The sequence below is a fragment of the Saccopteryx bilineata genome, chromosome 1 (assembly GCF_036850765.1).
Source record: "Saccopteryx bilineata isolate mSacBil1 chromosome 1, mSacBil1_pri_phased_curated, whole genome shotgun sequence".
In the NCBI taxonomy this organism is placed as follows: domain Eukaryota; kingdom Metazoa; phylum Chordata; class Mammalia; order Chiroptera; family Emballonuridae; genus Saccopteryx; species Saccopteryx bilineata.
The window spans coordinates 268454299-268598477 of NC_089490.1; the positions used below are offsets into that span (position 1 = coordinate 268454299).

The following is a 144179-nucleotide window of genomic DNA, read 5'->3' on the forward strand; positions in this document are numbered from 1 at the left end:
TGCATTTTGGTCAGCATTACTATGTCATTTTTTTGCATTTCTCTCCTGCCTTTGTTCAAGGGACTCATTTTGTCAAGACAGGCTTTTTTGTCTTGCATCTGAGGCAAGCCTTGTTTCTCTATGCTCATCAATCTCATTTTGCTGAGAAAGACGCATTTGCTCTGCGACTGAAGCAAGCCTTGTCTTTCTCTGCTCAGTGGTTTCTTTTTGTTGAGAAAGCCGTTTTGTGCAGCTTTAGCTCCTTTTCTCTCCTCTTCAGTGCTGTATTTTCTAGGAGGCATTCTTAAAAGAAATTACGTTAAGACATAGTTTTTATGTAAAACAGATGATTGCCAATGCAAACAAATGTTCACCTTCCCCCTGACACGCTCAATTTGCGTTCAGCCTTAAATTGTTTCAAAAGCAGATGATTGCCAATGCAAACAAATGTTCACCTTCCCCCTGACCCACTCAATTTGCGTTCAGCCATGGCAACTTCACCCCATTGGCCAGTACAATTACGCAAGCAACCAATAAGCTATCAGCGACAAACAGACACTTAAGCCGTATATAATAAAGATATACACACTATTCACAAAATAGTATTTATACTAATATATATATATAAATATATATATACTATTCACAAAAATTAGGGAATATTTTATCGCTTCATATTCATTTTGAAATATCCCCTAATTCTGTGAGCAGTATATAGTTGATGAGCATACGGATTGTATATAGATACAAGGAAGCATTCAAGTTATTCTCTGTACTCTCTTTCTTCCACATATCATTGCTAAAATTCTCCATCTCTCACACTTTACTTGCTCTACTTTATTTCAAATCATTTCCAGGACAGGGAGAGACCAGGTTTTTAGTGAGACCACATCTTATGGTGGCAAAAGGGCAGATCCTTGGAACTCGGGGAAGGGTGAAGGTAAGCCCCGCACTCAGACACTAGCCCCCTTTCACCTCTTACCCATCCTTTTTTCCTCCCCGCAATAGAACCAAATAAATTTCCACCTCCTCGACTTCCTCTTTCCCTTCCTCCAGAAGACTCCAGCCTACTTTTGAAGGTTTTTGAAACGTTTACCAGCTTTGTGTAGCTTTGTGCTCCAAAACTCCTGTTCTGAACCCCAATCTCATTTTATATTTCCCTACTAGGTATGAAAGAAAAAGGGGAAATGGAGAGCACCGGGCTGCTGGGGAGAGTTTAGGGAGGAGACCATGACTTAGATTCCCCACTGTTTAGAGAAATATTTAGAGAACCACAAAATGGGTGTGTGCTTGCTTCAGTGCCAGGAAGTGGCAGCGACGTTTCACAGCCACCGCCCTACAACAGCCTTTGTGCACTACTGTGAAGAGCCTTCCACCTGGATTGCTAACGTACACCCTGGCTCCAGCCAACCTTTTTTGCATTAGCCAAAATTCATTTAAAAATAAAGACCCAATTATGCCTCTTTTTTACTTAAGCCTTTTAATGGCTTCCCATTATATGGACGATAAAAACTAAAATCCTTAACTTGCTCTCAAGGACCTCAAAATGGAGTCAATATCTGGCCAGCCTTCCAGCCACCCCAGTAGCCCCTCTCTTTAGCTTTTGGTTGAATAAAGGCCTCAACATTCTTTTGGCTTCTCAACTATTCCAAGTTCCTCTTTACTTATGTCTGGAACCTGTTCAACTGCCTACCTTCCTAGCCCTCTGCTGCCACCACCCCGCCCCCAACATATACACAGACTCCTTACCCTTGAACTGAATATAACTCCTGTCTATTTTTTGGATCTTAGCTTTAAATTCATATTTTCAGGGATGCCTTCACTACTACCCAGAGTATGTCAGATTCCCTGTTGTATGCCTAGAACACAGAATGCCTGTTTTTACAGTATTTTCAGTGAAATATTTGTATGATCATCTAGCTCATATTTGTCCTTGCTGCTGGACTGTAAGCTCCATGAAGGCCACGACTGTGCTTGTCTTCCTTCAGGTTGTATCCTGGGTGCTTAGCATAACCTTGGGCAGAATAAGCACTCAAAAAATATTTGTTGGATCAATATAGAAATTGATCAGTACATAAAAGATAAGGTGTGAGTGTGTTCTGTGTCACCCTGGGTCAGGTGTTGAGGTGTGGGAGGATTAAGTCACAACATCTTATTTTTCTCTGCCTGAGTTTGGAAAGAACTTGAAGATAGATGCAGGAGTCAGGCTGGTAAACATAAAAACTTCACTACTAGTACTGAAGAAAAATTTATAAGAAATACTATTTCCAGTTGAAAAGAATAGAGGCTCTCCTTGGAGAAATGGATAATTTCAGGTCTGGAGGAGGAACTGTACAAGATGAGCTTGAAACCTCTTGTAAGTAGAAATAAAGGCACGGCTGAAAGACTACTGGGACATAGTGAAAGGACACAAGAGCTGGTTTCTAAAAGACATTAATAGTAATGGGTCATAATTCACTAAATAAAGCATTCATGAGTCCATAATAATACTTGAAAAAGCAGGAAGTGGAGTAAAGTTGAGGAAGGTTCTTTACATAGCATGTCACTTTAAAAATGTAGAAAGAATGATAGAATTAGAACATTGCTATTTTCAATCACAGTTGTAATAACAGATTATCAGTCAATGCTAAAACCACTGGGTATGAGTTTGTTGTGAAACAGGATATTCATGTTTTCATAGTATCACCCTACAGATTATTTATTAAGTAGATAAAAAAGATACCTTCAAAATAAAGAAATCTGGTGGGTACCACCTTAACCAAGTGATTAAACTCAGCATCAGAGATAATGGGAGAAACGGACATGTTCTTTCTGGTGTAATATTAATGGAAGCACACAACATCATCAACACAGAATTCTTGCTAAATATTTAATATGAAACTAATCGTCAAGGAAGCTTCATTATGGCATACTGTAGGACACAGTCACTCCCTTTCAAATTCATCAGTGTCTCATAAAAAGGAGGGAGATTCTAGATCATGGGGAGTAAAGAGAAAAGACAACTATGTAGTAGGCATTCTTTTAAATAGGTAAAAAGGAAATTTTTTGACACATTGAAGAAATTTACATATGGATCATATATATGGTAATTTATATTTGTAAAACTTCCTGGGGGTAAAAATGGTATCGTGGCTAAATAGAAATATGTCCTTGTTCTTAGGAGATGTTTATTGAACTATATAGGTTTAGCCCCTCCCCAACCTTCCTAAAAAGATAGAGCAAGACAGAGAGATGGCAAATGGAGCACAATATTAACAACTGATGGATGTATTTGGAGGGCATGATTAGAGCATATAGGTGTCATTGTACTGTTTCAACTTTTCTGTAGGTTTGAAATTTTTCCAAATAAAACTGGGGAGAGAAGTGGTTAGAGGAGATGGCTTTAGGCCTGTTGACTAAGTGGGCTTGGTGGTACTTCCTTATACCTAAATTAGATAGCCATACCTTGCCGAAGTCACTTCTGGACAACCACAGGCTTCTCCCATCTCCTGTTCCCTCTTCCCCTAGCCAAGGGCCTGTTATTATAAAATTTATGGCTCAGACTAAGTAGAAAAACAAACTTGCCAATTTTTTGTAGGCAGGCAGATCCCACCAAAAACCCCATAGGGCCTGAGCCATTCTTGCCCAGTTTTACTTCCTAAACTCACTGTTCAGAGAAGTTACCAGACAAGAAATATTATTCTAAGGCAGTGGGTTTCAAACTAGACTGCACTAGGGATCCTCTACCCAGATCATAACCCAGAACAATTTAGCCATAATCGGTAGGGGTGGAACCCAGGCATCAGTAGTTTTTGAGCTCCCCAAACTTGTGCAGACAAGTTTGGGAATGGCTGCTTTAAGGTAAGTCTCTCCATGTGGAAATATCACTAATTGAGGAATAAGTATTCACTCCCAACATCAGTCAGGGAAGAAAAGCAATCTACCTGAGCCTTTTAGGTTGTGGTAGATTGCAGGCTCAGAAGGAAAAAATCTCCTTGGAGCTGTTAGTGAAGAGAGAGAGAGAGAGCCCTTGCCCTACAGCCACCCAGCCCCTACAATCATCCAGTCCCCACCCTGCTTCAGCTCCTCTGTGGCCACAGCATTGTAAAACTTTTACATTACTTCTAGTAGTTATTTTGTAGACCTCATAGGATTTTCTATAGAAATGATAGCTGTCTGCAAATAAAGACAGTTTAAGTCAGGGGTCCCCAAACTTTTTACACAGGGGGCCAGTTCACTGTCCCTCAGACTGTTGGAGGGCCGGACTATAAAAAAAACTATGAACAAATCCCTATGCACACTGCACATATCTTATTTTAAAGTAAAAAAACAAAATGGGAACCAATACAATATTTAAAATAAAAAACAAGTAAATTTAAATCAAGAAACTGACCAGTATTTCAATGGGAACTATGGGCCTGCTTTTGGCTAATGAGATGGTCAATGTGCTCCTTTCATTGACCACCAATGAAAGAGGTGCCCCTTCCGGAAGTGCAGAGGGGGCCGGATAAATGGCCTCAGGGGGCCGCATGTGGTCCGCGGGCCATAGTTTGGGGACCCCTGGTTTAAGTTATTCTTTACAATCTGGATGCTTTTTCTTTTTCTTGCCTCACGGCAGTAGCTAGAACCTCCAGTACAGTGTTAACTAGAAATGGTGGGAGCAGACACCCTTGTCTTGTTGCTGATCTTCAGGAGAAAGTTCAGTCTTTGTCATAACATCTGATGTTAGCTGTAGGATTTTCATAGATTCTTATTAGTATTAGGTTGAAGAATCTCTTCTCTTCCCCAGTTTGTTGAGTTTTCTTTTTTAAATCAAAAGTGGATCTTGGATATTGTCAAATTATTTTTCTACTATTTTCTGTTTTCTTATCCTAAAATAACTTTCTAAAATAGAAACTTCAAACATAACAAAAATAGACAGAATAGTAATATGAACCTGCATATGTACACATCATGCAGGTTGGTAGAGATGGAAATTCTTAGGTCCCAATAAAGTCCTGCAGAATTAGACACTGGGCAGGGCCAGCAATCAGGGTTTTAAGGAATCCTCCAGGTGACTCTGATGCCTGCTAAAGTTCTAAAACTGCTGCTCTAAAACACTAAGGAGTCTTCAAAAAAGATAACTATAATACAATTATCACACCTAAAATTTTAAACTCTATTTTTTTTATTATCTTAAACAATCTATTTATATTCTAAAATCTAATTGCTTTTAAATTTTTTAGTTTTTATTTTTATAGTTGATTGAGTTATGATCCAAATAATGTGCACACATTGTGATTAGCTGGTTTGTCTCTTAAATCTCTTATGGGTTCTCCCTCCATCCTCTGCGCCCCCCCTTCCTTGCATTTGTACATACCTGGTCATTTATAGGACCTCCCACATTCCAGATTTTGTTGGTTGCAACTCCTCATCTTTTGGGGGGTTTTTGGTTTTTGTTTTTTTTTACAGAGACAGAGAGAGAGTCAGAAAGAGGGATAGACAGGAACAGACAGACAGGAACAGAGAGATGAGAAGAATCAATCATTAGTTTTTTGTTGCGCATTGCAACACCTTTGTTGTTCATTGATTGCTTTCTCACATGTGTCTTGACTGCGGGCCTTCAGCAGACCAAGTAACCCCTTGCTTGAGCCAGCGACCTTGGGTCCAAGCTGGTGAGCTTTTGCTCAAACCAGATGAGACCGCGCTCAAACTGGCGATCTCGGGGTCTTGAACCTGGGTCCTCGGCATCCCAGTCTGATACTCTATCTACTGCGCCACGACCTGGTCAGGCGCAACTCCTCATGTTTTGCTATCCTCTACATTTCCCATAAATTGATAGGTAAAACATAGCACTGCGGTCAGGTTCAGTTTGCATTGGGGTTGGGGGCAAGAATTCTTAGCAGATGGTGTTGTGGTTCCTGTTTCTTTAAAAGCTTCTGGCCAAAACTTGGTTCTAGCTATTCGCACTGCAGCTCTGTACTTCAAACTTTGCCTCAGCCTCCTACCTCATTCTACCTCCTTTCTTCCCATGTTTTTGGGGTTTATATTTCTCTTGGCCCTGTTTGGAGACCCTTACCTCAAGGCCTTTAACATTCTCTTAAAACGCTACCACTGGTAACTTCAGCTTCAAGCACAGAAGAACAGGAAGAGGCACTATCTTCTGGGATGCTGCCTTGGTCCTCAGGATGCTTCCTGGTGGGCCTGCAGAACCCCACCTCCAGCCCACAGCTTGTGGGGATCCTACAGTAATGGCATTTTGTGGTCACTCCTCTGGTGTCCCCTCCCCCCAAAGGGGCTACTGTCAGGAGACCTGGAATCAGCCTTACTATCTTATTAACAGTCTCCAGGGTTCTGGTATGGAGACAGGCTGGGGACCAACCACTCCAGGGAACTCTGCAGAGACACTCTCCCTCAGAACCCTTCATTGGAGCTGGAATCAAAGCACTGCTCTATCCTTAATTCCAGGAGCAACAGAGAAAGCTAAATAAGAAAATGCAGTCAAACAGGTTTGAATGTCTAGAAAGTCTCTAATTTTAAACGAAAGAGAAAAATCCACAAATGGATTATCCAGTCAAGCTTGGAACCATGCTGTGTTTTTTGTCCTCTAAAGAAAATCCTTTCATCCCTTCGTTTTTCAGAGTTGGTTTCTGGGTTACATTGTAGGTGGATGACTAAATTCTTGGTAATTTGTGAGTTGGCTCCCGCTCCCTCTGTGGTCTGGGGCAAACACCTTCTTGTTTCTTTTCCTTTCTTACACGTAGAGGGTCTGCTTCAGGTAACCTTGGGAGGGGTTGGTGGAGACTGGAGATGACATGAGGAGGTCTGCTCGGTGCTGGCCATGTTTTGTTTCTTGATCTGGGTGCTGGTTCCAAGAATATGTTCAGTTTGTGAAAATTCCCCATTCACGGTACTGCTCATCTATGTGCTTTCCTCTATATATGTTATAATTCAATAAAAAGTTGTAAGAAAGATTATCTGTGTCAGAAATAAAAGTAGAAGATAAAAAGTAATCATCATTAGTAAGGACAAATTCTTGAAATGATTTTGTGGTTTTTATATCCATGCCCTTTTCAGTTACTGGGCTCTGACAGCCAGTAAGGGTAGCAGTGTTGTTGCAGGCGAACACAATAAGCATTGTTGCCTTTGTGAGTCCTGTGAGATAGCCCAGCACATACAGACACCCTGCCCCAACCCCGGCTCACAGACCCTCCTTGTTCCCCAGCTGCTTTTGCCTCACAATCTCATTTTCATCCTGCTCTGGCTTAGTGCTGCTGGCCACGGCCCCCTTGGGGCTCTCTGGGTTCCTGTGTTTGTTTGTGGTCCATGGGTCTTGGCTGCCAGGATTCTCTGCTGCTGTGTCCAAGAGTAGCAGATTCCCTGTGAAATATCTTGCCCCACAGGGAGCAGCCCCTGCCTTGGGCGCCATACTACTTATAAGTGTCTGGCTGTGAGACCCGGCCGTAGTGTTTCTCAAAAGTTCTGCACATTCACATCCACCTTCACTTTTGTTTCTGTAAATTGCATTCTTTCTGGCAATATTAAATACATTTGTTATTTCAGGGGCCCTTTGTGTTGAACGTTTGAAAAGTGCCGAGAATTTTATCCTACTTTTAAAATTTTTTTAAAAACTGAGCTTCAGTGCTATGTGTCAGACAACTGATCTGCTAATCCTGGAGTTTATCATTTGACAATATGTCAGCTACCTGAAAGTTCAATAACATATGACCTGTAATCTGCTAAGGCAAAATCTTGAATCTTATGACATTGAGAGTAAAATAGAAGAGAAGGTCTTTGAATGGATGTCCAGAGTTGAAACCTCTGGGAAGGGAACCAAGAGTGGGACAAGTCCCAGGTGCGGGCCACAGCCAGGTTGAGGAGCAGCAGGGGGCGCCGTGCCAAGAGTGGGCAGAGAGGCCTGGGCTGAGCTGTGAAGCAGAGAAACAGGCCAGGCAGGACAAGTCCCCTGTTCTCTCTATATTCTTCCTTTCTCAAAGTCCTCATTTATCTGCAGGGATCAACTTCTGCAACTCTATTCTGCCCTCTTGATCTAATATTTTCAACCATGAGTCATCTCTATTTGGATGTTTCACTGTTAATAAAATGCTGCATGTCCAATTTCCGACTTCTTTTGGCCATTGGCATTTATGAGGACCAGATGTAATGACTTGGGTGAATTCTCAAACACTAGTATAATAGAGTTTCCCCATAACATACATTGGCATGTAGAGTGGAGAACATCAAAGTTAGAAGGAACAGGGGATCCTAGGCAGTTGGTGAGGCTCACTTTCAAGCAGATGACATTCTCTTGCATACCAGCTGCCAAGGTGGGAGGTTCAAGGTTTCATACCACGCAAACAAGAAATATACATGTTGTGGAAATTTGTAGTTCATGGTAAAGAGTCAAATCATAAGTCTATAAAATCTAGGTATCTCTAGGTACCTCTGTTGGTAGAATCTATAAATTGAATTTTAAACAAGCTGCCTCGGTGATTCTTATGAATAGTGATGTCCCTTCTCGGGGCTCCTTCTTGCTTACCCAGACAACTTCTGTTTCATTGTGGTTAATGGTGCAATCTTTCTGCCAGTCTCCCAGATGACATTAAGGGCCATCTATGGCTTTTTCTTCTCCCTCATATCTATAGCCAACCATTCACTAAATATTGATATTTCTTCTATCCCTTCTAACTGCCATGTAGTAGCTAGAACAAACATTGAGAGTTTGCTTACAGAAGGTGTATCAGTTTTCTTTTGTTACATAAGAAATTACTACAAATTTAGTGATAAAGAACAATACCTATTTGTTAGTTCACCCTTTAGTAGGTCAGAAGTCTGGTATGGTGTGACATGCTCTCTGCTCAGTCTATCAGGTGTCAGAGGCTGAAATCGAGACACCAGCCAGACTGAGTTCCTCTCTGGAAGCTCCAGGGGAAACACCTGCTTCCAAGCTCATTCAGGGCGGCAGAATTTGGTTCCACTTTAAATCTCTTGACTTTTGCAACCAACTGAAGAAAACTCTTTCATCCTAAAGGGTTCATGTGATTAAGTCAGGCCCACCTAGATAATTTCCCTATTGCAAGGTCAACTGATTTGGGACTTTAAGTCCAAAAAAAAGTACCTACTCGTGCAAAATCCCTTTACAGTAGTAGGTAGATTAGCATTTGATTGAATAGGTGGGAGAATGTGTGTACATGGGACTGGGAATCTTTGAAACCATCTTAGAATTTTGCCTACCATAAAAGTGAAGTAGAACGCTAAGGAATTTCAGTATATTTTCTCAGTTAAGTCTTTCAATAACCCTATGAAGCAGATACTACTATTATTTCCATTTTGTTGGATAGGAAACTGAGACACAAGGGAAAAGTCTAAGCAGCAAGTTTCATGACACTCCATTGCTCTTGGAATTTCATGTCCATATTCATTCAACTCCCTTCTAAATAGTTTTTCTGCCTTCATGATCTTCCTCCTCTAATTCATACTACTATATATTCTTTGCCCAGGCCAATGTTAGTTAAATAAAGTTTTTTCCCATCAGGTCACTTTGCTAGATATAGAGAATTATACCTAGCTATAGCAACAAAGATGCATAGGTACAATATGCCAGAAACGGAACTTATGCACAAATATAAGAATCTATTCAGCTATATTCTTGATAAAGATTTTATTATGCTAACTTAGAATTGTAATGGTGTGAGTATTAAGGTGGCAGAAGGGAGGTATGTGTGTGAGTTATAACATAAGATATGGAGTGTAGACCATATCTTTCCAGACTCAAAAAGGAGAAGCAAGTATGAGTAATCCTTAACAAGAAAGATTGCTAATAATAAAACCCTTAATAACAACAGAATGTAGCTTCAGAAGCAAATTTTACAGGTTAAATTAAAAATATAAAAGTTAACTCAGATTGTAGAGTACATATATACAAGAAATGCACTTATAGACAAAATGAATCTCATTTATCTTTGAGAGAATAACTTTTGAAGCTTAATTTCACTTGCTTATTCATTCAACAAATATTTGTGGATTGCCACTATGGGCCAACCACTGTACCAACCCAATTAACTATTATTTTTTTTTCTATGGGAGTATTGTAACAGCTTTCCAATTGTTTTTCTTGCTTCCTCTCTTGCCCTCCACTCCTATGCCCTTCACAGTCTATTAGCCACACAGCAGCCAAAGTGATGCTTTAAAAGATCTTACTTAAGATCTTGACACTTTGCTCTTAATACCTTCCAATACATTTTATTTTATTATGATGATTTTTTTTTGTATTTTTCTGAAGTGAGAAGTAGGGAGGCAGAGACAGCCTCCTGCATGCGTCTGACTGGGATTCACCATGCATGCCCACCAGAGGGCGATGCTCTGCCCATCGAAGGTGTTGCTCTGCTGCAACCAGAGCCATTCTAGCACCTGAGGCAGAGGCCATGGAGCCATCCTCAGCGCCTAGGCCAACCTTGCTCCAGTGGAGCCTCAGCTGCGGGAGGGGAAGAGAGATATAGAGAGAAAGGAGAGGGGGAGGGGTGGAGAAGCAGATGGGAGCTTCTCCTGTGCGCCCTGGCCAGAAATTGAACTCAGGACTTCCACACGCCAGGTTGACACTCTACCACTGAGCCAACTGACCAGGGACCCAATACATGTTAAACTAATTTGGAGTACACTGAGAATTCCATGGCCCATTATGTAGCCTAATAAGCCCTTCTTTTCTCTGCATCCAGCCCCCTCTCCTCTACTCTCCTTTTCACTCACTACACTTTAGGAACACTGGCCTCTTTCCCATGTTCCCTGTACATGGAAGGCAGGGGTATACCTCAGGCTATTATTCACACATCAGCTAAGAACATTTTTCTCTAGACAGCTACTCCTTTATTTCACAGGTTGTTTACTGAAATGCCACTTCACCAGAGGGACCCTCCCTGGCCACCTGAGAGAAAACAGCATGCCTTCACCACCACTCTCTCCTTTTTCTTCTACTTTTTTTCCCAGCCTCAATTACCCTCTGGTGTATAGGGGGTCCTCGGGCTACAACACAGTTCCATTCCTATGACAGTGATGTAACCCGAATTTTGGTGTAAGTCAAAACACATCCTAGCCTAAGTCACTTACCTATCCTAACACAGTTGTTAAATCATAATCTAGAACATAAAAACACAACTAATCCACAGAAAAAGGAAAAGGACATAAATATGCTCTACTGTACATTGTACTGTAGTAACAGAAAAAATATGACAAAGCAACACAAATAGAACATTTGCGCTTTTAACAGTCCAAAATGGCGTAGGTAAGCATACTGGGGGAGGCCAACTCCCTCTCTCATACGCTGTTACTGCGTATTCTTCCATCGCGGGCAACCAAACTAGTTTACCCACTTAGTCCATAAGTACCATGCTAAAGGCGTAAGCCGAAACATTCAAGTCTCATCTCAATTTTTTATTTATTTATTTATTTTTGTGCATTTTTCTGAAGCTGGAAACAGGGAGAGACAGTCAGACAGACTCCCGCATGCGCCCGACCGGGATCCACCCGGCACGCCCACCATGGGGCGAAGCTCTGCCCACCAGGGGGCGATGCTCTGCCCATCCTGGGCGTCGCCATGTTGCGACCAGAGCCACTCTAGCGCCTGAGGCAGAGGCCACAGAGCCATCCCCAGCACCCGGGCCATCTTTGCTCCAATGGAGCCTTGGCTGCGGGAGGGGAAGAGAGAGACAGAGAGGAAAGTGCGGCGGAGGGGTGGAGAAGCAAATGGGCGCTTCTCCTGTGTGCCCTGGCCGGGAATCGAACCCGGGTCCTTCGCACGCTAGGCCCACGCTCTACCGCTGAGCCAACCGGCCAGGGCCTCATCTCAATTTTTTTAAGTTTTTATGGGAGTGAGTGTTATAAACTTGAAACATATGTAGAGACTGTCGTAACCTGAGGGCCCCCTGTATATACTTAAAAAAAAATATTTCAGAGTTGGCTTGTTGTCCTCTACCTACTGGAATGTCAAGTTTCTGGAGCTAAGGGCTTTGTTTTATCTACTATATTCCAGTGACTGGAACAGTGCCTGATACGTAGTAAGTATTCATACGTGAATAAATGAAATGAATGTAAATCCTCTTATTTGTGACATTTATTTTTTTAAATACTGAAATAAAAATATTATTCAACTGCTTAAATGAAATAGTATGGTTTTATATTTTCTATGTTTTTATGATTTCTTCTTTATCTGTACCCCAAAGAACACAATGTTCCTGTTAGTGAATAGCACTGATACAAGTTCAGGTGGTGGGTGAGGGGGTACGTTTCCCAACAGAGTGATGAGAGTACAGACCAATAACAGTGGAAATCAAGTCACGGTTATTTAGGAACCTCTGCAAATAGACTGTCATGATGGCTTAAATGCCGACAAACACAACTGAATGTAGTTGCAGAACAATCAGGTTTCAGCAGAGGAGTTGTTTTAAAATGACACATCCAACCAGCCAGCAGTCCTTTCTGAGCAGGAAGACCGAGTGGCAGCCAGGGATTCTCCTGACAGTGAAGGCATGGCTCCCAGCCACTCCCTACTCAGTGTGATTGAGAAATACAATTTCCAACTCCACATTATACATGACATCTGTGTTGCTTTTTCTTTCACAGCTTGAAATTTCCTAATGTTAATGATAAGTCAGTGGATGATGGTGATACTGCCACTTCTCAATGTACTAATATTCACCTTATAAAGATGTTCTGAGGATGAATCAAAACTGTTCCACGGATCTTGATGACCTCACACTTAATATGCCAAAGAAGAGCATGCATAGTAATTTATTAAAACTGCTGTACTCAGAATGTGGAAAAGAATTTTAATAATTAATTGAGATATAACTAAGAATTTAACTGTCTTGGGGGTGGTAATCTGATTGATTATAATTACAATTATTATACTTCATATGCAGTCATTCCTAGTCAATACAAAAATATTAACAAGCCAAATAATTAGAAGGTTGAAAAAGAAGTCAAATGTGTGATGTTTATGAAACTCATTCCTGGGAAAGGTCATATGGATGGACTTACGAAAGGTTTCTATCATCTTCTTCCCCCTCTCCTGAAGTGTGTTTTTGTATAAATATAAATGACAAATTTGACTTTATATTTGAAAATTATCCTTTTTGATTTCTGAAGGTATTAGTAAAAACCAACTAATCAAGCAACCAAACCAAACCAAACTCCCCAGGTTTTCATGGCAGAAAATCTAGGTTCAAGTTCAAGTTGTGTTAATTGGACACGTAACCTCTCTGGTTAAGCAAGTCACTTATCCTCTCTGAAGCTTAGCTTCCTGAACAGTAAAAAGAAGTTATTCATAATTTACATATACAAGTAAGTCTGAGAATCAAATGAGATAATGTGAAAAAGCTTCGAAAGCTGCTCTACAAAAGTAAAGATGGTAGGCCCTGGCTGGTTGGCTCAGTGGTAGAGCGTCGGCCTGGCGTGCTGAAGTCCCGGGTTCGATTCCCGGCCAGGGCACACAGGAGAAGCGCCCATCTGCTTCTCCACCCCTCCCCCTCTCCTTTCTCTCTGTCTCTCTCTTCCCCTCCCGCAGCCAAGGCTCCATTGCAGCAATGGGCCTGGGCGCTGAGGATGGCTCTGTGGCCTCTGCCTCAGGCACTAGAATGGCTCTGGTTGCAACAGAGCAATGCCCCGAATGGACAGAACATCGCCCCCTGGTGGGCGTGCCGGGTGGATCCCGGTTGGGCGCATGTGTTTGTCTGACTGCCTCCCCGTTTCCAACTTCAGAAAAATACAAAAGGAAAAAAAAAAAGTAAAGATGGTAACTTATTTCTTGCAAGAAATAAAAGAAAGAGTTCTGTCCAAAAAGGGACTGAGGTAGGTTATGGTATTATGTATATACTACCAGAGAAGAAGTAGAAAATATAGGTAGAAAAATAAAACAACTCAGCGTTACATTCTTTATAGTTATTGTTATTAAGAATTGGTCACGAAGTTGGCTCTAAGCTTCTTGTCGATAAATCAGATAAAAATGTTCAGTTACAATAGTCACGAGTCTGTCAGAAAAAAAACATAAACTGGAAATTTTTTATGCTTATTAAACTGGGGTGCCAATGGAGAGGGAGTGGGTATTGTGGTACGCGCTCAGGTGTGAAAACGCAGCATAAATTATCTTGTGCTTCAATTTTGAGTAAGTTAAAACATTTTTTACCTTAACGACATTTTATTTATTTATTTATTTATTTTTTGTATTTTTCTGAAGCTGGAAACCGGGAGGCAGTCAGACAGACTCCCGCATGTGCCGGACCGGGATCCACCCGGCATGCCCACCAGGGGGCAATGCTCTGCCCTTCTGGGGCGTCGCTCTGTTGCAACCAGAGCCACTCTAGCGCCTGAGGCAGAGGCCATAGAGCCATCCCCAGCGCCCGGGCCCATTGCTCCAATGGAGCCTTGGCTGCGGGAGGGGAAGAGAGAGACAGAGAGAAAGGGGAGGGGTGGGGAAGCAGATGGGCGCTTCTCCTGTGTGCCCTGGCCGGGAATCGAACCCGGGACTTCAGCACGCCAGGCCGACGCTCTACCACTGAGCCAACCAGCCAGGGCCTATATCATTTATTTACAATTTTTGTTTCAGTAGCTACTGTGTAGCAGATATTGTTCTAGGAACTGGGATACAATGGAAAACAAAAAGTCCCTGATCTCATGGAGTTTGGATTCTAGACCAGAGTAATGTTTGCAACTGGATGAGAACGGATATACTTTTTACTCTGCTAAAATGAAATTCACAGATAATCAACCTACACATAATTAAAAATTTACATGACATTCATTTATTTGAAGATAAAATTAAAAGGAATTTATAAAAAGGCAATATTCATTTGGAAATGTAAATAAATACTTAAGCATGGCTACACCTAAAGATTTAATGAAATAGGCAAGTACTTACATCTACTTATAAAAAATAAATTTGGATGAAAGAGAAGTAAAGACAATAGTCAACTTAATATTGTTATCACTTTTTTCTTTATATTTGACATTTTGAAATAAGGACTAAATAAGTATATTGCATCAACATACACTATACTCATGAATTACACCTCTATAGATACAGACTGACACCACAAACTGTGCTGTCATTACTGACATTGTAAGCAACTTTTTCTAAACAAAATAATATTCCTGGAAACTAAAGTGTGTATTTAAAACTGGCTGGCAATATTTTTCTATTTATGTAAAATAGAGCTAGGTGCCCAGCTCACATAATTACAAACAGGTTTTTCACTTGCCTCAATACTCAGTGGGACACTAAAAAGTCATGCAGAACATTGGGCAGTCTGTTGGTTGTGCAACTTGATTTGCCCATCACAGGGTACTTAGTAACCTTGGCTCCTGACTACAAAATACCTGTTGTAGCACTCCTAGCTTTTTGAAAACCAGAAAATAAACCTGCAAATGCTCAAAATGCTGTCATGGGGTGCAATCCCTCCTCCCTCCTTTTTTTTGGTAGGAGACAAAAAATAAACTTGTAATTTAGAGACTAAGTGGTATGAAGAAAATAAAACAGTGCAAGAGTCGAGTGACAGCATTCGAACCAACCCCAAATTGTGAGACAGACAGTCTTGCACCAAGCTGGGGTAAGAACATTTCTGGCACGGGAACAGTCCAAAGCAGGCGTCCCCAAACTACGCCGCGCCCCCCGCATGCGGCCCCCTGAGGCCATTTATCCCGCCCCCTGCCGCACTTTTGGAAGGGGCACCTCTTTCATTGGTGGTCAGTGAGAGGAGCACTGTATGTGGCGGCTGGTCTGAGGGACAGTGAAGTGTCCCCTGTGTAAAAAGTTTGGGGACCCCTGGTTCAAAGGCTGCGAGGTGTGAAAAAACTTAGGGAACAGAAAGAAGAACATTGTAGTTTGAGCTAGGCCAGAAAGGTAGAAAGCACTGAACTTTTAGATCACAGAGAGGGAGAGAATTTCCCCATTATTCTTTGTGATGTTGAAAGACCAATATCAGTAATCCAACTGAAACTACATTTACAAAGACTGTCTTTGTGGCCCCTGCTTATTTTGAAGATGTGCCTTTCCATAAAAGGAATTATCTTGGCTATAGCTTCTAATGGACTCTTGGGAAAATGCTCAGAAAATACACATGGTGTTTTGCATCAGATCCCATTTCCACCAACGTGGCAGGTTGGGGATGGACAAGGGGCTGAGATTCCTTTTCTCCTTCTCTTTGTGCCCCACTGCTATTCCTTGCCAAGAACAAGCAATTCTCTTCCTTGGAATTCAGAAGTGCCCCCCACACCCCCTGCAAAAAACAAGGTTTGCTAAGGATTCACTCTTTGGAAGTAAAATGATCTTTATTACTCTTTTCTGATTACAAAATACAAATATATTATTCAGGAATTTTTCTGGCTTTCTAAAATTCAGCTAAATACATACCTAAACCAGCAAATGAACAAAGGGGGTTATGAAGATGGGCTAAAGTTGAAGTCTAAATCTTCACTCAGCTCTTATGTCTTATCCTGACTACTCACTGAGGGGATCAGATTTGAACTCTGAACTGCAGTCATAGGTATGGAGTTGGTACTTCATTTCTCCTTTTGAAAAATTGCACACCAGACTACCAATTCCCATGTGGGGAAAATCCTGAGCGGTAAAAAAGATCTCACAGCCCAACGGCGAAGGGCTGAAAATTTCACTTTGATACAAAATATAGAACTCAACTTCAAGGGTAAGCCTACTCTACCAAAAGAACAAAGAGAAAAGCTGAGTCGGGGCTCTTTTACAGCTCTTTACTGTTTGTACACGCCATCGACACTCCTTGTGGCCAAGGGCTCTAACTTAGTTTTTAAATGTCCCTTCACGTGTAGCCGCTGTCTGCTCGCCTCATTTCGCTGCCCACGCCTCCCAACCGTGGCAGCACCTCCAGGTTCACGGTGCCCCTGGAAGGGCACTCTGTCCACTCCAGCCGGGTTCGGTCAGGGAGTTCCAGACTTTCACTGACGTTCTAGCGGAGACAGCAAGTGTATGCCGGGTGGGCGGGCTGTGGGGAAATCTGAGGGGTACTCCAGCCACTTCGTCCCCCGGGGGCGCAAAGACACTCCTTCCCGCCAGTCCACACTGGCCCCTGGAATGTGCGCGCAAGGTGGGCCGATGGTCAGGAGCCAACTTAGCCCGTGAGTGAGTCCACAGATCGCTGGCAGCAGGACTCCAAGTAAACACCGGCCCGCCCTCTCTCGCTTGGGTCCCGACGGCCCCGCCCAGCAGTTCCTGTCACGTGCCGCAGCGCCGGCCAATCAGCGCCCGCTGCGCGTTGGCTCGCGATTCAAATTGCGGTTCCGTGAACTCGCAGGGAAGATCGCCGTCGCGGCCGCCGCTGCCGCCGTGTGCGGCCATGGAGCACCGCATCGTGGGGCCCGGCCCGTACCGAGCCACCAAGCTGGTGAGTGAGCCTGCGGGGGTTGGCAACACCTCCAGTCCCGCGGTGCCCCGGCCTACCCGCCGACTGCGTACTGTTCAGTCTCCGCCGCTCCGGGCGGGCGGGCCCGAGTTTGGAGGGGGACGTGTTCGGGCCCGGGCGGCCGTTTTCTGGACGTTGCTCAAAGACAGGATAACGGGGCCCGGAGCCCAGACCGTCGGGGGCGCAGCCGCGTTCTCGAGATCTTGGCCTTGTTCTCGGCAGCCAGTGGCACCTCCCAATTTGAAGAGCCCGTAAAACCAGGTGACCCCCCGCCCCTTCCCCGAACCTCTTTGTCCTGCGTAATCCTGCGCCTGCTGCCGGGAGGGAAAACCCAGTTTGTAATCTTGGGGATCCGCGCAGGGCGTGTCTCCGTCTTGAGTGTCACTGGTGGTGACACTTGAGGTTCTTTCTAACGGTGCTCACAACAGAGTGGATCATCCTGGCCACATTTCCGGTCCCTGGCGTTTCTGTCTTTGTCATCACCGACACAAATGAGGGGTTGGCCTGGTTGACAGGTCTGAAAGAGCCTTTGCAGACCCTGATAGTCCAGGGTGCTGCCTTTTCTCCAGAGAGAAGAGCTTTGGTATTCAGAGTTCTACGACATACGTAATTGATTTCTTTATGACCTGGAGCAAGTTATTGTAGTGATTTCAAAGGATTACCATACTGGAATAAGTGGTGACAATTTGGCATGTCCATAGCAGGCTTTTTAGACAGCTTTATATGAGAGCATAATAGTAATTTGGGGGGAAGGGCCCTCCTTTCTTGGACTGTCACCACTTCTGGTCACATCATGGAAATTAGTCTCATTGTTCTTTGCATCTTAACGGATATCCAGAAAAATATGTGAATTAAGTTCTAAACTCTCATCATTCAACTAGACTTGTATATGTGGAAGAGATGAGGACAGTGGGACAATGGGAACTATATAATTGGGTTTCCTTTTCTTCCTAGAGCCAATCACACTATGGCCAGTGGGGTCAATCCAGGGCTAAGAAAGCCGGCTTCTAGTGGGAATGATAGTTGGGACAGGTGGTTCTTTAATTTATTTGGCTCATAGGCCACTTTGAGAATCTTATAAAGATGATCTGCTCTTAACAGAAAAGTGTACATGCCACATACTTATGAAATTTTACATATGATTTCAGGGAACTTGGAGAGTCTGTGGCATTGTTTCATTTAGTTTAACCATTTACTTGCCCACAATTTTGTGAGTCAGCTCTCTGCCCTGGGCTTTTGTCAGTGGTACTTCTGTTAGGGCCACTCATATATGACAGTCATCTGGTGACTTGACTGGGACTGGATGGTCTAAGACGACCACTTGACTTAGTTCTGGGCCAAGTGTCTTCACATGGGGTATAGTGTGGTTCCCACACAACCAAAAGGTTTCTGCTTGAAACTTTTTTGTTTAGATCTCATTGGTCAGAGCAAGTCAAACAACTAAATCCAGCTTGTAGAAATTCAGCTCCACTTTTCTTTCTTTTTTTTTTTTCAATTACAGTTGACATTCTATTTTTATTAGTTTCAGGTATATAGCATAGTGGTTATTAGACATTTATATAACTTGTGGTGTTATCCTCCCCATCCCCGGTAGGTCTAATACCTGCCTGACACCATACATAATTATTACAGTGTTATTGATTATATTCCCTATTCAGCTCCACTTTTTGTATTTTTCTGAAGTGAGAAGTGGAGTGGCAAAGAGACAGATTCTCATGTCCACCCGGCATCACCTAGGGCAGTAGTCCCCAACCCCCGGGCCGTGGACCGGTACCAGTCCATGGGCCATTTGGTATTGGTCCACAGAAAAAGAATAACTTACATTATTTCCATTTTATTTATATTTAAGTCTGAACGATGTTTTATTTTTAATGACCAGATTCCCTCTGTTATATCCGTCTAAGACTCATTCTTGACGCTTGTCTTGGTCACGTGATACATTTATCCGGCCCACCCTAAAGGCCAGTCCGTGAAAATATTTTCTGACATTAAACCGGTCTGTGGCCCAAAAAAGGTTGGGGACCACTGACCTAGGGGGCGATGCTCTGCCCCTCTGGGGCGTTGCTCCGTTGCAACCAGAGCTATTCTAGGGCCTGAGGTGGAGGCCATGGAGCCATCCTCAGTGCCTGGGCAAAATTTGCTCCAGTGGAACCTTGCCTGTGGGAGGGGAAGAGAGAGACAGAGAGAAAGAAGAGAGGGAAGGATGGAGAAGCAGATGGGCTCTTCTCCTGTGTGCCCTGGCTGGGAATCGAACCCGGGACTTCCACATGTCGGGCCAACGCTCTGCCGCTGGGCCAACCAGCCAGGGCCTCAACTCCACTTCTTTATGGACAGACAGAATTGCAGTCACATCACAAAGGTGCCTGTGAACAGAATGAAAGAAATGATTGCATTTATCTTTGCAAGCAATCTACAGACACCCAGAATGATTCATTTAAAAACAATCAAAAAATACAAATTTAGTTTTTCCTTTGGGGTAGCTTCTAAGAAGTATGGATGGTAGTGGTAGGGAACAAATAGGGTGTTTTAAAAATGTTTTTTTATGTCTCCTACTTCACAATTGCCTCTACCTTTTGAAACCATCTGTACTTAAGGCTATTGGTAAGTCCAGTGTTAGGGATGAACTAGAGATTGTACTTTATCAGAGTCTTTCAAAACTGTATTCTCCTTTGTGGAAGGAAAACAACGCATCCTCCCCTCTCCGTCAATTCACTCACATTTCTTATACAGGGGAAACAGAGGGAGGCTCTGGATATTGGTTCACCTAGTTCTCATTCTTCCTGCTTTAGACTAAAAACAAATCACACCATAATTGCAATTGTTTTTTAATCTCATTTTCACAGAAATGTATGAAGTACCACTTTTTATAGATACAGAATGCCTGTGTATTGATTAGATAGTGCTTGAGTCTGAGTTGCATTAAAATATTATCAAAGGAATTGATAAAGTATCCTCTACTCTCCAGAAGTCTTCAGTCCCCAAGAAGTGATGTTCAAGCCAAGTTTAGCTAAAACTGATAATATTAAGCAGAAAATTAAATTATGTTAAAAATTAATGAAAATACCTCAGTTTAACCAGAATTTTCCAGGTAATCAGTCTAGTTCTAACCTTTATTCTATTTGATAAACCTGATCTTAAACTAAGATTTTGTAAACACAGAAATAATAGCCAACTTTTTTTCCTAAATTGAGAATTCCTGATTTGTCAGTGATCTCACTCTTATTACAGATGCTTTCCCTCCTGTGAAATCTATAAATGTTTCCCTGAGAAAAATTCAGCTGTGCCTTAAAGCTTTTACTTGACTAGGTAAATCGTAAAGCTTGTGATAGATCTCTCTTTCCCTTTCTCCTCCCACTCCCAGTTTACTATTCCCCCCTTTTTTTCAATATCACTCTCAACCTAATCTCCAGGAAAAGCTTTGGAAAAATCTATTGGCATACAAAGAGCAGGCCTTTTACTTGTTCCTTTTAGGGCTCACCGTACTTTCTCAGCCATATACAGCTCCATTTTCTTCTTTGAAGGTTCTAGTAGGGGAGCACAGCTACTTGTATACCCTTGACTGGAGAACGGTCCTCTCTATGGGGGAAGGTCATCCTCTTCGACTGAATGTGCAGCTTCGGGAGGGACGGACATGGAGTGGTGAGAGAGGAAGCCAGCCAGCCAGATCAGCCGAATCAACCCTGATGATCAATGGGGTGACAGATGTCACAGCCAGATCACCCGCACATCCACAGCTCCATTTTCTAAAGCATCAAAGACATTCCTGAAAATAACATTTATGAACTAGTTAAATTTTTATGCCAGAAATCAAATGACAGACTTATAAGTCAATTCATGATGAATATGAAAGCTAATTAGCACTTAATCATCACTGAAATAGATTTCATTTTTGTAACCCACATAGAAACAATTATTTTAAAAGAAATAATAAGAAAAATGCTTTTACTGAAAATTGCTTAAATTTACTGATCCTTTCTATGAACCTAATTCTGAGTTATCTATATCATCTGATGCAACTGGTAAACTTTAAAAGACAGCCATTATCGAATATGAGAGCTAGAATTTACTACAAATATTGTCAAGTCCAATTTCCTCATTTGATTGAGTCCTAAAGGATGATCTGACTTGGTCAAGTTCACATTGCTAGTATGTGGCAAGTACAACTAGATCTAGAATTTTCTGGTCTCCAAATTCCCTGCCAGGTGCTATATTATTATAACACCACTGTCATAATATTTTTGGTCCTAAGAAGGAAGGAAATGAAATATTCTGGAGGAAAGAACAGGAAGCACATTTCAACCCTCAGTGTTGTATTTTGGAGTTGAACTCATGATGTTAAGCAAAAATAGTTCTTCTGTATGATTCTTTATGTCAAACTAGAGGTCTGAAATAAAAAAATGATACCAAAATACTTTTTTAATCATAAAACAAATTAGCCCCATTTGCTATAAAGATTATCTCTTCAACTGTAATGATATCATGGAAGAAAATCAGATTCTCAAGCTCTATTTTATTTGTTGACATAGGATATTTTCTTCTGAAATATAAGTGAGAATGGTGAATTAGTTTAAAGATAGCTGAATTATTTTTCTTTATTGGCAGAGTAGCTAAATAGCCACTTAATTATTTTTGGAAATAAGTAGGTACAGAGACCCTGGTCTTCACTAGGCTTTGAAAATCTAGTGGAAACACTGGGTTGAGTAAATATAAACTGTAATGATAAATGCCATTAAAAATAAATTCAGGCCCTGGCCGGTTGGCTCAGTGGTAGAGCGTTGGCCTGGCGTGCAGGAGTCCCGGGTTCGATTCCCGGCCAGGGCACACAGGAGACGCGCCCATCTGCTTCTCCACCCCTCCCCCTCTCTTTCATCTCTGTCTCTTCCCCTCCTGCAGCAAGGCTCCATTGGAGCAAAGATGGCCTGGGCGCTGGGGATGGCTCCTTGGCCTCTGCCCCAGGCGCTAGAGTGGCTCTGGTCCTGGCAGAGCGACGCCCGGGAGGGGCAGAGCATCGCTTCCTGGTGGGCAGAGCGTCAGCCCCCTGGTGGGCGTGCCGTGTGGATCCCGGTCAGGCGCATGCGGGAGTCTGTCTGTCTCTCCCCGTTTCCAGCTTCAGAAAAATACAAAATAAAATAAATAAATAAATAAATAAATAAAACAAATTTGAAATCATTTTTATAAATACCCTATTCAAAAAGAGATATGAACCTTTGATAAGGTTGTCTTATAAAATATTTTGTGTGAAATGAAAACCAGCTGTCAAGAGAACACCTAAAAGTCCATTTGGAATTCTAATAGATTTTTTTTTCTGTGTGTGGACTGCATTGAGTTGAAGGTTCACACGCCTAAAAGTGTGAGTACTCAAACAAATTTTAAAGGCTATAGGCGCCCCAACTTATCAGATTTTAACTTAGTATTAATTGACTGGAATCACAAGAGTATATAGTATTGTGCTGGAATAAACAAGTAACTCAGTGGGAGAGAAAAGAGAGTTCAGAATTTAAAAAGGTAACATGTAAGGTAGCTTAATATTTTAATTCTGTGAGAAAAGGATGGCATCATTGGCTCTCCATTTGGAAGAAAAGTTAGATCTCTCCTACCTTACACTGTAAAAAATTTTAAAGTTTCAAATATTAAAATAAAATATCTCTATAATATTAAAAGAAAATTTTGATAAATATTTTTAATACTTCAGGATGGGGAAACTTTCTTAGTTAAGAGAGTAAACCCTGAAGCCATGAAGAGAGAAATTATATTTGTTTCCTTAAAAACAACATCATTAACAACAAAACCTTCCCAAAGCTAGAGACCACATAAACAAATTGATAAGCCAGGAGAAAACACTTCTAAAATATTTAAAGAAGGATTAATAGCCCATATTTTTTCATTCAGTATATACAGTGTGTCTGTAAAGTCATGGTGCACTTTTGACCGGTCACAGGAAAGCAACAAAAGACGATAGAAATGTGAAATCTGCACCAAATAAAAGGAAAACCCTCCCAGTTTCTGTAGAATGATGTGGCAGCATGTGCACATGTGCAGATGTTGACGTAACACCGTGTATACACCTGAGCAGCCCACGGCCATGCCAGGCGAGATGTGGACAGTACAAAGGAAAGTTCAGTGTGTTCTGTGGCTCGCTAAATTCAAATCCGTGACCAAAGTGCAACATGAATATTGGCGCGTTTATAACGAAGCGCCACCACATAGGCATAACATTACTCGGTGGGATAAGCAGTTGAAGGAAACGGCAGTTTGGTGGAGAAACCCCATTCTGGTAGGCCATTAGTCAGTGACGAGTCTGTAGAGGGTATACGGGATAGCTACCTAAGAAGCCCTAAAAAATCTGTGTGTGAGCCCACATTGAACTGCACTGAATAGGTATGAAACTGGGAGAGTTTTCCTTTTATTAGGTGCAGATTTCACATTTCTATCGTCTTTTGTTGCTTTCCTGTGACCGGTCAAAAGTGCACCATGACTTTATGAACACACTGTACTTACTGAACAGATGTACTATATGTCAGACACTACACTTGGTGTGGGGATACTAAACTAAGCATAATAGGCTAACTTTCCTGATTTATGTGCACTTAGCTTTAAATTCTAGATTAAAACAGGTTCTTAAGGTTGATTTAAAAGAGAAATGGTCCAATAGAAAAATGGGAAGTCTCAGATGAAGAAATAAAAATGACTAAAGGTGAAGATAAGAAAATGCAGGCAAAACATAGCAATAGTATTTCTTGTACATAGGTTGACAGAAGTGAGAATGGTAACATCTACATATGGCCAAAGAGAAGGCAGTAGGCTCATACATGTTGGTAGGAATGTGAATTAATACAATTCATTTAAATATACTGATACTCTTTAGAAATCTGTTCTATCAAAAGTAAATAAAAGCATGGTAGTCAGGTTGTATAAACAAGAAATTTTTTTTTTCATTTTAGAGAGGAAGAAGCATTGCTTTGTTGATCCACTCATCTATGCATTCATTGGTTGATTCTTGTATGCGTACTGACTGGGGATCGAACCCACAACTTTGGCATATTGGGATGACACTCTAACTGTATAGTGCCAGAATGTACTTTTTTTTAGAGAGAGAGAGACAGACAGACAGGCAGACAGGGACAGACAGGAAGGGAGAAAGATGAGAAACATTAACTCAGTTGCGCCACCTTATTTGTTCATTGATTGCTTTCTAATATGTGCCTTGACAGGGTTGGAGATGGCTGGGTGGTAGAAAGTATGAAGAGAAACCTGGAAGAAAAGGCCTAATCAGAAGGGAATAAAGGAACCATTGTTGGGCAAAATAAAAAGAATATACTGAGATCAGAACTTTCTGAGATTAAAACTATAGTTGAAAGAAAAAAGTAAAATCAGAAAATCTGATACTGTTTTTTAAATTGAATATATTGGTGGTGACACTGATTAACATAATAATACAAGTTTCAGGTACCCAATTCTACAACACATCTCTGTACACCATATTGCGTGTTTACCCCCAAATCTAATCTTTAATCATCGCCATTTATCCCCCCTATACCCTCCTCCGTCCCACCCCCCGCAATCCTCACACTATTGTGCATGTCCAGTTTTTTCTTTTTGTCTTTTTTTGCTCAATCCCTCCACCCTCATAAACCAGTCTCCTCTCTAAGAGCTATTAACCCGCTCTAAAAAAAAAAAATCTGATTTTAGTAAGAAGGGAAATGAAAAATAAAATTTATAGTTTTGTGAAGTAATATACTTGAAAGAGAAGAGTATGTGGAGAGAGAATGGTATGAGAGTCAGACTGAGCTTTCAGGACTTTTAGGAGGATGGGTGGGAAACTGAGGGTTTAAAAGATGTTGGAGTAATTATGTAGGAAGAACACCATATGTGAACATTTTATTTACTCTAGGGATGGCTGATGAAGGTGTGGATGTCTAGATTTATTTTTAAAATAGGAAAGTACTTTAGTCTGCAAATTTTAAAACATATTTTGACAATAGGCACTATATCTCTTTTCCTCTCCCCATACAATGTCATGCAATAAACAGTAAATAATTGCTGAATGAGGTAAAGTCATATGGAACATAGGGTTCCAAGAAGTGAATTAAGCATATTGGGCTAAGTTTACAATTATTTTTGAGCATATGGTTCTCATTAATCTAAAAATCCATTAAGTTTTCATAATAAGACAACTTGATGACAATATTTCCAGTAAATATTTATGGAGTGAATACACTAATTTTTAAAAATTACATTTTTTTTAGAGCAAAGCTTGTAAATACCGTATTTCCCCATGTATATGATGCTCCTATATATACGACACACCTTAATTTGGGGGCCATGAAATTTGAAAAAATATGTATTACATAAAGTTATAGAACTCAAATTTTATTCATCATAAATTCATACAACTTCTCATCACTGTCAAAACTCCCATCCATTAGCTTGTCCTCATCTGTTGATTAATCATTGTCTTCAACGAGTGCAGAAAGAAGCACGAAAAAGCAGGAAATGCAAGTAAAAAATCTACAGCTACTGTGTAAGACACACCCAGTTTTTATACCCTCCCTTTTTTTGATAAAAGGTGCGTCTTATACATGGGGAAATATGGTACATAAATTTCAAGGCTCTATTATTAATGAAATCTTTTAAATGAAATACTGCATTTGTTGTCTTAAATATTTTGGATGCAATAACCTTTAAAACATCAATTGATTACCAAATGCCTTTCTCTCTTTTTTTTACTAGTGGAATGAAACCGTTGAGCTTTTTCGCACTAGGATGCCTTTACGGAAACATCGCTGTCGTTTCAAAAGTTACGAACGCTGCTTCACGGCGGCTGAAGCTGTGGACTGGCTACATGAGCTGCTGAGGTGCAGCCAAAACTTTGGTCCTGAAGTGACCCGCAAACAAACGGTGCAGCTGCTAAAAAAATTCCTGAAGAATCATGTTATTGAAGACATCAAGGGAAAGTGGGGTCAGGAAGATTTTGAAGATAATGGGCATTTATACAGGTAACAGCAACCAGTAAACCCTGAAGGGGAGGAAACGTGGATCTGGTCAGTGTTGAAACTTCCTCTGGGAAAGAATCTACCTTGTCCCTTGGAGGGATGCTTCCCCTGTGCTGTGTTGATCTGAATGTGTTGTTACTGTATAACCATTTGCAGCTTTGTATTTTTCCTAGAGAATCTGAAAAAGGTTAGCAGTAGCTCTGGGTTGGCCTGTGTATACAATGAGAGGCGTGTATTCAAGGGCACCAGTGGCAAAGTGGGTCTGATATTTAAGCAGAACTCAGGGCTCATGTGAAGATTGTACTAGAAGTCCCTGATGTCTCACATTAACCCTCACTGTATGTCTGCTTTTTCTCATTTTGCTCATGTTACAGTATTTTTTTTATTATTGGACACTTAGCACCAGGTAATCTGAAGGAAATGGATGTCTCTCTGCTTATGCGTCCATGCCCACTGCTGGCTAGGCTGTTACTGCCCGAGGTGGAAGGGACCTACCTACCTAAGATTCTGGGAATGGGAGGAGACTAACAAGGAATGAAGCCCCACAAGTCCAGAAAAGAGGAACTGTTGAGTAAGCTACAGAGAGGCCTATCAAAATGCTAAGAAACGAGAGGGATTTAAAAAAATGGAGAATATGGGCTTCTAATATTTGCTTTCTTTTACTCCAGAATAATAAGGAATTGAGTCTTCATCTGTTTTCAAATCTAATCTGCCTCTCGCTCCTAATCTACCTTGTCTGCTCTTTGTAACTTGGCTGTGAGCAGCAGCACTGCAAAAAGAGCAGCCTGCCCCCAGAAAAGTAAGGAATCCTCTTACAACACATTTCGTGGGGGCATCTGGGGACCATGCAGACACCTGGCTTTGAGTAGAGAAAACCTGACTCTCCAACCTGAAACATTTCTTTGGCTTCTTTGAGATGAGCTGCTGAGGAAGGTTGCAGAGCAAGGAGAGGGTGCCAAGGCCAAGACCACACATTGCTGTACGTTTGGAATCTAATTTCCTCACAGTTTCATAGCCGTCTTCAGCTTCTACATATCAAGATTATCATCTAGGCAATTAGTTGTTTCTCCATTCGGCAGTTATTTCTGGCTTGCTGATCCAACTTTTAATTAGGGTTGTGCGTGATGTTAGACTATTCTGAGATCACAGTGCTTATTAGCATCAGGCAGTAGAAACTCTAGCACTGGTTCCACATGCCGCATTTCATTGGGGATTCTTCAGTGATTATTTCTCTTGGGAAACTCGAATTGCTTGTTTCCCATCAAGATTTAGGCAACACACTGCTAAAATATTGTTTGATGAGTCACTTCCAACCTGTTCCATTGTGACCTTAAATGGGGTGCCTCTCATTGAGTCCTGAGGCTTTAAGCGTCATCAGAACTGGAAAATAGGACCAGACTCTAGGAGCTAACTGCCCAGCGCTGACTGAGAGCGTGTGCCCTTCAATATGAAGACTTCCTCACGTCTCCCCTTTAAAAAACAAGAGTGCACGCACAGATTAAATTTGTCCATGAAATAATGATTCTCCCTACCCCCCAGTAGTTTCTCCTATGGAATACTGTGAGTCATAATGGAAGCAGTATTTTCTTTTATTGTTTACCATCTGGAAACTCAGTCTTCCCTTCTCCTGAGTGGAAGTTTTATAAATTAACCCCTGATGTGTGATGTTCTCAGATTAATCTGGGATGTAATCTATGCAGACATGTAAATCACTTGTTCAGGAGGCATTTGTGTGGAGGCAGCTGTTGCTCACAGACAGCTTCTGGGACTGGTGCTGAGCACCATCTTGATCACATGCCAGTGCTCCCTGGAAGAGTGGGGGTCCCTGCCCCACCAGCTCCATTTCCAGTGCTGCTTGCAGTTAAATAAGTCCTAGAGCGAATTACAGTGAATGCACACAAGGGAGATTAGGAGGTAGAGGCAGATTAGGTTTGAGACGTGATGGAGAACCAATACGGTAAAGAAATTCCAGAACATGTTTCTAAATATCAGGCTTTATGGAAGAGGAGACTTTATTAGTAGGATCAAGACAAGAATGCACACCTGAGAGTTCTTAATGGGAAGAAAAGAATGAGAATTCTAGAGCAACTATGAGTGCCAGACTTGTATAATCTTCATTTAACTCAATACCTATAGATGTAGGTAGCATCCTAATTTTAAAGTTTAAGGAAGGAATAGGCCAAAGTCATTAACTTTTCTAGTCACTCAGCTAGTACTGATAGTACTGAGAGAGTCAGGATTTGAATTGAGGTCTCTTTTTCTGAAACCTATGTTCTTGTGTTATACCACTCTGCTCCCATTTTCATGACATGAGGGTGACTTGCTTTCTAAATAAATTAGTGAATGAGTAAACACACAGAATAGTAAACAAACATTTGGTGTAGTCATCACATGCTTAGATTCACAGAGTTCTAGTAATGTATTATTATGCAATATGTATTAAATGATCAGTTGTCTTTCAAGAGGTTCTCAAATAAAGGGGGTAAGGTAACCATAATTAACCTAAATATTTATATAAATATTGTAGGGGATCAGTGGTTTCCTGGGTCTGTGAAATACAGAAAGGCATAGTTAGAGGGAGCTACATGAAATATAAAGGCTCATATAGTATGTTTTAAAGATAGATTATATACACACATATTTTATAATAACGGTGAGTTAAACTTTTATTTTGAAACATGTCACATTTTATTTTTTAAAAAATGTCATGTTCTGTGACTGCATTTATATTTGTTAACTGTGATTTTTTTTCTCAAGAATCAAAGAGAAGTATAGTAGAAGGAAATTATGAATTTTAGTATGTAAGAAAGGAAGGCAAGATCCTAATATCTGATGTTCATAATAATCAGAAGAGAAGCTGCAGGGAAGGGCCCAGTTATTTACTGAGCCACTTCTTTCCTGTTCTAATATAGGTGACTAGAAAGAGTTCTGGATTTGCTTCTCGTGAAGACAATTTTAGATTTCACTGAAGGGAACTCCGAGTTGAGTCAGATGCTATCATTTGTGTCTAACAAGGCTTCTGATGAGAGCCAGTTATACTATCTTGTATTTTTCTAAGAAATTTCAATTTATGAAGCAGTTTCCTCATGATTTATTTGATTTTCATGACAACCCTGTGAGATGGGCAAGGTGGGTACTTCATCCTCGGAGAACGCAGACATTTTTCTCTTTGAAACATCTAAATAAAATACCAGGAATGTTCTAGTTAAAGAAATTTTGTGGTGATCATTGAACCTCTCCATTTATGTATGTGAACAGACAATTATGTAGGATTATTTAAACCTGATGTATTGGGTTATATAAAAGTAGAAGTGTGTAATGTGGAAAATACTTGCTTTGGACTGTTTAACGAGGAAAGTGGCCTCGTGTATGTCTTTAGCAGGTTGGGGTCTTGGGTCTGGAGCCTACACCTGACCCTCCCTTGACTTGCTGTCACTACTGATGCTGGCCTCGCTGGGTACTTGCAACCGAGCCAGTGGTCACAGAGGGGCCTTCACTGGCTCAGCTGTAGTGGTTTAGAGCTAATGTGAAGGGAACCATTTTCTTTTTATTCTCCTACCTCTCTCTGTTCCTCTTGTTCTGTTTCTACCTCTCTGTGTATCACTCTCATGTTCTCTTCTTTTCCCTTTCCTTTTTCTCCTACTTCATTTTTCTCTCTTCTTTCTGTTTCTTTTCCCTCATAATTAGCTTTTATTCCTGGTCTATTTCCAAAATACTGATTTTGATTTGAAAATAAATGTTTTTATGTAGATATTGTCAACTTTATTGGCTACTGTCACTTTAACTGTTCTTAATTTAGAAAACAGAGGAATCATGCTACCTAGCTTTAAGAATTACTATGTATAAAGCCACAGTAATGAAGACTGGTGTTGGTGAAGGGATAGACATAGGTCAATGGAACAGAAGAGTCCAGAAACACACACAGATATGACCAATTGATTTTTGACAAAGTTGTAAAAGTAATTTAAAGGAAAAAGAGTAGTCTTTTCAGTAGTGGTGTTGGGACAATCGGATATTTATCCTCTCTATACAAAAACAAAGAACCTCAACCTACGCCATGCACTTGATACAAAAAATACAAAGTGAATCATAGATTTAAATGTAAAACTACAAAATTTTAATAAAAAAGGAGAAAATCTTTATGTCCTGGGGTTAGGAAAAAATGTTCTTAAACATTGATACCAAAAGCGTGATTTATAAAAGAAATAAAAACATGATAAATTTGACTTCAAAATTATTAACTTTTGCTCTGTGAAGGACACTTAAGAGGATGAAAAGACAAACTGCAGATGGGGAGAAACTATCTGCAAACCACAGAAATGACAATGAATTGGTATCAAGAATATATAAAGAGCTCACAAAACTCAACAGTGAAAATACCAATTAAATGAACAGAATGCTTGAACATGCACTTAGCCAAAGACAACCAGATAGCAAATAAACACTTCAAAAACTGTTTAGCATATTAGCATTAGGGAAATGCAAATTAAAACCATGACAAGATATCATTGCATATCTATTAGAATGGCTAAAACAAAAATACAATATCAAGAGCTGTTGAGGATGAAATCTCATTTATTGCTGGTGGGAAGCATAGGTTGGAAGTCACTCTAGAAATCAGTTTGGCAGGGTTTTTTTTGTTTGTTTGTTTAAGTTCAATATATTCTTACACTATGACTCAGTATTCCTGCTCCTGGGCATTTACTCTAGAAAAATGAAAACTTGTCATTACACAAATCTTATACATTAATATTTACAGCAGCTCTGTTAATAATCCTCAGTAGCTAAATACAAACCAAATGTTCTTCAGTGAATGAATGGGTAAACATTGTATATCTGTACAACTGAATGCTACTATGTGTTGAGAGTGGTGGTGCAGTGGGAGGGTGTGACTATAAAATGAAAGCGGGAGGGAATTTTTTTGTTGGGGAATAATGAAACTGTTCTGTTTCCTGACTATGGTGGTTATACAAATGTGCAAAAATTGATAGAACTGTACACACACGCACACACGTGCATGTGCCCACACACAGACTAGTTTTACTATATGCTAATATAATTTTTAATGCTAGAGATTTGAAAATCTCTATTTGTGCCTCTAGTGAAAGAAATCTGAATTTACATTGTTTTAGGTATGTGGCCTCTTAGTCATTTTCAGTGGCCTGGAAAAAATTCTTCATTACTACCCTTCGGATCTTTTGAAGGAACTGTTTTAGGAGCACCTTCAAGTTATTGGACTATTGGCTCCCTCTAGTGGACATCCTTGTTTTAATAGTAAAAGCTCAGAATGTGTGCCTGTGATTTTTTTCTTGTGTTTTTGTTCATTTCATCAGGTGCTAGGTTCCTGTTCTATAATAGTTGGATAAATTCCTTAGCCTTCTTAGGCATTAGTGGAGTTTTCTTTTCATCTATAAAATGACAAAGATGAACTATATATACCTTTAAGGATTTTGTAAATTCCAAACTTTATGATTCCAGATATTGAGTACATAATCATGTTTCTCATTCTAAGGCTATGAGGGAGATAAAAAGGAAATATAACATGGTTCTCTTTCTCTTTAACTTTTCAGCTTGTTTTGATAGTTTATACACATGGAAAAAAAGACAATAACAGAACCAAGACAGTATTTAATCAATTAACTCAAACAAACCTGTAACAAACAGTGAATTAGAGGTGCTATAGTGGTGGTCCTTGGGATGACACATCTATTTTGTTTGACTGGTATAGTGTTTGGTCATTAAAATTTTATCTAATTTTTATTTTGAATATTTTGTGAAAGTAATACTTTAATGTGGTTCAAAATTTACAAAGTAAAAAGAATATATATAATAAAAAAATCTCCCTTCCACCTCTCTTCCCCAGCCACCTAGGTTTCTCCCCCCAAAGCACCTAATGCTAATAGCTTCTAACACAGTGATTTAAAAAATTATGAACCTGAGCCTGAGCCTGACCAGGCGGTGGCGCAGTGGATGAGCGTCGAACTGGGACACAGAAGACTCAGGTTCAAAACCCTGAGGTCGCCAGCTTGAGCATGGGCTCATCTGGTTTGAGCAAGGCTCACCAGTTTTGGCCCAGGGTCACTGGCTTGAGCAAGGGGTCACTTGGTCTGCTGTAGCCTTCCGGTCAAGGCACATATGAGAAAGCAATCAATGAACAACTAAGGTGCTGCAGCGAAGCATTAATGCTTCTCATCTCTCTCCCTTCCTGTCTGTCTGTCCCTATCTGTTCCTCTCTCTGTCTCTGTCACCCCCTCCCCCCAAAAAAATTATGAACCTGAAAGTCTTTAGATGGGGCAAACGCATTCCAGTTGCCATACTTTCCACCATTTCTCTACATTACACCTGACTGTCTCATGACTATGTTGTCTGTCTGGCCAGTGCAGGAATTGTGTCTGTGATCTACTCAGTGGGATGGGATAGTGAGTCCTTATGGAGGAGGTAGTGGAGGTCTTCAGCCTGAGTCCTGAGAATGGGGTAGGATCTGAGTGAGAAGGGATGGGAAGGAAGATGATATTTCAGGTGATAAGAGTGGCAAGACCGAGGCTCTCAGAAATGCACGCCAGCTCTGTTGGGAGAACAAGGAGACTGACCTGGCTGAGGAAGTTGTTTTAGGTCAGGATGTCATAGGGATGCATTTGATGGAGTTTTTTAAATACCTGTCTGTGGAGTAGACTTTTATTTTAAAAAAGACAAGGCAGTCAAGGTTAGTGTTTTGAATAGGAATAGGAATAAAGTCTGCGTTCTCGAATAGAGTTAATTGAATAGTAGTAGGATAGACATTTGACATTTTTTTTAAAATTTTTTTATTACCAAGCATTTAAAACTTTCTTATTTTGTGGAATTTTTGTTTATATGAACCATGATGGGAGGCAGGGCCCTGTTCCTACCAGTGGAAGCCTCAGTAGATGAGATACTCCCTCTTAGGGTGCAGAATTGTGTTGGTATGTTCCTACCTAGAACTTTGAACCTTGAGTGAGGGATGCAGAGAGGAAGGAACAGCCTGGAGTTCCTTGTGATGGTGGTGGCGGTCAGCAGGAGCAAGGGCAGAGGTCACGGAGGTGGAGGCGGCCAGGCGCCAGGTGCCAGCAGTGCCTTTCACACTAGACTGTCACTGGGTTCCTGTGCTGCATGCTGCTGTGGCCTCCTTTTCCCCTCGTCCTGACATTTTTCTCTCTTTTTTCTTAATTTCTTTTTCTTTTTTTATTGATTTGAGATAGAGAAAGAGGAAGGGAGGGAGAGAGAAAATCATGAATTTGTTGTTTCACTTATTTATGCATTGATTGATTCTTATATGTGCCTTGACCAGAGATTGAACCCACAACCTTGGCCTGCAGGGACAATGGTCCAACCAACTGAGCCTACCAGTCAGGGCCTTTTTTCTCTTTTATTTATTTTTTCTTTTCCTAATCCTGATTCTCCAGCTCTCCTGTTGATTTTGTGACTTCTTTGGACATTTTCAAGTTTCTTTCTGGTTAAATTAGCCAGAATTGGTTTCTGTCACCCAGAACGCAGCCTTGATATAACAAGCAATGCCTGCAGAGGGAGAAAAACGGGAGCAACTTTTGGGTCCTAGGAAATAGTGCCAGGATTTTTGTGTGTATATGGACTGACCAAAAGCTAAGCAACAGATCCGAAAGAACTGAGGCAGTCAGAGATACTGAATCAGACGTATTCCAGCTGAGGATCCTGGTAGTCCCTGAGGACAGGAGCATAGTTCATGAAGGGTAAGTAGTAGGCTGGTTACACTTGGGCCCTGGGCTGTAAGTTCTCATTTGGGCTGTTAAGTCCCATTGATTCTGAGGTTACATTACCGCTGCCATCATTGCGTGTAAAAAATGCCAGTACATGTAGGTATGTAAAATAATGCATTGAAATAGACTGTCCTGACTCAGAAAAAGCAGTTCCTGATAAACTTTTTGTTTTGTAACATTTTTTAAGGCTTTTTGAGGATTAGTTTGTAAGGATTTCATGATTTATTTTTCTATCCTGGCCCTTCATTTGTGGTCTTCTTCATTCCTGCATTTCATGTTCTCTGTCAGGTTTCTGTATCCCTTTCCCTAATAGTTGTTTGATGTACTCAGTCTTTGCCAGCTTGCCCTTGAAAATCCTTTCTTTAAACCTGACCTAGGTTTCTTTCCTGGGAGTTCATGGTGCCTGGTGATTATCGTTAATAGGGAATGGAGCAATGGCTCACTGAGCGCTCCCCTTGTAGATGAAGAGAATGTGGATTGGATTTCTCAAATACTGTTCATCTTGAAACAAAACAATAAAGATCATGTAGGTACCAATCAGTTTTTCTCAGTTAATCCTAAACCATAACATTCTGAGAGTAGTGGAAATGTGCCTTGAGATATAAGACCACGTTTATAAAAGTCCTCGAAAAGTGAGGGTGTTGCACTCTGGATTTGAGGAGTTTATAAACTTGCAAAGTAGAAGTGGGAGAGGCCAAACAAATGTTTTATGTGAGTATCAGAAAGTATAGTCTATTTAAACCTCTTTATGCCAATGATGTCCAGTGAGCATTTTACCAGTTGCTTGGTTAATACTTATGCTCTGGCTTTTCTTAGAGCAGTTCCATGTTCTTTGGGGTCAATGTTAATTAGATCTTACATATGCTGTGTCTCTCCATTGTCCTCCATTCCTGCTTCCTTTTCCTTTCTCAAGCATTGTGGAGTGCCTGCTTATGCCACACTAGAAACACTTTGGATGCATGACCCTATCTTCAGTTAAAAGTTTAGATAGGAAGACAGGTAAGTCAGAATTCATTGTCACAAATGCCACTTGAAGGATGTGAATTTGGTGTTGTTGAAGGACTAGGGAATCAACTTTGCTTGAGTCAGTCAGCAACTCTTTTGGGATAAGTGCTTGCCAGGCAAGGAGAGGAGAGGTTGATCAAGGTAAGGGGATTTGCTAATAAAAGGCATCATCATGTCACAAATGAGCTGGAGTATATAAGAACATGTCTGTCATTATGCAGGGAGTGCTGGTAGGAAAGGTAGTGAAAGAATTTGCTCTTACCTCTGCCCCACACCCAGCACAATGCCTCGTATTTATTTATTTATTTATTTATTTATTTATTTATTTATATTTTTGTATTTTTCTGAAGCTGGAAACGGGGAGAGACAGTCAGACAGACTCCCGCATGCACCCGACCGGGATCCACCCGGCACTTCCACCAGCGGCGACGCTCTGCCCACCAGGGGGCGATGCTCTGCCGCGACCAGAGCCACTCTAGCGCCTGGGGCAGAGGCCAAGAAGCCATCCCCAGCGCCCGGGCCATCTTTGCTCCAATGGAGCCTTGGCTGCGGGAGGGGAAGAGAGAGACAGAGAGGAAGGGGGGGGGTGGAGAAGCAAATGGGCGCTTCTCCTATGTGCCCTGGCCGGGAATCGAACCCCGGTCCCCCACACGCCAGGCCGACGCTCTACCGCTGAGCCAACCGGCCAGGGTATTTGCCTCGTATTTATTGAGAAAAGTTCAAAGGTTAGTAAGTGAAGTTTCCTCCCCCCCCCCCCCCCGGAAAGAAGTTAAACAGTAATCACCCCACCTCTATTCCTGAGTTAGTGGCTCAGTCATTTCCCACATCAAATAAGCATAGCTGAGTAATGGAGAAGCTGTAAACAAGCACAGGGTTTATATATAGTGAGGCATACCTGGGTTTGATTCCCTGCTCTGAGTTTCTGCTGTCCATGTGATCTTAGGCAAATTGCTTATACTCTGAACCTCCATTTCCTCATCTACAAAGTAAGGAAGCTAACATTTCTGTCTTGAGGGTATCACTGGTCTCATCAGACCAGTGCTCAGCAAACTTGTTCTGTAAAGGGCAGATAGTAAATGTTTGTGGGTCAGCCCTCCTCAGACGCACTGCCTGACTGCTGTTGCAGGGTGAAAGCAACCACGGAGCACATGTAAGGGACTGGGCATGACTGTGTTCCAGTAAAACTTCAGTAATTAAAGCAAGTGGGAGGGTTTGGCCTGCAGGCTGTGATTGCTTACTCCTGCCCTAGACTAAGTTTCTAGGGCAAGAACTGGTATTAATTCTTGTATCTCTGTTACCTTGATAGAAGGCGCCTAAATTGTTTGAAGTGATGTGAAGTCATCACACATAGATGAGTGCAAAGTACTAGAAGATTCTTTTAGTTTAGACCCTCCGAGAAGAGAAGGAGATGCCAAGATGAACCTCTATATTGCAGGTGACTTAATGCCAGTGTCCTGGGTCACCTGAAGGGAGAAAGGGAAAAGGACAGGAATTGGGGATAGCCTTCAGATCATGATGCAGATCTGCCCTCTGTGAAATAGAGAGGGGAAGAATTGGATAGCAGACCACAGGGTGCAGTTCTGAGAAAGTGTAGGCCAGCCTGACGAGGAGTCCTGGGCAGAGGTTGTCTGCTTAGAGGAGTCCCGTGTCTTCTGTTAGGGTTGGCCAGCTCCAGGAGCTTCACTGTGCCTACTCATGTGTGGGTGCTTCCTGGGAGAAGCATGGAAGGAACAGCAGCTACATATTGGAGTTTGTTGGGTTCCTGAAGGGAGATCGAGGCTGTGCACCTCCGTGGCCAGCACAGTCCGTTTCTCATGCGGCCCAGATCTGCTTCACAGGGCTTTCTTCCCACGCTGGTCTAGGGAGATGGAAATTACTAGGAAGAATAGTGTTGCTGCAGCCGGTCTAATGGCTACACTAGTGCTCATCCTCTCTCTCTTCACACTCCATGCAAATTTCCTCACCCTCACCTCACCTTGGCAGGCTTTGGCTGGCTTACCTGGTAGTGTGACCCAAAAGTTCATTTCTGAGAGTCGGAACCCTGGATAACTGTGCACCTCTTAGGCAGTGTTTCTGCACATGCCTGTTACAGTGCACAGGAAGTACCAAGAGCTGCCACAAGTTTCCTTCCTCTACAGCAGTGCTGGTCAACCTGGTCCCTCCTGTCCACTAGTGGGCGTTCCAGCTTTCATGGTGGGCGGTAGCGAAGCAACCAAAGTATAAATAAAAAGATAGATTTAACTATAGTAAGTTGTTTTATAAAGATTTATTCTGCCAAACTTAGCAAAAATCCGACATAAAGTACTTAGTAAGTAATTATTATTATGTGCTTAACTTGCTGTAACTCTGCTTTATAAATTTTATAAAGTAAAGTTACTTCCCTACTTTATAAATCACCATTACTGTGGAACTGGTGGGTGGTTAGAAAATTTTACTACTAACAGAGATACAAAACTGGGCGGTAGGTAGAAAAAGGTTGACTACCCTGCTCTACAGGGTCAGAGCAGCCTGCCCGCTTTCTGCTGGTCAGGATCAGTCCCTGCTGCTCCCTGCCACCCGGCGTCCACAGTGCCCCTCTGTGTTTCCTGGCAAGAGCACTCACTCTGTAGGGGGCAGGACCTCTAGTTGTGGGATTGGGTCATTGGGAGGCCTGGAACCGGGTGCTTCTACCCCATGGTTGTTGGCCATGTATTCATATGTGTGTGGGAAACAGTACCGTGGAGTCCCATATGTCCAGCTTGTCTCCATGACAACACTATCTAGATTACATTAGGTTTATAATAAATCTTGAAATCTGGTAGCGTGTACCCTGACTTTGCTCTATTTCAAAATTGTTTTGGCTATTCTAGTTCTTTTGTATTTTCACATGAATTTAGAATCAGTTTGCTTATCCTACAAAACTTTCTGTTGAGGTTTTGAGTGAAACTGTGGAATCTGCAGATCAGTTTACGGAGATTTGACAAATTAACAAAATTGAGTCTTTCAAGTAATGAACATGGTTTATCTCTCAGTTTCTTTAGATTTTCAATCTCTCAGCTTTGTTTAGTAGCTTTAAGTACAGACTCTGCACAAGTTTTGTTAGATTTAGACCTAAGTAAGTTTATGATTTTTGGTGTTAATGAAATGATGGTTGTTTGCCCTGTAAATCTTGTATATTTTTTTAGAAGTCGTCAGTAATTTATATATTTTCTTCTATCGCAAAAGGAATTTGTTTTCTAAATATTTATTGCTTATCTGAAGTAGGATTAGCTTGCAGATTGGATCATATCTCTTTCCTTCTTAAAAATACTTATTTGATCCTTTACTCATAATGTAATCTTTATCCACATAGAATAAGAGATGATTTCTGAGCTGGGAGTTTAGAGGCTTCCTTAGTTTGACAATTAATTATTTTTCTTTGTCTCTCATTCTTTTTCCCTTGAATACTTTATGATCCTAATATACTTTCAAGTAGTATTGTGAAATGCAATCAATAGCAGTTTTTCAGCATTTAAATGATATAATGTTATTAGCATTACTGGGCTGAAAAAATATGTTGAATGGGTACAGAGTACATTGAAACCCAGCAAATTGCTCTGAGTTTGCCTAACCGATGGGTTTCTGGGAAATGGCGGTCTCAGGCCACTCCTACAGTAATCACTGCCTGGTTGGCTTTTCTATACAAAGGCAAAGTGGCAGACTCAGGCTGGCAAGAGCTCTGTAGATGCTGCAGATTTCTGCTGATGCTACAGGAATAATTTCAGTATATAATATTTGGACAGGAGTTTAAGTCATTGTGTCCTCTGTCATTTATGACTCAGAAAATTTATTGAAATTATAAACTATGTTTTACTTGTGGTTTAGATGCCGTAGAGTATTTTTGTTGATTGATTAGATAATGAATTCTAATGTGTTTCAAGTAAATTTATCAAAAGATAGTAGTTCTATTATAGATTGTTTTCTAATTTTTTTGCAACCAATATTTGGCAGTAGAGGTGGCAGTAGGAGACGTGGGTTGTTTCGTTGGATGATTAGCTATAGCAGCACCTTTTCTAGCCTCAGTGTACAAGTGTGGAGTTTGTACTAGATCATTTCTAAGGGACTTTAAATTCTGGAGTCCATGATCATGTTAGGATTAAATTTATAATTTATAAAGCAAAAGCCCACTAGAGGGAGCTCTGTTCTTTTTAAAAATGTTTTCAAACAGTTTTATTGAAAAATAGATCTTCCATAGAAGAATGTATAAATTGTAGTTGATCACTTTATATAGGAATGAGAAAATGAACACCTGTTTACCCACACTTTGCATCTTTTCCTCAGAGGTCATCAATATCCTGATTTCTGTTTTAGTTTTACTGTTGCTTCTCTTTATTGTTTTAACACCTATGCATGTATCCTTAAACAATATATTGATTTGTTTCTGAAATATTTTTCTGTTTTGACCTTTATATAAAAGATATCAAAGAGTAAATGTTCTTCTCTGACTTGTTCTTTTATTTCTCATAATTTTTGAAATTCCTTCATGATGATATGTTTATTACAATTCATGGAATTTCCTCATCTATTCAATATATTCTATTTTGTTATATCAGTTCTCTTGTTAGTGGTGATTTGGGTTGCTTTCAGTTTTTTGCTGTTATAAACAATGCCCCCATGAACATTTGTGGACATCTTTCATTTTGCACATGTGGAAGTTTCTTTAGGAGAGCCAGAATTCCTTGAAGTGGAATTAGTTTAGGGGATTTGCCCATGTTCAACTTTACTAGGTAATGCCAAACTATTTTCTGTGGTGGATTTGCTAATTTTTATTCCAATAGTAGAAAATATTTGATACTGACTGCCTTAAGTTTTACCCATCTGGTACATGTAAAATGCTGTCTCCTTGTGATGTTATTTTGATGGCTTATATATTTTATTTTACTCATGGTTTTATTGTCAAAAAGTTAGAAAAAGTTCATCTGACAGTTTGCCCATTACCCATATGCAAGATAATTTACTTCCAAGATGTTCTTTCTCTGCTTACAAACATGTGACTTTGTGCTTCTTGGCCCCTCTGTTTCTGCATGAGGTTTCATCCTCTGGGGCATCTCTGCATGGGTTGTGCTTGTGGCAAGATGGTCTTAGGGTACTGCTGTTCTCTGTTGCAGGAATTATAATATATATGCAGTATTGGATGAGAATGCAAGGCTGTGTAGGAGTGTGTTTGTGTGTGTGTGCACACACGCTATACTTTGGCTGGAAATAGTACTTTGTTGTGATTGTTGGTGCCTAAGAAGCAGGATTAGAATTCTGTAAACCAGGCTCTACTTAAGAACTAGGGTAACTTTCACTGGCTTTAGGGTTTCATTTAAGTTGTAGTTTGGAATCATTGGAAATAACTGTCTTGGTAACTTAATACTAAAAATTTAAGGTATCTTTTAGTTTATTTATCTTTAACTTGATTTAATTATTGCAGACCTCATTTTTTCCCTACTGACTCAAAACTAACCTTTCAAGTCAGTTACTGGATTTTGGATATACTTTACAGAGAAAACAAAACTCAGCTTTTCTCTATCAGTTATCTTTTTTCAAGTCTATTGTGACTGCTTTTGAAATGTTTCTCCATAGTACTCTTTATTTGTGATTCTCCTAATTCACCTCAATAAAACTTTCCTTGTAAACTAGATATTTAAAAATTCCTTAGTTCTGCATTTGCTTTAGGAATAAGATCTTTATAATTTATTTGATTATATTTCCTATGAATATCATGGACAAAATTTTAAGCCTTTATTTTGGCTTAAATAAATAAAACGTCAAAATAGTAAGTTAATTGCCTACTGACATCTATGTCATCATTAAGAACTGAAGTCAAACAAAAAGAAAAGGAAGAAAAAAGAACTGGAGTTTTACATTGCTTTATAAGGCAATGCAATGCAGTGTACTGTTTTCTAACAGGCTAACAGAAAAAGATCCTCTAAGGAAAATATGTATTTATAACCATTCTGTTCTTCTTGATCAGGTATGGTCTAGGCAAGTTTAAAGAGAGTTACTGTGTTTCCCCGAAAATAAGACAGTGTCCCATAATAATTTTTGCTCCTAAAGACGCACTAGGTCTTATTTTCAGGGGATGTCTTATTTTTCCATGAACAAGAATTCACATTTATTTTTGAACAAAAAGTCAACATTTATTAATATACTGTAGTCATGTCATCACAAACATCAGCAATAACCAGCCAAACTCTGAATTCCATCAAGAATTTCTTGTGACTCTATTTCCATGTACAACAATCTACCCTGTTTCTCCGAAAATAAGACAGTGTTTTATATTAATTTTTGCTGCTAAAGACATGCTAGGTCTTATTTTCAGGGGAGGCCTTATATTTCTAAGCTTGAAAAAAATTGTACTAGGTCTTATTTTCAGGGGATGTCTTATTTTCGGAGAAACAGGGTATGTTGTATTTAGGCTTCTGTGTTCAGTAGTAGTAATGCTGTTGATTCCTTAGAGGGATAGAAACAGAGGAATACTGAAAGGCAAAATAAGGTCATTGGACAGCTTTCTTCCGCCATTGATTTCTAGACTGAAGCTTCAATCTCACTATGAAGTGATGGATATTCCAGGGGAAGAGAATTAATCTTTATTAGAAGTAGTTCTACTTTAGAATATTAGGTCAACTGATTTTTGTTCTAATATATGCTTTCTTAGCAAGTATTACAAAGGACCTATCAATAATTTTTATTTGCATAATCTACAAATTTCAGCTGGAGTTAGGAGGCAGTAAGGGTATTGGGCTAGGTGAAAAAAATGGCTTACCTAAGCATACCATTAAGAACATATTTAATCATGAAAGTCAAATGTTAAGGCAACAAGATTTACCTATTTAAAAATATATAACCTGTTTGATTCCTGTTTTTCTTTATAAATGTTATTTGATGGGAATGAGGAATGTATATTTTTTAAAAATCGTCTATTGTTTGGTATAATTAGCCATGTATAATGATTTGATTAAGTATGAACTCATTATATGAAGTTTGCTGTTATATAATTTCTCAAGGATATAAGTAAGAAGTGACTATTGTTAAAATATCTGTGCCTTCCACTAACTATGATAATAGAGGTTTCCTTCTTGGTTTTTAGATTTCCTCCTTCCTCACCCCTGAAACCATATCCAAAGAGACCCCTATACCAAAAGGATGTTGTTAAATTTCCAGAATGGAATGACCCCCCACCAGGCGCTTCACAAGAGAACATCCCAGTGAGGCCAGTTGTGATGGTAAGTGCCATTACTAAGAGACTGAGGGCTAGCAGCAGGGAGAAATAAGTGGTGGTCTGTGAACCACCAGGCTTAGTCCGGTTCTCTCTGTCGATTCCTTATGAACTATGGTCTGAAAGTACTTTAAAACAGTATCTGCGAGACCAGTAACAAAGAAAGACTAGGTTTTGGATTTTTTTCATCTTGCCTTTTGGCACTTGGACTAAATAAATGGTAGCTGTTTTCATATGTTCAGACCAACCGATTCTCTGTTAAACTTTTTAATTATATCCTTTTCCTTTCTGTTCAGTAATTTGCTCTTTTCTCTCTTTTCTTGAGAGCGAGAAGGCTGGGGCATGGAGTATTGTGGAATGAGCCCTATACAATATGAACAAAGGAAGAATCTGCTAGTCTTGGAAAACCTAAGCTCATTGTCCTTTTTGAGGACATACATTTATTTTCTTTAAAATATCCCCGGAAAAGACTACCAACATTTAAATAATGCTTAAAAAATAAAATACAGAGAGAAATTTTGGATGGCAGTTTTTAAAAATTGTAATAACGCCAGTGTTTAAGTGAATAACTTGATGTCCAATTTATACTTTTGCTTGTAAAGTATGATTTTGTTTGCTGTAAACATTTTTTGGCAATGTACGTAAAAGAAAAAAAATTATCTGAAGAAGTTGTGTTATGAGAAAGTGACACTGGTGACAGAAATTGGGACTTTATAAGGGCTTGCAGATATGTCAGGACAGTGATGAATTTGGTTTTAAGTATATTTGATTGTAAAGTTGGGTTGTATTAAATGGAAGTGTCTGGCCTGACCAGGCAGTGCCGCAGTGGATAGAGCATTGGCCTGGGATGCTGAGGACCCAGGTTTGAAACCCAGCGGTTGTTGGCTTGAGCACAGACTCATCCAGCTTGAGTGTGGATCATAGACATGACCCAATGGTCACTGGCTTGATGCCCAAGGTCGCTGACTTGAGCAAGGGGTCACTTTCTCTGCTGGAGCTCCCTGGTCAAGGCACATAGGAGAAAGCAGTCACTGAACAACTAAGGTGCCACACTAAGAGTTGATGCTTCTCGTCTCTCTCCCTTCCTATCTCTCTGTCCCTGACTGTTCCTCTCTCATTCTCCTTAAAATAAATAAATAAATAAAATAAAATAAATAAATTGAAGTGTCCAATAGGAAGATGAAGATAATGGCACTGGAGCTTAGAGGAGAGGTCATATTTGGAAGTCAATAATTTATTCTTGCAACAAAGATTTATTGAGTCTCTACTGTGTGCCATGCATTGTGTGAGCCTATGCAGATGCAGTAACATGTGATACAGTTTTGCTCTGAAAAGAGCTCATACTCTAATGAAGCATGCAGTACAAAAATTGGTTATTAGAAAACAGGATCTGTTTCCCTTGGTATAGGTTTTAGAAGGATGAGGTTAATGGTCAATAGAGAAACTGTATCTTTCATAAAGAACTTGAGTAGCCCTGGTCAGTGGTTCAGTGGATAGTGCCAGCCGGGCGTATGAACATCCTGGGTTCGATTTGTGATGAGGGCACTTTGCTTCTCTTTGTCCCCCCTCTCTCCCTTCTCTCTCTTCTTCTCTTGCAGCCAGTGGCTCAATTGGTTCAAGTGTTGGTACCAGTTGCTGAGGATGGCTTGGTTGGTCTGAGTGCTTCAAACTCAGGCACTAGCTCAGTTGATTCAAGCATCAGTTCCAGATAGGGGTTCCTGGGTAGATCCCAGTCGGGGTGCATGTGGGAGTCTGTCTCACTATCTCTCCTCCTCTCACTCAAAAATACCAAAACAGCCTGACCAGGCGGTGGCGCAGTAGATAGAGCGTCGGACTGGGATGTGGAGAACCCAGGTTTGAGACCCCAAGGTCGCCAGCTTGAGCATAAGCTCATCTGGTTTGAGCAAAGCTCACCAGCTTGGACCCAAGGTCGCTGGCTCGAACAAGGGGTTACTCAGTCTGCTGTAGCCCCATGGTCAAGGCACATATGAGAAAGCAATCAATGAACAACTAAGGTGTTGCAACGAAAAACTAATAATTGATGCTTCTCATCTCTCTCTGTTCCTGTCTGTCTGTCCCTATCTATCCTTCTCTCTGTCTCTGTAAAAAAAACAAAAACATAAAAAAAAAACTTGAGCGCATTATTCATTTCTTCTTTCTTTCTGTCTCTGCTTCTAGTTTGCTTGTTGGTTTTTGTTGTTTTGTCTTATCTTCTCTCTTGCCTAGACATTATATCAAGTAAAATGAAATACATAAAATTATTTTTTGTGTGTTTGCTGAGGGGGCAGTCTACAGTGCAAAGTAACAGTGTGGGCTGTGGAGCCAGACTGCTGGGTTTGAATTTATTAGTTATTTGAGCTTGTTTCTATTTCATTCACTGTGTGTTTTCTTTTTGGTGGAACTGGGATAGTAATACCTCACTAGGGTAGGGTTGTTTTGAGAATCTAGTGAATTCACAGGTACTCAGTAACTTAACTGTTATTTCTATTATTAATGTATTTAAAGTATTGTTCATAGGCAGAGACAAAAGAAAAAATTACCCATATCATCCAGATGGAATTAATATTAATGTTTTTGCTGAGTATTAGTTTTTCTCCTTGCCATCTCTCGCTGTTGTGGAGCTCTTGAGTACCTGCCTTTGGCTGGAGCCTATGATCTGGCGGCTGCTATTCAACATTGCACTTATTTGATCTTTGCTTACAAAAAATAGAGAATTCTTGAATATAATAGAATATTATTTTAAACAATCATTCAACTTATACAATGTGTGAAAGTTTTATTTCATTGTCACTTCACTGATTATTTGGAACTCCCACAGGAAATGTCATGCTTATTGTCATAGCTCTTTTGTGGTTCTTGAATATTCATTTATAATATGATCTGATCTTTAAAGGTCATACTTTATTTCTCTGTAGTCCATGTAAAGAAAGTTAGTTCATATTTCTTGTTAATATTTTAAATCAAATTAAAAATAACCAAATTAAAGAAATTTCTCATAAAGCCATGCCATTGTCTATTGAAATATTTATTCTCTTTCTTTCTGCCCCCCTCCCACCATTAGAACTCGGAGATATGGTACAAGCGTCACAGCATTGCTATTGGAGAGGTGCCGGCTTGCCGTCTTGTCTACCGCAGACAGCTGACAGAGGCCAATGTGGAGGAGATATGGAAGTCTATGACGTTGTCATAGTATGTGCACTTGATATTAATGAGACTTTTTTTTTTGTATTTTTCTGAAGCTGGAAACGGGGAGAGACAGTCAGACAGACTCCCGCATGCGCCCGACCGGGATCCACCCGGCACGCCCACCAGGGGGTGACGCTCTGCCCACCAGGGGGCGATGCTCTGCCCCTCCGGGGCGTCGCTCTGTTGCGACCAGAGCCACTCCAGTGCCTGGGGCAGAGGCCAAGGAGCCATCCCCAGCGCCCGGGCCAGTTTTTGCTCTGATGGAGCCTTGCTGCGGGAGGGGAAGAGAGAGACAGAGAGGAAGGAGAGGGGGAAGGGTGGAGAAGCAGATGGGTGCTTCTCCTGTGTGCCCTGACCGGGAATTGAACCTAGGACTTCTGCACGCCAGGCCGATGCTCTACCACTGAGCCAACCAGCCAGGGCCTAATGAGACTTTTTAATGTATTTGTTTCTAATTTGCTCCACCAGTATTCTCTGGATATTTTATATTTTGAAATTATGTATCAAAATCTCAACTTGATTGAATTATATGCAGCTATGCTGGTTATCAAACATAATTCAACTGAATTTTGAACATTTCTATGTCATTTATATAAAATACTGCTGAAAAAAAATTAGAGAATATTTTAAAATGAGTATAAAGCAGTAAAATATCCCCTAAATTTTGTGAGCAGTATAGTTAAGAAGAGACATTTGAAATTTTTTAAACTTTAGTAACACTGACCTCTTAACTTACTGAAACACAGTGGGAACATTGGTCTTTCAGGTGTTTGATGTAATATTGGTAATTAAAATTAATGATGTTATAGCAAGTTTTTTTTTTTCTCATAAAGATTTCATAAAGAAGCAGTTTCTCATCACTGGATAAGCTAATTTTTAATTTTTTAATTTTTTTTATTTTTCTGAAGTTGGAAACGGGGAGGAAGTCAGACTCCTGCATGCGCCCAACCGGGATCCACCCGGCATGCCCACCAGGGGACGATGCTCTGCCCATCTGGGGCGTTGCTCTGCTGCAACCAGAGCCATTCTAGCGCCTGAGGCAGAGGCCGTGGAGCCATCCTCAGTGCCAAGGGCCAACTTTGCTCCAATGGAGCCTTGGCTGCAGGAGGGGAAGAGAGAGACAGAGAGGAAGGAGGGGAGGAGGGGTGGAGAAGTAGATGGGCGCTTCTCCTTGTGTGCCCTGGCCAGGAATTGAACCTGGGACTCCTGCATGCCAGGCTGATGCTCTACCACTGAACCAACCGGCCAGGGCTAATTTTTGTTTTTATAATATGTTATGAAATCATTTTTTTGGCATTCAAGATGTTACATTAATAAATTAGTGAAACAATTTGTTAATGGTAAAGGGTATTTTAAAAATGTGTCTGTCTTACTCAATTTCTAGCCTTTTTGCCCCACAAGATTGGATGAAATATATGAAAACAACACATTTTAAAGATTGATCTTTTACAATGCCAGGTTTTTGGGTAAATAATGATTTTTTTAAAAGTAACTAATTAATGCAATTATTTATCTTTTTAGTTTACAGAAAATCCTTGGCTTAGATTCCTTAGAAGAAGTTTTAGACATTAAACTTGTGAAGCCCAAGTTCATCATACATAATGTATATAGTGTGAGCAAACAGGGAGTTGTTATCCTTGATGACAAGTCAAGTAAGTGCATAAAAACCATTTTGTTCTTATTTGGTCCAATGTTGGCTGTACAGGTCTGTCACCTTCTATTTGACATTTTCCTAAACCCTAAGTAAATTTACCCCCTCATTATACATAGCCTCCTCTCATATCCTAGTATCTTTTAACTAATTGTTGGATTAAAGAAACATCATAGAATGATGAATACTCAGGAGTGAAAACCTTGGCAAAATCCATCCAGAGGCTAGTGCAGTGTTAGCCACCTAAGCATTAGTGGTTCTGTATTATTCTTAGGAAATCCCTGAAAACTGAGTCGGTTTAATATCTACCTGAGAACTTAAGTCTTTTATTTTATTTTTTCTCTCTTTTTTTATTATTATTAATTTTAATGGGGTGACATTGATAAATCAGGGTACATATGTTCAGTGACAACATCTCCAGGTTATTTTGACATTTGATTATGTTGCATACCCATCACCCAAAGTCAAATTGTCTTCCGTCACCTTCTATCTGGTTTTCTTTGTGTCCCTCCCCCCATCACCCCTCCCTCCAGTAACCACCACCATCTTTTTTTTTTTTTTTTTCTTTTTGTATTTTTTCTGAAGCTGGAAACTGGGAGGCAGTCAGACAGACACCCGCATGTGCCTGACCGGGATCCGCCCGGCATGCCCATCAGGAGGTGATGCTCTGCCCATCCAGGGCATCGCTCTGTTGCGACCAGAGCCACTCTAGCGCCTGAGGCAGAGGCCATGGAGCCATCCCCAGCGCCCAGGCCATCTTTGCTCCAATGGAGCCTCGGCTGCGGGAAGGGAAGAGAGAGACAGAGAGGAAAGAGAAGGGGAGGGGTGGAGAAGCAGATGGGCGCTTCTCCTGTGTGCCCTAGTTGGGAATCGAACCTGGGACTTCCGCACGCCAGGCCAATGCTCTACCACTGAGCCAACCAGCCAAGGCAACTACCACCATCTTGACCATGTTTCTGAGTCTCATTTTTATGTCCCACCTATGTATGGAATCATATAGTTCTTAGTTTTTTCTGATTTACTTATTTCATTCAATTTATTGTTATCAAGGTCTATCCATGTTGTTGTAAATGATCCTATGTCATCATGTTTTATGGCTGAGTAGTATTCCATTGTATATATGAACCAAAGCTTTTATTTATTTATTATTATTTTTATTAATTTTAATGGGATGACATCGATAACTCAGGGTACATATGTTCAGAGAAAACATCTCTAGGTTATTTTGACATTTGGTTATGCTGCATTCCCATCACCCAAAGTCCAATTGTCTTCTGTCACCTTCTAACTGGTTTTCTTTGTGCCCCACCCCTTCCCCAACCCCTCCCTTTCCTCCCCCCCACCCTGTAACCCCCACACTCTTGTCCATGTCTCTGAGTCTCATTTTTATGTCCCACCCATGTATGGAATCATATAGTTCTTACTGTTTTCTGATTTACTTATTTCGCTCAGTATTATGTCAGTTTTCAGGTGGACCCTGGGCTCTGACTTTAGGTTCTCATTGCCCTTTCTTTATGGTATCTATGTGTCAGTTTTTCTGGAAAGTCTTGGTTTATGTCATTTCTTTTTATAAAGATAGTTTTTTAAATGTTGAAGGTCTTCTATTTTTTTATACCTTTTTTCTGAGCCAATTTACAAATCAAGAAAGAAAAAAGACATTTAGCAGCTATCTATCCTGGTTTTTGATTTGGAATAATACAATCATGGTGCATGTAGTGGGCCAGAATCTCCAAACTGACTTTACGGCTTCTTCCTCTGGATAAGGGATGGACTAGAATTGAATGGGCACTTTGATTGGTTCTTCCTTTATTTCAAATTATTGATCCTGGGAGTTAACTGAAACTAGAATGCCCTTTGGATGTAGGAAGGTGGTCTAGCACTTTTGAGTTTTATAATTTATTACTGGAGTTAAAGTGGGAGGCTCCTGGCAGCAGACAGAGCTGTATCACAAGGAGCCGAACAGTGGAGAGAGGGGAAGAGGTTGCTCGAGGCCAAGTCTCCTGACAGGAACAGAGGGGTCTTTGAAACCAGAAATGCTTTGATAGCCCCTGTATCAGGAATGGAAGACATCAGCGAACAGAAATAGATTTGTGAATTCATGAGTTGTTTGGTTAATACCAGCATGTACAATTAAGTTATACAGAATTAGGAGGATGTTGCCTTTGAAATACATCTGAAATCCTTTCACATTCTCTGAGTACAGAAGCAATAATACTTTTAGCTACCAGTCAGATGATCAGTCATTTTTTGACTTGTTAACCCTTTGAGTAGTACGAACGTTTATGTACATCCTCATGCCTCCTGACCATCCAGAGAATGATTGATTTATCTTAAAAATGTATACGGCAACATTTAAAAAAGGCAAATGTATGTTCTTCTTGTTTCCCTAAATTGGTTATCAAACAAACATGATTTTAAGTTAATAAAACTGTAACTGGAACTAATTTAAATTTTTGAAAAAAAAACCTTACTCCCGGGGTTCAGCAAGCCTGAAAAAAACTCACTACTCAAAGGGTTATTAAGTAAGTTCTTTAGAAAGGAAAGAGCATTTCAGAAGACTGAGGTTCATGAGGCCCAGCGGTTTAGCCAGCGTCTTTGCAGTTTTCCAGCAGTGGAGAAGACAAGCTCATGGAAGCATGAGTGCCGGCCTGTCTCCTCAGGTGCCTGTGGCAGGGCCAGGAAGGAAGAAGAGGCCGCCTCCCAATGGCTCCTTGAGGGCTTTTGTAGCAGTGCTAACATTGTAAGGCTGTTCTAATATGAATAGCCAAGATAATATGTCAGCAGGCCTCTGTTTCTTTAAAACATTTTGAAAATTGAAACGTGTAAAATGATGCCAATCATGTTTCTGGACCTTGGGAATACAGAATTTGACTTTTTTTTTTTTTTTTTTTGCTGTTTGGTGAACTGTTTCACAAATGCATTTGAAGACTATATTTTCGCTTTTCCTGTATTTTTCTTTGCCGGATATAATTCTTAGGATAATTAATTGATTTGTTTGTTATTTCATTTCCCTGGAGCAAACTGTCAAATTTACTCTTGTCACTAAAGCTTTAAAAAGTTCATTTTGTCCTTAGAGAATTTTGCAGGCACAATTTATACAAGTACATCTAACACTGTTGCTCAGGAAAAATTTCCATCTTGTAAATGTTCTGATACATATAGGTGATTTGTGATTAGTGGATATGTTTCATAGTACTTGGATAAGTATTACATTCTTATGATACCAACTATGTATGTAACTTCTAGAGTTATATGCAATTGAATAAAATATCTTTTTAATTTTGTTTTTCTGTAGAAGAACTTCCTCATTGGGTTCTGTCAGCAATGAAGTGTTTGGCAAATTGTAAGTACTAATTGGTCAGCTTTACGAAATTAACAGATGTAAGTGCCTTGAATTAGAATATATTTGTGCTCAATGGCCTGAACACTGATTTGCCACCTGTGAGACTGGCAGTTAATTGTTTTGGGATTACTATACTTTTAGTGATAAACTTGTGATTTGGTGAAAGGGCTGAGTTATAGAATGCTTTCACAGGAATTGTGTGTTTCCATTTGTAGTGGGTGATTTTTATTCCTAAAACATGTGTTTCTTAGTGTCCCCTATATTTACATCATCAGTTTGCTTATTGGTTCCTATCTACTATTGGCTTTACACAGGGCAATGGTTTAAGTGCGAGAGGAATGTTTTAGAAGACTAATATAACTGATATGCAGGATGGTTTGGAATAAGACTCTGCATGCAGAGAAACAAGAAAGACTGTTTCAGCAGTTTGGATGTATAATGCAGGTGCCTGAATCAGGGTGGTCCCACTGAGGTTTTTTATAGGCATGTGGCAAGTCATTTCATAGGTATATGATATCTGCTTTGTTGGATATCATAGTCACTGTGAAGCAATGAATAAGTATAGTTTTTAACACTTCTGTTTTTGGAGAGATTTTCAGAAGACTTGAGCCAGAGAAGGGATTCTAATGGTTAATGGTTTAACTCAAACAGATTATTTTAATGAGAAGAATTCTTGTTATTTTGACTGACTAATAGTGATGATACTTAATCTCTAGGGCCATTTGAAGCCTCATAGATCACCACAGAGAGATAGTTTCTTTCTTCCCTTTGGGTGAGACTAGTATGTACAGAGATGGCTGTAGAAATTTTTGAATTAGAAGACTATGAATTATTTATTTAAATGAAGTTAGTTTTATTTGATTATAGAATGAAACAAGTAACTCTTCAGCTTACTGTGGGTGGTCTCAGTGATAATATACAGAAAACAATTATATACTGTCATTCTGAATGTGAATAGCCATTATTAGTTTGTATGTTCTCTGTGTTTAACTTAAAATTACCATCTTTTTTTGGTTAATATTTTGGAACTTCTGAAATGCAGAGTTCTGTGGTTTTACCTTGGGAGAATGATTTTTATTCTTCTTGCTCGATCATTTGAGATCAATTAAAGTTAAATTACATCTTTGGCCACAGTTGGTAGTGACAAGATAGAAGGTATAAATTTAGGATTTGGAGGTTGATTGGCTGGGAATGAACAGAGGAAACTGGAATAACAAATCCAGGCTATAATACGTTATAAAGTATGTACTGCAGTGTGATTATGATTTTGAATTTTTAGTCATGGTCAAAGCTTAGGGAAGAGTACAGTTTTTCCCCAAGGAATATATATACATAAAGCCACCAAACTTCTACGAAAAGGTTATTAGAACAACTGGAATTTCTCCTTAATGGAGAAGAAAGATGTGAGGAGCGACTTAGTAATGTTCTCTGTGTGTGTTCGATAGATGTTGTTTTATTAGGAGGAAGCTCTTGGAGATGGGAACATCTATAAGGTATCAAGTGCAATGGATGGTTGGCTTGTCCATAAAGTTGCTTGTTTATGTGTCAAAGAAGAAAAGGTGCTCAAAGGGCAAGGTCAATCTTTGGAACAGTTTTATAAAATTATTAACTTTTCCAAATTCTCGTTTGTCCCCCAAATTTATTTTGAGTCTATTAAAGTTATGACCTATTTTTTACCCTTTTTATTTTTAATCAGTTTAGATTCCCATTATTGTCAATTAAAAGGGAACAGACAGGATAGACCGATTATATGATATTTGAAAGCCTAGGACCTTCTTGTCTGTAAATCTGCTGCTCCTCTCCTTCCTTTAAGCCCATGTGCATTCACTGTAGACCATGTGTGCATCGGCCTGGGTACTTTCATTGCTGGCCAAACTCATGGTTGACCACAGAATGAAGGACTGATGCTTAGTAAATATAAAATTGAGTTCCTGTGTTGTTTTCTTCTTTGTGCTTGTGGATTGCAACAATTCTATCAGAAATGGATACAAACAACTCTCTTCCGAAATCTGTGAGGAATAGCATTTATAAAAACCAAATTTAAAAATATTCTGAATTTTAAGATGATTAAGAAATAAAAAAAATCAGAAATATGGTAACATAGACTCTTCTCATAGAGCTCTCTATGCACTAGCTTTTTATTTTTTTCCATATGTTTAACAAGAATGATGAAATGTTCACAAAAGGGTACAATTGCCTAGAATGAACTGCATACTTACCCCGGGAGGGACCAAGTCAAGGCAATGTGTATTGTTTGCTGAGACATATCAAACTAATGACAGTATTTCAGTTGACAGCCTGCAATATTTTAGAGGAGGAAGCAAGCAAAAATGGTGGCTATGTCTGCTGCTAGGTTAATGTGGTACCACACATACACATCTTTCAAAGTTTTTATTATTTCAGTCAGTCAAATTATTTTTTGTAAGAAGTGTACAGAATATTAAAAGGTAAGAAGAGTTTTTACAGAGACCAACAGAAAGCCATATTCAGGATGGCCCAGTGGTCTTGAAATGTGAATGTCCAGAATGCTTGTCTGTCTTAGTTTGATCTTTGCTCTTTAGTTACGATTCTATAGTTAGAACTTCCTTTCAGTTTTTACTGGCTTCATTTTTCATTCTCCTGAGGGTAGAGATCTATTTGGGTACAGTTGTTTAGTCTTGTGTTCTACTGGCCCAGACTGGCCAGTACAGTTGAACTCCTTCCTTCCATGCTGTGATGGGAATAGGGGAGGCTGGCCACACTGTTCCTCATGGACTACTTGCCATTGCCCTCCAGGCACGGGCAGCTCCAGCTCGTCTCTCCCCTTGGCAGTGTAATTTCACTATCTCTGTCTGGATTGCTGGGGCCATTTGCTGCCAGCTCTGTCTCTGTAGAGAGCTAAGCATGTCTTGCTCCTCTTTGGTCCCAGATACAAGTGGATCTTTGCCTGGCTGCTGGCATAGGATAGGGCTGGGACCAGGTTGTCCAGGGTTTTTATGATTACTCCATCTTTGCAGTATGACTCTGCTTGACAAACTGTCTTTTGATGGTTTATTGGGATGAAATAGAAGGTTTTATAATCAGAATGAATTATAAGACACAATGTAAAATCTCTTTTGGAATATCTTTAAGAAAAAAGGCATAAATTCTTATCAGTAAGAAATAATTTACAGGCAGAAATTGATTATTTCATTGGACTCTGACCCTGGAATTTTATAATATAGCAATGATAAAATAATGAAAAGGTTTAAAATTGCTTAGTAACTTATCTGTTACAAATGTGAGTTAATTGTTATCATGAGCTGATTGTTATGGTCAACTATATCAAGACTAGAAAAATACTGAATATTTTTAAAAAAATTATTATTTACACTTAATAAAAATACCTTTCAGAAGGGCATAAAAAAGTGGATTTCTTTTAAAATGAAAGTAAGCTGGTGATTTTTCTTATTGTTTTGTAATAGACTTCAATTTAGACATAAATCATATTTGTGTAAGCAAAATGTATAATATCAATTTACTTAATGTCAATTTTCCTCATGAAAACTTTTCTGATTTTGACTACCTGTACACAACACACATATGCACAGAGACTGATATTTAGAGGTGATTGCCTTGTTAATGTTTCTCTTTTTATCTCATTCTCTTTTTTTAATAGGGCCTAACTGTTCAGATTTGAAGCAGCCTATGTACTTAGGATTTGAAAAAGATGTCTTTAAAACTATAGCAGATTACTATGGTCACTTGAAAGAGCCCCTGCTTACATTTCATCTTTTTGATGCCTTTGTCAGTGTTTTAGGTAAGTTGGAATATAATGAGCATTTATTTGCATTGTTGATAGTGAGTTATTTCATTTTCATTATTGTGAGACTTCTGTTAGCCAAACTCCATAAATTTTGAAATAAAAATAATAATTGCCTGGTTGTTGTCCTGCTCTTGAAGGAGACGAAAATGGTTAAGCTCTATTATGAAAGTCAAAGCAAGGACCACTAATTATTTCTTAAGAAATAATATGTTGTCTATCATTTTCGTACAAAAAAGTATAACTTATTGGTAGAGAAGAATGTAAATTTGACACTTGCTGTTTGTGACTAGATTGCTACTCTGGATGTGACTGCATGAACAGTCAAGTATGGGAGATTAATAGCCAGAACTTGCAAACAGCTCAAGTGCCCATCAGTAGATGAGTGGATAAAAAAAGCTATGGTACATTTACACAATAGAATATTACTGAGCCACGAAAAAGAAGAAAAAGCTAACCTTTTTTGATAGCATGGATTGATCTGGAGATTATTGTGCTATGTGAAATAAACCCGTCAAAGAATGACAAGTACCATATATTTTCACTTATATGTGAACTCTAATGAACAAAATGAACTAACAAAATAGAAATAGGCTCATAGATACAGAGAATAGACTAACAGCTGTCAGATGGGAGGGGAATTGGAGGTGGGTGGGTGAAAAAGGTGAAAGGATTAAGTAAAGAAAAAATACATTATAGACACAGACAACAGTGTAGAGGGAAAGGGGTTGTGGGGGAGGAAGAAGGGGGATAGATGGTGATGGAGGGAGACTTGACTTGGAGTAGTGAACACACAATGTAATATGCAGATGATGTAGTATAGAATTGGGCACCTGGAACCTGTATAATTTTATTAACCGATGTCACCCCAATAAATATATTAAAAATAAAAATAGAAATCTAATTTGTTTATAGAAGAAACAGGCTTTTGTAGAAATATTTGTTACTTGTGACATGTAAAATATAGTAACTTTATCATTCACACTGTCAAAAAACATAGTAAAAGGGGAAAAACATCACTATTATTACTATATGTCTTTCTGACATAGTTTCTCTCTCTTTTTCTTTCTTTTCTTTTTTTTAAATTTATGTGAGAAGAGGGCCGATAGACTCCTGCATGTGCCCCAACTGGGATCTAACTAATGACCCCGTCTGGGGTCAATGCTCTGCCCATCTGTAGCTGAGCTTGCAACTGAGCTATTTTTAGCTCCTGAGGCAGAGGCTCCAGGGAGCCATCCTCAGTGCCTGGAGCCAATGCACTCATGTCACTTGAGCCATGGCTGTGTGTGTGTGGGGGTAGGGGGTAGGGTTGTGGGGAGGGAGAGAGAGAAGAGGAAAGGAAAGAGAAGCTGATGGTCACTTCTCCTGTGTGCTCTGACTGGGAATTGAACCCAGGACTTCTGCATACGGGGTCGATGCTTTACCACTGAGCCAACTGGCCAGGGCATTTATTTCTTCTAGGAAATCAGCTTTTCCTCTTGATGTTATGTTTATTCAATAAGTACTGTTGTTTTCTTGCCAAAAGGTTTGATTTAATCACCAAATCGTGTGGGTATCATCCTCTGTTATGTATATTTGTAGGAATTAGTATACTCTTGTATATGAGGTTAGCAACCTTCTCCTTTTCTTTCTCCTATTTTAGTCTCACATTCTTGGAAAGTGTGGATGCTGCTGTAGTATTCTAACAAAATAAAGTTTTAATGATATGTGAATAATTTACCTGATCTTACAGCACAGTTACATTTTAAGATTTTGTAGGTTTTCTGATAATAAGAAACAAAACCAACAATTATCATGTACATAAGAGTGAGTTTGTTTTCAAGGAGACCAATATTGGGAATAAAGAGGTTGGTCCTATTACTGAGTTTTGAGGCTACTGGGTCTTGGTATTTTGTTTTTAACCAAGGAGGACGGGGGGCTTATATACTCGTGAATATCATGCCTAGTGATGAAGACTTGCTGTTGTTTAATATGTGTATGAACTGATTGAATTGGGCCTCATTGTAGTCACTTAACTGCCATTATGCTATTGGTAAAAGAAGAATTCTAAAGACTGGATTAAAAATCACTTCTTAGATTCTTTTTTCCCCTCATGTTTCATTTTTATAATGTGCTATGATAAAATTACCTGTAGAAACAAAAGAACTTGGAATTTAAAAAAAAATTTTTAATTTGAAAGAGATATTTATGATGTCATTGGTGTATTCTACCACAATTGTTCATTTTGAACTTCAGTAGGAATTAAAGCTGATCATTTTTATTTTTTATTATTTTATTTTATTTTTTTGTGACAGAGACAGAGAGAGGCAGAGAGAGGAACAGATAGGGACAGACAGGAAGGAAGGGAAAGAGATGAGAAGCATCAATTCTTCATTGTGGCTCCTTAGTCTATTTAGTTGTTCATTAATTGCTTTTTCCTATGTGCCTTGGCCGGAGGAGGGGGGTAACAGTAGAGCGAGTGACCCCTTTTTCAAGCCAGCGACCTTGGGCTCAAGCCAGCGACCATGGGGTCATGTCTATTATCCCATGCTCAAGCTGGCAACCTTGCACTCAAGCTGGTGAGCCCGCACTCAAGCCAGCGATCTCAGGGCTTTGAACCTGGGTCCTCTGCCTCCCAGTCCTACATTCTATCCACTGTGCCACCGCCAGGTCAGGCAGAGCTGATTATTTTTAAGTTGATGTCAGAGTCAGCCACCCTCTAAAACAGGCATCCCCAAACTACGGCCCGCGGGCCGCATGAGGCCCCCTGAGACCATTTATCCGGCCCCCTGCCGCACTTCCGGAAGGGGCACCTCTTTCATTGGTGGTCAGTGAGAGGAGCACTGTATGTGGCGGCCCTCCAGTGGTCTGAGGGACAGTGAACTGGCCCTCTGTGTAAAAAGTTTGGGGACCCCTGCTCTAAAATATCATCTATATAGGGATTAGTGTGAGGGAGGATAGGTAAAATGGAAAATTTATTGCAGTTGGGCATCAGCAAGACTAGACTAATTGTGTGGATGATATATTAACCTTCCCTGATACAGTCCTTCTTTAGTGAATTTATTTGAGAAACCCTGCATTGAAAACCATATTCTTATTTAGTGAAAGAAGAAAGTCTTCTAGATTATGGAAGACCATAATTTGTTTATATGATTAACAATGATTATCTAATATAGAAATCCTGTTAGAGCCTGTGGGAAAGGATGTCATATAGATACTATGTATCTACAAACTAGATGTGTAGGTTGAACCCAGTATGGTTAACTCATTTCTTAAATCAGGGGTTGGGAACCTATGGCTCGAAAGCCAGATGTGGCTCTTTTGATGGCTGCATCTGGCTCGCAGACAAATCTTTAATAAAAAAAAAAGTTAAAAATATAAAACATTCTCATGTTTTACAGTCAATTCATTTTCTACTGCTCATGTTCATGGTTGCAGGTGGCTGGAGCCAATCACAGCTGTCCTCGAAGACACCACCAAATTTTTATTGGATAATGCATAACATACACGTTGTATGGCTCTCATGGAATTACATTTTAAAATATGTGGCGTTCATGGCTCTCTCAGCCAAAAAGGTTCCCAACCCCTGACTTAACGTTGATTGGAATAGGATGCCATTAGGTAAACATATATATATATATATATATATATATATATATATATATTTTTTTTTTTTTTTTTTTTTTTTTTTTTTTTTTCATTTTTCTGAAGCTGGAAACAGGGAGAGACAGTCAGACAGACTCCCGCATGCGCCCGACCGGGATCCACCTGGCACGCCCACCAGGGGCGACGCTCTGCCCACCAGGGGGCAATGCTCTGCCCATCCTGGGCGTCGCCATGTTGTGACCAGAGCCACTCTAGCGCCTGAGGCAGAGGCCACAGAGCCATCCCCAGCGCCCGGGCCATCTTTGCTCCAATGGGGCCTTGGCTGCGGGAGGGGAAGAGAGAGACAGGGAGGAAAGCGCGGCGGAGGGGTGGAGAAGCAAATGGGCGCTTCTCCTGTGTGCTCTGGCCCGGAATCGAACCTGGGTCCTCCGCACGCTAGGCCGACGCTCTACCGCTGAGTCAACCGGCCAGGACTAGGTAAACATATTTTAAAGTAGGTAATCTGTCTATTTTGTTTAGAAGCTAAAAATCTGACAGCATTTTCAATAGAAGTGATTTTTAATTCTGTTATTAAATTTCTTTTGAGGTCTGTCCTTTTACCTATAGTATGAAATAACTGTAGTTTGATGCTAAAGCTATGACCCTGAGAGCAGTTAGTCATTATTGATATATGAAACAAATTATCTTAGAGTTTTTGAGGAAAAAGGAGAAAAAAAGACATTTTCAGAGAGAGAGAACTTATTCTTACAATTAAAAATATGATTTAATTTGGCTCAGCAGTCTGACTTAACATAACTGTCCATAATAATAAATCTTTTTTTTTTTTTTTTTTGTATTTTTCTGAAGCTGGAAACGGGGAGAGACAGTCAGACAGACTCCCGCATGCGCCCGACCGGGATCCACCCGGCACGCCCACCAGGGGGCGATGCACTGCCCCTCCGAGGCGTCGCTCTGCCTCGACCAGAGCCACTCTAGTGCCTGGGGCAGAGGCCAAGGAGCCATCCCCAGTGCCCGGGCCATCTTTGCTCCAATGGAGCCTTGGCTGCAGGAGGGGAAGAGAGAGACAGAGAGGAAGGGAGGGGGGTGGAGAAGCAAATGGGCGCTTCTCCTATGTGCCCTGGCCGGGAATCGAACCTGGGTCCCCTGCACGCCAGGCCGACGCTCTACCGCTGAGCCAACTGGCCAGGGCCAATCTTTATTTTTAAAATGGCAGTTTCTTATATTAAGGTCAGAGTTTGTCTGACTCTTGAATGGGGTGAATGAGATAGAATAGCATTCATAACTCACACTCTAGACACACCCTAGAATCTGTGTAGCTTGCAATAATTTGGCATGTTGAAGAATGGGGAGGCAGATGGGAAGTACAATACGGCATGGGAACAGGTAACTTCCCATGAACAGGTAATTTTCCAGAGTATTCTGGAAAATTGGGTGACTTGTGAGTTGTATGTATAATGTTACATTCTAAGATCTCACATTAGTGCTCTCTGGGCCAAAGAGAAACATCTGGTTTTACCTGACTGTTTTTAAAAAAGAAATATAACTAATTGCCAAACTCTAATGAATAAGAAATTCATATAAGAATGTATAATGTTGGCTTCTTTAGAAAAGCTGGAAGATCTGGCAATTCTGGGCTTAAACTTTCAGTTGCACAAACTGCTGCAGTTGTGAAGTGTCTCCACTAGAAGGAGCAAGTGTTTCAAGGACATGAATTCCAGTTTGCCAAGTCTTCAGTTCTCCCCATTGCTTTTCAGACTCTAAAGCCAAGCTCACTTGATCCCTTTTGCTCATTTACTCCATTTGTCTGCTCCTCTAGGCACTTAAGCTTGAGACTCCTGGTTTATTAGCTACTAGCTGGAAGACTGAGATAGTAGCTCCTTGCTGTTCCCTTCTTCCTAAATGTTTAGAAAATGCTGCTGAAAATCACTAGAATGATTGTACACTGGATCATCTGACTCAATAGGTTGAGATCTCCTCTGTTGATAACCTAGAAATATCCATAAGGTTAGGTTTTTCTATTCTTTGGTTCTTCTGTCTGGTGACTTCTAGGAAATCTGGTGGAGATGTTTGCCATCTTTTCCTTGTTACCTCTTTGCACTTATGTTCTCCAAGTTATCTTGGGGTCCTTATCTAACCATGATAATTCTTAAGGGTAAAACAATTCTTTTTATTTTTCAGGGAGTGTCTAGGTGTGCTTGATCACAGAGGGCTCTTGCCCATGTTAGTCCAAAGTTCTTGCTGGTGTTACTCTCTGTTCTCAGGGCCCGGGGTAAGCTTATGGCCAGAGCTTCTTAGGATGCAGATGGGCCAAAGTAAGGATATTGCGTCACCTCCAAATGTAATGACTACTGTTATGTGAAGATTGTTGTATTCTTTAAGGGTAGAAATTTAGGGAAATGCCTATGTATTCTTTGGCTATAATTAAATACATAAGCTATTTATAAGCATGCCAGTAATCACTAGTATACTTGAAAAAATTTCTGGGAAAAATATTTAAGACCTTTCTCACACCATTCAGCAGGATAAATTCCAGCTGTGTTTGAGAGTTAAATGTAAAAAATACAATCTAAAATATGGTTGATATGTATCTGATGTTAGGGTGGGTAAAGGACTTTCTAAGCATAAAAGCAAAAGTCATAAATATGCTAAAGCAATGGGACTCTTCATGCATCATCTTGAACGTGGGTGAATCTATATGTCTTTAAAGGAATTCACAAAGGCGACTTGTTTGCCTTTCTATAAAAGCCTCTAGAGAAATAGTTTCTCTTGCAGGGTGTTCTTACCAATCGATGTGTGGTCTGAATTCTTTCAGCATAGTATAAACCTTTTCCTTTTTATTCCTCTTTGCATGAAAATGAAACTTTTTCATGACATTTTTTTTTTTAATTCCTTTGGTTGTTTGAAACCTGCAAGGAACCCTTCTTGAATCTCTTGTTCTCTGGCTGAATAGACATGGTCCCAGTGGCCTTTTTAGGAACTCCAGACCCTCTCAAAAGTCTTCACATTTCATTTCTTTTTTGAAGCTTCCATAAGAACTAACTTATTGTTAACATTACATACGTTTGTAGAATGATTAGGTGTACTTTGCAAAAATGAAAAAAACAAGTGAGAGGAGGGGAGACAGATTCCTGCATGCACCTCAACCAGGATCCACCAGCAACACCCATCTGAGGCCTATGCTTGGACCAACACAGCTATCCTCAGCACCCAGGGCCAATGCTTGAATCAGTCGAGTCATCGGCTCCAAATGGGGAAGAGCAGGGGTCCCCAAACTACGGCCCGCGGGCCACATGCGGCCCCCTGAGGCCATTTATCTGGCCCCCGCCGCACTTCTGGAAGGGCACCTCTTTCATTGGTGGTCAGTGAGAGGAGCATAGTTCCCATTGAAATATTGGTCAGTTTGTTGATTTAAATTTACTTGTTCTTTATTTTAAATATTGTATTTGTTCCCATTTTGTTTTTTTACTTTAAAATAAGATATGTGCAGTGTGCATAGGAATTCATAGTTTTTTTTATAGTCCGGCCCTCCAACGGTCTGAGGGACAGTGAACTGGCCCCCTGTGTAAAAAGTTTGGGGACCCCTGGGGAAGAGACAGAGAAGGGGGAGAGGAAAGGGGAGAGGAGCAGATGGTCGCCTCTTATGTGTGCTCCAACTAGGGATTGAACCTGGCACGTTCATATGCCTGGGTGATGCTCCATCCACTGCACAAACCGACCAGGGCCAGAAATTTGTTTTTCTATTGATTTGAAAATAGAAATCTGATTTAACCATTGAGGAATGGGAGAAATGGCAACAAAGGAAGTTTATTATAGCCAAAGTGTCACTTAACCTCTAATAACAAAGAATGTAAGTTTTCATTGATTTTGATTTTATTTATTTCTATCTTAAGTAATAGTTGGGTTTCTTTGACTATTATTTATTAACTTATTTTTCCTCAATCCAGCTAAATAAAAAGTTTTCATGACTGGAAAAACTCACAGATGACTTGGTCGATATTTTTTTTTTTTTAAAGAGGGGAGGCAAAGACAGACTCCCACATTTGCCCCAACTGGGATCTACTCTGTAAGTCCACTAGGGGGCGAGGCTTTGCCCATCTGGGACTCTTGCTCTGTTGCATCAGGAACCATTTTTTAGCACCTGAGGTAGAAGCCATGGAACCATCCTTAGTGCCTGGGGCCAACTCGCTCTAATCAAACCATGGCTACAGGAGGGGAGGAAAAGAGAAAGAAAGAGAAAGAAGTGAGGGGGGTGTGGAGAAGCAGGTGGGTGCCTCTCTTGTGGGCCCTGGCCATGAATTGAACCTGGGACATCCACACACCAGGCCGTTGTCCTACCACTGTGCCAACCAGCCAGGGCCTTGATTCTTTTTATTATTTTTTCATTATTTTATTTGTATTTCACCAATGGAAACATTACCAAGCTGCATTAACTTGGATTGTTGACCTAGTTGTATCGATTTTGATAAATTGTTCTGCCTTTTGGGGCCCTAGTTTTCTCATTGTTAAGTTGAAGTTAAGCCTGTCATATTTATAGATATGAAAACATGAAACTTAAGCCAATGGGTAACAATTTTCCTACTAAGTTTTTTTTTTTTTTGGAACAATGCATAAACTAAGATAGGATAATCATATGTTACTATCTAGTCATTTCTTTGAAATGATAGGAAGATTTTTTGTGTGTGACAGAGAGAGAGAGACAGATAGGGACATATAGACAGGAAGGGAGAGAGATGAGAAGCATCAATTCTTTGTTGCAGCTCCTTAGTTGTTCATTGATTGCTTTCTCATGTGTGCCTCAACTGGGGCTGTAGCAGAATGAATGACCCCTTGCTCCAGCCAGCGACCTTGGGCTCAAGCCAGTGACTCTGAGCTCAAGTTGGTGAGCCCACACTCAAGCCGGAGACCTTGGGGTTTCAAACCTGGGCCCTCTCTATCCCAGTCTGACACTCTATCTACAGTGTCACTGTCTGGTCAGGCAGGAAGATTTTTTTAATGTAAAATTACTTGTGATAGATCTGTAGTCTGCAGTTCGGGTAAACACCATTATATCTTTCTGAAAAGGAAACAAGTTACCTCTGCTACAGAAGGCCCTTGTCATTTTCTTAAGAAGAGGAAGATTCAGTATTTTTATGATGACACTGAAATTGTAGAAATGATGCAAGATGAAAAAGCTACTCTTTGTGAACTGTTCTAGCAAAATGAAATGAATCCAAATAATATAATAGTTACAACAGTAAACTTCTTTGGCTATGAAATGAGAATAGAATGCTAATGTCCTTCAGAAGTCTTAAAACAGAACCTTAAAACAAGAAGCTCTTTAAAATCAGTAATATCAGTATACTTTTTTATCTTGAAGAACCCGAAAATACTTGCTGAAGATGTCTTTTGGATTCAGCTATATTTTAAAGCCATGTTCTTCTTGCAATTATTTTTTTCTGAATCCTGTAGTGTGCTTTTGTCAGTAGGCTTTTCTTGAAGGGAAAAAAAAAAAGATTAGGTAATTGTCAGCAATGAGAAAGAAGTTTGGACACAAAAATAGAGAGCTCAGATTAAACTATTTTTGAGAATCTAACTATTTCTACATGTATTTGAACCGAGGAAAGCAATGTGTAGCACTCCAAGATTCAAAGATGGAACTAAAAGTGAGTCCTGCTTTGACATTTGAACAGATTGAAAAATAGCATCCTGGGGACTTGATGCCGAGAAGGACTTAAGTATTATAGATCCATCAAACCTCAGCCCTTTTCTTATCTTCTCTTTGATCACATCCATACCATTTTGGGAATCAGCCATGTGCTGAGTATTTTCCGTTCTTATTCTCGTCTTGTATCTATCTCCTGAGATCGGTACCAGCCTACCTGACTTCTGGCTCTGTATTTCTGGACGTTTATCATACAAAAGCCTCAGTTCAAACTCAATAGTCCCGAAAGCCTTTGTTTCAGAAACTAGGTGTTGAAGGTGAACTCTAAGTAGCAGAACAGCATTTAAAATTTTTTTTAAAAGACACACAAGAGTATATACATAATATCAGAGTGCGTTGCATATAGTAAGAGTAGGTATTTTTATAAACTTTTTTTGTTTTAAATACCTATGAATACAGTTATGTATTATTACAGTGTAAAATAGATTTCTTAATTTTAGTTGTTGTAAAACACTTTAAAAAACCTCTAAATTTCATCTTTACCTACCTATATAGTAAGGTAATTGTGAGGCTTTAATGAATGTGAAGACCTCTCGGGAAAGTATAACATTGCTCAAATATTACTAGTAATACTACTGAGTTGTGACAGATGCTTATATTATGCGTGGCTTGTTCTTTACACCTAGATTAAAAATACCTTTTCCCCTGTCTCATATTTTATAGAGTTATATTCAGTTTTTCATTCCTGTGTGTTGTGGAATTAGCATTTTAAAGTGGTTCGAGTTTCTTCAGGCATAAACTACATTCTATTTTTACTTGATGAGAGGGAAACCAGCAGTAGTTACCACCTGACTTTCATTTTGAACTCTCAAGAATATGGTTTTGAAGTACCCTCCTTAGTATAAAAGAGCTAGTTTCAGGTTATGTTTAGAAGTTCTCTGTTTGTTTTACTGTTTCTAATCCTTGCCCCCAAGTCAAGAATGTAGGATGGTATTTTCTTTGACACTCTGTTTATTCATTGTTTGTGATTTAAACCAGCATTTCTACTTCTAGGAACTTATTCTTAGGAATTAATTGACCACATAGAAAAAGTAGGTAATACAGAATGGTACTTAGGAATACATGCCCTAGACTGTGTGGGCTAAATCCCACTAACTAGCTTTGTGATTTAAGCAAATGACCTAATCTCTTTAAGCCTCAGTTTTTAAAAATCTGAAAATGGGAATACTATACCTCAGATATTGTTGTAAAGAATAAATGACATATCTTAACTATTTAGCAGACTGTTGGGTACATAATAAATGCCAGCTATTTTCATCATTATAAATTAGTTTTGTCAATATAAATGTTAGTTGTTATTAGTTCTAAGGTTTTTTTTTGTTTTTTTTTGTGGCAGAGATAGAGAGAGTCAGAGAGAGGGACAGATAGGGACAGACGGACAGGAAGGGAGAGGGATGGAAACATCAGTCTTTTTTGTGGTTCCTTAGTTATTCATTGATTGATTTCTCATATGTGCTTTGATGGGGGGGGGGCTACAGCAGACCAAGTGACCCCTTGCTCGAGCCAGTGACCTTGGGCTCAAGCTGGTGAGCCTTGCTCAAGCCCAATGAGCCCGCACTCAAACTGGAGTCCTTGGGGTCTCGAACCTGGGTCCTCCACGTCCCAGCTCGACGCACTATCCACTGCACCACCGCCTGGTCAGTGTTCTAATTTTTAAAAAAAATTTTATTAATTTTAATGGGGTGACATCAATAAATCAGAATACATAAATTCAAAGAAAACATGTCCATATTATCTTGTCATTCAGTTATGTTGCATACCCATCACCCAAAGTTAGATTGTCCTCTGTCACCTTCTCTCTAGTTTTCTTTGTGCTCCTCCCTTCTCCCTCCCTCCCCCGCCCCGTAACACCACACTCTTGTCCATGTCCCTTAGTCCCGTTTTTCTGTCCCACCTGTGTATGGAATCATGCAGTTCTTAGTTTTTTTCTGATTTGCTTATTTCACTCCATATAATGTTATCAAGATCCAACCATTTTGTTGTAAATGATCCAATGTCATCATTTCTTATGGCTGAGTAGTATTCCATAATGTATATGTACCACATCTTTATCCAGTCATCTATTGAAGGGCTTTTTGGTTGTTTCCATGTCTTGGCCACTGTGAACAATGCTGCAATGAACATGGGGCTGCATGTGTCTTTACGTATCAATGTTTCTGAGTTTTGGGGGTATATACCCTGTAGAGGGATTGCTGGGTCATAAGGTAGTTCTATTTTCAGTTTTTTGAGGAACCACCATACTTTCTTCCATAATGGTTGTACTATTTTAATTTCCCACCAACAGTGAATGAGGGATCCTTTTTCTCTACAGCCTCTCCAGCATTTGCTATTACCTGTCTTGTTAATAATAGCTAATCTAACAGGTGTGAGGTGGTATCTCATTGCAGTTTTGATTTGCATTTCTCTAATAACTAATGAAGCTGAGCATCTTTTCATATATCTGTTGGCCATTTGTATTTCTTCCTGGGAGAAGTGTCTGTTCATGTCCTCTTCCCATTTTTTTATTCGATTGTTTGTTTGTTGTTGAGTTTTATGAGTTCTTTGTATATTTTGGATATTAGACCCTTATCTGTGCTGTTGTTTGAAAATATATTTCCCATTTAGTTGGCTGTCTGTTTATTTTGTTGTCAGTTTCTCTTGCTGAGCCAAAACTTCTTAGTCTGATGTAGTCCCATTCATTTATCTTTGCCTTTACTTCCCTTGCCTTTGGAGTCAAATTCATAAAATGCTCTTTAAAACCCAGGTCCATGAGTTGAGTACCTATGTCTTCTTCTATGTACTTTATTGTTTCAGGTCTTATATTTAGGTCTTTGATCCATTTTGAATTAACTTTAGTACAAGTGGACAAACTGTAGTTGAGTTTCATTCTTTTGCATGTGGCTTTCCAGTTTTCCCAGCGCCATTTGTTGAAGAGGCTTTCTTTTTTCCATTGTGTGTTGTTGGCCCCTTTATCAAAAATTATTTGACCATATATATGTGGTTTTATTTCTGGACATTCTATTCTGTTCTATTGGTCTGAGTGTCTATTTTTCTGCCAATACCATGCTGTTTTGATTGTCATAGCCCTATAATATAGTTTGAAGTCAGGTATTGTAATGCCCCCAGCTTCATTCTTTTTCTTTAGGATTGCTTTGACTATTCAGGGTTTTTTATAGTTCCATATAAATCTGATGATTTTTTGTTCCATTTCTTTAAAAAATGTCATTGGAATTTTGATTGGAATTGCATTAAATTTGTATATTGCTTTGGGTAATATGGCCATTTTGATTATATTTATTCTTCCTATTCAAGAACAAGGAATATTTTTCCATTTCATTGTATCTTTTTTGATTTCCCTTAACAATGCTTTGTTGTTTTTGTTATGTAGGTCCTTTACATTCTTTGTTATGTTTATTCCTAGGTATTTTTTGTTGTTGTAATCATAAAGGGGATTATTTTTTTGAGTTCATTTTCTAATGTTTCATTGTTAGCATATAGAAAGCCTATGGACTTTGTATATTAATTTTGTATCCTGTGATCTTACTGTATTGCCTTATTGTTTCTAGTAATATTTTTGTGGAGTCTTTGGGATTTTCGATGTATAGGATAATATCATCTGCAAAAAGTGATACCTTTACTTCTTCGTTTCTGATATTGATGCCTTTTATTTCTTTATCTTGTCTGATTGCTCTGGCTAGAACTTCTAGCATGACGTTGAATAAGAGTGGAGAGAGTGGACAACCCTGTCTTGTTCCCTGAAGGGGGAAAGCCTTCAGTTTTATGCCATTTAATATGATGTTAGCTGATGGTTTATCATATATGGCCTTTATCATATTGTGATATTTTCCTTGTATACCCATTTTGTTGAGTGTCTTAAACATAAAGTTGTGTTGTATTTTATCGAATGCCTTTTCTGCATCTATTGATAAGATCGTGTGGTTTTTGTTCTTTGTTTTGTTGATATGGTGTATTACGTTAACCATTTTACGTATGTTGAACTATCTTTGAGATTCTGGGATGTATCCCACTTGATCATGATGTATTATTTTTTTAATATGTTGTATTCGAATTGCTAGTATTTTGTTTAGTATTTTAGCATCTGTATTCATTAGAAATACTGGTCTGTAGTTTTCTTTTTTTGTGCCGTCCTTGCCAGGTTTCGGTATGAGGGTTATGTTGGCCTCATAAAATGTGTTTGGAAGTATTGCGCTTCTTTAATTTTTTGGCAGACTTTGAGTAGAATAGGAACCAAATCTTCTTTGAATGTTTGCTAGAATTCACTAGTATAACCGTCTGGGCCTGGACTTTTATTTTTGGGGAGGTTTTTAATAGTTTTTTCTATTTCTTCCCTGCTAATTGGTCTGGTTTAGGCTTTCTGCTTCTTCATGACTCAGTCTAGAAAGGTTGTATTGTTCTAGGAATTTATCCATTTCTTCTAGATTGTTGAATTTAGTGGCATATAGTTTTTCGTAGTATTCTACAATAATTCTTTGTATATCTATGATATCTGTGATAATTTCTCCTCTTTCATTTTGGATTTTGTTTATATGAGTTCTCTTTTTTCCTTCGTGAGTGTTGCCAAGGGATTGTCAATTTTGTTGATCTTTTCAAAGAACCAGCTCCTTGTTTTTTTAGTTTTTTCTATAGTTTTTCTGTTCTCTATTTCATTTATTTCTGCTCTGATTTTTATTATTGCCTTTCTTCTGCTAGTTTTGGGTTGATTTTGTTCTTAATTTTCTAGTTTCTTAAGATGTGATGTTAAGTTGTTTACTTGGGCTCTTTCTTGTTTGTTCATAAAAGTCTGTAGTTATATGAACTTCCCTCTTATTACTGCTTTTGCTGCATCCCATAGATTCTGATATGTTGTATTGTCATTTTTATTTGTCTGTATATATCCTTTTTTTTGTATTTTTCCCAAGCTGGAAATGGGCAGGCAGTCAGACAGACTCCCGCATGCACCCGACTGGGATCCACCCGGCATGCCCACCAGGGTGCGATGCTCTGCCCATCTTGAAGCGTCACTCTGCTGCAATCAGAACCATTCTAGTGCCTGAGGCAGAGGCCACAGAGCCATCCTCAGCACCTGGGCAAACTTTGCTCCAGTGGAGCCTTGGCTGCGGGAGGGGAAGAGAGAGACAGAAAGGAAGGAGAGGGGGAGGGGTGGAGAAGCAGGTGGGCACTTCTCTTGTGTGCCCTGGCTGGGAATCGAACCCAGGACTCCTGCACGCCAGGACGAAGCTCTACCACTGAGCCAACCGTCCAGGGCCTGTATATATCTTTTGATATCTGCGCTTATTTTTTCTTTGACTCATTCATTTTTGAAAAGTATGTTGTATAGTTTCCACATTTTTGTGGGGTTTTTTTCTCTTTTTTGCAGTTGAATTCTAGTTTCAAGGCTTTATGATCAGAAAATATGCTTGGTACAATTTTGATTTTTCTGAGTTTGCTGATGTTATTTTTGTGGCCCAACATAGGGTCAATTCTTGAGAATGTTCCATGTATGCTAGAGAAAAATGTATACTCTGTTGCTTTGGGATGAAATGTCCTGTAGATGTCTATCATATCCAGGTGCTCTAGTGTTTTGTTTAAGGTCAATATATCTTTATTGATTTTCTGTTTGGATGAACGATCTAGAGCAGTCAATGGTGTATTGAGGGCTCCAAGTATGACTATTTTTGTCAGTTTTTGTTTTAAGGTCAATAAGTAGCTGTCTTATATATTTTAGTGCTCCTTAGTTTGGTGCATATATATTAAGAATTGTTATGTCTTCTTAATTCAGTGTCCCCTTAATCATTATGAAATGACCATTTTTGTCTCTGAGTACTTTTGCTGTGTTGTAGTCAGCATTATTAGATATGAGTATTGCTACGCCTGCTTTTTTTTGGATGTTATTTGCTTGGAGTATTGTTTTTCAGCCTTTCACTTTGAATTTGTTTTTATCCTTGTTGCTTAGATGTGTTTCTTGTAGGCAGCATACAGTTGGATTTTCTTTTTTAATCCATTCTGCTACTCTGTGTCTTTTTATTGGTGAGTTTAATCCATTTACATTTAGTGTAATTATTGATACTTGTGGGTTCCCTATTGCCATTTTATAAATTGCTTTCTGTTAGTTTTTTTATCATGTTTGATTCTTCTCTTTTGTTTTTCTATCATTTGTTTTTTGGTTGTATTCCATACTTCTTTCCTCTGTTGCTATCTTTTTTAAGTCATGTGTTTCTGTGGTGGTTTTTTCAAGGGTGATTACCATTAAGTAATGAAAAGGATACCTACCATTTTCATTGTTGCACACTATCTTATGAGTGCTTCTGTATTCCATCGTCCTTTGCTACTGTTAATCTCCATCCTCTCCCCCCCTTTTTTTTGTTTTTGTTGTCACAGTTTAAATTTGGTTTTATTGTGTTCTTGGTGGAGCTTTTACTTGTGGTTTGGTTTTGTTTTGTTCTTTGTATCTGGTTGGAAAATCCCCTTTAGTAATTCCTAGAGTAGGGGTTTTCTGATGATAAATTCTCTCATCTTTTCTGTATCTGTGAATGTTTTTATTTCTTCTTCGTATTTAAAGAATAGCTTTGATGGGTATAGTATTCGTGGCTGAAAGTTCCTCTCTTTCAGGACTTTAAATATTGGGGTCTGCTCTCTTCTATCTTGTAGAGCAGGGGTCCCCAAACTTTTTACACAGGGGCCAGTTCACTGTCCCTCAGACTGTTGGAGGGCCGTACTATAAAAAAAACTATGAACAAATCCCTATGCACACTGCACATATCTTATTTTAAAGTAAAAAAACAAAACGGGAACAAATACAATATTTAAAATAAAGAACAAGTAAATTTAAATCAACAAACTGACCAGTATTTCAATGGGAACTATGCTCCTCTCACTGACACCAATGAAAGAGGTGCCCCTTCCAGAAGTGCAGCGGGGGCTGGATAAATGGCCTCAGGGGGCTGCATGCGGCCCACGGGCCGTAGTTTGGGGACCCCTGTTGTAGAGTTTCTGCTGAGAAATCCGATGATAATCTAATAGGCCTTCCTTTATATGTTGTATTCTTATTTTCCCTGGCTGCCTTGAGAATTTTTTCTTTGTTGTTGGTTTGTGCTAGTTTCATTATGATGTGCCTTGGAGTAGGTTTGTTCGGGTTAAGAAAACTTGGTGTTCTGTTTGCTTCTTGAATTTGAGGCTTTAGTTCTTTCCACAGGCTTGGGAAGTTCTCATCTATTATTTGTTTGAATATGTTCTCCATTCCATTTTCTCTCTCTTCTCCCTCTGATATACCATTTATTCTTTTTTTTATAAATAAATTTTTATTAATTTTAATGGGGTGACATCAATAAATCAGGGTACATATATTCAAAGAAAACATGTCCAGGTTATCTTGTCATTCAATTATATTGCATACACATGACCTAAAGTCAGATCATCCTCCGTCACCTTCTATCTAGTTTTCTTTGTGCCCCTCCCCCTCTCCCCCCCATAATCACCACACTCTTGTTCATGTCTCTTAGTCTTGTTTTCATGTCCCACCAATGTATGGAATCCTGCAGTTCTTGTTTTTTTTCTGATTTACTTATTTTATTTTATATATTGTTACCAATATCCCACCATTTTGTTGTAAATGATCCAATGTCATCATTTCTTATGGCTGAATAGTATACCATGGTGTGTATGTGCCACATTTTCTTTATCCAGTCTTCTATTTTTTTTTTACAGTGATTAAAGCCTTTAAGCAAATTCTTGGCCAATACAGCAAGAATCCGTAAAAGAGTAGTGTCCTTAACATGTTCACCAAGTCCAAGTTGGCACCAACACCATTCCATATCCCTGCAAATGCAACCCAACCTTAGTTCAGTCTGTTAGGAGCTGTCACAAGGAGCAGGAATCCAGGAAAAGTCCACACCTAGGAAAAGTCCGCATGGCACTGGAATTGTTGTCACAATTCTATACTTTGCAGCTCACGTCCAAGTCCCAATGACCACTGCTTCTAGCTGGTAATGATTCAAGTAGACTGGAAAAGCCATCTGCAGCATGTGTGGAGATGGAGCTTTTGTTCTCCTCTGTCTGGAGAGATGAGACCAGGTTGCTTTTTCCTGGAGCTCTGCAACTGTGGTGTGGTAAAGAGAACCTTGGGATACACTAAGCTGGGTGGCAAAGGTAGATTCATAATAGAAGCTGGCAAAAGGGGGAAAGAGAGCTCTAAATTAGGAGTAGGTCCCAGCCTGAAATATGAGTGGGGCATTGAGGTAGGAGGAATAAAGGAAACACTATATATTAAACAAAGCAGCAGAAAATAGGACTATCAACACCCACAACAGAGATCTTCGAGGGAAGAATAAAAAACCTGACTATTCAGGCAAGACATATAGTTAAGTGGCCCTTGTGCAAATGAGATCAGTTTACCTGCTTCTTGGAAGAAAGACCCTAGGTTCATCCACAGTGTCGTAGATGGGTCCAATGGCCCTGGGCACCTTCAGCCTTCAGTGGCAAACCCCAGCATTCTGGGCAAGGTTAGGTCATAGGTGGCTGGAGCAGGGCTGGAAGAGACTGAACCCTCCCTTAGAGGAGCGATGGGGAAGCCTGCCTTCCAGTGTCCCTTTTCCCTCACAGCAAAGGCATGTAATTCTGGCAAGTTTTAGCTCAATGACCTTCCTTTCTACTATTGAAGTAGGACCCAGATGGCATCCTATGAGACCCCTTTGGGGTGTTGGAGCCTTTAAGGGCGTATCCTAAAATCTGGTAGTTCACCTGATCTCTATTGGGCTTTTTCTGCCTCTTGGTATCTTAAAAGCCATGCTCAGAAGATCTCGCTGAGGCGTTTGAGGATCCCCATCTGCCTATATAAACCTTTTTTGTACATCTGGAGCTATTTGGAAAAAGACAAAACAGTGTTATTAGCTGGATCAAATAAAAGAAGGTAGAAGTTTGCAGGAGAAAAAGATTTGGCATCTCCTGTTCATCAGCATTCAAAAGAAATTAAAAAAATTTTAAATAAAAAGCATGATATGGTAGACCCGTAGGAGTTCCAGGATATGGCTCTCCCCTTTTAAATTTTTTAAATTGACCTTAAAATATTTTCTGGGTACACTTTAATAATACCTTGACTTTAAAGATTGTAAGAAATACCCATAATTCAAAAGGTTTGACAAAATACAGTAAATGCTTTTGCTACATATGCAGGAGCATTGTCAGTTTAAGAAGTTTAAGAAATCCAATAATAAAACAATGCATGCAGACAATGAGCTATAACATGCTTAGCAGCCTCTCCTGTTCTGAAAGAGGTTACTATAAATCCAGAATATGTATGCACTGTAACGTGGACATAGGACTGTTTGCCAAATGAAGGTATATTAGTAACATCCAATTGCCAAAGTTGTCCTGGTAGGGGTCCTTGAGGGTTAACTCCAAATGAAGGGGCAGATTGTAGTATAGGACTCCTTGGACAGGATTTCCCAATCTGCCCTGCTGCTTCCTGAGAAAGTTGAAACTATTTACACAGGGCTGCAGTGTTCTGGTGATGAATAGTATAAGACTGAATTGCTCGATCTGTCATGGTTGCTCCAAATAATTTTCTTTTGGGTAGCTTGTTCAAGAAGGGCATTCCCTTGTGCTAAAGCTCCAGGGAGCATGGAGTGAGCTCGAGTATTCCTATAAAACATAGGAGCTCTATGTTGACATACAAGTCTTTGAAGAAGGTGGAACTGCTGAAATAGTTCATCAGCATTTGTCCCTAAGACAGCAGTCTTAATAGTGGAAACACCATAAGTAAATATTTGCTGTCTGTATATAGATTAAAGGAGGAATATGGCAAATGCTGAAAAGGCGTGATAATGGCATATAATTCCAGTCTTTTAGCTGATCTTAAATTGACAATTTCAGTATAAAGTTGTCCATTGATTTGAAAAAATGATTTCCCATTTAGTGGCAGTTTCCCAGAGCCATTGTTATTGATCCTTTGAAAAAAGGAACAACAATAATTTTGAGGCTCAAAACCTATAAGCTGGGCCCTGGACAGTTGGCTCAGTGGTAGAGCGTTGGCCTGGCATGCAGAAGTCCTGGGTTCGATTCCCGGCCAGGGCACACAGGAGAAGCGCCCATCTGCTTCTCCACCCCTCCCCCTTTCCTTCCTCTCTGTCTCTCTCTTCCCCTCCCGCAGCGAGGCTCCATTGGAGCGAAGATGCCCCAGGCGCTAGAGTGGCTCTGGTCGCAATAGAGCGACGCCCCGGAGGGGCAGAGCATCGCCCCCTGGTGGGCAGAGCATCGCCCCCTGGTGGGCGTGCCAGGTGGATCCCGGTCCGGTGCATGCAGGAATCTGTCTGACTGTCTCTTCCTGCTTCCACCTTCAGAAAAATACAAAAAAAACACAAAAAACCTATAAGCTGTAAGGGTCGCCTATTCTCCTTGATAATCCAGGAGGCAACAAGATCAAAATATGGAAGTGTATTCCATGGGCTATTAGATGGTTCAATGTGCCCAAGCTGTAGCTGCTTTTGTACCAATTGAGCAGCTGCCCTAAGTTTCTCCTGAGAAAGGGGCCATTGGTCGACCCATACAGGATTATTTGATTTCCACGTAATTGGGTCTGCACAATGCATTATTGAGGTAGCAGGAGCTACCAAGGCCCCTATGCTAAATTTTGATATCATAATCCACACCTTCTGGTATTGGGTGTCACTTCTATGGGGGTGAGAATTCCTCGCTATTCTTTCCCTAGTCCCTTAGTGGGCAAAAATCCCTGATCAAGCATCTGAGTACTGACTAAACTTTTAGGACTGACAAGCAATGCTCCCATATTTTTCAAACATCTCTACCCCACAAATTAACTGGCCATCCAGGAAGCACATAAGGCTTAAAAAAATCCAGAATGACCTTCTTAATCTTCCCAATGTAGAAAACTAGAACTTTGTTGAGGGGATTTACTCTGCCCTATACCTTGTAATTCTGTGGCTGCTGCATGAGTGGGCCAGGAAGGAGGACAATGTAGCTTAGCAATAACAGATACATTAGCTCCAGTATCTAAAAGTCCCTTAAATTTATACCCATGTATTGTTAGTTCCATTTCAGGGCGTTCCTGACCTATTTTTTTTTAAATCCAATTGGCTAACTATGAGCACGGTATATGCTTCCACTTGTTTGTATCTTCCCTGATTTCTTTTAGCAATGTTTTATAATTTTCTGAGTACAAGTCTTTAATCTCCCTGGTTAAATTTATTTCTAGGTACTTTATTTTTTTGGTTGCAATGGTAAAGGGGATTGATTCCTTAATTTCTCTTTCTGACAGTTCATTGTTAGTGTATAAAAATGCCTCTGATTTCTGAGTATTAATTTTATATCCTGCCACCTTGCCAAATTCATTTATCAGGTCTACTAGTTTTTTGACTGCGACTTTAGGGTTTTCTATATACAATATCATATCATCTGCAAATAGTGATAGTTTTACTTCTTTTCCAATTTGGATGCCTTTTATTTCTTTTTCTTTTCTGTGGCTAGGACTTCCAGAACTATGTTGAATATGAGTGGTGAAAGGGGGCAACCCTGCCTTTTTCCTCATCTTAAGGGTATTGTTTTAATTTTTGCCCATTGAGTATGATGTTGGCTGTGGGTTTGTCATAGATGGCCTTTATTATGTTGAGGTATGTTCCCTGTATTCCCACTTTGCTGAGAGTTTTGATCATGAATGCGTGCTGGATTTTATCAAATGCTTTTTCTGCATCTATTGAAATTATCATGTGGTTTTTCTCCTTCCTTTGGTTTATGTGATGAATCACATTGATTGATTTGCAAATATTGTACCAGCCTTGCCTCCCAAGTATAAATCCTACTTGATCATGGTGTATGATTTTTTTCATATATTGCTGGATCCGGTTTGCTAATATTTTTTTGAGGATTTTAGCATTTAAATTCATCAGGGATATTGGCCTTTAATTTTCTTTCTTTGTGTTGTCTTTGCCTGGTTTTGGAATCAGAATTATGCTCGCCTCATAAGAGGAGCTTGAAAGTCTTCCTTCCTCTTGAATTTTTTGAAATAGCTTGAGAAGGATAGGAGTTAGTTCTTCTATGAATATTTCGTAGAATTCACTTGTGAAGCCATCAGGCCTAGGACTTTTCTTTGTTGGGAGTTTTTTGATAACTGTTTCAATCTCATTTGTTGTAATTGGTCTGTTTAGGTTTTCTGATTCTTCCAGATTAATTTTTGGAAGATTATATGTTTCAAGGAATTTGTCCATTTCATCTAGGTTGTCTAGTTTTTTGGCATACAGTTCTTCATAGTATTTTCTTACAATATTTTGTATTTCTGTTGTATCAGTTGTTATTTCTCCACTCTCGTTTTTAATTTTATTTATTTGAGTCCTCTCTCTTTTTCTTGGTGAGTCTGGTTAAAGGTTCAACGATCTTGTTTACCTTTTCAAAGAACCAGCTCCTCGTTTCATTGATCCTCTGTATTGTTTCTTTAGCCTCTATGTCATTTATTTCCGTTCTGATCTTTATTATTTCCTTCTTTTTACTAGCTCTGGGCTTTACTTGCTGTTCTTTTTCTAGTTCTTTTAGATGCAGGGTCAAGTTCTTTATTTGAGCTTTTTCTAGCTTCTTGAGGTATGCCTGTAATGCTATGAACTTCCCTCTCAGGACTGCTTTTGCTGTGTCCCATAAACTTTGAGTTGATGTATGCTCATTATCCTTTGTTTCTAGGAATTTTTAAATTTCTTCTTTGATCTCATTGTTTACCCATTCGTTATTTAATAACATGCCATTTAGTTTCCAAGTGAGTATTTTTCAGTTTTTCTGTTGTGGTTGATTTCTAGTTTCATGCCATTGTGATCAGAGAAAGTGCTCAATATAATTTCAATCTTTTTAAAGTTGTTGAGACCGCTTTTGTGCCGTAACATGTGGTCTATTCTAGAGAATGTACCATGAGCACTTGAAAAGAATGTATATTCTGCTTTTTTAGGGTGAAAGGTTGTGAAAATATCTATTAAATCGAGTTGATCTAGTGTTTCCAATTAGTCTGCTGTTTCTTTGTTGATTTTCTTTCTTGAGGATCTATCTAGTGATGTTAGTGGGGTATTGAAATCCCCTACTGTTGATCTCGCCCTTTAAATCCATCAAAGTCTGCTTTATATAGATATTTAGGTGCTCCTATATTAGGTGTGTAGATATTTATAACGGTTATATTTTTCTGTTGGATTGCTTCCTTTATCATTATATAGTGACCTTCTTTAGCTCTAACTATAGTTTTGTTTTAAATTTTAAATTTAAAATTTTTAATTTTTTTATTTCTTCATTGTAGAGAGGAGAGAGAGAGAGGGAGAGAGAGAGAGAGAGAGAGAGAGGAGAGAGAGAGAGACAGGGGGGAGGAGCTGGAAGCATCAACTCCCATATGTGCCTTGACCAGGCAAACCCAGGGTTTTGAACCAGCGACCTCAGCATTTCCAGGTCGATGCTTTATCCACTGCGGCACCACAGGTAAAGCTAACTATAGTTTTTGTTTTAAAGTCCATTTTGTCTGATATAAGTATTGCTACCCCAGGTTTTTTAAAATTTCCATTTGCGTGAAATTTTTTTTTCCATCCTTTTATCTTCAGTCTATGTGCATCTTTTGATTTAAGGTATGTCTCTTGTAGACAGCATATATATGGGTCCTGTTTTCTTATTCATGCAGCTACCCTATGTCTTTTGAACGGATCGTTTAATCCATTTACGTTTAAGGTTATTATTGACATGTAATTGTTTATTGCCATTTTATTCTTTAAAACTGTATTCCTCTTTTGCTATATTCTTTTTCTCCTTTGATCTGTTTACAACAGGTCCCTTAGGATTTCTTGCAGCCTTGGTTTGTTTGTAGTGAATTCCTTGAGGGTTTTTTTTGTCTGAAAAGCTTTTTATTTCTCCTTCGATTTTGAACGATAGCCTTGCTGGATAAAGTAGTCTTGGTTGTAGGCTCTTGTTCTGCATTACTTTGAATATTTCTTGCCATTCCCTTCTGGCCTCAAGTGTTTCTGTTGAGAAGTCAGAAGTCATCCTTATGGGGGCTCCTTTGTAGGTGATAGTCTTTTTTTCTCTAGCAGCTTTTAATATTTTCTCTTTATCACTTAGCTTTGTTATTTTAATTATGATGTGTCTTGGTGTTGATTTCTTTGGGTTTCTCTTTAATGGAGTTGTCTGTGCTTCTTGAACATGTGAGATGTTTTCCTGCCTTAATTGAGGGAAGTTCTCAGCTATGATATGCTTGAACAAAGTCTCTATCCTTTGTTCTTTCTCTTCTTCTTCAGGAACCCCTATGATGCAGATGTTATTTCTCTTCATGTTGTCACAGAGCTCTCAGAGTTTCCTCAGACTTTTTGAGTCTCTTTTCTTTTTTCTGCTCTGCTTCTGTGCCTTTATTTATCGTGTCCTCTAACTCGCTGATTCGATTCTCTGCTTCATCCATCCTGCTTTTAATTTGTTCCATTGTGTTCTTTATTTCAAATATTATTTGTCATTTCTGACTTATTCTTTTTTATTATTTCAATGTCCTTTTTTATATTTGCTATCTCTTTATTTAGGTGTTTGTAATGACCATCTATTGTTCTAATATCTTTGAGCATCCTAAGAATTGTTATTTTAAGCTCTGCATCTGGTAATTTGGTTATATCTGATTCATTCAGGTCCTTTTCTGGGGATTTCTCTTGGTTCATTTGTGTTGCATTTCTCTGCCTTTGCATTTTCTCTTTGTAAAGGAAGGTTTTGGACACTGGATTCCACTGGTTATGTCCTCTGTTCCCTAGGTATGGTCTGTCTGCAGGCCCACCACCCCCTCTTCTGTTGCTGCCTAAGCCTTTTGGGTTTGGGCATTGCTGGTGCCTGCCCACTGGGGCTGTTGCTATGGTTACCACCTCTCCTTCATGGGAGTGGCTGTGATCATGTGCTCAATGTACAAGCCTTGGTGGCCTTGGCCTTTGCCCTGACTCCGTGGGTGGCGTTATACTCGGCCCTGAGGTCAGTGGCGAGCATCTTTGCTCAGCTGTGGGTTTCCGCCTGTTTCCGGGCTTTCGCCCCACCCTTGCAGGAGGTGCCCACTCGTGGGACAGCTGCTAGCCTTGGCTCCACAGGCCAGGCGGGACTGCGTGCCCAAGCTCAATAGTGGGACTCTGCCTGTTCTGGGATTTTGGCTCCACCCCCTTGTGGGAGCCAGCTCCCAAGTCAGGCCACAAGCCTCGGTTCCATGGGTGGGACAAGGCTGTGCTCCTGCGCCCTTGCTCAAGGGCTGGTCTCCACCCCTTCTGTGGTTTCCACCCTTCTCCCACAGGCTGGATTGAAGGCTGCTGGCAGCTGGGCTTGACCGCTTTTGCATGTCCTCTCCTCCCCAACCGGGCAAAACTAAGCTCACAGCGGAGCCCAGTGTTAGCCAGCTGGCTTCTGCCCTTGCCGTCAGAACCGCGCCTCCACGTCCTGCCTCTGCCCGCTCTCCGGAGCCCTCAGCTGTGTGGGTGGGGTTGCTGCATCTCAGACCCTAACACTCTCTCTGTAGACCTGAAAGCTCCCTCTTTCTAAGTGACTCTGCTCTGAATGCCGTGGAAGAGCTTGTTTGGCTGGTGTCCTGCTTTTCTTTGGTGGTATTGCTGTTTCCGGGGGAAATATTCACTTCAGATTTGGGGAGTGTCTTGTCCCAGGGGTTAGGGTGGCTGTCTGCCAAAATGTTTCTCCCTGTTCCTCCTAGATTCACTCCCTTCCTGCTACTCTTGTCCTCTCCTCTCTCCCCGTCCCCCGGAGTTCCAGGTGAGTGGTTGTGAGAAAGGTGTTTTGCTCGGTCCCTTTAAGAAGAATCCTGGGCCTGAGAAATCAGACTCTTTCTCACAAACAGTATCCTGACTTGTTTACAGCTAAATACTGTCCATATGCCTCTTCTAGGCTCTGGGGCTGCAGGCTGGGGCTTTGTTCCTGAGATTCAGGGCCCTCCCCTCTCTGCTAAACTCACTTCCCGCCACGTGAGTCTCTCCCGGCTGCCATTCGCTCTGGGGAGCTGGGCAGCCCTCTCTGCATTTCTGCTTTTCCTACCAGTCTTGGTGTGCTTTCTTCAGTGTTCCTTGGTTGAAAAGTCCTCTTAGTTTAGTCTAAAGTTGGTTTTTCCAGATTATAGTTCTTAAAATTAATTTATAATCCACTTTGGTTTGGGGAGGTGGATGTTGGTACATCTGCCTACTCCAGTGCCATCTTGTCTTCCCCCCATTTATTCTTATGTTAGTCTTTTTGATGGAGTCAGACAATTCCTGTAGGGCTTTCTCATTTTTTGTTTTTTTTTTTTAATTTTTGAGTCTCTTTCCTCTTCTCTCTGTTGTGCCTCAAGTTGCTTGTCTTCTATTTCACTAATCCTACCTTCTATCTGGCCTGTTCTATTAGCTAAGCTTGTTACCTCGTTTTTTAGTTCATGAATTGAGTTTTTCATCTCTGTTTTGTTTTGTTTTGTTTTGTTTTAACAGGGACAGAAAGAGAGTCAGAGAGAGGGATAGACAGGGACAGACAGACAGGAATGGAGAGAGATGAGAAGCATCAATCATCAGTTTTTCGTTGTGAGACCTTAGTTCATTGATTGCTTTCTCATATGTGCCTTGACTGTGGGCCTTCAGCAGACTGAGTAACCCCTTGCTGGAGCCAGCGACCTTGGGTCCAAGCTGGTGAGCTTTTGCTCAAACCAGGTGAACCCGCACTCAAGTTGGCGAACTCGGGGTCTCGAACCTGGGTCCTCTGCATCTTAGTCCGACGCTCTATCCACTGCGCCACCACCTGGTCAGGCTGATTTATTTTTATAGTTTCAATTTCCTTGGTAATATATTCTTTGTGTTCGTTGAGTTTTCTGAGCTCCCTAAATTGCCTTTCTGTGTTTTCTTGTATATCTCTGAGTATTTTTAGGATTTCTATTTTAAATTCTGTGTCATTTAGATCCAAGGTTTCCAATGTATTAAATTTTTTCTCCGTAGATTTTTTCCTCATCTATCTGTGCTACATCCCTGTCTTTTGTATCCATGATATTCAATTTCCTTTTCCCTAATGGCATCTGAGGGTGGTTTTGTTGAGTTATTTGTTAATAACTCTCATTATTAACTAATGAGTGTTAGTAAAGAATAAAAAGTAAAAAAAAAGAAAATATATTATTTTCCATTTTTTTCCCCTCTCCTCTCCCCTCCTCCTTGAGAAAAATTTGTGATGAACTGTGAATTATATTGTGCTAAATGGAAAAAAAACTATATATAACAGAGGCCCTGAGTTGGGGAGAAGTGATAAAGGGGCAAAGAAGGAGGTAGGGACCCACAAAATGTAAAAAAGGAAAAAATTTGGGTCAAGAATAAAATGATTTGCTTGTAAGTGATGGTCGACTAAGAGATATAATGAGAGGGATAAGAGGGAAACAGGAAAAAGGAAAAAAAAAGTAAAAGATTACTATTGTATTAAGTGGAGCAAATACTAGATAGAATGGAGAGCCAGGGTTGGGAGGAATGCTAATGAGTTAAAAAGCGAAGTAAAAAGCACCCAAAGTGCCACAAAGAAAAAATTTGAGTCCCAAATAAAATAGTTTGTCCGTGATTGAGGACTGAATGAGAGGAAAAGTAAAGGAGAAAAGAAGAAACTAATATAGAGGTAGAAAAAAAGAAAGAGGAAAAAAAACAAAATGAATAAAAAAGAAAAAACAAAAAGAGAGAGAGAGAGCTAAGGGTTTTTGAGTGCAACCCTCATAGAGAGAAAGAAAATGGGAAATGTAACATATGGGTAGCATAGTTCAAGAAGAGGAAAGAACAAGATGGGCGGAGAATAAAACAACGAAAGTGGAAGAAGAAGAAAATAATCAAGACAAGATGAAAGAAACAAACAAACAAAAAAAATGGAAAAGGTTATTAAGTCTGTGGATTTTTCTTCATTTCGAGATGCTATCATCTTCCTTTTTGTTTTCTCTCCTTCTTCCTTTTCATTGACTCTGTACCCCAGGCTCTGCCCCTCTGGCATGCTTAGGTAGAGATTTGCAGTCTCTATGGCGATGTCATATATTAGGCTTCAGTCTCATTGGCAGGCGAGGCTTGTTAGCATTTGCAGACTCCGATAATGAGAGAGTCTGTTTTCCTGGAGCCTCTCTCCTAGTCTCTCCTTCCTGAATTAGCATCCTGATGATCCAGCTATGGGGTTGCTGCTGCCTCTGCCTGGAGAGTAAGAGGTTCAAAGAGCTGGCAAATCTCCACTCTATCCCCACTCAATGCAGGGCTCTGGGTAAGGCTCTGTCAGTCAGAGCCGCCAGCATAATCAGGCAGGGCTGGGAGCCAGTTGCTCTCAAGGTGCCTTTCTATGCACCTCCTGGTGTGTCCAGTATGCCTCAGCACTCTGGAACCACTCTCCCCAGGCTTTTTGCACTTTGTAACCTGTTTTGGCTGGGAAGAAGATGCCCAGTCGCTTTTGCAAAACAGGAGGTCTTACAAGCTGCCAAATCCCTCTTTTTAACGTATAGTCCTGAGTATGAAAGCTCTGCCAATCAGAAGTTGCCCCCACCCCTACGTGCATAACAAGAGGCACTAAAAAATATCACCCTTCTTGTCTTAGATCGTTGAACTGAGACAGATCTTGTCAGTTAGAGCCACATAGGTCAGTTGGGACGTGAGCAGACTGTGGGTTAAGCTAATTTCAGTGATTGGATCCTCAGATCTGCTCCTGAGTCATACTGCAAGCTGCTTGCATGCCCCTCCTCCCAACGCTTTCATATTTATTTATTTATTTTTATTTAATTATTTTTTTCCTTCCAGGGGCTGTTAGCTTGAATGGCTGGGTAAGGCGCCGCACCCACCCAGAGAAGTTCGGGCATAGAGAAGTTCACTTTCATGCACTCTCTTCACGCATCTATTCAGGGTGCAGGGACCACACTGAGACTCTGGTCACAGCCCATGCAAAGGCCTCTGACTCTGCCCCTCTGTCCGGTAACATGAGTGCCCACTCTTGGGGCGCTAGGAGGAACCTCTCGCACACTATCCATGTTCGCCGACCAGGATATCGAGGCTAATGGTGGCTGCCGCTTGCCTGGGGTGAGGCACCCGGCCTGCCCAGAGAAGTTCGAGCGTAGGGAAGTTCACTTTCGCACACTCCCCGCGCGCCGCTGTTCAGGGTGCAGGGACCACATTGATACTCTGGTCACAGCCCATGCAAAGGCCTCTGTCTCTGCCCCTCTGTCTGGGAATACGGGCACCCACTCCCGGGGCACTAGGAGGAACCTCTCGCACACTATCCGTGTTCGCCAACCAGGATATCGAGGCTAATGGCAGCCGCCACTCGCCCGTCTTTGTCAGGGTCTGGCATGGGCATTAGCTTGCGTTGGGCTGGGTCGCCGCAGGGACAGTCTTTCCTCGGCTTAGACGTCTGTGCCTCAGCCTGGCTCGGATGTCTGTGCTGCTGCCCAGCTCCCTCCACACTCTTAGCCCTCTATCTCAGTTCCAAGTGAAAGCAGCCCTTGCTCAGGTTAGTGAGGAAGGTGGAGTGTTCCTTTCTTCATCTTATTTCCTCCTGGGTTGATTATATATGTAGTCAGATTTTTGCTCGATCATACCTTCGTGTTCAGTGTGTGGGACTTCTAGATGCTCCAAGGATAGATTTTTCTGTCTCTGGTTGAAGAACTTGTTGAAATTTTGGGGAGATTTATTGATATCGCTCCTCATGGTGCCATTTCTCTCAGTTTCCTCAGTGTTCTAATTTTTAAAGAAAGAAAAATAAGCTCTGAAACCTCTATCAAATGTTTCAAATTCTTTTCTGCTATACCAGAAGATCTACTCGAGTTCTGTAATAGTTTGTGAGATTCATGTACTCTTACGTATAGTAGAACACTTTGCTTGATTGGGGTTAGTAGATGGAAGTACTGCTCATCATTAATTCCTGTGGACATGGCTTCTGTTTTATTTTCAGTCTGTTCTTCTATTATGTGATATGTGTAATGATGTGAATAACTGGGGCACAGCTAACTGTTCTTATGACTCAGTTTCATTTCCTGTCTTTAGCGTCTGTATTTCTAATACTAATGGAATTCTAGAATTGTAACTTTTTAACCTATTGCCTCTTGAAACATTCAAAACGTTAAAAAGATTTTATCAAGTATTTTACTGTAAATTTTGTAAATTTTCTAATTAATGTTTTTGTGATTTAAAATTATAGCCTTAACGTGGTTGAGAAATGCTATTAATTCATATCTGCTTTATACTCTAGGTTCACTATTTATTTATTTATTTATTCATTCTTTCATTCATTCATTCATTTATCTGAAGTGAGAAGTGGGGAGCAGACTTCCTCATATGCCCAACCAGGATCCACCCGGCATGCCCACCAGGGGGCGCTGTTCTGCCCATCTGTGGTGTTACTCCATTGCAACCCGAGCCATTCTAGGATTGAGGCAAAGGCCATGGAGCCAACGTCATTGCCCCAGGCAACTTTGCTCCAATGGAGCCTTGGCTGTGGGAGGGGAAGAGAGAGATAGAGAGAAAGGAGAGGGGGATGGGTGGAGAAGCAGATGGGCGCTTCTCTTGTGTGCTCTGGCCAGGAATCAAACCCTGGACTTCTACACGCTGGTCCGACGCTTTACCAGTGAACAAACCGGCCAGGGCTAGGTTTACTCTTTTTAAAATATAGATTTACTTAGTGGCTACTAAAGCCTTAAGGTTTTTTTTTCTGGTGCCTGGAAATTTTGCCAAAATATTACTTCTGACCTAATATAGTGATGATAGGTGGCTGATAGGTGAACTTTTAAAACACAATCCCAAATTAAAATGATTTTTATCTAGAACACATATAGTAGTAGCTCAGAAAAGTATGCCTATATGTTTAGAGTATGGTATTAAGTTTTAGGCTTTCAATTTTAGCACCAGATAACAACCAGGTGGAGTTTATTGAGAGAGGTAATCATTGTTTCTGAAAGCTATCCTCTTCTTGGCAGAATAATAAGTCAAGAATGCAGCTGTGTATAAGAAGGATTAACACACAGATTTGAATCTCAGCTGAATTTCTAAGTCAAGTCTTAACTATGAGCTTTGATTTCTTGTCTGTCAAATGAGGCAATATTTCCTTCTTTATACATAGTCAAACTGATTAAATGTAAACAGATAAAATCGCTTAATACACAATATCCAGGGCCTAGAGGCATTCAGTAACATCACTCAGTCTTCGAAGGTGGAAGAGCAAGATTTTTAGAATCTCATTTGATTCAAAAGCAACCAGAATGGTGGTATTACTGATCTCCTAAGTCTTTCAGTCACTCACAGGACATTAATTTAGCACCTGTAATATTCAGGACACCAGAGCAGGAAACAAAAAGCTATATGCTTGGCAGCACTAAATTTGAAATGTGTAAAACCTTCCTGTATGTTTCTGTGTTTAAATTTAATAAACATATATTCTCTTGAACATTATGAATATAAAGGCATTGCTCAAAATTTTGGACTCATTTTATTATATAAGTATTATTTTAATAATCTTCACCATACCCCTGTGAGATTGGTGCTACTTACTATTATATTTCTGATTGCAGATGAGGAAAATTTCAGTAGATTTGAAAAAGCAGTTTGAATAGTTTTTTCAAAGTCATTTGGTGCTATACTGTCATACCATGCTCCTAGTATCTCTGCTTTTCTACTATTGAGTATATGACATGACTTTTAAAACAATTTCTTTGGTAACTTTGGAGAAATTTTATAAATTAGAGGTATTATAGGAAATTTAGTTGAATTCATATGATATTTTAAAATCTAATTTCTAATACAACAAATAGTGCTGAACCATTGTGGAATGAAAATGAGGAATTTTTTTTCTTGTCAGTAGCCTTATAGGTAGTATAGGTATTAAGAATGCAAACTCTAGACCTGACTTAAACTCTAGTTTCTTTACTTATAAGCTGTGCGACTTGGAATTATCATGAAGATTAAGCAAATGTGTGTATATATGTTTTAGTTATTATTAGTTTTTTGAAGATCAATATTCTACCAACTGAAAACCCAAGGCTAAATAAATAAGTTTTTATTTTTTAAAAGTTAATTGGGGAAATTTTCTGCTTTTGACTATGATGGAGAAACTGGGACCATCTTGATCCTTCTATCAAAACACAACTAGCGGCCCTGGCCGGTTGGCTCAGTGGTAGAGCGTCGGCCTGGCGTGCGGAAGTCCCGGGTTTGATTCCCGGCCAGGGCACACAGGAGAAGCGCCCATCTGCTTCTCCACCCCTCCCCCTCTTCTTCCTCTCTGTCTCTCTCTTCCCCTCCCGCCGTCGAGGCTCCATTGGAGCAAAGATGGACCGGGCGCTGGGGATGGCTCCTTGGCCTCTGCCCCAGGCGCTGGAGTGGCTCTGGTCTCGACAGAGCGACGCCCCGGAGGGGCAGAGCATCGCCTCCTGGTGGGCAGAGCGTCACCCCCTGGTGGGCGTGCCGGGTGGATCCCGGTCGGGCGCATGCGGGAGTGTCTGACTGTCTCTCCCTGTTTCCAGCTTCAGAAAAATACAAAAAAAACCCACACACAACTAGAAAATTAGACAATATGAAGCAACTGCCTTCAGACTTTGGACCACAGTGTAGGACTGTTGTCCATGGCAGAAGTGAAAAAAAAGAGGTGAGCCATGTGATTTCCTTGCTTCTGCATGGAAGAACTTTTCAGATTGTGATCAGGGAGGTGGAGCCCAAGCAGAGCATGTCAATCTTGGTCAGTTGGATAGAAATTGGATGAAGAGACTGGAACTTGTAGTTCAGAATACCAGAGAGTGTTATAGGCTGCATTTTGTCCCTTCCAAAATTTTTAAGTCCTAACCTCCATTACTTAAGAATGACACTCTATTTCTATTAGAACCTTTAAAGAGATAATTAAGGTAAAATGCAGTATATGGGTAACCCTAATCCAGTGTGATGGGGATCTTTATAAGAAAAGATTAGGACACAGCCTAAGGGATGGCCAAGTGAGATCAGAGCAAGAAGGCAGCCATCTGCTAGCCAAGGAGAGAGGTCTCAGGAGAAATCAGTCCTACTGACCCATTGATCTTCTATCCTTCCGAACTGTGAGAGTATAACTTTCTGTTGTTTATGCTACATACTCTATGACATTTTGTTATGGCAGCCCTAGCAAACTAATACAAAGCTGTTATAAAGAGAAAGAAGTTTAAAAATCTGCATCCCCTTGAATCTGTTGCTGAACAAATACTAAGCTGTACTTTTCTAGGGTAATATACCTCAAAGCTGGGCTAATCAAAATCACATTAAGATACCACTTAACACCCACTAGGATAAGTATAATAAAAACGATGGATAACAAGTATTAGTGAGGATGTGGAGAATGTTGCTGATGGGAATGTAAAATGGCATAGCCATTTTGTAAGCACTTGACAGTTTCTTACGTAGTTGAACATGGAGTTACCATGTAATTTGGCAATTCCATTTTTAGGTATATACCCAAGATAATTCATGTACATAACTTGTACATGAATGTTCATAATGTTCATAGCAATATTACAGAATAGCCAAAAAGTAGAAATAACTGAAATGTCCATCAAATGATGAATGAATAAAATGGGATATATCCACATAATAGAACATTATTCAGCCATAAAAAAGAGTCAAGTACTGTTACAGGCTACAATGGGGATGAATCTTGAAGACATTATTCTAAGTGAATGAAGCCAGACTCAAAAGATTACATATTGTATGATTTCATTATATTAAATGTTCAGAACAGGCAGATATACAGAGATAGAGATTAGTGGTTTCCAAGAGCTGGAGGAGGAGATTATGGGGAGTAACTGCTAATAGGAAGGAGATTTCTCTTTGGAGTGAGAAAAATGTTCTGGAATTAAATAGTGAGATGCAAAGCTTCGTGAGTATACTAAAAAAAACCCCACTGAATTGTACACTTAAAAAAATAGTCTTAGCCTGACCTGTGGTGGCGCAGTGGATAAAGCATCGACCTGGGAATGCTGAGGTTGCCGGTTCGAAGCCCTGGGCTTGCCTGGTCAAGGCACATATGGGAGTTGATGCTTCTCCCATGGGATGTTCCTCCCCCCTTCTCTCTCTCTGTCTCTCTCTCCTCTCTCCCTCTCTGTCTCTCCTCTCTCTCTCCTCTCTAAAATGAATAAATAAAATTAAAAAAAATTTAAAAAAATAGTCTTATAAAGAAACAAAAAAAGAGCCAAATTGAACATATGGAGTTAAAAAAATACAGTATTGCAAGTAAGAATCTCATTGGATAGGATTAGGAGCCGATTAGACGATGCAGAAGAAAAGATCAAGGAATTTAAATACATAGCAATAAAAGTTAGCCTGAACAAAGCACAGGGAGAAAAGAAGGCTGAGGTGAGGACTAAACTGAATAGCCTCAATGATATATGGGACATTACCAAGCAGTCTAATATACATGTGATTGGAATCCCTGAAGGAGGCTCCTCAAACTGGCTCACTTATCCTTTTGCTGCATCCCCACCATTCTTAGAGCACTTGCTGTCACTACCAACTCATCTTGTACTTTTTTTTCAAGCCCTGGAACCAGCCATTTCTTCAAGAATTCTTGGTTAATTTAAAAAAATGATATTTAAAAGCCAAGATTTAATACTAGATGTGCTCATTGTCATTGGAGGTATTGTTCATAAAAAGAAAATAACATTCTTAAATTGCACTTAAGGAACCCTACAATTTAATTTTTAGATTTCTACCAAAAATACTGTTTTGGGGGAATGGTGTTAATTGGCAGAAGAGACTAGTATAACACATATCCATGTGCCCACCCTTTTAACTTAACCGTACATTTAGCAATGTTGCAAAGATGTACACATGTGTTTTCTTATATGTAGAAGCAAAATTTCTAGGTTGTTATTCACTAGTTCTAGCAAATTGCTTTCCAGAGAGGTTCCAGCAATTTACATACTCATTAGCACTATATTTCTGTTAGACCATTTCCTTATCAATTTTTGGTTTCAACAGGCTTTTTAATTTTTCCAGTCTGTTGAGTATGAAAAGGAATCTTATTTATTGGTTATGTGAGTTTTCTTCAATACTTTTTCTATCCTTTGGTTTGTTTTTTTTGGGTTTTTTTTTTTTGTCATTCTAAAAATATATTCTGAAGATTAATCCTTTTTACCTTCAATCTGACAGATATCACTTCCTAGTCTTTGGCTTGTATATGATTTTAATCACATGGTAAAGAGCTTTTGTGTTTTACCTTGGTCAGATTAATTTGTGTGGAAGTAACATAAGAGAAATGGTGCTGTGAGGGACACTCCCGATCTCCCCTTGAAATTTCAACAAATTAAACAACTAAACACAGAGAAAAAAATCTCAGGAGCACCTGAAATATACACACACCAGACAAAGGTATGATTGGGTGAAAAGGTGTCTAAATATATAATCCACTCTGAAGAAAATAAGACAGAGAACGGGGTATTTCACTTTCCTCACTGATCTGAGGAAGGGGCACTTTTGTTTAGAGCCAAGCCAGGTGGAGAGACTGATTTAGAGGGGAAGGAGCTGAGTTAGAGTAGGAGCTCAAACAGAAGAAAGAATACACCAGCTCTGCCTGAGATCGCGGATGCAGGGTGCATGCACAGGCAGCGAGCTCCACCTAAAATTACCAGTGCAGGGTGCCTGCATGAGCCGGTGCCAGCATCTTTGTGCCAGCATCTTTGTGCATTCCCAGCTCTATAGTCACCGGCGGTATGCGAGTGACTCCACCTAGCACACCGGCATGGGCACACCCACATGCGGGCTGGAGGCTTAGCCCGAGATGATCAGTGATAGGCACCTGCGTGGGCTGTTGCCAGCATCTTTGGGCATTCCTGGCTCCAGGATCACCAGAATGGCGCCCGCATGCATGGGCCAAAACTCTTGGCTTGAGACTGCCTGGGCTGGGCACCTCCTTGGGCTGATGCAGGCTTCTGAGTGCATTCCCGGCTCTGACTGAGATTACAGGTGCTGGGCGCCTGAGTGGGCGGGTACAGGCCTCTGTGTGCATTGCTGGAGTCATGGGAGCTGGATACACATGTGGCTTACTACAGGCTACCAAACAGTGCACGAGGGAGAAGCCTGTGGAGATTAGACCTGTGGCACACTGAGGCATCCTAGACTTCTCCGTGGGCCCATAGAAAGGCTCTTGATCTGCAATTGGCTCCCAGCCCTGCCTGCTCTTGCTAGTGGCTCTTGTTGTCACTGCCTTACCCAGAACTGTGCTTTGAGTGGTACTGGAGGAAGGACCTGGCTGCTCTTAGAACCTCTTGCTCTTCACACAGTGGCTGGGATGAACCTCATAGCTATGTCCCCAGGTTGCTAGCTCAGGTGGGAAGAACATGGGGAGAGGCACTTGGAAAACTGAGTCTGCCATTGTTAGAGCCTTAAAGCCTTAACAAGCCCCACCTACCAACAGGACTGTGGCCCAGCCTACATCATTGCCACAGTGACACACCAGCAGGCCTCTGCCCAAGAGCCCCACAGGGGCAAAATTTGTAGTACTGTGCCACCTGATGGAAAAAAAAGGAAAAAGTTTCCTCTCAAAACCAGGAAAAAAATTAATTTTTATAACTTTTTTTTTCATTTTGGTCATTTTATCTTATTTCCTTCTTTGTTTTTCCTTTTGCTTTTGAACTTTATTATCCATAGTTGTTACATTTTTCATTCTTGTTTTTTTGTGAGGGTTTCATTTCAGAAACCTTTACTTTTTTGTTGTTGTTTTTTGTTCTTTTTTTCTCTTCTCTCTTCCCATTTCTTCTCTTTTCTTTTTTTTTCTTTTTTCTTTTTCTTTCATTCAATCATCATTTATCATCAAATTATTATATAAGGTCTACCAGAAAGTTCTGTTTTTGGAATAAAACAAAATACAAATTTTTCTTACCATCAATAAACTTTATTAAATAATATAATTGCCATTATTATTAATGATTTCTTGCCAGTGTGAGGGCAATTTGTATATCCCATTTTTGAAAATGTTTTATCTTTTGATGCAAAAATTGAACCAGTGCTTGTTTGATATCTTCTTCATTTTTGAATTTTTTGCCCTTCAAAAAATTTTGTAAGGACAAAAACAAGTGATAGAGGGTGCTAAGTCCGGGGAATATGGTGTATGCAACAGACATGCTTCTATAGCATTTCTTCCTTGTTGAAATTCATAAAAATTACAGTGGCATAAATGAACTTTATCAGCAGCCATGGGTACACTATGGCTTCACACATAAGACTAATGTGAATCAACTTTGTTTTAGTTAATTTGCTATGTCAGTATGTATACATTAAGTGATAAAAATAGAGATGCACACATGCGCCAAATAAACATGTGCTTACGTATTGAAACTTGTAGTGATAGAAACGGACAGAACTTTCCGGTAGACCTTATATTTTCAACTCCTATTTTTCTTTGTTGCAATTTGCTTGTTTTTTACTTCATTTTTTCTCTCTTTTGTCATTTTCCCCAAGTTTCTGCCCCTTGTTCTCTGTAGTTTTTGTCTCACTTATCATTACAGAATTTTCATTTTCTCATTGTATTTTTTTAATTTTTATTTTTTAAATTATCTCTTATTAGTGTTCTTAACAACACCACTCTCAAATGCCATTAAGGAAAAAGACATTAAATATCATGGATACAAAAGACAGAGATGTAATTCAGATAGTGATGAAAAATCTCTAGAAAAAATTTTCAATTACTTCGAAACCTTGGAGGTAAATGACAGAGAATTCAAAATTGAAGTCCTAAAAATACTCAGTTAAATACAAGAAAGCTTGGGAAGTCAATTTAGAGAGCTCAAAAAACAATTTAATGAACAAAAAAAATACTTCACCAAGGAAATTGAAACTATAAAAAGGAACTAAACATATGAAAAACTCAATATATGAACTGAAAAACGAGGTAACAAGCTTAGCTAATAGAACAAGCCAGATAGAGCAGAAAATTAGTGATATAAAAGACAGGCAACTAGAGATACTACAGAGAGAAGAGGAGAGAAACTCACACATTAAAAAAAAATGAGAAAGCTCTACAGGAATTGTTTGACTCCATCAGAAAGAGCAACATGAGAATACTGGATATATCAGAAGGAAAAGAGAAAAAAAGGAATGGAGAACATATTCAAATAAATAATCGATGAGAACTTCCCAAGCCTGTTGAAAGAATTAGAGCCTCGAATCCAAGAAGCAAACAACTCCGAGTTACCTTAACCCAAACAGACCTACTTCAAGGCAAATCATAATGAAATTATCACAAACCAATGACAGGGAAAAAATCCTCAAGGCAGCCAGAGAAAAGAATACAACATATAAAGGAAGGCCCATTAGGCTATCATCAGATTTCTCAGCAGAAACTCTATAAGCCAGAAGAGAGTGGACCCCAATATTTAAGTACTAAAAGAAAGGAACTTCCAGCCAAGAATACTATATCCATCAAAGCTATCCTTCAAATATGAAGGGTAAATTAAAACATTCACAGATACAGAATAGATAAGGGAATTTATCACCAGGAAACTCCCACTTCAGGACATACCAAAGGGGGTTATCTGACCAGCTACAAAGAACAAAATAAAACAAAATCACAAGTAAAAGCTCCAACAAGATCACAGTAAAAACAAGAATAATCTCTGACAACAAAAGCAAAAAAGGGGAGAGGACAGGTTAGCAGTAGCAAAGGAGGATGGAGTGCAGAAGCACTCATGAGATACTGTACTACAATAAAAATGATATATATTCTTTTAATTACCTAATGGTAACCACTCCTGAAAAAAACACTACAGAAACACATGGCTTAGAAAAAGAAGAAACAGAGGAAAGAAGTATGGAATACAACTAAACAAAAACAAATGACAGAAAAACAAAAGAGAAAAACCAAACAAGAAACAGAGCTATCAAAAAACAATATATAAAATGGCAATAGGAAATCCTCAAGTGTCAATAATTACATTAAATGTAAATGGATTGAACTCACCAATAAAAAGATACAGAGTAGCAGAGTGGATCAAAAAAAGAAAATTCAACTGTATGCTGCCTTCAAGAAACACATCTAAGCTACAAGGATAAAAACAGATTCAAAGTGAAAGGTTGGAAAACAATTCTCCAAGCAAATAATATCCAAAGAAAAGCAGATCTTGCTGTACTTATATCTAACAATGCTGACTACAATACAGCAAAGGTAATCAGAGACAAAGATGATCATTTCATAATGATAACGGACACTGAATCAAGAAGACTTAGCATTTTTTAATATATATGCACCAAACCAAGGTGCACCAAAGTATATAAAACATCTACTAATTGATCTAAAAATAAAAACTGACAAAAATACAGTTATACTTTGAGACCTCAATACACTGCTGATGGCTCTAGATTGTTCATCCAAACAGAAAGTCAATAAAGAAATATTGGCCTTAAATGAAGCACTAGAACAATTGAATATAAAAGACATCTACAGGATATTTCATCCCAAAATGTCAAAGTATACATTTGTCTCCAGTGTACATGGAATATTCTCAAGAATTGACCATATGTTAGGCCACAAAACTAACATTAACAAACTCAGAAAGATTGAAATAATATGTTCTCTGACCACAAAGCTTTGAAACTAGAATTCAACTCCAAAAAAAGAAGTAAACAAACCCACAAAAATGTGGAAATTAAACAACACACTTCTAAAAATGTGTGGGCCAAAGAAGTAAAAGCAGAGATCAAAATATATATACACATGAAAATGACATGACATATCAGAATCTCTGGGATGCAGCAAAAGCAGTAATAAGAGGGTAGTTCATATAACTACAGACTTTTATGAACAAACAAGAGAGAGCCCAAGTAAACAACTTAACATCACATCTTAAGGAACTAGAAAATTAAGAACAAAAGCAGCCCAAAACTAGCAGAAGAAAGGCAATAATAAAAATCAGAGCAGAAATAAATGAAATAGAGAACAGAAAAACTGTAGAAAAAACTAAAAAAACAAGGAGCTGGTTCTTTGAAAAGATTAACAAAATTGACAATCCCTTGGCAACACTCAGTAAGGAAAAAGGACTCATATAAACAAAATCCAAAATGAAAGAGGAGAAATTATCACAGATATCATAGATATACAAAGAATTATCATAGAATACTATGAAAAACTATATGCCACCAAATTTAACAATCTAGAAAAAATGGATAAATTTCTAGTATAATGCAATCTTCCTAGACTGAGTCATGAAGAAGTAGATAGCCTAAACAGACCCATAAGCAGGGAGGAAATAGAAACAACTATCAAAAACCTCCCAAAAATATAAGTCCAGGGCCTGTCAGCTATATTAGTGAATTCTATCAAACATTCAAAAGAAGATTTGGTTCCTATTCTATTAAAAGTCTTCCAAAAAATTGAAGAAGAGGCAATACTTTAAACACATTTTATGAGGCCAATGTAACCCTCATACCAAAACCTGGCAAGGACAACATACACACACACATAAACTACAGACCAACATCTCTAATGAATACAGATGTAAAAATTCTAAAGAAAATATTAGCAAATCGAATACAACAACACATTAAAAAAATAATTCACCATGATCAAGTGGGATTCAATCCTAAATCACAAGGATGGTTCACCATACATAAAACAGTTGACGTAATACACCATACCAACAAAACAAAGAACAAAAACCACATGATTCTATGAATAGATGCAGAAAAGGCATTTGATAAAATGCAACATTATTTTGTGTTTAAAACACTCAACAAAATGGGTATAAAAGGAAAATATCTCAACATCTTAAAGGCCATTTATGACAAACCATCAGATAACGTCAGATTAAATGGCAAAAACTGAAAACTTTTTCTCTAAAATCAGGAACAGGACAAGGTTGCCCACTCTTTCCACTCCTATTCAATGTAGTGCTGGAAGTTCTAACCAGAGCAATCAGATGAGAGAACGAAATAAAAGGCATTCATATTAGGAAAGAAGAAGTAAGGGTTTCACTTTTTGCAGATGATATGATCCTGTAAATAGAAAACTACAAAGACTCCACAGAAAGACTATTACAAACAATAAACCAATACAGTAAGATTTCAGGACACAAAATTAATATACAGAAGTCTATTGCTTTCTTATATGCCAACAATGAAACTTCAGAAAGTAAACTAAAAAAAATAATCCCTTTTATGTTTGCTACAAAAAAACAAAACAAAACAGGCCCTGGCCGGTTGGCTCAGCAGTAGAGTGTCGGCCTGGCGTGTGGGGGACCCGGGTTCGATTCCCGGCCAGGGCACATAGGAGAAGCACCCATTTGCTTCTCCACCCCCCCTCCTTCCTCTCCGTCTCTCTCTTCCCCTCCTGCAGCCAAGGCTCCATTGGAGCAAAGATGGCCCGGGCGCTGGGGATGGCTCCTTGGCCTCTGCCCCAGGCGCTAGAGTGGCTTTGGTGGGGGCAGAGCGACGCCCCAGAGGGGCAGAGCATCGCCCCCTGGTGGGCAGAGCATCGCCCCTGGTGGGCTTGCAGGGTGGATCCCGGTCGGGCGCATGCAGGAGTCTGTCTGACTGTCTCTCCCCGTTTCCAGCTTCAGAAAAATACAAAAAAAACCCAAACCCTCCCCCCCAAAACAACAACCTAGGAATAAACATAAGAAAGAGTGTAAAGGACCTGTATAATGAAAACTACAAAGCATTGTTAAAGGAAATTGAAAACGACACAATGAAATGGAAAAATGTTCCTTGTTCTTGGATAAGAAGAATAAATATAGTTAAAATCACCATATTACCCAAAGCAATATACAAATTTAATGCAATTCCCATCAAATTCCAATGTCATTTTTTAAAGGAATGGAACAAAAAATCATCAGGTTTATATGGAACTATAAAATACCCAGAATAGGCCCTGGCTGGTTGGCTCAGCAGTAAAGCTTTGGCCTGGCCTATGGAAGTCCTGGGTTCAATTCCCTGTCAGGGTACACAGGAGAAGTGCCCATCTGCTTCTCTACTCTTCTCCCTCTCCTTCCTTTCTCTCTCTTTTCCATTCCCACAGCCAAGGCTCCATTGGAACAAAGTTGGCCCGGGCACTGAGGACGGCTCCATCTCCTCCGCCTCAGGCGTTAGAATGGCTCCAGCTGCAACAGAGCAACACCCTAGATGGGCAGAGCATCACCCCCTGGTGTGCATGCTGGGTAAATCCCGATCGAGTGCATGCGGGAGTTTATCTGACTGCCTCCCTGCTTCTAACTTCAGAAATATACTAAAAGCAAGCAAAAAAACCCCAAATAGCCAAAGTAATCCTAAGGAAAAAAACGAAGCTGGAGGTATTACAATACCTGACTTCAAATTATACTACAGTACCATGATAATCAAAACAGCATGATATTGGCAGAAAAATAGACAGACCAATGGAAGACAATATAGAGCCCAGAAATAAAACCACATATATATGGTGAAATCATCTTTGACAAAGGATCCAAAAACACACAATGGAGAACAGAAAGCCTCTTCAACAAATGGTGCTGGGAAAAATGGAGAGCCACATGCTAAAGAATGAAACTCGGCTACAGTTTGTCTCCTTGTACCAAAGTTAATTCAAAATGGATCAAAGACCTAAATATAAGATCCGAAACACTAAATTACATAGAAGAAAACATAGGTACTAAACTCATGGACCTTGGCCATAAAGAACATTTTATGAATTTGACTTCAATGGCAAGGCAAAGATAAATGAATGGGACTACATCAGACTAAGAAGCTTTTGCACAGCAAAAGAAACTGACAACAAAACAGACAGCCAGCTAAATGGGAGATGATATTTTCAAACAACAGCTCTGATAAGGGCCTAATTTCAAAATATGCAAGGAACTCACAAAACTTAATAAACAAGCAAACAATCCAATAAAAAAAATAGGAAGAGGACTTGAACAGAGACTTCTTCCAGGAAGAAATACAAATGGCCAATAGATATATGAAAAGATGCTCATCTTCACTAGCTATTAGAGAAATGCAAATCAAAACTATAATGAAATACCACCTCATACCTGTTAGATTAGCTATTATCAACAAGACAGGTAATAACAAGTGTTGGAGAGGCTGTGGAGAAAAAGGAACCCTCATTCACTGTTGGTGGGAATGTAAAGTAGTACAACCATTATGGAAGAAAGTATGGTGGTTCCTCAAAAAATTAAGTGTAGAACTACCATATGGCCCAGCAATCCCTCTATGGGGTATATACCCCCAAAATTCAAAAACATTTGTACGTAAAGACACGTGCACCTCATGTTCATCATAGCATTGTTCACAGTGCCCAAGACACTGAAACAACCTAAAAGTCCTTCAATAGAGGATTGGATAAAGAAGACTTGTTACATACATATATACTATGGAATACTACTCAGCCATAAGAAATGATGACATAGGATCATTTACAACAACATGGATGGACCTTGATAACATTATACTGAGTGAAATAAGTAAATCAGAAAAAACTAAGAAGTATGATTCCATACAACGGTGGGACACAAAATTGAGACCGATGGACATGAATAAGAGTGCAGTGGTTACCAAGGAGAAGGGAAAGGAGGGGAGGGTAGGGGCATAAAGAAAACCAAATAAAAGGTGACGGAGGACAATTTGACTTAGATGATAGGTATACAACATAATCAAATGCCAAAATGATCTGGAGATGTTTTCCCTGAATCTATGTACTTTAGTTCAGTGGTCCTCAACCCCCGGGCCGCGGACCAGTACCGGTCTGTGGGCCATTTGGTACCAGTCCACAGTGAAAGAATAAATAACTTACATTATTTTCGTTTTATTTATATTTAAGTCTGAACAATGTTTTATTTTTTAAAAATGACCAGATTCCCTCTGTTACATCCATCTAAGATTCACTCTTGACTCTTGTCTCGGTCACGTGATACATTTATCTGTCTCACCATAAGGGCTGGTCCGTGAAAATATTTTCTGACATTAAACTGGTCCGTGGTCCAAAAAAGGTTGGAGACCACTGCTCTAGTTGATCAATGTCACCCCTATAAAATTAATTTGTGTGTCTCATGAAATCTTTCTATATCTTTCTATCACAAAGAGATTCTGTATTTCTAAGATTTTTAAGGTTTTGTTTCATGTTTAGGTCTCTAAATTCTTTTTTATTAATGTTTTTAATATGTTTTAGAATACATATTAAATCTCTAGGGTAATACACCCCAAATATATGTATTTCAATAGACAGAGAGAGATAGAGAGAGACAGAGAAAGGGACAGGTAGGGCCAGACAGGAAGGGAGAGAGATGAGAAGCATCAGTTCGATGCAGCTCCTTAGTTGTTCACTGACTGCTTTTTCATATGTGCCTTGACCAGGGGGCTACAGCAGAGCAAGTGACTCCTTGGTCAAGACAGAGACCTTGGGCTTCAAGCCAGCGACCTTTGGGCTCAAGCCAGAGACCATGGGTTCATGTCTATGATACCAAGCTCAAGCCAACAACTTCATGCTAAAGCCGGTGACCTTACTCTCAAGGCAGGAGAGCCCACGTTCAAGAGGGTGACCTTGAAGTTTTGAACCTGGGTCCTCTGCTTCCCAGTTTGATACTCTATCCACTGTGCCACCACCTGGTCAGGTTGTATTGATTTTTTAAATTTAGTGGGTGCCATTTGTTAATAGGATCATATAGGTTTCAAGTGTACATTTCTATGTTACATGATCTGTATATTGCATTGTGTTTCCACCATCCAAAGTCAAATTATCTTCTGTCACCATATATTTAGCCTCTTTTACCTCCCCCACCTCCTTTTCTCTGGTAACTACCATACTGTTGTCTGTGTCTATGAGTTTCAGTTTTATATCCCACATATGAATGAAATCTTATGGTTTTAGGTTTTTCTGATTGACTTATTTCACTTAGCATACTATTCTTTTTTTTTTCTGGGTTTTTTTTTCTTTCATTTTTTCGAAGCAGGAAACGGGGAGGCAGTCAGACAGATTCCTGCATGTGCCCGGCCGGGATCCACCCGGCATGCCCACCAGGGGGCGATACTCTGCCCCTCTGGGGCATTGCTCTGTTGCATCCAGAGCCATTCTAGCGCCTGAGGCAGAGGCCACAGAGCCATCCTCAGCGCCCGGGCCATCTTTGCTCCAATGGAGCCACAGCTGTGGGAGGGGAAGAGAGAGACAGAGAGGAAGGAGAGGGGGAGGAGTGGAGAAGCAGATGGGCGCTTCTCCTGTGTGCCCTGGCCGGGAATCGAACCCGGGACTCCTGCACGCCAGGCCAACGCTCTACCACTGAACCAACCGGCCAGAGCCTAGCATACTATTCTTAAGATCTATCCATGTTATCACAAATTGCAGTATTTCATCTTTTCTTATGGCTGATTTGTATTCCATATATACCCTTAACTAATTTATTTTAAATTAACTTTATTTGAGGTATAATTAGCATAAAATTAAACTGCCATTTTAAGTACAATTTGTTGAGTTGGTCAAATTATACTGGTCAGTTTCAATGAATATATAGATCAGTCCGTTATTGTTAAAGACTCTCATGCTCTTTTAGTCAGTCCCCACCCCATCACTGCACCAGACAACTAGCAATGCTTTCTATCTGGAAGGATTAGGTGGTGGTTGTTTTTTTAGTGTTTCATACAAGTGTAATTATAATTATACAGTATGTATTTTGTATCTGGCTTCTTTTGCTCAGTCTTTTTGAACCTTGTAAAGGTTATTACATGTTTGTTACATTGAATATTTTGATGCATGGATAGTCCACAATTTATTTGTTCATTCACCTATTAAGGGACATGTACAATTGTTTTCAGTCATGGGCTATTACGAATAAAGCTGTTATGAACATCCATGTATAAGATTTTATGTGAATATATGTCTTCTTTTAGGAAAATAGCCAGAAGTGTAATTGTTGGATCATATCGTAAATGCATGTTTACTTTTATATGAAAGTGACAAGCTATTTTCCAAAAAAGGTGTGTTGCTTTACATTGTATCAATGATACTTGAGTGTTCCAGTAGCACTGCATCTTTTTCAACACTTGACATTATTAGTCTTTTAAAGTATAGCCACTTCATTGAGTGTGTAATGGTATATCTATTTGGTTTAAATTTGCATTTTTCTGATGACTAGTAATGTTGGATGGATGTCTGTATGCTCAATGGCCATTCATATATCTTCTCTTGTAAAATATTATTGAAATTTTATACTCATTTTTTATTGCCTGTTATTTCTCTTATTATTAAGTTGTAAGAGTTATTTGCATGTTCTCCATGTAAGTCCTTTGTTAACTATATGTATTGTAAAATTTCCCCCCGGGATTATGGTTTTCGTTTTCTTAACAATGTCTTTTAAAAAGCAAAAATGTTTAATTTTGATGAAGTTACCATAGTTTTATCATTTTCATATATGGTTGATGCTTTTTTGTGTCTCAAATTTTTGCCCACCTTTTAATAATATAGTATTTCACATATACTGTTACTACTTTGCTATGATATTGTTTCATTTTTTCCCCTCTTACCTTTTGTGTTATTGTTTCATATTTTTTAGTCCTACCTATGTTTTTTAACAACATGTTACAAACCCTGCTATGCATTGTTACTGGTTTTTCTTTAAACGGACTTTTTTTCTTCAAAGAATGTAAGAAATTAAAACAAGTTTTATCTACCCACATGTTAATCTTTTCTGGTATTCCTCATTCCTTTGTGTAGATCCAGATTTTCATCTGGTATCATTTTCCTTTTGCTTGAAAAGGATCCTTAACATCTTTTATAGTATAGGTCTATTGGAAAATAAATTTTCTTTTTTGGTAGGGGAGGTAGGGGACTCCGAAAAGTTTTTGTTTTGACTTATTTCTGAAAGATATTTTCAATAGATGTAGAATTACAAGTTAAAGTTTTTGTCCTTTCAGCACTTTAAAGATGTCAGTCCCTTGTTTTCTGGTTTATATATATTCCAATGAACAGTCTATGGTAATTCCTTATTTTTGTTCCTTGGTACATAATTTCTTTTTTTCCTCTGACTGCTGTTAAGGTTTTCTTTAACGCTGATTTTTAGAAATTTAATTATAATGTGCCTTTATGTAGTTTATTTGTGTTTATTGTGCTTTGATTCATTGGATTTCTTTGATCTTTTCATGTATAGCTTTCATCAAATTTGGAAACTTTGGGGCCATTATTTCTTCAAATATTTTTTCTACACCTCTTTCCTTCCCCTTTTCTAATTACACATATATTAGATCACTTGACCTTTTTCCACAAGTTGCTGCAGCTCTGTTTAATGCCACCCCCACTTTTTTTTCACTCTTTGCTTTTGTTTTGGCTATATATTACTGTGTATTTAAGTTAAAAAAATTTTTTTGCAATGTTTAATCTGTTGTGGTTCTCATCTAGTAAATATTTGAGGCTTAGTATTTTTCATCCCTAGAAGATCCATTTGGTTCTGTTAATATTTTCCATTTCTCTCCTCACTGTGTTCATATTTCTTTTTAAATATATAGACATAGAATACCTATGAATGTGTAATGTATTGTTCTGCTGATTTCTTTATCTGTCATTTCTGAATTACTTTTTACTCTGGCAGCTGTATGGAGAATAGATTGTAAGTGGGTAACAAGGAGGAAGGAAGATGCAAGGTTCAGATAAAGTAGCAGCTGGAACTGATGAGAACTAATTTAATTCTAGATTTATTTCTCCACAGGCATTCTACTTTTTCCATGAAGCCTTCTCTCACATTAGCCCACATATCTGTTGTTTTCCTATTATAAGCAAGTCCAATTTCACCTTATTATGTTTCATGTATATGTTGATATATTACCCAGAATCCTCCAGTGGCTTCTCAGGTCACTTATGAGAAAACCTGAAGTCCTTGTTGATAATCTACAAGGTTCTGTGTGCCTCTAGGCTTCCTCTCTATCCTCATTTTTGACTTGAATATTCATTACACACCACTCTGTCTTCACACTGGACTCATTGCTGTTCCATAAACACTTCAAACATACTCCCACATCAAAATCTTTTTTTTTTTATAATTTTATTTTTTTAATGGGGTGACATCAATAAAGCAGGATACATATATTCAAAGATAACAAGTCCAGGTTATCTTGTCGTTCAATTATGTTGCATACCCACCACCCAAAGTCAGATTGTCCTCCGTCACCCTCTATCTTGTTCTCTCTGTGCCCCTCCCCCTCCCCCTTTCCCTCCCCCATTCCCCCCTCCCCCCCGTAACCACCACACTCTTATCAATGTCTCTTAGTTTCACTATTATGTCCCACCTACGTATGGAATAATACAGTTCCTGGTTTTTTCTGATTTACTTATTTCGCTTCGTATCATGTTATCAAGACCCCACCATTTTGCTGTAAATGTTCCGATGTCATCATTTCTTATGGCTGAGTAGTATTCCATAGTGTATATGTGCCACATCTTCTTTATCCAGTCATCTATTGATGGGCTTTTTGGTTGTTTCCATGTCCTGGCCACTGTGAACAATGCTGCAATAAACATGGGGCTGCATGTGTCTTTACGTATCAATGTTTCTGAGTTTTGGGGATATATACCCAGTAGAGGAATTGCTGGGTCATAAGGTAGTTCTATTTTCAGTTTTTTGAGGAACCACCATACTTTCTTCCATAATGGTTGTACTACTTTACATTCCCACCAACAGTGTATGAGGGTTCCTTTTTCTCCACAGCCTCTCCAACATTTGCTATTACCTGACTTGCTAATAACAGCTAATCGAACAGGTGTGAGGTGGTATCTCATTGCCGTTTTGATTTGCATTTCTCTAATAGCTAAAGAAGATGAGCATCTTTTCATATATCTGTTGGCCATTTGTATTTCTTCCTGGGAGAAGTGTCTATTCATATCCTCTTCCCATTTTTTTATGGGATTGTTTGTTTGTTTGTTATTGAGTTTTATGAGTTCTTTGTATATTTTGGATATTAAGCCCTTATCTGAGCTGTTGTTTGAAAATATCATTTGCCATTTAGTTGGCTTTCTGTTTATTTTGTTATCAGTTTCTCTTGCTGAGCAAAAACTTCTTAGTCTGATGTAGTCCCATTCATTAATTTTTGCCTTCACTTCTCTTGCCATTGGAGTCAAATTCATAAAATGCTCTTTAAAACCCAGGTCCATGAGTTGAGTACCTATGTCTTCTTCTATGTACTTAATTGTTTCAGGTCTTATGTTTAGATCTTTGATCCATTTTGAGTTAATTTTTGTACAGGGGGAGAGACTGTAGTCCAGTTTCATTCTTTTGCATGTGGCTTTCCAGTTTTCCCAGCACCATTTATTGAAGAGGCTTTCTTTTCTCCATTGTGTGTTGTTGGCCCCTTTATCAAAAATTATTTGACTATATATATGTGGTTTTATTTCTGGACTTTCTATTCTGTTCCATTGGTCTGAGTGTCTATTTTTCTGCCAATACCATGCTGTTTTGATTGTCGTGGCCCTATAATAGAGTTTGAAGTCAGGTATTGTTATGTCCCCAGCTTCATTCTTTTTCTTTAGGATTGCTTTGGCTATTCGGGGTTTTTTATAGTTCCATATAAATCTGATGATTTTTTGCTCTATTTCTTTAAAAAACGTCATTGGAAGTTTGATGGGAATTGCATTAAATTTGTATATTGCTTTGGGTAATATAGCCATCTTGATTATATTTATTCTTCCTAGCCAAGAACAAGGTATATTCTTCCATCTCATTATATCTTTTTCGATTTCCCTTAACAATGGTTTATAGTTTTCATTATATAAGTCCTTTACATTCTTTGTTATGTTTATTCCTAAGTATTTTATTTTTTTTGTTGCAATCGTGAAGGGGATTATTCTTTTGAGTTCCTTCTCAGTTGTTTCATTGTTGGCATATAGAAAGGCTATTGACTTCTGTATGTTAATTTTGAATCCTGCGACCTTACTGTATTGGCTTATTGTTTCTAGTAGTCTTTTTGTGGATTCTTTGGGGTTTTCGATGTATAGGATCATATCATCTGCAAAAAGTGATACCTTTACTTCTTCTTTTCCGATATGGATGCCTTTTATTTCTTTGTCTTGTCTGATTGCTCTGGCGAGAACCTCTAGTACCACATTAAATAAGAGTGGAGAGAGTGGACAACCCTGTCTTGTTCCTGATTTAAGGGGGAAAGCCTTCAGTTTAGTGCCATTTAATATGATGTTAGCTGATGGTTTATCATATATGGCCTTTATCATGTTGAGATATTTTCCTTCTATACCCATTTTGTTGAGAGTCTTAAACATAAAATTGTGTTGTATTTTATCGAAAGCCTTTTCTGCATCTATTGATAAGATCATGTGGTTTTTGTTCTTTGTTTTGTTGATATGGTGTATTACGTTAACCGTTTTACGTATGTTGAACCATCCTTGAGATTCTGGGATGAATCCCACTTGATCATGATGTATTATTTTTTTAATATGTTGTTGTATTCGATTTGCTAGTATTTTGTTTAGTATTTTAGCATCTGTATTCATTAGAGATATTGGTCTGTAGTTTTCTTTTTTTGTGCCATCCTTGCCTGGTTTTGGTATGAGGGTTATGTTGGCCTCATAAAATGTGTTTGGAAGTATTGCTTCTTCTTCAATTTTTTGGAAGACTTTGAGTAGAATAGGAACCAAGTCTTCTTTGAATGTTTGATAAAATTCGCTGGTAGAGCCGTCAGGGCCTGGACTTTTATTTTTGGGGAGGTTTTTAATGGTTTTTTCTATTTCTTCTCTACTGATAGGTCTGTTTAGGCTTTCTGCTTCTTCTTGACTCAGTCTAGGAAGGTTGTATTTTTCTAGGAATTTATCCATTTCTTCTAGGTTGTTGAATTTAGTGGCATAAAGTTTTTCATAGTATTCTACAATAATTCTTTGTATATCTACGGTGTCCGTGGTGATTTCTCCTCTTTCATTTTGTATTTTGTTTATATGAGTTCTTTCTCTTTTTTCCTTGGTAAGTCTTGCCAAGGGTTTGTCAATTTTGTTGATCTTTTCAAAGAACCAGCTCCTTGTTCTATTAATTTTTTCTATAGTTTTTCTGTTCTCTAATTCATTTATTTCTGCTCTGATTTTTATTATCTCCTTTCTTCGGCTGGTTTTGGGTTGTCTTTGTTCTTCTTTTTCTAGTTCCTTAAGGTGAGAAGTTAAGTGGTTCACTTGGGTTCTCTCTTGTTTGTTCATATATGCCTGAAGCGATATGAACTTCCCTCTTATCACTGCTTTTGCTGCATCCCATAGATTCTGATATGTCGTATTGTCATTTTCATTAGTCTGTATATATCTTTTGATCTCTGCACTTATTTCTTCTTTGACCCATTCATTTTTTAAAAGTATGTTGTTTAGTTTCCACATTTTTGTGGGATTTTTTTCCTCTTTTTTGCAGTTGAATTCTAGTTTCAAGGCTTTATGATCAGAAAATATGCTTGGTACAACTTCAATTTTTCTGAATTTGCTGATGTTGTTTTTGTGGCCCAACATATGGTCAATTCTTGAGAATGATCCATGTACACTGGAGAAAAATGTATACTCAGTCACTTTGGGATGAAATGTCCTGTAGATGTCTATCATATCCAGGTGCTCTAGTGTTTTGTTTAAGGCCACTATGTCTTTGTTGATTCTCTGTTTGGATGACCGATCTAGAGCCGTCAGCGGTGTATTGAGGTCTCCAAGTATGATTGTATTTTTGTCAGTTTTTGTTTTAAGGTCAATAAGTAGCTGTCTTATATATTTTGGTGCTCCTTGGTTTGGTGCATATATATTAAGAATTGTTATTTCTTCTTGATTCAGTGTCCCCTTAGCCATTATGAAATGGCCATTTTTGTCTCTGAGTACTTTTCCTGTCTTGTAGTCAGCATTATCCGATATGAGTATTGCTACACCTGCTTTTTTTTGGATGTTATTTGCTTGGAGTATTGTTTTCCAGCCTTTCACTTTGAATTTGTTTTTATCCTTGTTACTTAGATGAGTTTCCTGTAGGCAGCATATAGTTGGATTTTCTTTTTTAATCCATTCTGCTACTCTGTGCCTTTTTATTGGTGAGTTTAATCCGTTTACATTTAGTGTAATTATTGATACTTGTGAGTTCCCTATTGCCATTTTATATCTTGCTTTCTGTTAGTTTTGTGTCTTGTTTGATCCTTCTCTTTCGTTTTTCTATCTTTTGTTTTTATTTGGTTGTATTCCATACATCTTTCCTCTGTTGCTATCTTTTTTATCTCATGTGCTTCTGTGGTGGTTTTTTCAATGGTGGTTACCTTTGAGTAATGAAAAGGGTCCCTACCCTGTTCATTGTAGCGAACTATTTTGTGAGTACTTTTGCACTCCATCGTCCTTTGCTGCTGTTAATCTCCATCTTCTCCCCCTCTTTTTGTTGTTGTCACAGTTTAAATTTGGTTTTATTGTGTTCTTCTTGGAGCTTTTACTTGTGGCTCTGTTTTTTTTTGTTCTTTGTATCTGATTGGAGAACCCCCTTTAGTAATTCCTGGAGTGGGGGTTTTCTGATGATAAATTCCCTCATCTTTTCTGTATCTGTGAATGTTTTTATTTCTCCTTCGTATTTGAAGGATAGCTTTGATGGGTATAGTATTCATGGTTGAAAGTTCCTCTCTTTCAGGACTTTAAATATTGGGGTCCACTCTCTTCTAGCTTGTAGAGTTTCTGCTGAGAAATCTGATGATAATCTAATGGGCCTTCCTTTATATGTTGTATTCTTCTTTTCCCTGGCTGCCTTGAGAATTTTTTCTTTGCTGTTTGTTTGTGCCAATTTCATTATGATATGCCTTGGAGTAGGTTTGTTGGGGTTAAGAAAACTCGGAGTTCTGTTTGCTTCTTGAACTTGAGGCTTTAGTTCTTTCCACAGGCTTGGGAAGTTCTCATCTATTATTTGTTTGAGTATGTTCTCCATTCCATTTTCTCTCTCTTCTCCCTCTGATATACCTATTATTCTTATGTTATTCTTTTTGATGGAGTCAGATAATTCTTGTAGGGCTATCTCATTTTTTTTAATTTTTGAGTCTCTTTCTTCTTCTCTCTGTTGTGCCTCAAGTTGCTTGTCTTCTATTTCACTAATCCTCTCTTCTATCTGACCTGTTCTATTAGTTAAGCTTGTTATTTCATTTTTCAGCTCGTGAATTGAGTTTTTCATCTCTGTTTGATTTGTTTTTATAGTTTCAATTTCCTTGGACATATATTCTTTGTGTTCATTGAGTTGTTTTCTGAGCTTCCTAAATTGCCTTTCTGTGTTTTCTTGTATATCTCAGAGGATTTTTAGTATTTCTATCTTGAATTCTCTGTCATTTAGCTCCAAGGTTTCCAATATATTAAATTTTTTCTCCATAGATTTTTCCTCATCTAGCTGTGTTACCTCTCTTTCTTTTGTATCCATGATATTCGATTTTCTCTTCCTTAATGGCATCTGAGGGTGGTTTTGTTGATAGTATTAATGAGATTTAATAAAGAATAAAAAGTTAAAAAAAATAACAATAAAAAAAATAAAAAATCAAAAAGAGTTGTTTTTTTTTTTTTTAAATTAATAATGAAATAAAGAAAAATAAAATAAAAATTAAAGAAAAGGAAATTATTCCCCCCCTCCTTTTTTCCTCTCCTCTCCTCTCCCCTCTTTTTTGAGAAAATCTTGTGGTGGACTGTGAATTATAACAAACAATGCCTGTGATGGAGGGCCTGAATTGGGGAAAAGTAATAAAGGGGCAAAAAGAAAAAGAAAAAAAAAAAAAGGAAAGAAAAAAATAAAAAAAGAGCGTATGGACCCACAAAAAGCAAATAAGGAAAAAATTTCGGTCAAGAATGAAATGATTTGCTTTTAGGTGTTGGTTGTCTAAGAGTTATGATGAGAGGAATAAGAGGAAAACGGAAAAATGGGGGGACAAATTAAAAAATTACTATTGTATTTAGTGGAACAAGAACTAGATAATATGGAGAGCCAGGGATGAGAGCACTGCTAGTGAGTTAAAAAGGTGAAGTAAAAACCCCCCAAAATGCCACAAACATAGGTTTGAGTCCCAGATAAGATAATTTGTTTGTTATTGAGGTTTGAATGAGAGGAGATGTAAAGGAGAAAGGAAGAAACTAATATAGAGGGAGAAAAGAAAGAGAGAGAAAAAAAGAGGTAACCACTAAAAGAAGAAAAAAGAAAGGAGAGAGAGAGAGAGAGAGTTAAGGGTTTTGGAGTGCAACCCTCATAGAGAGAAAGGAAGAGAAGAGAAAAGATAATGGGAGATGTAACACTTATGGGTAGTGTAGTTCAAGGAGAGGAGAAAGACCGGTAGAGAGTTAATCGGCCAAATTGGAGGAGGAAAAAAAGTATCAAGAATGAAGATAAGAGAAACAAACGAACAAATATAATAAAATGGGATAGGTTATAAAGTCTGCAGATTATTCTTGATTTTGAGAGGTTATCTTCTTGCTTTTTCTTTTCTCTCCCTCTTCCTGGTCGGTGACTCTGTACCCCGGGTTCTGCCCCTTTGGCACGCTCAGGTAGAGGTTTGCAGTTGATAAGTCTCTATGGCAATGTCATGTATTGTGCTTTAGTCTCGTTGGCAGTCGAAGCTCAATAGCATTTATAGGCTCCGACAGTGAGAGAGTCCGTGTTCCTGGAGCCTTTCTCCTAGTCTTTCCTTCCTTAATTAGTAGCCTGATAATCCAGCTATGGGGTTGCTGCTGCCTCTGCCTGGATAGTAAGAGGCTCAAAGAGCTGGCAACTCCCCACTCTATTTCCACTCAGCACAGGGCTCTGGGTAAGGCTCAGTCAGTCAGAGCTGCTAGCATAATCAGGCGGGCTTTCTGCCCACTCAAAGACCTCTGGCTCTGCCACTCTGTCTGGTAACACAAGCGGGCGCCCACTTCCGGGGCGCTTGGAGGAAACTCTCACTCACTGTCTGTGACCAGGATATCCGGCCAGCAGTCTCACGCTCTGAGTGAAACCCCCAACCGCAGGGAAAAGTTGTAGCGTTGGAATTGAGTCTCACTCCGTCCCCGTGCGCGGCTTTTGCAAGGCGCTGGGGCGGCTCGAGATTCCGCTTTGGCCCACACAAAGGCCCCTGACTCTGCCCCTCTGTGCGATAACACGGGCGCGCACTGCCGAGGCACTCGGAGGAATTGCTCACTCCTTATCTGCGTGCGCAAACCAGGATATGAGGCCGGCCGCGGTTCCCTCTGAGTGAAACACCCTCCAGCACGGAAAATCTCCACCATTGGAATTAGTTCTCACTCCCTCCCGTGCGTGGCTTTCCCAGGAAGAAATTCTCGCCCACTAACTGCGCACCGACCAGGAGACCGGGTAAAATGGCCGCTCTGCTTTTCTTTCTTTGTTTGGGTTTGGCGCAAGTGTTAGCTTGTATTGCCCGGGTTGCCACAGGATCAGATTTTCCTCGACTTGGATCTCTGTGCCACAGCCTGGTTCGGCCGTTTGTGCTGCGGCGGCCTGGATCTATTCACCCCCTTTGCCCGCCTCAGTTTCTATATTCACAGTTACCAGAGAAAGCCGCCCTGTTTAGGTTAGTGAGGAAGGAGGAGCATTTCTTACTCCCTATTTCCTTCAGGGTTTGGTTATATATTTAGCCAATTTTTCACTCAATCATACCTTTGCGTGTATTGCGAAGCATCTGGAAGCTCCAAGTATAGGTTTTTCTGTTTCTGGTTGAAGATCTTGTTGAGTTTTGGGGGAGATTTATCGGTATCACTTCCTACCCCGCCATTACTCTGACGTCATCTCCAAAATCTTTATAATTGATATTTTCTCCGCCTTGAAAATTTTTCTCTTTGATATTTCCCTGGCTTACTGTTTCCTTTAGATGACTGCTCGAGTGTCACTTCCTTAGAATGAGACCTTTCCCGAAACACTGGAAATGTTTTCCTATCACGCCCCAGCTTCTATCCTCTTTTATTTTTCTGCACAGCATTTTTCTACCTCACATCATGTTTCTATATCTCTTTGCTTATTATCTGCTGGGAAGGGAGCTCCATGAGATCAGACAGGATTTTATTTATTCCCCATTGTATCCTTTCTAAAACAATTCCTGGAATATAGGTAGGTCTTAACATTTGTTAGATAAATGAAAGAATGAATTAAAATATCATAAGCCTTTTTTCTTTTCATGGATTTGATTATGTAGAATTGAAAGCAGGTCTGTATAGATGGTAATGATAATAAGCAGCAATATTTCTGGTGAAATTTAGGATCTGAACGTAGTATATAAAGTTTCTTCCTCCTGTCCCCTTTTTCTCCCATGCTCATCCATTGCCTTTGGCATCAAACTCAAGCTCCTTAATCTGGTTTTCAAGGCTTTCTAAGATCTCATCCCCGCTGATATTTTTAACTTTGCTTCTGCTGCATTCATAGTGAGTGATTTATAGTTCCTCTAATATACCCCTTGCAGATGTCTCTTGCAGCATCTCTTACTTTTACATTTTGTCATTTACTTTTCATGGCTCTCTTCTCACAGTGTGTGTGCTCTTCAAAGGAAGGAACTTGTCATAGTTTTGTAATTCCATAACCTAGCATAGTTCCTGGCATATTATACACGGTCAGAAAGGTCAGAAATATTTATGGAATGTAAGAGATGGTTTTGTCTTCAAGTTAGAGACTAGAAATTGGTAACGGCTATATCTGGACCAGTAAATTGGTGGAAGCAGTTTCGTCTCTTTAGTGAACTTGGACTGGCTGTGTCCAGGGACAAGTAGGGATGAGAGTGCACAATATTAGAGTACCCCAATTTTTAGCAAAATCATAGTTGGTGAGGAGGGATGGCATTCACCACAGTTGAATCAGCTCCCTTAACTAAAAAATAAAAAAAATAAAAAAAATAAAAGTGTGAGAAAGGGTATTTATTGGCAGGTGTTACTTAGAAAGAAGCAGAGCCATTTGGAGCAACTGACTATGGAACATTAATTTCATTATTTAGTCTGTGAAAATCATGTAATATGGTGATCTGCTCATCATGAAGAAACAATACAAGGGGCAGAATTCAGGGCAACAGTGGCATATTTATGTTGCTCTCAGGTTATCTTGGACCTACTAACAGTGTTAGTGTTAGGGGTTAGGCTCAATCTGACTGCTTTTGGTTCAGTGGTAAAGAATACTATGAAAATTCAGTTGTATCTGTCAAAGGTGTGGAGAGGGAAATTACTATATTTATTCTATATATTTGTCAACATTAGTTGACAGTTCGCATTTTCTGTGCTGAATTGTGAGTGACAGTAGATTTATAATCAGTTGGCCCAGTGTAGTTGAATATGTAAACATATGCTGTATAATTTTAGTAATATGTATTTTGTAAGAATGTAAATATAATAGAGTCAGGTAGGCTATAGGTTTTTAAAGATTAAAATCATTCTTTTTAAATTAGGTTTGTTACAGATAGAGAAAGTGGCCATTGAAGCATTTCAGATTTGCTGCCTTCTTCTGCCACCTGAAAATAGGAGAAAGTTACAGCTGTTGATGAGGATGATGACAAGGATTTGCTTAAATAAGGAGATGCCGCCACTCTGTGATGGCTTTGGCACCCGAACACTGGTAGGTTGATTTCTAACATCTAACATGACTTGAGTTTTGGGAATATAATTCACCTGAGTAAAGTTTGCTAGCTGGGCAGCCAGAGGAAGGCACATGAGGCATGGCTTGGAATCCATCCAGACTGGCGCTGTGCTTTCGGTCTCAGTGTCGTGAAGAACACAAGGAAAAGTAAAGAGTGAGTAGACTCTGTGTGTAGAGATATCTGCTCTATCCTGCCTATTGTCAACATGGAGAGAGGGAGGGGTGGGCAGAAAGGATAAGTAATCTCTCAGGAAAATAACGCTCTCTCCTCCAGGTCAGAAAGGGTTGCAAAGTCTTTGTTACTGTAACCAGTAGTAAGAAGTAAAATACAGAGTTGGACCAGACAACTCGGAAGCAGAAAAAGAACTTATATTGTGGTATGATCTAAGGATCCATGAATGAGGGTTTTCTTAAAATATTCTCAGTTTTGCTTAAAAATTAAGTAATTTTGAATTCTACTTTGTAATATCAGTATGTGTTTTAAAATAGGGTTTATGTTTAGAATTCCTTATTAGCTAAATTCTCAATTTCTCTCAAAAAAAGTCTTGGGGTAAAACTGATGTTCTATTGGTATGTGTTTGTTCTCTCCATACTCTGGTGACGCCTGCACCCTGAGTGTCCTCTGGCCCAGTTTTAGAAGTCTAGAGTGAGATCAGAGGAGTACTCAGTGCCCAGAGGGGTGATTCATGACCTTTTTTTGGGGGTAGTAGGGCTGAAGGGAAGTTTGCACCTGTTCTCCAGAAGAATTCATGTGTAACATGGCTTCTCTGGAGTTTGTTGTCTCCTGATAAAGAAACTCTATACACATAAATGTGAGCGAAGATAAAGTATCATCAGCTGTGTTGATAAAGTGATGTCTTATTAAACAGAACTACATGCTTATAGGTTTTGAAATAAGATTGTTGGCAATAAAATTAGTTGGTGGGGAATCCATCCAAAGGATAGCATTAAGAATTGTGAACTTAATATGAATTCTGTGGAAACAGCTGCTATAATATTTTTTATATTTCTGCTTACCATGAAGAGTCTTATCACTTAATGCACTTCCTGTAAAGTGTCATGATTTTCTTCAATGGTGACAGTCAAATGTACATTCAGAGTCCTAGAGGAAATATCAACCAAGAAAGTGTATAGTGCCTAAAGCACACAGACTGTGGTAGTAGATTTTTTAAAAATCATGAAATTAGGGTATTATCAGACTGAATGGCTATAAAGTACACTGAACTTAGAAGTGCTACGTGATCCAAGTCATGGTGGTAATGATAATTTTCAGAATTTGTTTAAACATATGTATTTAAAACCACCTGTGAAAGGGGGTTAAAAGCTATTCAAACATTGCTGCTAGTGTCTGTGAAATGGGATGCACATTCTGTTCATGCTGATTAATGAGAAAATCAGCCCACCTGAGATGACCAGGTGTGGCCAGTGTCCAGTGAGGATGTGTGCCCTGTGCTGTGGGCCATTTCCGACTAGTCATGTTTGCTTATTATAAATTAGATTGCACTTAAGTTAGATTAGGAAAAAGAAATTTCATCTGTATTAATTTAAAACCCCTGCCTTTTAAAAATTTTTTTATTTTTAGATGATTCAGACATTTTCCCGTTGCATCTTGTGTTCCAAGGATGAAGTAGACCTGGATGAGTTATTAGCTGCTAGGTTGGTGACATTTCTGATGGACAATTATGAAGAGATTCTGAAAGTCCCTCTGACCTTGCAGACCTCCATAGAGGAGCGTGTGGCTCACCTACGAAGAGTGCAGGTAAAGGAAGTGATGTTATCAAACCCTGTGAAATTGTCAGCAAGAAGTCCTGTAAGCTTGCTAGACTTCTTGGGACTTTATGTTATGAAGATTAAGTGCATTAATATGTACAAAGTGCTTACAACAAGACTTGGCACATAGTAAGCACTACAAGTTTGTTATCATTGAAAATTTGTCTATTGCCTACTTTCTTGTATACATCAATGAAAACTACATGTTTTGATTGCAAATTCCTTAAATGAATTTGTTCAGAGTCTATATATACTTCCTGATGGAAATGATTTATGTGAATACATGTCTTGATTCTTAATAGCCCTGCAACCTAGATACTGTTAATATTTGTATTTTTTGGATGAGAAAGTTGCTTGTCCAAGGTCACAGAGCCAGGATTCACAGTGATGAATCAGCGTCCAGAATCATGTTCCCAATAACCATGCCATGCCGCCTCACTTTAAGAGGAGCTGTGTGTGGTAGAACAAGAGCCCAGGAACCATAAATATGTGGGTCAAACTCCTGACTCCCCTCTTCCTTGGTTGTGTGGCTCTTGGCGAGTCCCTTACCCTCTCTAGATCTTAGTTTCTCCAAGTATCAAAATGGGCATTGTGAAGTATTTTACAGTATAATACCATGGATTACTGTAAAACCCCTTGCACAAATGTCTGACATATGGCAGTTTTGAAAGGGTGTGTTATTACCAGTATTGTTGTTATTGTTATGTTAAAAGATGGTCCTGAGGTCAGCCATGGCATTCTTGTCTGGTTTGGCTGCTTTTCTGGGCCTAGAGCTGAAACACAACTGAGGCCTAGATGTTATCTCTAGGGCTTAATGCTTAAGCGCTATTCTCTGGTTCTCTCTCTCTTTTTAAAAAGATTTTATTTATTCATTTTAGAGAGGGGGGAGAGAGAGAGAGAGAGAGAGAGAGAAAGAGAAAGGGTGGGAGGAGCAGGAAGCATCAACTCCCATATGTGCCTTGACCAGGCAAGCCCAGGGTTTCGAACCAGCGATCTCAGCATTGCAGGTTGATGCTTTATCCACTGTGCCAATTTGTTGCTCCTTTAAGGAGGTCTAAAGCCACATGACTGAGAGAAATGGTCAGGGGATGTCCAAATTCCTTGACAAGCTATATGAAATCAGTGGGTCTAAACCACATGACCAACTAAGGGAGGAAAGGTCACCCTGAGGGAAGGTTGTAGTGGGGTCCTTGTTTTCTCAGTTTTGCCTGTTGCTGGACACCTGGGGTGTTTTGCCCTAGTGGCCTTCTGTGCCCAGCCTATAGTCCTTGCTCTGCTCATGTCTTTGTAACTGCCTACCACACACTTATTCTTTCACTGTTAGAATTAGTAGAGGTACCGTAGAGCTGTTTGTTGTAGCACTTAGCTCCTCTAGTTCTCTGTTCTCTCCCATAGATTACTTATACTTAGCTCCTATGTCATAACGCAGGGGGCAGTGCTTCTTTGAAAATGAACAGTGTTACTGGGATGTTCTGGTGAATTGTTTTGGGGCAGTTTGGGGCTGATCTTGGGATAGGCCAATTGTGAAGTAGGCATTGTTTTTCTCATTTCTTAGGTTCTCGCTGTCACCTACCTAGGACTCACCTTTTATTCTGGCCCTTTCCTGCTTTTCCTGGCCTTCTTGCTTCAAATAAAAAAGAAAGTGTCCTGTGCAGACCTCTTTTCCCATGGCTCTGGTCTGTCTCTTAGGTTGTCTCTGATGGATCTAGGAGACGGATGCTGAGGCATGGAATGTACTTAATGTTAAACCTTCTTGGCAACATTTATTTTTAACTGTGGCTTCTGGGAAAAAAATCTTAAGCCAAAGAAGTGAACGTAATAGTAACAATTATATCTACTGCAGAAGAACAATAGGTTCTCTGTTTCTGAAAATATGACCCTCTTGGGGGTCATATTCATTAAAATATTTTTAGTGAATGTTCATTTATTCATAGGTCTTGGTATCGTTTTTCCTTCTATTCTCCCTTCTCCCTTTGCCCCGTGCAATGTCTGCACATTTGTTGTTTTTATCTGATTCTCACTATTCACACTATTTCCTACATGACAGCTGAGCTAAAGGTGTGCCTCTGTCCATCCACAAGGGAGGGAGGACCAGACTCTTCAGATGGGGGAAGGAACCTGGTAATTCATTGTGTATGTCTGACATCGTCACTGTTTGAATTGCTTTGTGTGAACATGTTCAATTTATGTTTCAATTTCACACCTTATTAATAAGGAGGGATCTTGTTTATTAAAATGGCTCTTGGGTTTAAAAGGTAAAAATTTTCTTTAAACCTGTGGCTTTAAGTGATTTTTTTGAAGTTCTGGAAACACTTTTTAACATGGCGTTCCCCCCCCCCCCCCCATCAAATTGAGGAATCAGTGGCATTCCTAGTAGGAGATACACCGTGTTTGATCTGAACGGAGTTTTATAATTTATTTGAAAGTACAGTACACTTCTTTCTTTGACTACTAATCCTTTTGGCTCAGATAAAATACCCAGGAGCTGACATGGATATCACTTTATCTGCTCCATCATTTTGCCGCCAAATCAGTCCAGAGGAGTTTGAATACCAAAGGGCATACGGCTCTCAGGAACCTCTGGCAGCATTGTTGGAGGAAGTCATAACAGATGCCAAACTCTCCAGGAAAGAGAAGAAGAAAAAATTGAAGCAGGTAAAAAGGATATTTTTTAGTCATTTTATTTAAATTTTCTATTGTAATAGATTTCATATGAATCTCATCCTCTGTGATAGCCATTTTGAAAGTACATTGCTTAGTTCATGTATTCCAGAAGTCTCCCTGTTTTACATGGTATGGTCAGTTTCCCACATCTTTATTCGCCAGTGTAGATCTTTTACCATTATTGAACTCTTTATTTATTCTCTAATATTTGTCTTTTATTTTGATATGTGGCATATGATATGAGTTAGTGGAGTAATTACTTTAAATTTAGAAAAGCTATTAAATGAGGACAGATTTCTTTGAAAGGCAAATCAGACTGAATTTAGAAATATAAAATGTCTAGAAATTAAAAGCCTTTTATTTTAGATAACCAGTATCAAGTTGGTTTCTTGCCTCAAGCATCACTGTTTTTAGTTCCTGTTAGACAACATGGCTTAGGGTTTCAAAGAATAGTCTTCAACATAAAATAGGTTTACTATGACCATTCTTAAAATACTGATCAAAGATTAAATGAATGGTTTTTATTTTTAAAGACTGAATCCTGCATAGCTTGTTTCCTGATCACACCATTCATACAGGATTATACACAGCTCAACAGAGTTCTTGATTCCCAATCATATTTTTCTCAGTAATTTTGTTTGTTTGTTTGTTTCTTTTTTTTTTTTACAGAGAGAGAGAGAGAGAGTCAGAGACAGAGAGAGTGACAGACAGACAGGAACAGAGAGATGAGAAGCATCAATCATTAGTTTTTCTTTCTTTATTATTTTTTTTTTTTTGCATTTTTCTGAAGCTGGAAACGGGGAGGCAGTCAGACAGACTCCCGCATGCGCCCGACCGGGATCCACCTAGCACGCCCACCAGGGGGTGATGCTCTGCCCATCCGGGGCATCGCTCTGTTGCCACCAGAGCCACTCTAGTGCCTGAGGCAGAGGCCATGGAGCCATCCCCAGTGCCCGGGCCATCTTTGCTCCAATGGAGCCTTGGCTGTGGGAGGGGAAGAGAGAGATAGAGAGGAAGGAGAGGGGGAGGGGTGGAGAAGCAAATGGGCGCTTCTCCTGTGTGCCCTGGCTGGGAATCGAACCCGGGTCCTCCGCACTCTAGGCCGATGCTCTATCGCTGAGCCAACCGGCCAGGGCAATCACTAGTTTTTCATTGCACATTGCAACACCTTAGTTGTTCTTTGATTGCTTTCTCATATGTGCCTTGACCGTGGGCCTTCAGCAGATCAAGTAACCTTTTGCTTGAGCCAATGACCTTGGGTCCAAGCTGGTGAGCTTTGCTCAAACCAGATGAGCCCGCGCTCAAGCTGGCGACTTTGGGGTCTCGAACTTGGGTCCTCTGCATCCCAGTCCGATGCTCTATCCACTGCACCACCGCCTGGTCAGGCTTTTCTCAGTAATTTTGAAGAAGAGTTCAGTGGTGAGCAATGAAGAAAACATATTTTGTGTCCCTCTAAGCTGTTTTAATATTCTATATACTCTAATGTTTTCCATTTGGGCAGAAGCCCGTGGGGCTGAGTTGGAGATGCAGAGAAATGATGAAATGTATTTGGAACAAAATATTCTTTAATTGTTTATAACATAAGTTATTTTCAAGTCAGAGTTACTTGTGTACATTTTTAAAGTAATGTTTATTTATTGTTAGCAGGGGGGGAAATGTTAAGAAATGGGACTTAAATGAGAAGTTTATTTGAAGATTGGATAAAACTAAAGATAAATTAGATATATAGAAATAATTTAATATAAAGAAGTGAATTTGTGTTGTAAATTTGATTGTGATTTGTTTTCTTCTTTGTTCTCTTTGCTGATGGAAAACAAAAAATGTTAAAAAAAAACAAAAACAGTAAAGTATGGAATCAGAAACTCTTATTTTAAAATTAGATTGCCCAATTTTATTGGCTCTTATCTGCTTTTTTTGGACTCATTGTGGATCTTATTTTTTAGTTTCAAAAATCCTATCCTGAAGTCTACCAAGAACGATTTCCTACACCAGAAAGTGAAGCACTTCTGTTTCCTGAAAAACCAAAAGCCAAACCACAGCTGCTAATATGGGCACTAAAAACCCCCTTCCAACCATTTCAAAGAACAAGAAGTTTTAGAATGTAATACTTCCACAGCTGATAGAGATCTGTGGTAGTGTTTTGAGTAAATAGGTGGTTTAAAGACTATGGTAGTGAAAGAAAGAGCAGAAAATACAGACTACTAAAATGTAAATATGATCTGACTTCAAAAAATGTTGAGCTCTTATCAGTATTTTTCTAAACCTCAATGCTATTTTTAAAGTGTACAGAGCAGGTAAACATTAAGAATTTAATATATGGTGGTAATGTTAACCTGTTTATAATTATTGGAAAATTTAAGGGTATTTTTATTTGTTGTTTTTCATGGTGTTTACGAAATAATTGGGTATACATCCTAGTTACTGATGTCTTTGTTACAACCCAGTCTTAGAAATAGAGTATATACTTGAATAAGAAAAACACTGAGTATTGTTACTGTGATGCTATTGACTTAAAAGCCAATTATGATATCTTCTGGGTAAATTGTTTTTCATTGTTGCGCAAAGGTTCTTAAATGTCCTGTGTTTTTTATTGGAGATTTGTTAGGTGCTATTACAGATATTACTAAAGCTGGTTCTTTTATAACATATATATTTGTTGATATTTACCTATAAGCAGAGGAGATTTACATATGCCTGCAGTGGTATAATTTTAGTCTCGGCTAAAGATTTGAAAACCACACAGGATAAATTCTTTCACTCCTCTTACACATGTGATTCTAAGTCAAATCTTTGTTGTTTCATGAAAACACAAATGGGTTAAGTAAAAGGAGACTGCCTTCTTTATAAATATATTTCCCTCAGCTTCCTCATACTTTTGACAGTAAATAGAATGTAAATAAACACTTTTTAAAAAAATACTGTACTTGGTGTTGTTTATTTTTTTTTCTTTTTCTTTTTGGCATGTAATTAAGTTGGAGAGTATCCTCAAATGCTTAATATCATTGCTTTGGCCACTGTTCTCATATTAGTCATTTATTTTTATGATAAAATAAGAAGTGAGGTTTGGGCTTTTGTACTAGCCTTTAGGAGGGTGATTTGTTCATTTCTTTTACTTAGCTTTATGCCTTTGCAAATAGTGGTGCACTTGGATTATGGAGTATCTGGCAGGCTTCTAAGAGCAGCTACCCAAAATGTAAGAGTAAAGCCCGCTAATTGGCACTCTGCCCTTTGTTCTTTTTTTTTTTTAATTTTAATGGGGTGACATTGATAAATCAGCGTACATATGTTCAGAGAAAACATCTCCAGGTTATTTTGACATTTGATTATGTTGTATACCCATCACCCAAAGTCCAATTGTCTTCCGTCACCTTCTATCTGGTTTTCTTTGTGCCCCTCCCCTCCCCCTCACCCCAGTAACTACCACACTTTTGTCCATGTCTCTGAGTCTCATTTTTATGTCCCACCTATGTATGGAATCATATAGTTCTTAGTGTTTTCTGATTTACTTATTTCACTCAGTATAACGTTATCAGGGTGCATCCATGTTGTTGTAAGTGATCCGTACATAAAGACACATGCAGCCCCATGTTCTGCCCTTTGTTCTGATGTTTCTTTGTAATTGGGAACTGCCCCTCTTCTTTAGAAGCAGAATACTCCAACAATTGACTCAGATTTTGCTTACTTAAAAATAGAAAAATGTATTTGTACTGGTTTGAGTACCACCTTACTTTGCAAATATATAAAGTAATGGGAGATTTTGGTGTTTCAGGATTTATTCTCAAAGCTTGGAATTCTTTTGAGAGCAAAGGAATAAGTCTACTTTTTACTCAATTTGCTCTCCAAAGTAGAGTTTATTTTCTTGAGTTTCTTCTCCTATAGCTTATCTTTGGAAATATATGTTTTCTTTCCCTCCCCTATATATATTACCCCCCTATATATTACTTTTTTAAAAAGCATAACATACTTATGGAGAGATCATAAAACATCACCATCACCCAAGTGTGAAATTAATGAATGAATAATACCAATTTTTCAAAGTGGTTGTACCAATTAACACTCCCATCCACAGTATATGAGTTCCTTTTGTTTAACATCCTCATGCAAACTTACTATTGTCAGTTTGAATTGTCAATGTGGTAGGTATATAATGGTATATTATATGGTTTACTTTGCATTATTAACATGATTAAAGACTATTTCCAAATATTTTTTCCACTTTTGTTTAAATTTTAATATCAGCTTATCAAACTAAACACACAGTTGAGATTCTGACTCAGATTATATTAAAGGTATAAATCAATTTGGAGAGAATTGCTATCATTACAGTAGTAAGTCTTCCAGTCCATGAACATAGTTTATACTTTCATTATTTAGAATAAATGATAAAATTATTTAAATTTCTTTGTACATATTTTGTTAGTTATTCCTACATATTTGGTATGTTTTAAAATGTTAAGTCTTAAAATTTTCAAATATATATAAAAGTAAAGATAATAGTATTTATCCCTAGCTTCAACAGTTACTACTTAACTGATAGGTAGGTGTCTTTATGTTTGATTCTATTATAAATGGGGTTATTTTAAAGTTTCCATTTTCTGGTTTTTGCTTATATAATAGTATGTGTGTCAGTGTGTGTGTGTGTGTGTGTGTGTGTGTGTGTGTGTGTATGTATTCAGTATATTTTGTGTACTGGTTTTTGTACCAAACAACCTTGCTAGACTTTCCTATTCTAAACATCTAGTGTGGTTATTAAATTTTCTACATGCACTACATGTAAGCAAACAGAGACTGTTTTTGTTTTTATTTCTGTGGTTGATAGCATCTTAAATGTCTCCAAGACCCCTGCCTCTTGGTACTTAGGCCCTTGTGTAATCTCACCTTGAGTGTGGATTGGACCTCGTGATATATACTTGTAATAAAGTGAATATGGCAAAAGTGATGGGATAGCACTTCTGAGACTAGATTACAAAAAGGCTCTGGCTTCCATCTAGCTTGTGCTCTCTCTCACTCTCTCCCTGGCTTGCTGAGGAAAGCAAGCTGATCTGCTGGGAGCTGGCCAATGGAGAGGACCATCAGGCAAGGAACTGTCTCTTCCCCACAGCCAGTGAAGACATGAGGCCTGCCAACAGCTGTATGAGTGATCTTGAAGGTGGATCTTTTGAGGCTTGCCAATAGCCACATGAGTGATCTTGGAGGTGGAATCTCCTTCAGTCAAGTCTTGAGATAAAGGCGATGTTAGCTGACCCTTTGATTGCAGCCTGTGAGAGGCCCAAAGCCAGAGGACTCTAAGCTGTGTTTGGATTTCAAACCCACAGAAACGATGAGATAATAAATATTTGTTGCTTTAAGTTACTTAATTCTGGGATAATTTGTTATGAAATGATAAGTACGATATACTTTCCAATTGTTATTTCTTCCCTCCCTCTTGCTACCTTTATTTTTTTTTTATCATTATGAAATGTCACTATCTCTTGTATTTGTTTGCAATATTTCAGTACACTTATATTTTAGTTGTGTCCCTTATACACAGCATGTAGTTGGATTATATTTTTAAGAAACCATAATCTTTAACATTTAGACTAATTATATTTAATATAATTAGTCTAAATTTGGGTACAAATCGTTATTGATGCTTTCTAACTTTTTGTCTTCACTTTCTTGCCTTTACTCAGATTCAAAAAAATAATTTTATGTTTTCTACTAATTTGAAGCTTAACAACTCTTTCTAATCTTCTCATTGGGTCCCTAGAAATTACATCTTTCATACTCATCTATCAAAGTTGAAAGTTAGTACCTTTTATTCCTCTCAGACTATTCAGGGACCTTATAAAGCACTAAAAACACCCTTCCAAATTAGATATTGTTGTAATATATTTTAATTTATTTTTTAAACATCATATTATATTGTTATTATATATAGCTCTTGTTTATTAGACTTACCCACATATTTTACCACATTTTTCTTCTGAAAGTACATTCTTTAGAATTTATCTTTAGTAAGGGTTTGGTTGTTTGAAAATACTTTTTAATTTTGCCCTTATTCTTTTCTAACAGCATTATTGAGACATAATTAACACTCACAATTAACCCAATAGTTTTTGGTATGTTCCAGTTTTAATTTTTTAAAGTTGTGATAAAACATAGATAACATAAAATTCACCATTTTAATCATTTTTAAGTGTAAAGGATATTCCTACTGTGTACAGAATTTTGGGTTGATAGTTATTTTATTTCAGTACATTGTAGTTACTATTTCCTTTATTAGTTGACTTCCATTGTTACTGTTGAGAAGTCCACTGCCAGTCTAATTGTCACTTATTTATAGATATGTCTTTTTCTTACAGGCTGCTTTTTGGGATTTCCTCTGTGTCTTTTGTAATCTTCCATTTACATGATATACCTTTTGAACAATTATTCTGCTAGAGACTTGTGGGGTTTTTTAAATAAGAGGATTGAAGTCTTTCATTACTTTAAATACTATCTTTGTAACAGTCTCTCCAGTTTCTAATTTTGAAACATTTTTTGATCTCACTCTATCCTCTCTTTTTCATTCTCTCATGCAGCTGTCTTTCTGTACTGCATTTCTTCCATTTCAGCACTTTTTTTTCAGATATGTCTAGTCTCCTATTAAATTCCTATATCCACTATTATGGAATTTGTATTCATTATACAGCTCAGGAAACTGAGACTTAGGGAGTTTGAGTAACTTCCCTAAGATTACTTAGCTTGTGAGTAACATAGTAGGCTGTCATAGTCAGCTCTGACTGCAGAGCCAGACTCCTAACGTCTTCTCTCCCAGTGAGCACTATTTTATGGTTTCTATGGACACTTTTTGATACTTACATATAAGCTCACAGGTTATTTTTTCAGCCTATACTTTCTAAAACTTGAGATCTCAAATTTCTTTTTGATGATGCAGTGTTTTCATTGTCCTAACCTAGCTTTGCCAAATTCATTTCTAGTTTCTTTTAGTCACAAGAAATACTGCAACAGTGATGAAAACAAAGTGTTCCTTTGGAGCTCTGTGAATGCAATCATTTGTTTTATTTGTAAGTATGATTTTTAAAGTATTTTAATCTTTATGTATAATTACTTTTATTTTTAGGAATGATAAGTAGAAAATACCATAACGATTATTGATTTCAGAGACTACAATAAGGAATTTCTCAAATGAGTGTTCTGTATAGAAAATTCTAGAGTACTATAGCACATTTTTAAGATTGACATACCTTGTGTGTGAGCAAGGTAATGAAATTCAGCCATTCATCTTCTGACTTTTCACATATCTCCTGGATCTGCCTTCAGGGAAGTCAAATCTGGGTTCTAGCAAATGTAATAGATACAGGGGTCATGACTTAGCGTCTATGTTACCCAGGAGCTTGATTCTGACTCTTACATCTAGGAGAGAGTTTCTGTACATTTTTATAGAAAGTGTAACTTGAAGAAACTGGTGTTTGTGAATGGCTTATATACAAGAATAGGAAACTAAATATTTCTATGTTTGAAATGTCATAAAAATCATTTATCCATTAAGAGGACTCGGTTAAAATGGTTCTTTACTACACATATGGGTGTGGCTTTATTAAATTATATCTTTACTTTCATCCTCAAGAACAAAAACCTTCAAACATGAAAGGCCTGGAGTCAAGGAAGACTATTAACTACTAATTCATATTAAGATGCAATTCAACTATTTCTGTTGATCATCATAGTATTTACCTATATTTGAAGTATTTATTTTAGAGTAAGAAATTGGAAATTCTAATCTTAGGGCATTGGAATCATTCCTGCATTTCCTTGCTTAAGATAATATAACTTGCAAAAAAGTGTAAGACGTTGACATCAGTGCATATTGGGTCTTACAGCCAAACAAATTACTACTCTAATACATAAAGTATGATTATTGGGCCTTTAAGATATTATTTGCTCCTGGGTACCCAAGTGATTTGGAAGTTGCGATCTGGGACTACATTAGTAAACAGAGAATTTGCTTATTTGTGTCAACTTGGAAATGCATTTATTTAATTTCATAGAACAAATATACAGCCTGGGATAAGTGGAGGATATGTTCACTAACATAATGAGTAAGTACTGATGGATTTATTGGTGTTTTATTGTCTAGTTAACCATAATATTCAAGCTTTCAATTTGGGGAAATGAAATGGAATAATAATGGGTAAATTGAGTACTAGCCCAATTTTTAAAAAATGTCACTTTCAGTTGTTTTGTACATATTTGTTTTGCTATATAAGTTTCATATTCCTAATGAATGTAAGATTTAATAAAAAACGTAGTTTTTGCAAATTCCACTTTGGAGAATTGTTAAGTGAATTGCTTGCTTTATTTGAGGATCTAAAATAAATTATGTTTTCCATAACACATTCTTATTTCAAAACATAAAAAATAGTATATGTATTTGGCTAGAATTGCTCACTCTGTAATATCTCCTTTGGGTGCTCTTCTGTCAAAACTGAGAACACTTAAAGTATACAGAGCCTTTTCTATCAGAATATAACAAAGTTGTTCTTCTTTTTTCCGCCCCTACAAATTTTACACTTGTTTGCTGTCAGCATTTCTCTAATAGTAATAACAAGGCAGTCTTCTGGAGTATTCTAGTGAAACAAATGCAGTCTTATTTAAATAAGGGGAGACTAAAGAGTATTTTAGTTTCACAACATAAATAAGTAAACTATAACTGATAATTAAAATCAAAGTACTTTTGCCCTATCAAGTGGTGTAGTGGATAGAGTGTTATCCTGGAGCACTGAGTGTCACCAGCTTGATCCCCAGGGTACTGGCTTGACTTGAGGTCACGGTTCAATTCCTGGTCAGGGCACATATGAGAAACAGTCCATGGCACAACTAAGTGGAATAAGTTAAAATCTCTCTCTCTCTCTCTCTCTCTCTCTCTCTCTCTCTCTCTCTCTCTCCCACCTCCCTCTCCCTCCATCCTCCCCTTCCTCTTTCTCCTTGTCTCTCTCCCCCTTCCTCTACCAAACAAATAAACAAAAAAACTGAAATACTTCTGTTTTGGTTAGTTGTAGGCTAATCCTTGCTCGCTGTTTCTACCAAGAACTCGTGACCTTTTGAAGAGTCCTGGCAACAAGTATTTCAGTAATAATTTACCAAGATAGCAGAAAGGTTTGCTGCTAAAAATTGTTACGCCAGGATAAAATGCAGTCTCTGATTTTTTTAACAGCCCATGATTCCAGTTTATTTCTAGTTACTGATACTTATACCAATACTTTAAAATCAGGAGTGTTTTAGACTCTGCTTTTTAAAAAAGCAAAGACAAATGGAAGAGTTGTTTTGAAGATTAGAATCAATGTGGCTGAAATATACTTCCATGAGATCTTAAATTGGACCAAAATATGAGTCACAGAGGAAAATAACTGAATTCAGTCATTTGCTTAGTGGGTTCTGTATATTTTTAAAAATTAAACCTGGTTTTTGTTCATATGCAACTTTGTCCTAAAGATTCCAATATTTAAAAAGCTTTTTGATACTTATTTTACAGAGTGGTCAAATCTGATTGAATAGTCCTGCTTCAGTATTTTAACTCTTAATCACCTGAAGCAATAATTAACATTTAAAACATACAGTGACATCATTTGTAGATTTCTTAAAATTTTTTGTTTACCAAAATACCAAGTATAATTAGACACAATTACTGCTTAAAGATGATGAAGGCTTTGATTTTGGAAAGTTCCTGTTCTCTTTTCACAGAGAATGAATGATCTGTTAAAGCTCTAGGAGTGTTTGGTTCAGGTTTTTCACAAGTCCTGATCCATCTAACAAGGACAGATGTTCCCAGTAGAGGTTAGTCTTGTATTGGTAATTACTGTACCATAAAGGAAAAATGAGGGATTTTATTTAAAAGTCCATTATATTTTATATAATTAGCAAGTCATTAATTGTGGAAAATATAATCTTAAAAATCAATTATCATTATTGTAACAAAAGTAACTGGGTAATATTTTGGCTCTTCTATTATGTTTTTCCCTAAAGCCTGAGAAGGCTAAACTGCTTTCTAAATACTCTCCAAAAGTGGGCTATAAAAAGTAAAAATGAGCAACTATCTAAATTCAGCAGCATATGATTTGAAATAAATGTCATTATTAGGTTTTTTTTTCTTTTTTTTAAAGAGAGTCAGAGAGAAGGATAGATAGGGACAGACAGACAGGAAGGGAGAGAGATGAGAAGCATCAATTCTTTGTTGCGGCACCTTAGTTGTTCATTCATTGCTTTCTCATATGTGCCTTGACCGTGGGCCTTCAGCAGACCGAGTGACCCCTTGCTCAAGCCAGCGACCTTGGGTCCAAGCTGGTGAGCCTTGCTCAAACCAGATGAGCTTGTGCTCAAGCTGGCGACCTCGGGATCTCGAACCTGAGTCTTCTGCATCCCAGTCCGATGCTCTATCCACTGTGCCATCACCTGGTCAGGCTCATTATTAGGTTTTAAAGTGGATAAACATTACCTGCAAAATTCAGTTTGAGGGAAAAAAACAGGTTAAGATAATTTTGTGCGAATTAGCCCCTTGTCTTAGCTGTGCTCTGCAATGTGGGGATAGCTGCCTGCTCTTTTCTTAAAATAAATCTCTTTTACTCTCATTCCTCAGACTTAGCTAATCTTTGCTCTCTAAACCAGGGACTTTATAATAAATGCAGAGATGGAAATGAAATAAAAAAAGGAAATTACAAATAATGCCTAGGGACTTGTTGACTTGTAGTTGTCACCAGACTATAAGCAGTAAACAAGCACAGCCCAGAAACCACTTTAAAGGTCGCTGGGATGAGTGACTGTGCTGGAGCAGTGTGATGGCAACAGCAGTGATGCCACTAGTAGCTTAGGTGGCTTTCATCTCCCACACCTTAAACAGACATGATTATAAGTAAACGCTATATACAGCCGTCCCTCGCCATATTGCCGCTCACTTTTCGCAGTCTCACTGTATCGCGGATTTTAAAATTGTATATATCTAATTTTGTATCGTGGATTTTTTGCTATATTGAGGGGCTTTGCGGTATATAGGTATTTTTTATATATTTATTGTTTTAATTATTTTTGCAGTAAAATAAGCAAAATAAGTGTGGGAAACGTTAATAACAGTGGGAAAAGTTTATGAAAGTGTGAAGAGGGTTTATAAAGCCTTAAAATATATATAAATAATAAATATAAGGTCGCTACTTCACGGATTTTTGCCTGCTGCCAGGGAGTTCTGGAACCTAACCCCTGTGATAGACAAGGGACCTTGTATTTGCTATTCAAGTGCAACCTTAAGGCATGACTCTTAGACCCTCCTTCCTAATTAAATTATTATCCAAGGGTCCTTCCTTCCTATAGAATTTGTAGCACCAGTTTCGGTTAGAAATCAAACTGTTTGTATGGTAAGTTGTAGCACTATCTGCCAGTTGGGCAAGTGGCCTTAACCAAGTCACAACCTCTCTGGGCTTTGGTTTGCCTCTCAGTAAAGTGAAGGGATGGATTTTGGAGATCACAAAGTCCATCCTCCATGGACAGGAAGAGAGAAGTCGCTGAGAGAAGGGGGGCCAATGGAGTACATCCTACAACAAAGTATTTGGTCCAAAAATATGTCAAATGCCCCATGTTGGCCAAACCAATCCTATGTGTAGAGATGACGATTTTTGGATTAGATGATTTGTAAGGTCACTCCCAGTGCTAATGCTTTATGATTTTTAAAAAACCATTTGCACACTTGGCCCCTTATTGCCTTGTGCTTGTTTTCTCATCTGCATCTTTTTTCCTCTGCTTCTGAGGGAAACACTTATATCATCAGCAAGCTTAGTTCCATATCAAATAGAAGCCGATCAGGGTAAGTTTAAAGTCAGTGCTAATGGATCATGAAATGATTTTTTTCTGAAAAAATATTTTGTCCTTGTCCTTTGGCTTGTCATAATGTGCCTAACTTAACTTGAATTAGTATTTGTCTCTGTTTATATTATTATGCCAGTTGGTTGAGTCCACAATAGCTAAAGTTTTCATTCATTAGTGTCAGTTAGTGTTCATTAGTGTTATATGTCTGTTTCATGAAGTTGTTGATAAAATACTCAAGCATTTTTGGTAGTCATGGTGCCAACCTAAATTGCTAGAACCAAACTTGCATATGATATGTTTATTTTCAGTAACAAGTGGCTTTTTACCCTCATAGTCCTGTTGGTTAGACCAAAACAAATAATAATTTTCATTCTTTGAGAATTGTACAATGATTTCACGTATATTTTCTGAGTTAACCTTTTCAAATCCCAGTGGGCAAACAGAATAAGATGAGGAAACAGATTCAGAGAGATACCCAGTTACAAATACAGAGCGTTCACTTTGGTCTCTCTGCTGACCTAGAGCCCTTCCCTTATCCACTAAATCCACATTTGGGTGGAGTATGTGGTCTAGATCTAAGCAAATCTCTGAAAGAGGGGGTATATTTGTTTCCCTGTGTCCTCCATCAGTGTCCCTTCTTTTATCTGAGGTTCTTTTCTCTCCACCCCACCCCACCCCACGTCCCCAACTCTGCTCACATACTTACTGTTTTGTTTGTGACACCTGTGAGGAGCTGGAAAAATAGCCCAGGGCCCTCACGGAATTGCCTCTTGCTTCAGGATCAGATTGCACTACATTTCTTCATGAAGACCAGTTAGAGCTCTTTCACTCACTCATTTTATTTTTAGGGCCTTTCTATGTTGGCTGGGCAATGATGGAGGGAGAAAGACAGCTAGCTCTAAGTTCAAAGGGAATTTAGCTGCTGAGAAAAAGGACCACATGTAACTGGATGATGACTTTGGCTCCGCAGAGCCTGTTAGAGAGCAGGGAACACAGAGGAGAGAAAGGCAATTTTTCTAGGGCAATAGGTGGGGCATGGGAAGTGTCACTGAGGAACGGATGATTACGCTGAGCCCTGAAGAATGTGTCCACCAGAGAGGGAGACAGGGCAAAAGGCATTTCTGCAGGACCAGCATGAAATAAGGCATTCCAGCTTTCATGGTTGGGCCAATCCGCTACTGACCACCATGAAAGCTGGAATTCTCACTAGTGGGCAGGAGGGACCAGGTTGACCAGCACTGCAAAAGTGGGTGGTTTTTATAAAAGGTTCGCAGTTACAACTCTAGTGGCAGCTAGAAGTGATTTCATTCCATATTGTCCCGATAATACTTACATTTTAATACAGGGTCTTAAATGACTATCTGAAAGAATGAGCAATAAGGGGATTTCATGAACTGTGACAGAGCAGGCAGGGGATTATTTTAACTGAAGAGTTTTATAGCATCTCTTGAACATCTCCAAGGTGGCTTTCTTTTATTGCAGCCCCGTGGACAGATCCAAGTGCTTTTTGGATCCTCTTTAGGTTGCTTGCTACATCGTGGTTTCTAAATATTTCCAAGTTTTTACAGGACATGCCAGTGTTAGTTTGTACCAATACATTTACCGAGCTTGCAAAAAATTGTTGGTGTTGATGAACTTTCCTTGTACTTTATTTAAAAGTGATCCTTTTATTTGCCTGCTTCTATTTTTCCACCAACAGCATGATATTCCATGCCTCTGGGTCTATACTGTTTCATTTCATAGCATTTAATGAATGTTAGAACTGGCTTTGCAAATGCATTGCCTTAATTTTGTTGCCTGCAGTGAGATGCTTTTAATATTTTCTCCACATGTGAACTCAGTGTTTTCCTTTAGCTTTTCTTTAATTTCCATGTGGTTAATCCCCTTCTACTACAGGGAGCCTAGATATTTATAGACTTTCTCCTTCCACTCTATCTTTAATAATTTGCTTTTTACATTCAGTGAACACATCCATCACAATAAATGGTCTTTTCCCTGTTAGAATAGACCTGCATTTATATAACCCAGACTGCCTTTTTATATTGTTATTAATGTTCATGGTAATTTTCACTAACTTGGGAAGCTGGATATTAGAGCTGGCACAGAGCTTCAAGTTGTCCAGTATATTGAATGACTCATGTCATGACGCCAGGTTTCAAGTTTTATTACTAAGTCAAAACCAAGGTTATCTGGGCTTTCCCCCCTTATTTAGCCCAATTTAAAATGAGAGTATTAAATAAACATCTCTAAATTATTCCTCATTTCATTAAAATGTTCTTGACTTGATAGTCCTTTTACATACCAAAAGATGCAAAATATTCCCATTACCAGTGTTGAATATTTTCATAATCAAAAGCTCGATTTTACAGACTTTTATAGCCCTGGGTAGATTTAAGTACAGGATTGAGTTATAAAAGCAGTTAACATTGGTCAAACTTAGATGCCATGGCTTTCTGTTAGCTCGATTTATTTTAACAGAATCTAGAATGATGTAGTTTTTAGATTCTTATATCATTTTTACATTTCATATCCCTTTATTACAAGATAATATTTTTCTATTACTATGCATGTAACCAGTCTGCAGATGTAGGAAAGAACATAATTGGCAGGGCTTGTACTGCTTATATTATTTATTGTTTTTATAGCTTGTGTAGTTTTCTTAGAAAACATCTTCAAAGTAGTGCTGTGTGCTTCTGAAAGCCTCCTGAACCAGTCTTTTTTTTTTTTTTTTTTGTATTTTTCTGAAGCTGGAAACGGGGAGAGACAGACAGACTCCCGCATGCGCCCGACTGGGATCCACCCGGCACGCCCACCAGGGGCGATGCTCTGCTCACCAGGGGGCGATGCTCTGCCCCTCCGGGGCGTCGCTCTGCCGCAAGCGACCAGAGCCACTCTAGCGCCTGGGGCAGAGGCCAAGGAGCCATCCCCAGCGCCCGGGCCATCTTTGCTCCAATGGAGCCTTGGCTGTGGGAGGGGAAGAGAGAGACAGAGAGGAAGCAGAGGGGAAGGGGTGGAGAAGCAAATGGGCGCTTCTCCTATGTGCCCTGGCTGGGAATCGAACCTGGGTCCCCCGCACGCCGGGCCAACGCTCTACCGCTGAGCCAACCAGCCAGGGCCCAGTCTTTTTTTTTTTTAAGACATGAGTCCTGTGCTAACCATTTTGACTGTTCAGTAACCTCATCAGATATGAATAGTACTTCCAGGATTCCAATTGTATATGCTTTTTCACTTCATAATTGAACCACATGAATATTGTGACATTGTGGGAGCATTTATTTCAAAACTCTATATCTTTATTCCATTTTTCTATAGTAAATTCTGTATGTTGAAAATATTTCTTTTTGATTATTCCAGAAGTTCTTGTTTTTATTTATGACTTTTGTGGCTTTTTTTAAAAAAGGTATCTCCAATATAGTTTTAAATAATCAGTTAATTTTGTTTTTTTTTATTTTTGTTTTGTTTTTTTTAGGATTCAATCATCTCTACTACCATATTTCATGAAATTATGGATTTGGAAGCCTAACTTTTTTCTTATCAATAAGGTATTCCTAGGGCCTTTGTGACTCCTGTTATGCCTAGGCTCATAAGCTGAACCCTAAGTAGGCAATAATGAGACTGCTTTTAATTTATAAATTTTAATTCAAAATAATTCTGTACTTTTAAAGATTGAGGTTAAGAAATGTTAAAAGCCACTCATTTTACTTAACAATGTTTCCATTGTTCAAAGCATATTTAGCACCATTTTTTGTTTTTTTGTCAGTCAGGAAAACGCCACAACTTTAGGATAATGACATCTCATTTGTGTGTGTGTCCATATATAGGATTGACTAGTATCATCACTTTTTTCCAAGTGCCTTTTGGTTGTTTCAAAATTCAAAACTACCCTTAAAGGAAAAAAATTTCACTGCTATTGAGAATAGTCCAAAGATTTGGTTGAATGGGGCCCACAGAACTGGCTGGAAGATTACGATTTAAGAAGAACTAGGCTCAGGAACTTGGCAGGGAACTTGGGGGGTCACATCACAAAGCAATGTAGATTAGGATGTTCCTCCTAATAAGGAAGAAAGTCCTCCTGAACCAAGAAACTTTTCTTCCTATTGTAAAGAAGCTTCTTGGACATTTTGCGTTTTAGGCAAAGCACTCAGAGAGATTTTGTAAAGGGCATCTTTGTAATTATTGAAATTATATGACTTGTGCTGTTGCTGAATTTGTCTGATGTGTCTAATTCCTTGCACAGGAATGCCTGTGGTGTGGATAGTAAAGCGAGCAAAAGGGGTAGAATGTTGGGCAAATAAGTTTTTAAAATAAGATTTTTATGTTTGCTCGCTTTTGGTTTACAATTGGGGCTGGGCATAACCAGCTAAAAGTGGTCAGTGAAATTGCAAATTACCTTCCTGCTGGGGAAGGGCTACTATTTTGCTAATGGGAGAGATTTTTGCGCTAAAAAATTATGAAGGAAAGAGAAGAATGCAGGGGGAAGGGAGCCAGCAGGGGATTAACTGCTTCCCATAATTCTCTGAAAAGGTGTATGAGGCAACTTTCTACACAGAGAAAGAAAGATAGAACTTATCTGAAAACCGCTTCCTCTCCTTTTCTTAAAAGTTTTTAAGACCTTAATAGGCGATTTCCAATGGTTATTCTCTGACCTCACCTAAATTTACTCCCATCCGGGAGTCATGTGATTGACGTGGAGCTCTAGGTATCAGGAGCCCCTTGCCTGTAAACCTGTAAAGGGTATATAAGATGTAAGAAATCTAACTTCAGGGAGCATGTATTTTGGGGGCAACTAGCCCTGCGTGCTTTGCTGGCTTTTTAATAAATTCTCTTTTTCTCTAATAAAGTTATCTGAGTGTCTGTCCTCTGTTGGGTTGCTTTCCTGCAACACTAGCATGGCCACCATTAGACTTACCCCACTCGTACCAGTTGGCCATGGAATCTTGTATCACTTCTTTTTTTTTTTTTTTTTTTTTTTCATTTTTCTGAAGCTGGAAACAGGGAGAGACAGTCAGACAGACTCCCGCATGCGCCCGACCGGGATCCACCCGGCACGCCCACCAGGGGCGCCGCTCTGCCCACCAGGGGGCAATGCTCTGCCCATCCTGGGCGTCGCCATGTTGCGACCAGAGCCACTCTAGCGCCTGAGGCAGAGGCCACAGAGCCATCCCCAGCGCCCGGGCCATCTTTGCTTCAATGGAGCCCTGGCTGCAGGAGGGGAAGAGAGAGACAGAGAGGAAAGTGCAGCGGAGGGGTGGAGAAGCAAATGGACGCTTCTCCTGTGTGCCCTGGCCGGAAATCGAACCCGGGTCCTCCGCACGCTAGGCCGACGCTCTACCGCTGAGCCAACCGGCCAGGGCCTTGTATCACTTCTTTAGACGCAAAAGTCTCAGATGCTAGTGTGGTGCAAGTTGAGCTGATGTGCTTGCACCAGGCACCCATGAGTGAGGATGTGAGAATCCTTTAGGAAGCAGAACAGCTCCCCACACGGTAAGGCCAGTAGTCACTGCCGCCGTCGCTGCCGTTCACATGCATGTGCAGGTTCCTATTAGATTCGGACAGACGGTAGAGAAACAGCCAAAAAGTGGTGGGCCACTCCTTTTTTCTAGCCTTGCACCTGGCAGGCAAGTAAACACGCAGGGCTCCAAAAGCCACTCATTCAGAGCCTATTAAGCTATTGACACATCCTGGTTTTCTTAGAATCAAATGCCCCCACCAGCCTCAGTCACCTCTGGTTCCCCATCTGTCAACATGGCTTCTTACTCTGCAAAATTGGCTTCTCTCCTTCCCCTCCAGCTTGGGTTCTTCTTCTTCTTCCTCACAAACTTTTCTTGGTGTGAAAACCCCTCCTCCAGCAACATTAGCATAACAATGGCCCTTCCCAAGCAGGAAGGTAATTAGCAGTTTCACCTGGCAGTGCCAATCGCCTAGGCAGTGGCCATTTTTTTAAATCTTTTTTAATATTTTATTTATTGATTTTTAGAGAGAGGGGAGAGAGAGAGAGAGAGAGAGAGAGAGAGAAGGGAGAAGAGCAGGAAGCATCAACTCCCATATGTGCCTTGACCAGGCAAGCCCAAGGTTTCGAACCAGCAACCTCAGTGTTCCAGGTCAACGCTTTATCCCACTGCGCCACCACAAGGTCAGGCAGCGGTGGCCATTTTTAACAATAAAAGTGAGCAAACATAAAAATCACATTTTACAAACTCATTTGCCCAACACACGCAAATTTACACAACAGAAGATTTCTCCACAATTTTCTTTACAAATTTTTTTTTACAAATTTCTTTACATTAAACAATATTAAAGATGCATCAATGGAGTATTTTAATTGGTTAAAATGAGCATGAATTACATTTGTAATTTTAAAAGTATACCACAGAATCATTATAAGAATGAGAGAGATGTTTCTCTTTCATATTCCAGGCACAGTTAGCAGCTACACTAGAATATGAGCGAGACAGGTGGAGGGCTGCTACACCTCCAACTCACTGCCCCTCGGTTGCCCAGGAGACTTGGTACAGTACCTTGCACACAGTGTGAGCTGGGGAAAATCAGGTTAGAAGGAGAAAGGAATCATAGTGAAATGTGCACACATCATTTTCCCCCCTCCACTCCGATCTTCAGTTTAATCTCTTGGCTGATTTGGAAAGGTGAAAGAACACGAGAAGTTATCAAAACAAAAAAGCAACAAAAGTCAAAGCTGGAAAGGCTTGACTTTGTTAAAAGAAATTCTCAGAGCACCTCTCCTGGCTGTGCGACCACTGTTAGTTAAAATAGTGTGAGCTTAGGGAACTTGGAGGAAACATTTTTCTTTATTTTTTTCTCAAAATGAAGGGAGGAATAAGGCAAGGGAAAATATAGATGAATAAGTATAGTCATTGTCACCTTAGGATAATTGGTGATAGAGTGCTGATGCATCTTTTTTTTCTATCAAGTCATTTTCTAATTGGCTGTTCTCGAAATGGTGTTTTTTCCATTCAGTCATTCACTCCCATTTTCCTGTTAATGTCCTTTTTGGGGAGGGCCAACTCTATTTTGGTGAATGACTGAATGGAAAAAAGTTCTGGCTAGCATATTTGGTGTTATAAGCTCATCAAATTTCTTGGTTTTTCTTGCAGTAAGTGGGGAAATGCTGTTTACGGCTCATTTTTGCAATGAGAACCTGTCTTCTGTGGAAGCCACGGAAGCTCCTCTTTTATAACTAGTCTCCTGTCTTTCTCAGAGCTATTAGCAGCCGCCTTAACTGCCCATACTTATGAATGTGCAGAGGCCTGGAGGCTTCCTGCAGTTCTGCTGCAGATGACATTCTGAGATGCTTCCTTCTGGAAGTTTTTCTCAACTTGGAATAGTGGTGCTCATACATCAGCGTGCACCATAACCACCTGCAGGCTTTGTTAAACCACAGATTATTGGCTCCACTTGGAGAGGGTGATTTAGTGAGAGATGTAGCCTGAGAATCTGCATATTTAGCAAGTTCTCAGATGCTGTTGATGCTGTTACTGCTGGTCCCGTGACCACAGTTGGAGAGTCGCTGGGATTTTTAGCTGCAATAGGTATATAAATATCTTAAGTAGACTAGAGAAACTGGAGCAGTGACATTGAATTCCTGTTTGTTAAGTATCATAGAGTGCAGAGTATTATGTGTGGAGTTTGGGAACTATCTTAGGTAAGTGTATACAACTCCTGCTACCTAAGGTCTTAATATTAACTATAAAATAGCATTTTAGTTTTCCAAGTAATTTGAATAATCCCATAGAGAGAGGATGTTATTTAACAAAATTCTTCTCCCCTTTGTTTAATATAGTAACTTGTTTCTTGTTTAATATATAAATGCAAAAATTATTTCACATAAACAGCAATGGACTATTTCTTCAGGCTTTTTTCCTATAAAATAATTTGACAGTTATTTTAAAATAGAAAAGATGTGGGCTTCAAAAAAAGCTTTGCAAATATGTTGCAAAACCAAAAATGATTTCACAGTTGAAATCTATTTGTAAAAAAAAAGACTTTGTTTACATTTTGGTCCTATCTCCTATAAATGGTTGCTTTTATTAAGATTACACACTTCAGGGTTCTCTGCACCAGATGTAGGGTATGAGTAGCTTTTTAGACCAGGGCCTGAGTTTGATTTAAGGAGGCAGAGAGCTTTGGATTATCTCAGCTCTGTCATTTAGACAAATTGTTTATCCTCTGTGATGAACGAATCCTCAGCTTGTTGATCTCTCTGTTGTATATATGTTTTCTATTTCTTCACCTTGTGTTCTTTATTTCCTTCACTCTATTTCTTTGACTCTAATTTACAATTTTTATTTGAACTTTGTGAGAGAAAAGCTTTATCAGAATTTTTTCTTTTCTAGTATATGCACATAAGTCTATACATTTTCCTCTAAGCACAGCTTTAGTAGCCTCCAATGAGTGTTGATGTATATTATTTTTGTTTTATTATAAGTCAGTTTAACATGTATTTGATTTTTATTGTGTTTTTTGAATTTATGAGTTAAATAGAAGTATATTTCTTAATCTATAAACACATGAGGGTTATTTAATATCGTTCATCCTAAGATCCTTTATCTTTAAAGTATAATAGAGTTTCTGGGGGTACTAAATGAGCTAACATTACCAAACTGCTTTGTATAATGTGTGGCAAAGACCATTTTCAACAAATGGTACTGTTGCTACGATTATCTTTCATATGATCCAGGGCACTAAAGCTTGCCTTACAAACATTACTTTGGAAGTATTAGCTAACTTAGATAACTTACCTTCCAAACAATACTTTGGGTTGAAACAAAACCTCTCATTTCTATCCACAGTGTAGCTGAAGCACTCAGTGTTAGTGCTTGCAGAGTTACTCTATGGAAATTTTCCGACTGGTGGATTTAGGAATTCTTTTTCAGGGCTCACTTTCCTGCTGATGTATATACAGCAAAAGCCATTTTAAAAAGTCTGATTTTAGTTTTTATTTATGTGACTTTATTTCCTAGAATCTAAGATATACACATTTACCTTCAAAAAATTAAGATACATTTAAATTCTATGTGTATGTTTAATGGATTACTTTAACAAAACTTTGAAAAATTAATGTTATAACTTAACATTTGTTAGTGTGTTATAATTTAGGAAATGTAATTATAGTTTTTATTGTTGTTTGTTTTGACCTGCCAAATTGATTTTATGTTTCACAAGTGGATCATATTTCATAGCTTGGAAAATGCTGACTTACATACATCATAGTTTATTTCCTGGGGCTGACAGGTTGCTATATAGGGTTCTGTGAGCCAGAAAGGTACAAATGATTATTAGGCATGTATTCAACCAGGGTCACAATGTTGTAAAGCGGCTTGTCTGCAGCCTCTGTGCTTTCCTTCTGGTAACTCTCTCCACCACCTGCTTCTATTCTATGCCTCCTGTTACTATAAGATCCCTAATATGGATAGCATTCAGTAATTATAGTAACTACAAGAAAGGAGTTTGTCTAGTTGGTGCAACTTCGTACACTTAAACATTTTGGGAGAGATGTTTAAGTGTTTCCCAAGGTTTTTAAAATTAAGTTTTCCCAAAATGTGTAATTGCCATTTGAGAAAAACAAATTCCCCAGCTGATTCTTATGTGCAGGCAGGGTTGAGAGCCGCTGGGAAATTCCAGTTTCCTTTCTCGACTTTCCTGGCCAGCCTCTCCCCCCAAAAGACTACCCTACATGACTATGTTAAGAGAAGTTGCTTTAAAAAATAATAATAATTGAAATATATTCATGCAATGTATTAACATGAATGAACTGCAGGGTACAACACTGATGGATCATGTACTGTTGAATGAAAAAACGAAACGTAAAAGAACATACACAGAATGAGTCCATTTACCTAACCTCTCAAAGCAGACAAACTAAACAGTTTGTATAAGGGTGCACACAGGGTTGGTACAATTCTAAGTGAAAGCAGATACAGAAAGATGACCTCTAGAGGGATCCAATCTTGGCACTACAGCAAAATCACCTGGGGTGGGGTGAGGGAGTGGGGTAGGGGAGCTATAAAATCGCCCCGTGTCCAGGACCCTCATCCTGAGGTTCTGTTTTCATTGTCTGTGATGCTGGGCTTGGGCACCTGTTTCCAAAGCCCTCTAGATGTCTTTAATGGTTCTAATGTGAGGACCGAGTTGAGGACACTGCTCTGAGGGGAAGCCATCAGATGGCTGTGATGGGGAGAGGCAGATGCAGGGCCTTTGCGGGGCTGGCAATTGACCTTTCTTGACCTGGGTGGAAGCTTCATAATTTTTTTACTATGCATTTATTTTATGCCTTTGTCTGTGTACATTAGCTCTTCCCTCTCTGCAGTGCATACACATAGGTGTTCCAAGCTCATAGTCATTTATCTACAAAGAATTACATACGGCAGGGCTGATCCCAGCTGGTCGTGCCTTGTGGCTGAGCTGCCCGTGTCTACCCCAGCCCCAGGTGCAGAGCTCCCCGGGACTCGGAACCACTGCTGCGTGCCGGGATCCACAGCCGTCCTTGACTGCGGCTGAGGGCCGGGCGGAGCCAGCAAAGCTGGGAGGGGCGGCACAGCGTGGCTCCCTCCTCAGCCCTGGCTGTTCCCTGGTCCCTTCACTTCAGAACCGTCTTCATTCAGCTCAGTGGCTTCCCCTGTGGCTGTGTTCAGTCCTCGGCAAGGCTCCCGGTGGGTAGGGCCAGCTGCCCTGATTCATTCCAGCATAAGATTGAAATGTCCCCAAGCTCTGTCCACGCCCCCAGGAGTACACCTGGCTCTTCTAGTCCAGCAACAGCGCGTGCTCTGTGCCACCTTCAGCAGGTGCACCGCAGCTTTGGGGCCAGAGGTTGGTAGAGGGGCGGCAGGCTCGGGTGGGCGTGGCCACAGGGCAGCAGGGGTCCCCCCTCCTGCTCTGTCTTTCCGGCATCACCAAGTGAGCCCAGAGGCACTCCCCACGCAGCCCTGCGGGGCCTGCAGCCCCGCTCAACATGCAGCAAGACACAGAGCAACCGCAGGCTCACCATCCCGGCAGAGACGCCGCCCCCTGAGCCAGACGTATGCGAAGAAGTTGCTTTTTACTATAATTCAAAATTTGACGTAAATGGAGTCATTTAAAAACAGAGCTAGGCCAGCCATTTCGGAGGAACTGCCTTGCACGTCTTACTCCTGAAACCTTTGGAATGTTTGAACAGACAACATAACCTTTGGACTGGGCCAAAACATGGTATTTCAACCAACTATTTGCAAAGTTAGCAGGAAATCAGACTAACTATTGAGCTGAAAATAGAAGACATTATTTAGAATTAATACCACCATGTGTAGCTAAAGAATAACTTAGCTTATTTGTACCTATATAAATTTATCCCTTTTTATTCATGTAAATATTCCCTTTTCGATTTTCATAAAACTCTTTCCTTTATTGCCTAATTTGAAATGTATTTGGGTTTCTGCTTGAATCAGTTCTCCCCAAATAGCTATTTTTAAAATCTGAAACACTTGTTGCCTCTCATTTTGTCCTTTTATTTTTAGGTTAATACTGCTTTCAGGGACAAGGCTGAAATTGCAAAAAGCCCTGGGAGTTCCTTAAAAAAGTTAAATATAAAATTATTATACTAACAAGCAATTCTACTCCTAGTTATATACCCAAATCAATTGAAACCAGGTGTCTAACAAACACAAGTGTGATACTGTGATTTATAATAAGAAAAGTATATTTGGTCTTCATCCCTGCTTATGGCACAAAGCTAAAAAAAACCTTTGGAATTTCATAAGTGATGATAGCAACAAAGGTATCTTTGTTATGTTACCAAGGTAACTATGGGAAAACACCTAAGTATGGGTGCTAGTTGCCAGAAAAACCAAGCACCCCTGGCTCCTGGGAGAGAAGTGGAGCTGGAGATTGAATCAATCACCAGTGGCCAATGATTTAATCAGTCATACCTATGTAATGAAGCCTCCATTAAAAACCCAAAAAGAGGGCTTAGAGAGCTTCCAGGTTGGTGAACACGTGATTTGGAGAGAGTGGCATGCTGGGAGAGGACATGGAAGCTCCTATCATTTCCCGTACCTTACCCTATGGATTACTTCTATCTGACTATTCCTGAATTATGTCCTTTTATAACAAACTGGTGATTTAGTAAGTAAAATGTTTCTCTGAGTTTTGTGAGCTGCTCTATCAATTTAATTCAACCCAAGAAGAGGGTCATTGGAACCTCCACTCTGTAGTTACTGTATTTCCCCATGTATAAGACAAACCCTTTTCTGAGAAATTTGGGGTCTAAAAACTGGGTGTGTCTTATACAGTGGTTGTGGCGTTTCAAATGCCATAGATGGAACTGAGGACAAGGCAATATATGATGACAGTGATTCGTCATCATCAGATACAGATTAAGACAAGCTAATGGATGGGAGTGTTGACAGTGATGATGAGTTGTATGAATTTTATGATGAATAAAACGAGTTCAATAACTTTATGTAATACATATTTTTTCAAATTTCAGGCACCATGGGAGCATCTTATACATGGGGGAATACAGTAGTTGGTTAAAAGCTCAGGTGATATCCTGAACTTCTGATTGGCATCTGAAGTGTGTATGTTGAGGGGCAGGGGGCAGTGTTGTAGGACTTAATCCTTAACCTGTGGAACATGACACTATCCCTGGGTAGATTGTGTCAGAATTTAGTTGAACTGTAGATCACCCAGCTGGTGTTGGAAAACTGGTTGGTGCTGTGGGGGTAAAAACCATACACTGGAATTAGGCGCAGAACCCTTACAAATGTTCATAAGAATAGTAGCCAAAAGGTGGAAACAAATATCTGATAAATGAATAAACTAAAGTGTTATATTCATATAATGGAATATTATTCAGTCATTAACAAGGATGAAGTGCTGATACCTGCTACAGCATGGATGAAATTTGAAGACATACTAAGTGAAAAAAACAAACACAAGAGGCTGCATATTGTATGATTTTATTAATATGAAACATCCAAAATAGGTAAATCCATGTTAGTGTAAGGAGCTAGGCGTTAACAAAAGAAAAAGGAGTTAGAATGACTGGGCCTGATTGAGTCTGGAAGTTATAGCTTCAGACCCCCCAGGGGATAGCTGAATCCCTGCCAAGGGGATTAATAAACTCTCTGTTCCCATTCCCCACTTGCTCCCCACTCCCACCACCATATCAGGGGGAAGGACTGGCTTTCCAGTCTCCTCAGGGTATAGCTGGTCCACTTGCTGGGACTATGGGGAGAAAAGGAATAAACAATAAAGGGGAAATTCCTTTGCCGAGCACCTGCTCAATAAAAGAGAAGCTAGCACAGAGGGAGATTCTTCTACTTCAAGGCATGGGCAGTAGGAGCCAAAACAGTGACTATAAAGGGGAGGAATCTAGCCTGGGAAGAGGATCAGATTGGATGAGGGCATGAAACCCTGGAAGAGCTAAGAAAGAGATTGGAGCCTGACCAGGCGGTGGCGCAGTGGATAGAGCGTTGGACTGGGATGCGGAGGACCCAGGTTCGAGACCCTGAGGTTGCCAGCTTGAGCATGGGCTCATTTGGTTTGAGCAAAGCTCACCAGCTTGGACCCAAGGTCGCTGGCTTGAGCAAGGGGTTACTTGGTCTGCTGCAGCCCCACGGTTAAGGCACATATGAGAAAACAATCAATGAATAACTAAGATGTTGCAATAAAGAACTGATGACTGATGCTTCTCATCTCTCTCCGTTCCTGTCTGTCTGTCCCTATCTATCCCTTTCTCTGACTCTATCTCGGTAGAAAAAAAAAAAAAGAAAGAGATTGGATGGGGAGAGGACCCAACACATGCTCACAAAGAGCCAGGAAAGAGATTGGTTAGTTAGAAAGAAAGCTTATTCTTTGCCAAGCCGGAGGTAATGTAATCAAAGGTTAACAAAAGCCCCTCTTGGTAGGTAGCATGTTTGCCTGTTCGTTTGTATGTTCTCTCTTTATAGTAGCTGTGCAGTTCCATGCACAGCTCCTAAGTGCAGGCTTAGGTACAGCAGCACTGGCTGGAGTGCAACTGGGAACAGAGACTAGGCTAGCCAGATGGGGACAGAGACTGAGCTGGACTAAGCTTTGGGCATGGACTAAACTGAGCTATGGCAGCATTGGACGCCCAGCTAATGCTGGATACTGGCACAATATCTCTGGACAAGATCTCCTTCTGGGTTTGGTGCACACAAGGATAGACTGCTTCCACAACAGAACAGATCTGAGCCATCTAGTTATGGGTGACACACCTGGGGACAGTTTTCTGTGTTTCCCCCAGCTCCCATAAATCTTATCACTGCACCTCATCTTCCTATTTGTGGGTCCCTAAAATGCTTTTCTTGCAACTCTGTGGATGAACTCCATTTCCACCCACAACACATAGAGACAGAAAATGGATTGCTGGCTGCCAGAGTCTAAAAGGAGGGAAGAATGGGAAGTGAGTGCTTAGTGAATACAGAGTTTTCTTTTGGCGTGTTGGAAGTGTGTTGGAGCTGGATGGAGGATGTTTGCAGAGCGCTGTAGATGTACTAAAAGCAACTGAACTGTCCTTATTAAAATGGTTAATTTTAGGTTGTGTAAACTTTACCTCAATTTAAAAAAATGAAACAAAACAAGGGAAACTACTGAAAATCTGTATAGAGATGCCTCAGACCACAAATTCAGTCCTTCCTGTTTACTACCAAGAAAATAAAAACAAATAGACACTGGGAGAGATAAATAATGGGTTAGAAAAGGATCAGCCAGAAACTACGGAAGCATTAGTTGGAGAGTCTCTCTTTAGCATGGCCCCATGTTAAGTTCATTTCTGGGTCCTTGCATTGTCTTTGAAGCTAAGGTACTTCATCTATTAAACCTAATAGTGTTGTGAGGATTGAGTTGTTATAACAAAGTCCTAGATTTTGTAAAATTGACAAAAGTAATATATTCTAATTTCAACTAGTAAAGACAGCTCATTCCACTTTGACTTCTATACCTTTTTCCCCTTTGGGTTATGGTGGCAAAGGGACCATCGGGATTTTTGGAATTCTGGTGATGGGAAGTTAAATGGGACATACCTGTAGTTTGGGTTAGGTATGAGACATATATATTATATTTGTTAGACTAAGAAACTGTGATAAGCTGTATAATGATCCCCACTGACATTCAAGTCCTAATTCCTGGAACCTATTAATGTCTCTTTATCTGGCAAAGGAGACTGCAGATATAATTAAGTTAAGAATCTTGAGATGGGGAGATTATCCTAGGTTATTTAAATAGGCCTTAAATGAATCAGAAGCATCTGTATAAGTAGGCAGAGGGAGATTTGACTCAAAAAAGAGGGCAGCCTGACTAGGCAGTGGTGCAGTGGATAGAGCATTGGACTGGGATGCAGAGGATCCAGGTTCGAAACCCTGAGGTTGCCGGCTTAAGCATGGGCTCATCCAGCGTAAGCACACCGGCTCACCAGCTTGAGCGAGGGGTCACTGGCTTGAGCATGGGATCATAGACATGACCTCATGGTCGCTGGCTTGTGCCCAAGGCTACTGGCTTGAGCAAGGGGTTACTCGCTCTGCTGCAGCCCCCTGGTCAAGGCACATATGAGAAAGCAATCACTGAACAACTAAAGGTGACACAATGAAGAATTGATGCTTCTCATCTCTCTCCCTTCCTGTCTATCTGTCCCTATCTGTCTCTCTCTGTCAAAAAAAAAAAAAAAAAAAAAAGACAAAGTGACCACTGAAGCAAGATGCTCCATTGCTGGCTTTGGAGATGACAAAAGGTCCCACAAGCCAAGGCATGCTGGCAAAGGTCAGGGAACAGTTTCTCCTCTGCCTCCAGAGGGAATGTGGCCCTGCTGACACCTTGATTTCAGCACAGTGGAACTGATTTCACATTTCTGACTTCCAGAACTGTAAGAGAATAAATGTGTGTTGTTTTAAGCCACCAAGTGTGTGGTAATTGCTACACCTGCCCTAGGAAACAAATACAGAGAGACAGCAGAGTTATTGCTAGCTATGCTGCCATTGGGATGGCTTCCAGTAATAACACTGCTGTCCACTGTGCCAGTCCGCCCAGCAGAGTAGATGAAAGGAGAGAACCAGAGTCTATCAAGGTCTGGATGTGTCACACAGTGTCTAGCAACAGAGGCATGTATGCCACGTGACAAGGCTTGAAATGTAGAGAACAAGGAGTTTGGGAAAAATATTTTCATTTCTAGACTTGTAAAATTATATTCACTGATTTCTAGTCAAAATGGAAATTCTCTCCTGTCAGTAATATATTTGCTAATGCCTCATGTCAATTATAAATGCACTATATATATATATATATATATATATATATTCTCTTTTGATGGGAAATGTGCAAAATAGAATTTATCAGAATTTCCATGTAAGAGCCAAACCTGTTGTCATACTACAAGCAGTGTGTGTATTTGAAGTTATTTGAAGTTATTATTATTTTTTGTTTCCCTGTGGATGGGATTGTTTCAGCATTTCAGATGCACTTCGTCCCACTTAAATCCTGGGGTTCCGGGTGAAATGGCACACCTGTTGCCAGCAATGCAGTAATACAGCCAGAAGAAGGAAGTGTTCAAATGACCAAATTCATAACATTTACTAATAAATCAATGTATGAAGTATAAAAGCTGCTATAAGAGTAAGTAATATGAGTCATTGTGTAGCTCAGTATACCCTGGCAGCCCTTTGAAAACATATTTGAATTGCTGTTGGACAGGCATTGGCAAACTATGGCCTGGGGATCGAACGCAGCTGGCTTCCTTGTTTGTAAGTTTTACTGGAATGCAGTCATGCCCGTTTATTTACATATTGTCCATAGCGATTTTAGTCTATAAAAGCAGAGTCCTACAGTTGAGACAGTAAGGCCCCTAACACTGAAAAGATTTACTATCTGACACCTTACTGAAGAATTTGCCAACT

At 39.3% G+C, this 144179-nt stretch overlaps 1 protein-coding gene across 1 annotated transcript; it reads left to right on the forward strand.

Moving 5' to 3' along the window:
* The first annotated feature begins 17254 nt into the window (after positions 1–17254).
* Positions 17255–118305, forward strand: DEPDC1B (DEP domain containing 1B). The gene is made up of 11 exons (XM_066242777.1): positions 17255–17339; positions 26088–26353; positions 42200–42335; positions 45390–45517; positions 47036–47166; positions 50461–50508; positions 54146–54286; positions 110822–110988; positions 112592–112768; positions 115249–115434; positions 117387–118305. Exons 1-11 carry the CDS (start codon positions 17292–17294, stop codon positions 117546–117548), a joined length of 1590 nt encoding a protein of 529 aa, XP_066098874.1. The 5' UTR covers positions 17255–17291; the 3' UTR covers positions 117549–118305.
* The last annotated feature ends 25874 nt before the right edge of the window (positions 118306–144179 follow it).

What these genes read in the sequence shown, in the direction of transcription:
- DEPDC1B (XM_066242777.1), top strand. Translation starts at nt 17,292, where the DNA reads ATGGAGCACCGCATCGTGGGGCCCGGCCCGTACCGAGCCACCAAGCTG. An exon ending in TGCCTTTGTCAGTGTTTTAG is followed by an intron (nt 54,287 to 110,821) that starts GTAAGTTGGAAT and finishes TTTTTAAATTAG; the next exon opens with GTTTGTTACAGATAGAGAAA. An exon ending in CTCACCTACGAAGAGTGCAG is followed by an intron (nt 112,769 to 115,248) that starts GTAAAGGAAGTG and finishes CTTTTGGCTCAG; the next exon opens with ATAAAATACCCAGGAGCTGA.